General features: G+C 40.0%; 6 protein-coding genes and 1 pseudogene across 9 annotated transcripts; 4 read left to right on the top strand and 3 right to left on the bottom strand.

Annotated features, from left to right (window-relative positions):
* Window positions 1-397: 397 nt before the first annotated feature.
* LOC113022235 (ADP-ribosylation factor 4-like) lies at window positions 398-3726 on the bottom strand. Its single transcript, XM_026167404.1, has 6 exons — window positions 3596-3726; window positions 2915-2995; window positions 2712-2821; window positions 2534-2605; window positions 2160-2282; window positions 398-1789 (listed from the first exon to the last, which is right to left on the bottom strand). Exons 1-6 carry the CDS (start codon window positions 3660-3662, stop codon window positions 1703-1705), a joined length of 540 nt encoding a protein of 179 aa, XP_026023189.1. The 5' UTR covers window positions 3663-3726; the 3' UTR covers window positions 398-1702.
* Window positions 3727-5757: 2031 nt separating this feature from the next.
* On the top strand, window positions 5758-10866 carry LOC113022237 (ADP-ribosylation factor 4-like). The gene is made up of 6 exons (XM_026167407.1): window positions 5758-6131; window positions 7972-8052; window positions 8146-8255; window positions 8362-8435; window positions 8668-8809; window positions 8984-10866. Exons 1-6 carry the CDS (start codon window positions 6065-6067, stop codon window positions 9068-9070), a joined length of 561 nt encoding a protein of 186 aa, XP_026023192.1. The 5' UTR covers window positions 5758-6064; the 3' UTR covers window positions 9071-10866.
* A 1536-nt stretch (window positions 10867-12402) lies between these two features.
* Window positions 12403-14321, top strand: LOC113022227 (tripartite motif-containing protein 16-like). Its single transcript, XM_026167397.1, has one exon. It carries the CDS (start codon window positions 12410-12412, stop codon window positions 14099-14101), a length of 1692 nt encoding a protein of 563 aa, XP_026023182.1. The 5' UTR covers window positions 12403-12409; the 3' UTR covers window positions 14102-14321.
* Window positions 14322-18952: 4631 nt separating this feature from the next.
* appl1 (adaptor protein, phosphotyrosine interaction, PH domain and leucine zipper containing 1) lies at window positions 18953-31567 on the bottom strand. 2 transcript variants are annotated; one of them, XM_026167386.1, is made up of 23 exons: window positions 31350-31567; window positions 29851-29949; window positions 29686-29745; window positions 27564-27635; window positions 27330-27417; window positions 27026-27067; window positions 25915-25973; window positions 25053-25199; window positions 23890-23972; window positions 23635-23796; window positions 23233-23421; window positions 23081-23123; window positions 22952-23008; window positions 22442-22533; window positions 21992-22171; window positions 21613-21665; window positions 21081-21255; window positions 20860-20896; window positions 20619-20759; window positions 20484-20534; window positions 20313-20402; window positions 19600-19735; window positions 18953-19426 (listed from the first exon to the last, which is right to left on the bottom strand). In XM_026167386.1, the coding sequence occupies exons 1-23, from the start codon at window positions 31401-31403 to the stop codon at window positions 19419-19421; spliced, it is 2118 nt and encodes a 705-aa protein (XP_026023171.1). In that variant the 5' UTR covers window positions 31404-31567; the 3' UTR covers window positions 18953-19418. The 2 variants fall into 2 exon arrangements, with proteins under 2 accessions (XP_026023171.1, XP_026023170.1); XM_026167385.1 differs by having other exon boundaries at window positions 18953-19735; window positions 31350-31566.
* Window positions 31568-33921: 2354 nt separating this feature from the next.
* Window positions 33922-40778, bottom strand: LOC113022223 (kelch-like protein 10; annotated as a pseudogene).
* Window positions 40779-47071: 6293 nt separating this feature from the next.
* Window positions 47072-80272, top strand: il17rd (interleukin 17 receptor D). Its single transcript, XM_026167383.1, has 16 exons — window positions 47072-47289; window positions 60187-60241; window positions 65176-65298; window positions 68728-68846; window positions 69934-70054; window positions 71593-71637; window positions 71972-72123; window positions 74491-74556; window positions 74707-74761; window positions 75676-75786; window positions 76226-76410; window positions 76516-76631; window positions 77378-77626; window positions 77710-78264; window positions 78386-78663; window positions 78860-80272. Exons 1-16 carry the CDS (start codon window positions 47083-47085, stop codon window positions 78985-78987), a joined length of 2565 nt encoding a protein of 854 aa, XP_026023168.1. The 5' UTR covers window positions 47072-47082; the 3' UTR covers window positions 78988-80272.
* Window positions 80273-82323: 2051 nt separating this feature from the next.
* Window positions 82324-117454, top strand: arhgef3 (Rho guanine nucleotide exchange factor (GEF) 3). Of its 3 annotated transcripts, XM_026167387.1 has the most exons (12): window positions 82324-82396; window positions 90796-90862; window positions 95168-95230; window positions 108524-108631; window positions 109220-109462; window positions 110159-110221; window positions 110311-110407; window positions 111169-111245; window positions 111337-111594; window positions 111908-112078; window positions 112682-112871; window positions 113832-117454. In XM_026167387.1, exons 1-12 carry the CDS (start codon window positions 82362-82364, stop codon window positions 114503-114505), a joined length of 2046 nt encoding a protein of 681 aa, XP_026023172.1. In that variant the 5' UTR covers window positions 82324-82361; the 3' UTR covers window positions 114506-117454. The 3 variants fall into 3 exon arrangements, with proteins under 3 accessions (XP_026023172.1, XP_026023173.1, XP_026023174.1); XM_026167388.1 differs by lacking the exons at window positions 82324-82396; window positions 90796-90862 and adding an exon at window positions 92324-92793; XM_026167389.1 differs by lacking the exons at window positions 82324-82396; window positions 90796-90862; window positions 95168-95230 and adding an exon at window positions 101156-102074.
* Window positions 117455-120189: the final 2735 nt, after the last annotated feature.

Raw genomic sequence — 120189 nt, forward strand, 5'->3', positions numbered from 1 at the left:
AGACCCCAAACTGCTGAGCAGAAGAGTATTAACTAAATGTGGTATTAAAAAACAATTCCTTGAAAACATCTTAAAATGTCATCTTATATTTTTATAGAAGACAACTGATTGTTTTTATGTCCTTCATGAATTATTTGAATTGTGGTTTAAACCTGATTGTTCTTTTAATTAAACACTGACAGAAATTCTGCTAACAACGAATATTTAACCTTTAGAAAAGGACAGGAAGTTAGATCCTTACCAAAATAAAACAGACTGTGATGGTGTTTTTTTTTTTTCTTGGCCACTGTCTTAAATGATTTTACGTGACTCTTTTGAAGAAAGATTTATGTAATACATGTGAAAAATAACAATAGCCACAATGCTACAGAAACACCTTAACAGAAACATTCACCCAACAAAAGCAGCAGCATATTACGTCCTCTTTAATTTTACTTCATACACCAAGTTTCAACATCAGTCATGTTTCATAAATAACCACTAAATCATGTGTTTCTACTACAATGACAAACGACTCCAACAGTTCATTTGTGAAATAAATGAAATCAGTTAGAAGAAATAACCTCAAATAAAAATGATGAAGATAAAAAGTGGAGTTAAATTTTGATTTTACGAAAATGAAGGTTATAAGGAAGCCGAGAGGGAGTGCAAAGTGCACGATTTTGAATTTTCTTTAGCTTTTAAAATTTTACATTTTTAAAGTTCTGATTAATTTCACCTCCTTGTGCCTTTAAATCATTTAAATAAAACACTCAAGAGGTGGAAAATCCTACATCATTTAAACTAAAGGCAACTCGAGTCTACATTAAGGCCACAGCTTGTAAATGGGGAACAAATCACAAATGACGTCTGTTCACAGTTAAAATCATTATAACTGATTCAATTTAACCACTTTTTACATGGTTTGGTTTGGTAGTCTTTTCTAAAATTTCCTATTAGTATTCTGAATGTCTTTTGTCCTCCTCATGCCAACCCATTTAAAAAAAAAAATGGAGACATTTTAGCTGACTCAAAACACTAAATGTCTGCTGTAGGAACATGGGCAATATGAAAGACAAATATAGTTTTTGGGGGGTCTGAACAGTGAAGTCCTCACAGTTTGTAAGTGCATTGTAATGGCCACCAGGGGGCGATACCTGTGGCTGCAAAAAGACTGCTTGTCCTACAGATTCTATGCAAAAACATCCCTCTGCCCTGACCCCACTAAACACTCAGGTCATATTGAATAAAACCGTCAGTCCATTTAGTTCATTATGGTCATTTTAAGAGCCCGGCTATCCTTGTGATTGACAAGACATTATCCAATGAGCTGATTGTTTCAAAACAATCAGCTCATTGGTGATGGTGAAAAAAAGAAAAAAAACTGAACTGAACTCGAGGCTTCACAGCAGTAGTTCATTAACCAACGCGTGACGTCCATCTTATGGTGTCTCTATCAGAGATATAACAGCAGATATAAAATACTCCATCTTTGGTCCCTCCTGCTGAGGATTTAACCACAATCGTGTCTGAAATCTCATTCGTCCATATTTAAAAGTGCACAGCTGGGTTCACATGACAGCTGCATGAAGCGCTACATTTGCTGTCAAATGTCTTTGTGATGAGGCAGATTTAACAGTTGCAAAGGATCCTACACGCTCCTTCTGGATTCACTGTTCGCTCATAGAAAGTAAAGCAGAACTCCTCGTCACCCCAACATCTGCTACTGTTTCAGGATCTCATTAGAGAGCCAGGCCAGACCTTCAACCAGACCGGTGCCGCTGACGGCGCAGGATGGCTGGACCGACCACTGCACAGACACAGAAGGATGAAAATATTAACAAGACACAGAAACAATAGGGCTACAAACAGCATTCATCAACGTCTTCAACTTGTAATGAATCGTTTTAGCTAATTACTCTTTCATAATAACTGCATGTGGGTTCAGTTTGGGGCATGGCTGCTTTGACTGACAGGTGTGCCAACACAGATAATACCTGTCTTGTTCTTCTTGTATGTTATTAATCTGTTTCTCAGCACTAATCAGCAAGTCTGTGTGTTGCCCCCTGCACAGTTTATGCAAACCAAGTCACTTTAATCACACTGCTAACCACATGTGGAAGACAGAAAACTCTGGAGCCAAACTTCTCCCATGCTCAGCAGAAGCTGGGGACACCTACCGGCTGTGACACTCCTTTTAAACTCAGGGCCTCGATGATGTCACTGACCGACATGGCTCTGGGTAAATCCTGCTTGTTAGCAAAGACCAGCACGGCCACGCCCTTCAGCTCATCCTCCTGCAACTGCAACAGGACAGTAAAACTAACTTTAACACGAGTCTGATGATGGTCTATTTCAAACTCAGACCTCTGACTGGTACTGTGTGGATTAAAAGCTGAATGAAGCAGTGTCGAAGTACCAAAGTCGTTAAAAGTTAACTAAAACGAAACTAAACTACAAGTAAAAATAAAAACATTATAGTTAACTAAAGTAAAAGCTAAATTAATGAAAACTGATGAAAAACAAAACTATGGATAAGTTTAAATCTTTTTACCAGTGTGTGCAGCTCCTCAGATGCCTCTTTGATCCTCTCTGGGTCGTTGCTGTCGACCACAAATATCAAACCCTGAAGACAAACAGACAATATTTAAAAGCTCCTCACTGCAGCTGCTTCATAAAACATAAACACAGACTCCTGGGTTAAACGCCTGTGTTTACAGCAGCAGTCTCACCTGTGTGTTAACGTAGTAATGTCTCCACAGCGGCCTGATGATCGTCTGACCACCAACATCCCAAACTGTGAAGCTGATGTTCTTATACTCCACAGTCTCCACATTAAACCCTGCACACGCACACACACACGGAAACATGTTTATTATTATTTAACTCTTTTATATTTCTCTCTCATAACAAGATGGAGGTTAAAAATGCTGACCAATAGTTGGGATCGTGGTCACGACCTCACCCAGCTTCAGTTTGTACAGCAGGGTGGTTTTACCTGCAGCATCCAGACCCACTGCAGAAACACAAACACACACACACAAGTGTTACTGTTGAAAACACAACACATATTCAGCTGTCAAGTATGAGTTTAGGGGCAAAGGATGCAGACATGTTACTTAAGTGAGGGCAATACATAAAATATCCACTTAGAACAACTAAACAAAGTTGACAAAAACCACATACGATCTTAATATTGCTCAGTTTTTTTGTTTTTAGCTTGCTTTTTTGTTCTTAATGGGTTTTTTTAAATTTAATTAATGGATTGATTTTTCTTTCTTTGTTCAGGCCACACAAATAGTAATTAGTAATAATAACACTTAGAATATGTAAAGAAAATGTCTTCACACTGCAGAGGAAGTTCTCACATATTTTACATACTATAGGTGAATTATAAATATAAAGATCATTACTGTTAATGTTATTTTCACTTTGTAAATAAGAAGTAAGCAAAAACTGAGGCGAAAAATGGCAAAAACTGCAGAGACAATAAGAACCAATAATCCTGAAAGCTTAGATAATTAAACTACACGAGACTCATGTCAGTTTAAATTACATCACAATGTGTCAGAAAGAATAAAATTGCATGTTGTTGTCATAACAAGTATTAACTCACCCATCAAAATCCTGACGGGATGCTTGGAGAAGAGCCTGGAGAAAATGTGTGAGATGATGACGCCCATGATTCAGGTAAGCCTCAGGTAGAAAGTGTCTCTCAGGTAGAAAGCCTCTCCGCTCGCTGTGCCTCTTTGTTAGTGATGGGACGTTCTGTATCGAGGCTTCGGAGCGTGTGTCGAGTAATGGAGGGGGCGTTTCCGCGAAGCGCGTATCGAGGCTTGCTTCATTTATGGGAGGAGCTGAAAATGATGACGTCCGAAGCCTCGCTGCCCGGCTGTACCACGTGACTGGTTCATGAAGTGGTTCGAACTTTGCCGCGAGATATGACAGCGATATAAACCCCTCAGACTTCATTCAAAAATGTGGGTGTTTGATGGAGAGTTGCGGTTAGTGAGAGTTTGGAGACCGTTTGGAGGTTTATGAGAGTGAGGAAAGTCAGGAGAGAATGGAGCCAGCTAAGAAGAGGAGGATGTCCTCCCCTGTGTGGGAACATTTTGATCTTATTCCTCCCAACAAGGTATGTAAATTTCTACAGAAGATGTATTTTCATGATACTGATGGTGCAATACAATTTATGTTGAGCTGTCTTGACTTTTGTACAAGGTGAAGTGTTTGCTATGTGCCAGGGAGCTGGGATATGACAACAACAACACCTCATCCATGCTTAGGCACTACAGAGCTTTGCATGAGAATAAGGGGGACACCGATTGTGGAGCAAGACCAGGTGAGCCATCAAATGTCATGATAATATAGGATGCAGTAATGTTACTAAATGATATAACAATATTATACAACTGTTATAAGTTACGTGTGTGATATTTATATTTGTGCTTTATCTTTATTGTCTTTCCTCAGGAGAACAATCTCAAATAGATGAAGACCTGGTCAGCATGGTGATTGAGGACTCCCAGCTATTTAGCATTGTGGAGGACAAAGGATTCAAAAGATTTGTTAAATCATTAAATCCTAGCTATGTTCTCCCCACTAAAAAGGTCATAAAAGCAGTGAAAATTTAGTTTTTACAGAATAAAATGTGAACAGGCAGGATTGAGGCTCAAAGCCTCAGTGTGTAGCTGTCCATACCTCAACGTTACAAAAGCACAACTACTGTCCACACCCCAACCACACCTCACCTCACAGTAAATGATCATTTCCATTTCAAGCATTTCCAAATAATCATTTCCCATACTGCCACTATAAATATACACAGTATACTGCCATCACTACAATATACATGTTTTACACACTCCTTTTGTTGTTGACATTTACAGGCTGTGTGCAAAATGCCACACTCTTCAAATTCATGCCAGCTATTATTTTTACGTCCAGTAGGTGTCCTGCTAGAGCAAATGAAGCTTCATGAAGCTTCGCGTTGGGGTGAACCAATTGGATGAAAAGCTTCAGTGCTTCATGGGGCTTCATCTGCCCATCACTACTCTTTGTGTCTTTGCATGTGTGTGTCGGTGTTTTATAGCGCTGCATTGTGTTGTTTTGCTCTGTGTATGTGTTATCCATGGTGTCATCAAGACTGCTGTCAAATCTGGACACGGTGGAACTAGCAACAACACCGGAAAACACTGGAAAACTCAACTTCCGCTAATCCAGCTTTCAATTTAAGAGCGCTTTCGAGCCGTTGGAATTGTTGGAAAACAGAATCAGAGATATCAGAAGTTAGAACAATAAACTCAGGAACAAGATTACTGTTACACAGCACCGCAACATTTTTACTTAAATTATGTCATGGAAATGCAACAAAACCTGATTGAACAATTTAAAGATTGTTTTATTCATATGCAAAACAAATTTAATTGTTCTGCGCATTAAATTGCAAAACATTTCTTTAACAAAATGGGAACAGAGGAACAAAAACACTGTAATACATCTTCCATTTTTACCTTGTTTGCTAAAGTTAAAACTCTAAAGTTTTGTAAAGGCAACTATATGTGAAATGAAAAATTGTGCTCTTGATCCTCAGTTACCACTTTTTGATAAGCAAGTGTTTATTTTCTTAATGTGAGTAGATTGTATGTGTTAGTTATGATCTCCAGTCAGGTTTCAAAAGTCATTTTATTGCTTAGTTGGTTCCAAATAATAATAATGATAAGAAGAAGAAGAAGAAAACGAAACAATTCCAACGGCTCGAAAGCGTTCTTAGTTTGAAAGCTGGATTAGCGGAAGTTGAGTTTTCCAGTGTTTTCCGGTGGTGTTACTAGTTCCACCGTGTCCAGATTTGACAGGAGTCTTGATGACACCATGGGTAACACATACACAGAGCAAAACAACACAATGCAGCGCTATAAAACACCGACACACACATGCAAAGACACAAAGAGGCACAGCGAGCGGAGAGGCTTTCTACCTGAGAGACACTTTCTACCTGAGAGACGCTTTCTACCTGAGAGACACTTTCTACCTGAGAGACGCTTTCTACCTGAGAGACACTTTCTGCCTGAGGCTTACCTGAACCATGGGCGTCATCATCTCACACATTTTCTCCAGACTCTTCTCCAAGCATCCCGTCAGGATTTTGATGGGTAAGTTAATACTTGTTAGCTTAATTATCAGAGCTTCCAGTATGCCGAGTTCTTACTGATATCGCTGTAGTTGTAGTCCCGTACAAGCAAAGTCTGCAGTTTTGTTAAGTTTTCTCCTCACTTTTTGGTTGTTTTCTACTTACAAAGAGCAAATAAGTTTAAAAGTTATGGTTCTTATCTTTATCACCTACAGTATATATCTATAACATCTGTAATTATCTGTATAGTGCATCTGTTTGAGGGGTTTCTTTGTGGTGACTGATTCAAACGATTTTCACTCAAAGGAGACTATAAAGTCATTTTATCTTATCTCAGTTTAGGATAAGCTTTATTAGATAGTTAAGGTTGACCTTGAATATATTTGACTTTTAATTATTAATTAATCGTTTCAGACTTATATTTTTCTTTACTTATTAAAAAAATATTACTATGACAATCAAGCGCAAGCAAACAAAAAACAACAACATGTCATTAACAACGTAAAGAAACTTTTTCTTATACTGAGCAACTTCAGAAGAAAGCTGTTGTGCAGTTTTTGCAAACTTGAGCCTCAGCTTTGATTCATTCAAATTTCTTCTAATGAAAAAATCTTTCTGGGACTCTATGATGCCCACAGTTTGCATTGCAAATGAATATTTTTACATAGCCTGCCCTTATTTGCTGTTGCCATATTACATAATACACTGAATACACTGGAATGTGAAGAAGAATAAGTACTACAGTATGTGTGGCTAGGTATAAGTATTACGTACTTTTATTTGTATTACAGGTACTTAACTGATGATGGATTACATACAGAACCTGTGTTCATCTTATAAAATATGACTTGTTATGTTAAGTGATGGTAATCAGCTGCAAGCTATATAACTAAAATACTACTTTACGTTAATGCATCAGCAGCCATAGAATATAATTGATATTACTGATGTGTAGCATAACAATACACAAGGGAATGTTCTTGTTTTTGTTCTTAGACTCTGCTAGAGCAGCTTTGCATGATTGACAGTTCCAAATAATCCTTATTTGTTTAATACTGGGCCTTGGTGCAGCCAGGTTCATCCTCTGTCTGAGGCAAGATGTTGTAGTTCCTCCCCGTCTTCTTCCTGTTCTAGCTCTGTTCTAGGATGCCCTCTGGACCCAGTGGAGGTGGTGAGTGACAGGAGAACGGCGGCTAAGCTGTCATCCCTGATGGACAACATCTCCCACCCCATGCAGCAGACTGTGACAGCACTGAGCAGCTCCTTCAGTGGGAGACTGCGGCACCCACGGTGTGGGACGGAGAGATTTCGCAGGTCTTTCCTCCCCACTGCTGTCAGACTCCATAATAAAGACTTTAACTGATCAAGCACACACATCCATACATGTGCAATAATACTAAGTGCAATAATCCTTTCTGTCATCGTTGTATTTTTACTCAGTTGTATATAGTATTTGTATTTGTATTCTATTTTTATCTTATTGTATATTTATTTTATTTTATTCTACTGTATATAGTATTTTATTTTATTCTATTCTGTACAGTTGTGTACTGTATTTATTCTTATTGTATTCTAATTTTTGCCTCATAACTTTTGCACTGTCCACTTCCTGCTGTGACAAAACAAATTTCCCAAGTGTGGGACTAATAAAGGTTATCTTATCTTATCTTATCTTATCTTATTGGCTGCCCCTCAGAAACTAGGGGTTCTCAAATGAAAGTTGTTCTAAGTGGATATTTTATGTATTGCCTTTACTTAAGTAACATGTCTGCATCCTTTGCCTCCAAACTCATATTTGACAGCTGAATATGTGTTGTATTTTCAACAGTAACACTTGTGTGTGTCTGTTTGTGTTTCTGCAGTGGGTCTGGATGCTGCAGGTAAAACCACCCTGCTGTACAAACTGAAGCTGGGCGAGGTCGGGACCACGATCCCAACTATTGGTCAGCATTTTTAACCTCCATCTTGTTATGAGAGAGAAATATAAAAGAGTTAAATAATAATAAACATGTTTCCGTGTGTGTGTGCGTGTGCAGGGTTTAATGTGGAGACTGTGGAGTATAAGAACATCAGCTTCACAGTTTGGGATGTTGGTGGTCAGACGATCATCAGGCCGCTGTGGAGACATTACTACGTTAACACACAGGTGAGACTGCTGCTGTAAACACAGGCGTTTAACCCAGGAGTCTGTGTTTGTGTTTTATGAAGCAGCTGCAGTGAGGAGCTTTTAAATATTGTCTGTTTGTCTTCAGGGTTTGATATTTGTGGTCGACAGCAACGACCCGGAGAGGATCAAAGAGGCATCTGAGGAGCTGCACACACACTGGTAAAAAGATTTAAACTTATCCATAGTTTTGTTTTTCATCAGTTTTCATTAATTTAGCTTTTACTTTAGTTAACTAGAATGTTTTTATTTTTACTTGTAGTTTAGTTTCGTTTTAGTTAACTTTTAACGACTTTGGTACTTCGACACTGCTTCATTCAGCTTTTAATCCACACAGTACCAGTCAGAGGTCTGAGTTTGAAATAGACCATCATCAGACTCGTGTTAAAGTTAGTTTTACTGTCCTGTTGCAGTTGCAGGAGGATGAGCTGAAGGGCGTGGCCGTGCTGGTCTTTGCTAACAAGCAGGATTTACCCAGAGCCATGTCGGTCAGTGACATCATCGAGGCCCTGAGTTTAAAAGGAGTGTCACAGCCGGTAGGTGTCCCCAGCTTCTGCTGAGCATGGGAGAAGTTTGGCTCCAGAGTTTTCTGTCTTCCACATGTGGTTAGCAGTGTGATTAAAGTGACTTGGTTTGTTAGCTGCAGTCATAAACGGTTTCGGCTGTGTTCTGTGTCTTGTTAATATTTTCATCCTTCTGTGTCTGTGCAGTGGTCGGTCCAGCCGTCCTGCGCTGTCAGCGGCACCGGTCTGGTTGAAGGTCTGGACTGGCTCTCTAATGAGATCCTGAAACGGTAGCAGATGTTGGGGTGACGAGGAGTTCTGCTTTACTTTGTTTGTTGAGTCTTCTGTCTTCTATGAACTGAGGTGAGAGGTGAATTCAGAAGCAGCAACTTTGCAACTGTTAAATCAGCCTCATCACAAGGACATTTGACGGGAAATGCTGTCACTCAGAGTTCTAGAATAGACTCAAAAACAGGAGATAAAAGTCTAAACGGGGCTAATTTTTCATTAATTTTTATTAACTTTTCATTTTTTTAATCACTTTTGTTCAAACTTTCTGAGACAACACAAGCTGCTTTAAAACTGCCTCCACAGGACACACCAGAACGGTGTTTTAATTTTTCTCATCTATCAGACTTACTTTACTTACTAATGTAGTACGTAAGTTATCGAAGGTTAGCATTGTCTCAAGTGGACCACGATGAGTTTTATCCTTACCACAAATGACGTTTGAAATGTTTAAACCACATTTTATGAACAGCTGCCAGAAGTTGTGCCTTTGATCGTTAAATTCACTACACGTGCCAAATAACGCCCTAACATGTGTTATGTTGTTTTTACCTGCAAAAAAAACCTCAGTGCTGCTCTTTATTAGCTAGCTGGCACCATCATCACAATGAAAGTTGTTTAGCAGTCCCTCTGATGCAGCCAGTCATGTGAACCCAGCTGCGCACTCCAAATAGTGATTGTAAATATGGACGAATGAGACCAAAGATATAAAAGAATTGTATATCTACTGTTATATCTCTGATAGACACAGCATAGATGGACATCACCCACTGCTTAATGAAATATTACTGTAAAGCCTCAAGATTTGTTTGTTTTTTGTTTTTTTTCACCATCACCAAATTGTTGTTTTGAAACAATCAGCTCATTGGATAATATCTTGTCAATCACAATGATAGCCTGGCTCTTAAAATGACCATAATTAAGTAAATTAATGACTGTCTTATTGAATATGACCCGAAACCAGACATCATGAAAGTGTTTAGTGGGGTCAGGGCAGAGGGATGTTTTTGCATAGATTTTTAGGACAATCAGTCTTTTTGCAGCCACAGGTTTCGCCCCCTGGTGGCTTTTACATTTACTTAAAAACTGAGGGCGTCACTGTTCAGTGAAGCCACCATTTTTCATAAGGGTTGGCACGTGGAGGACAAAAGACATTCAAAATGCTGATGGGAAATTTTAGAAAAGACCACCAAACCAAACCATGTAAAACGTGGTTAAATTCACTCAGTTATAATGATTTTAACTGTTGAACAGTCCTCATTTTTGATTTGTTCCCCATTTACAAGCTATGGCCTTAATGTAGACATGACTTGCCTTTAGTTTAATTGAAGAAGGATTTTCTATCTCTGAGTGTTTTCTTTAAAAAAATTAAAGGCACAAGGAGGTGAAATTAATCAGAAGTTTAGGATTTTTTTTAAAGAAAATTCTAAATCGTGCACTTTATTTGATCAACAGAAGACTCTGATGGTCCCTCTCAGCTTCCTTATAACTTTCATTATTGTAAAAAAAAAAACAATTAACTGCACTTTTTATCTCAGGTTATTTCTTCTAACTGATTTCATTTATTTCACCAAAGAACTGTTGGAGTCGTTTGTCATTGTAGCAGAAACACATGATTTAGTGGTTATTTATGAAACATGACTGTGATGTTTAAACTTGGTGTATGAGGTAAAATTCTGGGTGAATGTTTCTATTAAGATGTTTCTGTAGCATTGTGGCTATTGTTATTTTTCACATGAATTACGTAAATCTTTCTAAACATGTTTATTTTTCCAGATTCACTTTGTCATTATTGTATAATAAAGTTGTCATGGTGGAGAGGTTGTGTATCTTTGTGTTATTTTGATAAACACTGTTGGAATTTCCAGAGGGAGTTCACAATAAAATAAAGTAACATGCACTAAATGTTCACTGCCATGATATAGATAAAGTAAAGTAGGTCGACCTTTGCAAAAGTGTTTCCTTCTCACCTTCACCTACTCCACTATGCCTGAACTCTATTCTTCAACTCTCTTTTGTCTCTGTTTTGCTTTTTTAATGGACACATGGACACATCATTGCTGCACCTTGGGCCCATCTGCCACACATCTCTCCCACTTTCAACTTTCTCATGCAGTACCACAGCTCCTTTCTTGATACCCTATCGTATGTAGTTTCCACAAAGAGAAAGAACTTCTCAAAAACACTCTTAAACAAAGCATCTGTGATGTTCTTTCTTGTGAAACCACAGTGCTGCTCATTGATTGTTGTCTCTTTCCCACAGTCCAGCCTCACATATAACTCACTGTAAGCCTTTTCCTTTGCCTCCCAATTCTACTGTCTATTTTCTTCATCTCCCTGACTAGCCCACATTTTCCTTGCTAAACTCTTTCTTTAATCAGAATCAGAAAGGGTTTTATTGCCAAATGTTGAGCAGGTTTACAACATTAGGAAATTGCTGCGGTGCTTCAGTGCAAACATACTGTCATAAATTACGCTTAAATAGACATGAAAATAAAAATAAGAATAAGAATTAAAAGTAAATACTTTCCTGTCCTCCTTCATTTCACCATCAAGTCTCCTTGTCCTCTTGACTCTGTTCAGTGGATACACCAAACAGCTAGTGCTGTACTTTTCCTAGTGAAATGTCTTCTCTACTACGCAGTGCCTGTCTTAACCCCTTGCTGAACTTTGTGCAACATTCCTCCTTCTTCACCTTCCACCACTTAATCCTTGCCTCTGCCTTCATTTACTTCCTCTTCTTAACATTCTCCCCTAACAACACCTTAGGTCTTCTATCCTTTCCAGATTGCTCCCTCTGTGTAAGATGTAGTCCACCTCTGTGCACCTCTGTTTTCTTGAACCAGTCCGAGTAGTGCACTTGGTGGCTCCACCGTGGCTTGTTCTGCCAGGTAAAGGTAAAAAAAATAAAAAAAAGATGTTAAAGCTTCACTTTCAGAGATGGAAAAGATGTGATTTGGTGCTGTATAAATAAAACGGAATTGAATTAAACTAAGATTAGATTCAAAATGTAAAGTTTGATAACTAATTTTCCAAAACATGAGGAAAAATATTAAATGATTTCTAAGCTGCTACATGTCACAGCATGTCATGCTTGCATGCAAAGCATAATCTGCATCTCATAACAGCTTTTTGTAGCTCTATCGCGATATTTCTATGGCACTTCCTCTTTACTGATCTCTATTTTTAAGGATGGATTTAAACGACATGCTGCCAAGAGCAGTTGCAGTTCAGCCTCATTTCCTGTGGGAGGTGGTTGAGAGCAGAGATCTGTTCCCTTCAGAGAACAGAGTTTGTTTCTGTTCAGACAAAGCGAAACTAAACGAGAGTCACTGAGAGAGTGAAATGGCACAGCACAAAAATCTAATGGACAAGGAAAAATTCTGCTGTTCAATCTGCTTGGATTTACTGACGGATCCGGTGACCATTCCCTGTGGACACAGCTACTGCATGAACTGTATTAAAACTCAATGGGATTCGGAGGATACAAAGCAAATCCACAGCTGCCCCCAGTGTAGGCAGACTTTCACACCAAGGCCTTCGCTGGTGAAGAGCATCATGTTAGCAGATTTAGTGGCTGAGCTGAAGAAGATTGGGCTCCAAGCTGCTCCTTCTGATCACAGTTATGCTGAACCTGAAGATGTGGCCTGTGATTTCTGCACTGGAGTAAAACTGAAAGCCATGAAGTCTTGTTTAATCTGTCTGGCGTCTTACTGTGAGAAACACCTCCAGCCACACTATGATTCGCTTACATTCAAGAAACACAAGCTGGTGGAGCCGTCCAAGAAGCTCCAGGACAACATCTGCTCTCGTCATGATGAGGTGATGAAGATTTATTGCCGTACTGATCATCAGAGCATCTGTTATCTCTGCTCAATGGATGAACATAAAGGCCACAACACGATCTCAGCTGCAGCAGAAAGGACTGAGAGGCAGAAGGAGCTCGAGGTGAGTCAAGAAAATATCCAGCAGAGAATCCAGGACAGAGAAAAAGATGTGAAACTCCTTCAACACGAGGTGGAGGCCATCAGTCAGTCTGCTGATAAAGCAGTGGAGGACAGTGAGAAGCTCTTCACTGAGCTGATCTGCCTCATCCAGAAAAGCTGCTCTGATGTGAAGCAGCAGATCAGATCCCAGCAGGAAACTGAAGTGAGTCGAGTCAAAGAGCTTCAGGAGAAGCTGGAGGTGGAGATCACTGAGCTGAAGAGGAAAGACACTGAGCTGAAAGCGCTCTTAAACACAGAGGATCACAACCAATTTCTACAAAATTATCTCTCACTGTCAGCACTCACTGAGTCAACAGAATCATCCAGTATCAATATCCGTCCTCTGGGGTACTTTGAAGTGGTGACAACAGCTGTGTCAGAGGTCAGAGATAGTCTGCAGCACATTCTGAGAGAGAAATGCACAGACATCTCACTGATAGTCACTGAAGTGGATGTTTTACTCTCAGATCCACAAGCAGAGCCAAAGAGGAGAGCTGGATTCTTAAAATTATCACATGAAATCACACTGGATCCAAACACAGCGAACACATGGCTGCTATTATCAGAGAGGAACAGAAAAACGACAGCAATGAATAATCAACAGCCCTATTCTGATCATCCAGACAGATTCACTGATTACTGGCAGGTTCTGAGCACCGATAGACTGACTGGACGTTGTTACTGGGAAGTTGAATGGAGAGGAGGAGTTCATGTAGCAGTTGCATACAAGAATATCAACAGAGCGGGGATGGGGAATGAATGTGGATTTGGAGGAAATGCAAGATCTTGGGCATTGAAATGTTCCCAAAACAGTTATACATTTTGGCACAACAACATCCAAACCCCCATCTCAGGTCCTCAGTCCTCCAGAATAGGAGTGTACCTGGACCACTGTGCAGGTATTCTGTCTTTCTACAGCATCTCTGAAACCATGACCCTCCTCCACAGAGTGCAGACCACATTCACTCAGCCGCTCCATGCTGGACTTCGACTTAATGGTTGGTGTGTTTTTGGAGCAAGTGCCAAGTTCTGTGAACTCAAACATTTATAGTCTTTCATATTCAAGTGGGTTTAAATCTGGATTCGAAATACATTGATAACAATTCATATTCGTATTGATGCCTTTATATGTTTTTGTCTTCCAGTTTATGATGTTAACTTAATGAAGACATCAGCAGAGCTGCCTCATTACAGATGTTGCTCTCGTTAATTTGTACATGTGCGAAGAAATCTATGATACATTTACATGTATCTGTAGGGCAAACTGAGTGTTTTTGTTGTTTTCTAAATTGACAAACAAAATATAAAACTTATCATTATTGAATAGATCATTTGTTGTATGTAATGTGTGAAAATAAATGTTTTTCATACATAACAAATAATTTAATTATTTATTTATTTATTTATTTTTTAAAAAGGTGTTTTTGATCATTTTTAATTATGGTGAAAACATACTGCATATGTGGATCATCCCTATGCAAGAAGCTGTTTTAAGTTGATGATGAGGTGACTCATCTAGTGATGCTGTGTGATATTGCAAACTTTGGTATCAGTCCAATACCAAGTAAATACACGGCCGTGATTGCCGATACCAATACAGATACTTTAAACCTATAAAGTAGGTTAAAATCAGTGGATTTTTATCCACTGATCAGTTTGCAAATCATCATCACTTTCCTAAATAAAACACATTTTAATGATCATAAAATGTCTGTGATTTTTACTTTTGTTCATAGGACAAAAGTAAAAATCACAGTAAAAAAAACAAACAGTAAAAACATACCTTCCAGCTTTTCTTGTATTTGTTTCTTTTTAGACGAGGAAAATAAATTTCCTCGTCTTTAAAGCACTTTAGCTATTGTTGGTTTGAATGTGCAACGTGGTGTATATGCCCACAGTTTCAACTTTTTAGTTCAGGTTATTATAGCAATTAAGCAGCACACACTTTGTCAAACAATAAGTCTGACTTAATCAAATCACCTGAATCCTATTATTTACAAAGATACTTCTGTCCTTTATCAATCATTATATGACATTTTAATTAAGAATTTAAAAAAAATCATCTGTCCACTTTCCACTGCTCTTTTATTTTAATTTGCATTTCACATAATTTTATTTTACTGTGCTCCAACCCATTTCAGAGTGTGATATTTTCATTTAACACAGCTACTTTTTTCCAATTTGGAAAAAAGTAGCTTTATTTATATATTAAGCTTTTTTACACTGCAGTATTACATAAAGTATCATTTTCTACAATAATATGTAAATCATGTGACAGAAAACTATCATCATTAAATATCATCACTAGTATAAAACTATTTTTTCATATGAAAATGCAAAACAATTTGCAGATCCACCTTACGTAGAGATAATGGTTTTGTTTTGTTAAAAAGGTATACCAATATAATGACTAAAATTTACTAAATGAGCTTCATGTTTTATTAACTAGGACTTGAATGAAGTTATTGAGCCCATAATTCTTCAGGAAACTGCCAATAAGCCAGCTCATAGACCTGTAGAACAGCTGCCCCCTGCTGGCCATTACACAAATAAAATACAGATTAAATACATTTGGTCTAGCGGTATAGCTCACCGCACCACCACTGTGTCATAGCCGGCACAAACATAAATAAAACTGACAAATCCTTTTAATCTTTGTCTAAATGTTCCTTTCACTCTATGTTTGTCTGAAGCTCGTGCTGCTGGTGAAGTTTTGCTTGAAGTGAAAAACAAGAGCAGACTGAGTCAGGCGGATGGAGTTAGTGCTTTATTATCACCGTAAAGCCTTTTTTAATCATGACATGGGAACATCAATCACTGAAACATATTTACAGCTCAACATCAGCGATCCTGTCGTGTTTACTTCGTCTGTAAAGTGCAGCTCTGTCAACACGAGCCTTTCACTTGGTTACAGCAAAAACAAGAAAGCAATATCTCACCCCCACGTGTCCCAAAAAACTAAAATAAAAATAAAATCATCTTCAGTAACTGTTGATTTCGGCTTTTTAGAAACATCTCCACTACTTTAACCTCCCACAAACGGAGAGGTGTGTCTGTGGCCTCTTTCATCCCTACATGAAGAACATGAAACTTAAAACCCCCCCACAAATAATCATCGTGAATCACTCTGGAAATGAAATGCAAGTTAATGAATAAATGTGCGATGAACATAAAAGGCCCCAGACAACGACCCACGTATGCATGCCTGGTAAATATTAAGACATTAGAAGAAACGGACTCAGCAGGCAATGTGAAAGAAGATGGAGTCTGTTTTTTATGACACACAGGTGGTTATTGGTTTTTCAACACTGTATCAGAGGAGCTTAAAGTCTAGTGTTTTTCTTTTATGAACACAGAAAGCCATGTTCTCCTTTCAGTTTGAGGGAACTTGAGGGAAATTTGTGCTTTTCTCCCTTTTATTTATTTATTTATTTATTTATTTATTTTAACAGACCTCCAACTTTGCAAATGTCAGACCAGCAATTCACACCCGGAACAGCCCCGAGAGAGGAGAGAAAAGCATCTTTGGCTCACTGACGTGGCCTTAAATCTTCACGGTTAATTGGTACGAGAGCTCATTAACAAGTGTTACTGTCATGCAAACTCTGCTTTCATTTACATGGGCTCCGACCCTTACAGCACGCTAACACACACATACAAACACTGCATACGAACAGCTTGAAATGCTGGAATACTGAACTGATTATGGCATGATTATGGCTTCACTAATAAATACCCAAGAAAAAAAAAAAATCTAAATTCAGAATTTTTCCAAGTCTTTTTTAAATAGAATTTTTTTTTCTGGTTTAAATCAAATTTTCATATTTATGTTCATACTGGTTGTGTTTTTGCTGTAAAATCTGTACAAAAGTACACTCCAATATTTAACACGAGCAAATACGAGGCTCCTGCATGTTAAGATTCAAATGGGCATCCTCCAAAGATGAAGTCTTTTTAGTGCACAAAACAAATTTATTCATGCTGTTGAGGACTGTGGATTTAGCACTTCCTCTATCTTAAGCAGATACCTTTAGTAACCAGTACGATGAGTTCATGTGGCCGTGTTAACGTCATCACCAGTCACCATGTAAACTTAGCTCCCAGCTGACTTCCTCACACTCAGCTGATTTTTTTTTTAAGTTAAAATAACTTCTTCATATTTAATGAAGCCATGAAAATTTTTACCTTCGTTCTACAGACCCTTACAGAATCTTACAGACTCTTTAAGTAAACTGAAATTTGTGGCTTCTTTAATTAGTCCAAGACCAAGACTTGAAAATAAAAATAAAGGTGGATTTTTCCTTTAATATTGGCACCTGAAAGTCGATGAAGTAGACCTTAGATCCATCTGGAGCTCAGCTTTGAACCAAAAGGAACAAAAGTTAAGTTGTATTCATGATAAGTAAAACGACAGGTGTAATTTAAGTGGTCTAAATTTTCTCAGCAGGTAACAATCACAACATAGGTCTCTAATGTCAGGGAGTCAAATCCAAAGGTGTCTGAATACAAAAACTAAAAAAGCAAAACAAATCAAACAAAACCCACCATCCTTCAAACTTTCAACCATCAAATATAAGCACAAAGTGAGTGCAGGTAGTTGAAAGTATGCTGACTTTTTATCTTTAAAGGCAGTGGTCAAGTCAAACGTACACGTTTTTCTTCTATCCTGTAGTGCCATTTATCAAATAGATCATTTTGGTGTATAATCCGTCATTTCTTGACTATAATGTAACTAATGTGAACTCACTTTGTGGTGCTCAAAGCAGCAATCTTCACTGTCAGCGAGCAAAGACCAAATCATGCAAAGACAAGAAAGTCTGAAAACTTACAGGATGAATTTTTCCCTTTGAACCTTTCATTCAGCTGCTGCTTTCAGGTACTATCAGTAAAAGCTCAAGCACACTTAAGGCCAAATATTTTGCATTTTTGCATTTGGTCTATACCAGGGGTGTCAAACATATAATCTAAGGGGCTGAATCGGCCCACTGGATGGCTTACGAAATTTGAATTTTTAATCGGGAGGTTTTGAGTTCCGCATCTCTAAAGTTAATCTATTATAATTATTATCTATTATCTGCTATTCAAACTTTCTGTTTCCAAAGTGCAGCCAATCAGAAGAAAGCTGGCTTTTGTTAATGGTTTCTGAAAGAGTGAGGCAGGCCCTGTCAGTGGAGGATTAAACCACTGTAGGAGGAATATGCAAGGTAACTAAGTAAGATTAAAGTGATATTTGTGGGAAAAATACACCAAAAAACCCCAAAACAGACCAAAACTGACCATTATTCTCATTAAAGTGTAGCTTTGAATATATCTATAGGTGAGGCATGCCAGAAAAAGAAACCAATAGCTACAGTGAAACGCTTAATCCAGGTCCAGCATAAGAGAAATAAAGATGATTCTGAACCGTGAATCACAACTCAAGTCCAAGATTAAAAACATGGAGCTGCAGTGGACTGTAAGATGTCCCTTTAGTGGGTTGATTTAAACTTTACTTAACAGTTATATTAACATTACTGTCAATTGATTAGCATTAAGGGTCTAACTGTTGTTTACATATGTCTGTTTCCATAAAAAGAAAAATATACTTAACGTTATAAAGAATATACGTTTTCCACCCCTGGTCTAAACAGTGTCTGAACAATCGAGCCACATTTTTCTGCAGCTAAATAACATCTAACAATATTAATAAATTGAACACGGTGTTGGAAAAACAGCTGGTTAGCAGTTACTAAAAATTAATTTTCTATTTATCAATTAATTGACTAATCAGTGAAGACCTACTGTGATGTGCTGAAATGAAGCCAGTGGAAGGAAGGAAGGAAGGAAGGAAGGAAGGAATCCTTAAATGACCTTTTCAAAATAAGACTCAGGCTCTCTTTCTATCTTCTGTTTGTGTTTCAGATCATCAGCTGACCTCTTTCTTTTTTTCTTTTTTCTTTTTTTTAAATCAACAACACTGATGGAGAAAGTGGATGAGGTGTCCTGTTGCCCTCTGGGACCTTCATCACGGGTAAAAAAACCATCACTTCCTCTCAAAGTGCACTCATGCAAGAGCCGGTACCGACAGACCCAGGTTCAATATTCTTCTCACATTTTGTTTTACGTCTTCCATATTTTTGTTAGCTCTTCTTATAAAATAAACATAAAAACAGAAACTTAGAGGTTAATCTATATTCATGTCTCTTCTTGAAAGTGGAGCCGGTATAAAAGCAGCATTTTTTTTTCCTTTGTTTGTTTTTGTTTTTTTAAACACAGAATAAAACACGAGTCCTGGATGAGGCGTTTCCTCACCTACTTCCCTCCCTTTTACAGTGAGGGTGCGTTAGATATATCCTCCATTTTAGAGTGACAGGCCTCCATCACAAGCTTCAGAGTCCTGCACAGAGGAAGCACATGTTTTTCAGTTCCAGGCAGTCCGGGCGGGCGGATAGGTGGGCGAGTGGTGTTCCCCTCCTCTGATTCCTGAGCTGTGGTCTCGATTTTACCAGCTGGGACTCGCCTGGGAGGTAAAACATGCATCCTCTGAGTGTCGTTAAGCTTCAGACTCACCCTTCTTCTTCCCCTCCTCTCCAGCGTCACTGTCCTCTGACTGGCTGTTGCTAAGCACTAGGAACTGTCCGTCAGAGCCAGGCGGGTTGGCCGTGCGACTTGATGCAGCGATCAAGCGGCTCTGCTCCTCCAGATCCTGAAAGTCAGTCAAGAGAAGAAGAGTGAACTTTTTCTTGCGCGTGGTGTTGTTTTCAGCATTTGGTGGCAGATGGAGCTTTTAATGGGGCGAGTGTAAGACCTGGACTAAGAATGTGTGGAAAAAGACTTGAAAGACCTTCAAAAAAAGCACAGTGAACTATAAAGATGACATCTGACAACCGCCACAGTACCCTTAATGACAAATTTATGTGGTTTGACGACCAATACAAAAGAACCACTTGAAGGGTAACACCGAGGGGTAAAGAGTTAAAATTGGCTCCATGGATGCAAACTACAAAAGAAAAAAAATGGTGGCTGAGACTTTTGCACAGCAGTGTAAAACATAATGTTTTCATTCATTTAAGTCAGACAAAGCAAAAATGTCTTTAAGTGATGAACCCCAAAGTCCAACAAACTCACAGACTATTCAATTAAAGTGGTGATGATGGGGTCATAGGCCATGTTTACATTGTATTACAGACTAAAAACACCCCCTGGCTGCTCGGCATACTCTGCACATTCGTTATAACACGGGAATAGTGCAAGGTTTGTGTTGAAAGGTAAAAAAAAATCACCTTCTCGATCTGTCTTTGCTTGCTCAGTTCCTCCTTCTGTTTCTCTTTGGCCTTATCCTCCTCCTTTTTCTTCTCCACCGCTTTACGGTCCTGCATCACAAGAGCAACAATAAGAAAACAAGCGTAAACATCCACAGCAACACATGAATGACCCCCGGTTACAGTCTTTACCATCTCCGAGTGCAAGGCGATCTGCTTGGCCAGACCGATGCTGTCACAGATCTGAAAAGCATGAAGAAGACAGACGATCAGACAGTAAGAAGGATGTGTTACACCGCCAGCCAAACAGATAAACGGACACACAACCTTCTCTCCATCGTTGTTGGATTCAAAGATGTAGCACATGGCTCGGCTGTCGCTCCGCCCGCTTGCCGACTGCAGAACAAAACCAAACAGCCTCTTGTTGTCCTGATGGGACAAACACTGCACCACAGTGGAGAGAGGGAACTGCAGCGAGACACAGCAGGATGCCAGTTAGCAAAGACAAAAGTGACACAACTCAAATCTTAGAAACAAGACAAAACTGGAGAAACTGCGGTCACCGTACCCTGAGTCGCGTCACTTGTGTCTGAGGATCAATTAGCCTGAAAAATAAAAGACCTATTTTAATATAAGAGGATAATTGCAATTTTTTTCAAGCTGGCATTTTATTTTATCTTTTCTTGAATGTGGTTCCCGTGGCTCATGCTTGCTTTGCAAAAAGAAGTTAGTCACACAACAAACATCGGCTTCATCCAACACGCTCATAATGATCACTGCAGTTCCTACTTGAGGCAGTCGCAGGTGACCAGCAGGTGGGACTCGGTCATCCTGAAGATGTTGTGGATGGCTCTGGCAGCCAGGATCTGCCTCATGGTCTCAGAGATGACATCCACTGACTCGGCAGTCTTCACCTCCATGGAGCCCAGGAAGCGAACGATAAAGAGCTGGTGGAGGATCGAGTCTACGCAGCACAAAAACCAGAAAAAACAAAACATACTTCATGTATGGCTGTGGTTCCACTCGAGTTGTGTAAAAGCTGATTCTTTGGTGGTTTAAATGTACTTTTTTAATAATTAAATCACTTTAAATTATTTTAAACTGGTTGTAATTATGGATAATAATGGAAATAATAAAACCCATTATAATCTAAATAAATACGCAGTTTAAACCTTTTTTCTACATGAGTTATTATCCAGAATCCCAGTTATAACATTAACATGACCTCTGCATAGTCATAAATGTCATTTAGAAGATAAAGACGTACGTAAATAAATAAATAAACATTGATAAAATAGTCGAGACAGACAGACACGAGTACCTTCACTGTCTTCTGCTGTGCTCTCTCCTGACTCCCCAAATGGATTACTTCTCCTGCAGAGAAGCACATAAACACACAAAACAGTCATATTTTCATAGCTTCAGATATATCTGTCTTCACATTATTAGTTTAGTTAGCTTGCTTTTTGTTCTGTCATTGCATGCTTCACAGACCATGTAAACAGTAGATATAGGCAGAGCTGCTTGAACTCTAATGTTCACAAGCACTGTCTGCAGCACATGCAGCACAGAACCTTCAAATCTGAGCAGATGGTGCTGCGCAGTCAGGCGGTATCGCCTCGTTATGATGCCGGCTAGTTTGTGAAACACATGCTGGAAATTTAAACAGTGATTCATCATTTTCCCTGACAGACACGTACCTGCTGGACTGCGGTGCTGTTTTGCTTTGTCCTGAGTTCTCCTCACTGACGGGGGAAATTATGTCAAACTGGATGGGTGTTTCTGGGGCAACCAGTGCATCCAGTGAGAGCACAGAAAGAGCGGGCGATGGCTCGGAGCCCACAGAGCTGATGCTGCTCGCTCGACCCGTTCGCCCCTTACTGGATGGGAGACAAAGAGAGAGAGAGCGAGAGAGGGAGGGAGAGAAAGAGGATGATGACAGGGCTCCATAATGAAATCTGGACCACCTGCGGCCCTACTTCAATAAATAATGGAAGCCGACAGCAGGTTGTGAGGGTGTTGGTAATCATTACTCTCACCTAAACCTAATTTTGAAAAAATCGGAACCCCCAAACAGAGAGGACAGGTAGAAATACCCAGTCTAAAACTCAAACTAGTTTGACAACCCACTCACCCACACACACTCCTACCTGGTTGGTCTCATGCTCTCGTGTCTCTGCTGAAAGGACGGTGATGGTGTCACGGCTTCAAGAGCGGATTGGTTCACTCTGGCTGCAAGCTCCTGCCAACAAGAAGTAACTAGGAATTACTGAGATCATCTGGTTTCTAATAGAGAGGTTTTTGCTTCTGTACGTGCCAAGCTGCTGTGATTTATTACTGAAGCCTGCTTGAAGTCTAGAAATTGTGCACTGGCGTACTGTCGCACAATTACAAAAACCTTGTGGGAAGACAGATATTAGATCAGATCTTCATTACCAGTACCTTGTGCCAAATAGTCAAATCAAAGTAGTTTCCTCAGAAAATCTATAATTTCCCATGCAAAGAGTTTAAGGTCTTCTGCACCATCTCACAATATTGATGCTGATATTTTACAACACATACTTCCCTGGCTAGACTACAACTAAAATAGCTGCCAAAGGTATACAACAGTGAACGGTAAGCAACATGAAGGTCGATAGAAGAAGGAAGCAGACACAAACCTCTGCATTTTCACTCAGGTAGATCCTCCTTGAGATGTTGTTGATGGTGGAGATCCACTAGTGGAGAGAGACAACATCAGAAAACAGCAGCAAACTCAAAGGAGGCTTCATAAAGTTAGAGTATTTTACCTCCTCGCATTCCTTCCTGCTCTCCGCCTGCAGCGTCACCACTCTGACATAATAAAGAGAAGAAAATGATTTTTATTTTGACCTAAGAATTACAAAAAAAGGGGCGGGGCGGAGCACATATGAGAAGAGAACTATAAAAAAGGACCTCTCACTTTTTCCCATCAAAGGAAGTGACCTGAAAGCAGAATCGGCGGTCATCACAGTCAACTGCCATGACGGAGGAGTTGTCAAGGTCTGTGACCAGCCCGCCCGCCACCTCTCCCCGGCCCTGTTGCATCAGGTTTCCACCCTGTGTAAAGAAGTACTGTCGCTCCCAGGATGATGACACTAGCCCAGTCTTACTGTGAGACAGCAAAGACACAAAAAGGATTTCACAGTGTTTACAGTCAGGGATCAAACCACCAACCTTCCAATTAGCAGATGACCCCCTCTACCTCCTGAGCTACAGTCACCCCAATAAGAGATGCACAATGTAAAAACTGTTCTGGGTCTGTGGGTGAAACAGGATTAAAGCTCACTAAGAAATAAAACACTGAAGTCGTCCTGTGGCTTACTTCCGGATGTACAGGTAGCCCTGCTTCCTGGTCAGGTTGCGACTCACAGGTGAGTGGGCGGGGTCGGGGTCACATGGTGCATAAAGGGCGTCACAAGCCCTCTCCATCTCCTGGATGGTCTGTTGCATCTGCCCCACCTCCTCCTCCATTTCCCGGCGTACACTATACATACATTCACATGTTCATTGTCACTCATTGCTAAAATCTTCCCGTCTCCACAATTAATTAACAGTTTGGGGATGAAGGAGTTCTTACTTCTGGACACTGGTTCCTATAGTTCCCAGGAACTCTTCCCACTGCTGGGTGAGATTTTCTGACCCCAGCTTAAAGAAACTGATCTGAGGAGAACAAAAACAGGTTGGTCACTTCAGAGCTGACTTCAAATAAATGTGATTTCACACTGTTTTGGTATTAAATCTCCTTTGCAGAAACTCTGTCTCCCCCTTCTGGCAGTAAAGGCAAACCATGTTTGTTCTTGCCCTCATTCACTGGCTGTGGATGACATCAGTTTTCAGAATTCCTAACTGAGTGAAGTTACCTGGAAGTGTGTGTGTGGTCGTCACAATAAGAGCTCACTACTTAGTGCTTCCTTTGTTACCTCCTTTAGCAAAGGATACACTGAACCATTCTTCGTGAAAGTTAAGGAAACAAAATGAGTACCTATACCACACGTAAAATGCACTTTCTTTTAGTCCATATTTGGGGCATTTTAGTTTAAGACCCACATCAACAACATCCACCATCAGATTAAAAAGTCTGACTCTAAGAGCACCACAATCTTTTCCTTTTCTTTAAATTTTCCTTCATATCCTTCTCTGAGCTCACAGCGTTTTCCATCGAGTTTCTTTCTTGTTATAAACTATTCTTGGATGCTTCCCACGTGTCTTAGACTACTTGACCTTTGTTGCTACAGGTCCTCCCCTATTCAAGCCTGATTACAATGTGTCACCACTAATGCGCATGTGTGTGTGAATATCACCTGACATGAAACTGTGTGCCTGCACTGATAGTGCAAAAACTTCAATGAAATCAAACTTCATTTCTTCACATAAAAGTTCAGCAGTCAGGCTTAAAATGTCTGTCATAATTGTTTTGCAGGATTACCAAAGAATTTCAAAGCTGTTTCCAAAATTCCCAGAATCAAGCAGGGGGATTAACATTTTGCCAAGTTAAAGATTTGATGTGTATTTCACACTGTTCTGGCTTTTCGTGGGGGAAAAGAATTTCGGACCTGAGTCAGATATGGAATCCAGTTAACGTTTGGTTAAGACCTAATGTTGGATTTTTGAGGTGCACTAGTCCCATCTCTCTCTCATCACCCCCAACCGGTTGCAGCAGATGGCTGCCCCTTCCTGAGCCTGATTTTCCTGAAGTTTATATATGTGAACTGAATTACTCTGCAGTAAAGGCGTGCACACCTGTGCCTGCATGTATCCCAGCAGTGGCTCCAGCAGAGCTGTCTTCTTCTTGTACTGCAGAGTGTTCAGTGAGCAGAAGTAGTGCATCATTGTCTGGTGTTGTTTCTTGCGGGAGGTGTAGACATCCTCCACCACCTCCGCCCGTAACTGCAACACACGAGACTCTTATTTCAGTAAAAAGCCAGATAACATTATCCACTCGCATAATATCATTTGGTCTTGATAATCATCTAGGAAGCTGCTGCTTTGAGGAATGTGAAACTTGATGAGAGACTTTTTAAAACAACCCAACCCCATCTATCATTGCAGCTGCATTTCCACACAGTCATCACTTCCTGTAACTTTAATTAAAAAAATACTACTGAGGAGTTTTTGCTGTTATTTTTTTAAATATAGCAGATTCTGTAAAATTATTTTTATAGAAACCAAAATAGAGACCAAAAATGACAGATTTGCTGGTATGACCAAAAATTACTAATTTAATGAATAAACTTCAGTGATTTGGAAGTTTGAGGGAAAACAGAGGAAGCATTTAGGTCTTTCAGTTCCAAGTTCATACTAATATGTCTTTTTGACAAAGCACAATGAGTGTGCTGAACATGCAAAATATGAAAATTATCCACAGACTCCTGCAGCTGTATTTAAATCATAAAAGCAGCTTCTTCTTATCAGCTCAGCCAACCAATCTAAACAAAGCTGCTAAGCTTCTATCCATCTAACTGTGGATGTTTTTACAGTTAAATAGAAAACTTTCCAGACTATGATTTACCATTTACGGACATGTAAAATAAAACCATTACCACGAAAGTCAATGTATAGTTTGAGGTATGAAGTCATGAATGGTAAACCTAAAAGCTGTTACCTTGTCGTTCTCCCTCCTTTTGGATAAGCGACTGTATCTGTTAATCGCCACGTCATGATCTGCACACAGAGACACAGAAAAGATTTTTAATAGTAAAATATATCTTGCCCTCTTAATAGTTAGAAAACTTGAAACTGCCTGAAATGCACACTAAAAATACCTAAACAAACTAAATTTCACAATTGCAAGTAATTTAGCTTCTATTTCTACCATTTCAATAATTTTTCTTTTATATATGGGCCTAAAATTTAAGATCTAAAGTTAAGTATTTACTAGATCACAAAAGATTTAAATGAAAGCTGAGATGAAAGCACTGTGATATACAGAGTTCAACTTTTTTCCCCTCCAGAGGGCCATGCTGCCAAGATCAAATGGAAACATGGTTAAAGGTTAAATGAAAGTACTAAATGTTAAATGAACATTTATATAAGTCTTGTTAACTGTATGATATGAACTGCTGCATTGCCTGAATTAAACAGCAGTAAAGTCTCACTACAGTGACTGCCCAAGAATTATACTGCCTCTTACGCTAATTTTCAAACACCGCGGGTCAGAAACAGATGGCTTTATATTGCACATGTGTGATTTATCTAGACATAAAGTATATGTAGTATAAAAGTACTGAACCACACCTCTAAATGTTTGAATTCAGGAATTTTCTGTCCAATTTCCACAGATGTATAAAATCAAACTGTCTTTATAAACATTCGTGAAAGAATGGGTCATTCTAAAGAGCTCACTGCATTTGAGCATAGCAGTTTAATAGGAGTTATCTTGGCAACAAGTCAATTTATGAAATTTCTTCCGTCCTAGATATGCTATTATCAGCTGTAAGTGGTATTATTACAAACAGGAAGTGTTTAAACCACAGCAAATTCGTCACAATGTGGCAGACCACATAAAGTTACAGAGCGAGGTCGGCATGTGCTAAAAGGTAGAGCACGTAAAAGTCCCCATCACTCTGCAGAGATCCCAAACGTCTTTGTTATTAATATCAGCACAAAAACTGCCAGAGGCTTCATGGGAAGGGCTTTCATGACTGGAGGTGCAATGCAAGCGTAATGTGTAGGCAATAAAGTGCACTGACTGTAGTTTATGAGGTACAGCTTACCATCACTGGCTATTTGGAAGACTTCTTTAAGAGTAAGGATCTCTGGAGAGACAAAAAAAACTCACATTAGAGAGCAAAGTGCATCTGTTTATGTAGCAAGAGCTGCTGCTTCAGATTAATTCTACTACCATAAATATTAAATATTAATATTGAAAGTAAACAACTAACATAGCAATGCAGAAAATAATTTACATTATGTGTCACTGTTGATGGCAAACTAGTAAACTGAAAATTGTCATTATACATTATTAACGTCTCTAAAACAGTTTCAAAACTGGGTGAAAGAGCTTAAAGTGTTTTCTACCCTTCAGGTCTCGCTCTTTAAACTGAGTGATGGGGAACATCATGGCATCAGCAAGTTGTGTGGACAAGACAGCATGACAGGAGCTGAGCTAGAAAGAGGAAGAGAAGGAGGAAGTTAAAATCCTAACCATGAATCAGATGAACAAACACAAATATAACACAAGTTTTTCTTATTCTTTTTATTTTGCACCAAATTTGCCTGTTTGGGACATCAAAACATGCAAACCTAACTCACTTCATCTATGACTTTTGCAAACTGTTGCAGAGTAGAACTCATCACCTCATCATCACCCCCGAGAGGAAAACGCTGCAAACAACAGCAACAATAAGGAAACATTACACAGCTGAGATTAACACATAGATTTCTGGATGTTATTAAAACCGCTAATATTTTCTATTATGGTAAAGAAAAAATCTGAATAATGCTGATCCAAAGCTGTTTCTAGAAGACAGGAATGGCCAGACTAAATTTCACAGAGGTGTGGTAAAGGCAGATGTGTGTGAAGTAACAAATAAGAGGCTCGTTGTTACAGTATTACGGTTAGGGTGATAAGTATAATGGATGGTATTACAAGGCTGACATTTAGTATTTTATTGCCCTTTTTTAAGGGTCTATTGGTATAACGAAGATAGGCTGTTATAACAGCAAGGCCTGTGGCTTGTGTGATAAGACTGGGAAGCCACACCAAGCAGTGCCAAAACCTGCAGTTCTCCCAATTGACCACTTAAAGCTGGCTCCAAAAATGTTTTTCAGAACAGTGACTTCCAAAAAAGCAGAGCATTCTTAGGGAAATGGGGGTAGCTTAAAAGAAATCTCACAAGTGAAACTATGGCAGAATTAAGAAAACTTTTAGAAAACTCAACTCAACTCAAGAGACGAGATTCTGAGACCGCCCAAGTGGAAGCCTTTCGCCACTTGCCTACAACCTAGAAATTCTGTCCATAAAAATTATGAAAAGAATCAGTGACAAAGGGTAGCCCTGGCAGAGTCCAACGCCCACCAGGAATGAGTCTGACTTATTGCTGGCTATGCGGACCAAGCTCTTGCAACGGTTGTATAAGGATCGAATGGCCTGTAGCAGTGGGCCAGACAGCTTCTGGAGTATTTTGAATTGCATGAATCCTCCTTAATTTCCAAAAATCAGTCAAATAGTGAGGCACCGCTGGGAACTAAAAACAGTCCAAATTCTTTCAACTCCCAAACGATTCTCCAGAGAAGTGACTCCAATTAGGGCTGTGCAATATGACCAAAATCTCATATCCCGAAATAAGAATTCTATCGTCCCGATAACGATATAAATCACAAAAATGTAACATTTTCTGTAAATTCTGTGAATCTCGGGCAGCTCGTCTTGCGGGAAGTGTTTCCAGCTGCGCATCATGTAGCTGGAGTCGAGTGTTTTAACCGATGCATGAAACGATACATTTTTAGACACAAGTTGTAAAGGCCGCCGTTTTCTTTGTGAGTATTTATTACACGGCGTGCTGCGGGGAAAAGCCTGTTCTGACGTTTGAGTCTAAGGTTTATTTTTTAGCACCTGGTGGCTCTTTTTTACTTCTCATCCGTAAATAATCTGCTCTTTCACGTGATTCAGTTTATTTTGAAAAGTCTCAACAGGATCTTGAGCTTTATTGTGAAAGGTTTATGTGGAACATAAACAAGCGGACACGCGATGCTGTTACCGTCGTTGTTGCTAACGACAACGCATAAAAACAGGCGCTTGTCCGTCCGTAGTGTGGTTATATTAAATATAAGAGAAAGAGAGAACTTTAAGAAATTAATATAGCCACTACAGTGACCATCAAAACGATGAAAAAATATTGCCTTAAACAGTTTATTTTGTGACACCACGAAATGAAACGATAGACGTTTTTTTATCGTCATCCGATATATATCGTTATATCGAACAGCCCTAACTCCAATTATTGTCTAATGCTGATTTTTATCCTTACTACCAGTTGTCTTCTATGCTTTGTATGGTGAGTTTGGGTTTTAAAAAGGCGCTCACAAATAAAATGTATTATTATAAAACAGGATTGATGAAGTTTAGCCAAGTTAGAAGTTAATAGTGAGGTATCTCAGCCAAGTCAAACTTCCCCCAAGGGAATGTGTGAAACAATCCATGCACAACACAAAGTTAGTCATTTATATATTGCCGGCTGGCTATGAAAAAATCCTGATCCTAAGCTTAATGTCCACAGAGAGATCTCAGTTGGTTCAAGGGTGATTCATTTGTGAAGCTTTCAGATATTTAGTGTCCAGCACTTCTTTGTAATAATAATAAAAATAATAAAATAATCTAGTGTTTGAGTGTGTACACTTGTGCTGTGGTTGGGACAAATATGGCATTTCCTACCTGTTTGTCATATTCTTTCAGCAGTCTGGAGGTCAGGTGTGTTGCAGCACTCAGCTCATTCTGGAAGACAAATCCGCAGCACTAAGAGCTGGACACACACTATCCAAACAGCAGCACATTATTGATTTTGTGTTTTTGTGAGTGAGTGAGTGTATGTGTGTGTACCTGTGCATCATAAATCCTCTGCATGGCCTGATACAGTTGTGTGCAGTAGTTGGAGATGGCTGCAGTGTCCTCCTCAAAAACTCCCAGCAGAGACCGTGTCTGCAAACAAAAACCATCAAAAACAAACAAACAAACATCATGCAGCTGATTTAACTACATGATCCGTTTGTGAAACCATACTCAGCTTACTTGCCCCCAGAAAATTTCCTATGCGAGTGCCAAAAACTTCACCAGCATACATTTCTGCAAATCAAACACCTGCACGCACTACTGCTGCTCTCAAGGTGTGTCTTAACATCCTGCTGGTCCCTGTCTTTTTCAAGGCATTACTCACTGTGAGAAATAAATCACACTCTCAGGCTGTTTTCCTGAAAGCTGAATGGTTGCAACCTGTTGTGTGATTATCCTGAATGTATTTCACCTTGCTGTAAATCAGATTTTACTGCTGCGGTAACCTGGTTTCTCTCCAGCTCCCACTGTTAAATTACAAATATAACAGAGCTGACGCCTAATGTACACCGAGAGAGTTAATAAGAGACTGGAGTGGATGAAGCATAAATCATTAGTTATATAGACTAAAAGATTTTGCAAAGACTCCAGAGTCATACCAGCTTGAAAAGTTCCCACCCGACCCTGATAGAGTCAGCTGATTTTTTTCTACTCTATAACTTTAACATATCTAATAAGGTCATGCAAAACTTTATCTTCGTATTATGAATATGTCTGAGTTTCAGTCCATCAGAGTACAGGCATTTGTCAAAATTAGTTTCCCTTATTTTAATGCTCTTATAATTTCTTAGAAACATGAGATAGCCACATTACATTTTCAGGGTTGAAAAAACAGTTATGCAAATTCTTTTCGCTCTTGCAAATGATTTTTGTGCTTGAGAGCAGCAAGAATGTCCCTGTGCTTTGAGAGCTGATACCCAGATTATTCTGACAGTTAACGTAAGTAAATCCTGGGTATGTGCAGCTTCAAACCAAGTAAGTTTATACACTTTGACCACACCTCAATCCGTGATGTCACAGCAGGTGTTATTCCTAAAATTTTCAGGAAACAACATCACTGCTCGAGTTGTTTTTCTGTCCATCTGCAGCAGTGCGGTTGAAGCTTTGGGCACGGTGTGACACCAACAGAAATACAACACTGGTGTTTGACCAGATAACCATTACTGGGGAAAGAGGGAGGAATGATTAGCTTAGTGGCTACGGAAGTTGCAGGTTAACCGTTAATTTATGTGCAAACCAGCACTAACTCTGACATTTTAGGATCTGGCAGCTTGGCGAAAGCTTCCATCACCTGATCCATAAAGCAGTCAGTTTATGATCCCACTGCATAGCTGAAGTATCCCGCTTGAGAAGCTGTGGTTAGCTGTGCCGTTAGCGATTAGCACCATTCCGATGGATGTTGGCAAACAGTCTACAAAGACAGTTAGCCTAGCTATAGACGTGGCTAGAATTAGCTTTTAGCTGAAGCCCTCGGGGAGTAGAGCTGTTACCTGCGGGCTGTCCTCCAGCGTCTCCTCTATCGGTAGCTTCTCTATCCCGGGCATAGCTGCTGCAGGCGTGTTGATAATCTCTGAGAAACGCAAGACAAACACACAACAAATCGGTCCGACAACTCCCACTCAGGATTTCTGGGCTACACGGATTCACAACACCCCAAAACAGCTCCTCCCGGTTCCACATGCCACGCCCTCTACGGGGTTTTGGATTGGATAGAAGAAAATGAAGCCAATGTGATTGGCTTATTTTTTAAAGGAATATTCGCCATTTTGGCTCTAACCATCAGTTCAGTGATACAGGGATAGCGCGTACACGTTAGAGCCGTAATGGCAACTACTTCGGCGAGTTTCCTGTTGAAATATTTTTAAATCTTATTCAGAAATTTACTGACGCCACATTTTGTACAATATTTTAAAAACGCGTTTTTTACGAATAGTATTTTTGTAACAGATATTTAAATTTTGAAATGTTCAACTTTCCAAAATTATTACCACAAACCATATAAAATGACCATGTTTACAAATATAATTGTTTGTTGAGAAATGATGATGATGATGATGATAATGATGATGAGCAGAATAATAAATCTTCTTTTAGCTGCTTTTTTTTAGCGGTTGCTACTGTGGATCATCTGCCTCCATCTGATCCTATCCTGGACATCTTCAACCTTCTGCAGGTCCTCCATAACTACATCCATGAATCTTCTCTGTGCTCCTTCTCCTTTCCTCCAGCCTGGCACCTCTGTATTCAACATCCTTTGTCCAATATATCCACTGTCCCTCCGCTGCACATATCAAAACTCTCTTAGCCTTGCATCTTTAACTTTGTTTCCAAAACACTCTGCGTTGTCCCTCTCATACAATACTCATTCCTAAGCATGTCCATCCTGTTCACCCCCAATGAAAATCTTAACACCTGCAGGTCCTCCTCCTGTTTTTTTGTCAGTGCCACCATCTCCAAACCGTACATCATCGCAGGTCTTATTACCTTCAAACCATTCACTTTTGATGCTATCTTTCTGCCACAAATCACCCCAGACACTTGTCTCCACCTACTCCATGCTTGTCTTCTTCACCTCTTATGTGCAGTCTCCGTACTATGGACAGTTGACCCCAGATATTTAGACTTATCCAACTTCACTACTTCTGGTCCTTGTGGCCTCACTGTTAAACCTTTCTCCCTCTCATTCATACTCATGTAGTCTGTCTTGTTTCTGCCGACTTTAATTTTTACACCTCCACTGCTCCAGGCTCTCTTCCAACCTCTCCATACTCTCAGAATGACATCTGCAAACCTCATAGTCCAGGGAGACTCCTACCTACATCTTCTGTTGACCACTGTGATCACCATTGCAAACATCAGTGGCCTCAGAGCTAGACATCACGCTACCTCAGCAGTCATCTGGACCAATCTTTGCACTCTTCATTCTCTTCATAGCTCCTCACCTCCTCACTAATCCTCTGCAATTCCCGATCCACTAACTTTCAGCCAACACGTCCTCTCCTCCCTCTCGTTTTCTTCATTTATCAGGTCCTCAGAGTACTCCTTCCATCCTCTCAACACATTCTCTTCACTTGTAGTACATTTCCATTCTATTCTTGATTAATCCTTTCCAGCTTGATTTCACTTCCTAGCCAATCAATACAAGTTATTTCTCCTTCCTCAGTGTCCAGCCTCAGATTTCACTTACTATAAACCTTTAGAGCAGGGGTGTCACCACTTGTGTCCCACGTCACCTCTATTTGCAGCCCATATATTGAAGTGAAGAAATATAATGCAGTTTGGCCCTTGAAGTAACTTTTTTGTTAGGGAGGATTTGTTTTAGTGTTTTGATTGGCATGTTAAAATAAGTTATTTAGAAAGCAAATAATTATTTAATATAAAGGCAATATGAGCAGAGAGTACAAACATGTTGAGGGATTGGCTGTGTTAGTTCAGTGAGAGAGTTAAACAATTTTAACTAGTAGCCAAAAACTAATTTGTACACTTATGTCTGCATTTTTATTTTGTTATATGCAAACAAAATTATAGCAAAGAGGAAAGAGAGTAGCAATTTGTTTATTTGGTAGTTCAATGAAAGGCTTCAGTTAGTTAAGAGTGAGGAAAAATTAATTTTGCTCATGTTTGTATTTTTGTCTTGTTATACAATATTTGAAATATAAAACAAACAAACAAAACACTACATTTTTGGAAATATTTGTGGGTATTTTCTTGTTTGTTTCTTTTGTACTAAAGTGGCCCTCCAATGAGATGACAGTGCCAGCATTGGCCCACAGCTCATTTAAGTTTGAGACCCCTGCTTTAGAGGTAGAGGTGCATTTGCTATTTCTCTTTTTGCTGTATAACCAGCCTCCCAGTAGTCCTGCCTACTTTCTTCAGCTCCCTCACTATCCCACTTTCTCCTTATATATATACTGTATGTATGTATACTTATCCATGATATTAATATAAATCTGACCAAAATCATACTATAATACAATACACATAAAACATAAAAATATAGAGATAAAGTAATAATAATGAAAAAAAAACTTTTATTATTAATTAATTAAAATGCTACTATGATAACAGGCAAGCTGAAGTCAGAAGGTTCCACCTTCCTCATCCACATTAGGCAGCATTAGGGGACCACGAGGGAACAAATTCTCCGCCAAGCTGTAGAATCCATGTAGCACGCAGCAGCTCAGGCCACTGCGGGACTCCGCAAAGTCCGAGGTCCTGTACCACCAACCAGCCTCCCCATCGTAGCGCTCCACAGAACACGTAGGGTGATAGCCATTATATCCTCCGACCACAAAGAGCTGGTCATTCACAACTTCAATTCCAAAGTGGCTGCGAGGGTGATGCATAAATGGCAGGACGCGCCATCTGTTGGTGATAGTGTTGTAGGCCTCAACAATACGCAGTGGGGTGTACCCATTAATGGTGCCACCAACCTGGGAGTGGGAGAGTGGCATGAGTTCATAGTTTCAGAAGAAAGAAGTACCACTGAATAAAAAAAAACTATGAAATACAACTCTTTCGGACATTTTTTTCCTCACTGCAATGCTGCTAGTGGCCACTAGGAAAAAATTGTTAGTAAGTCTGAATGACTTCTCTGTATTCACGTTCTAACCTTCAGCACTTTAAATGACATAACCCCAGTGACCAGAGTCTAAATGAAGCTCCTGAGAAAGGAACATGAAGTAAAGGAAGAAGAAGACATGCAACAGACAACAAAGCACCAGGATAGTTTTTAGATTTGACAACTACCGTGGGGGGACTGTGGATGATTTATGTCATGCAATCTATGCCCTATAATGCTAAAGTCGGATTCATGGTGGTATGTTTCTTTCAGCTTGTGTAAGTGTTTGGCTATGCACAGTTCATGATTTTATGTATGCAATCTACATTAACTACTAAGCAATGCACTGGGAGCTGTGCCGAGGCTCAGTTTAAGAGAAATAACAATTATTTTAAACTGTGAATCTTGCAAAGTTACTCTAGAGTACAATAAAATTACTGTGGTACACTTACTGCATATATCTGGTTTTTGTAAGCAATAACTCCTAGGCCTCTTCGGCTGCACATCATGGGAGCAATTGTGGTCCACACGTTGGTGTCTGGATTGTAGCATTCAGCTGTAGGGAGGCTATAAGTTTGATAGAAACCCCCACAGATATAAACCTGTAGAAAGGATTAAGAGAAATTAACCTGCGGTAAAAGGAAGCATCTGAAAGGGAAAGTAGCTAATTATCCATGAAGAGCTAGTCAGAGTTTGGTAGGCAGGTTCAGGAATAAAGATATATTATCTAATAGCGGAAAACGAAATGGAATATCAACAATTACTGCATTTTTACAGGACATACAGAGAGAGGTTACAAATTCAAGGAAAAATAATTGGAAAACAGTTTAAGGGCGTATGTTATCTCTTTAATAGTGGCTTTGTTTGGGTCCACCTTGGAGAGAAGTGTCAAATCAATAGAATGGTGCTCTAAATGAAAGAAAAATCTCTATTCTGATGGGAGTGGTTGCTTCTGGGATGATATTACACCATTCACTGAGCCTGAAAAGTCATTAAATTGTTCCTATAGTCTGGCTTAAAGAAACATGTTGTTAGACTGAACAATGAAGTGAAAACAACATAGTTTGGTCACTGCTTTCAGTCATGTCTCCTTGCACCTACCTTTCCATGCAGAACTGCGGCACTGGCTGCAGCTCGCTTTGCATTCATTCTTGCCACGAAGGTCCACTGGTCAGTCTCAGGCTTGTAGCACTCAACACTGCTCAGGGAAATTTGTCCGTTGAAGCCTCCCATGGCGTAAATGCATCCATTCAGCACAACAACGCTGACATAGCACCGGGCATTGTACATGGGTGTCACAAGTTGCCATGTAGAGTTGCTGAGATCAAGTCTTTGCACAGTTTTCAAGTTAGTTTCACGGTTGCAGCCACCAATTAAGTAAACAAAGCCGTCCAGCGTAACGGCTCCGTGGTGAGCACGATGAATGTCACAGGCCACAGTGGCCCAGCTGTTGGTTTCGGTAATCATATGCCTCATAGCTGCATCGTGCAGTGGAGCGATTTTTGCCTCCAGTGACCAATAAGATGGAAGAAGGCAGACGTGGCCGGCTCAGCAAGCTACTGTAAATGAATTGTGGACGTCTGTTGAGACCACGAGCTTGAAACACCTCCACTACTTCATTGATGATGGACATGCATTTAGCATTGTTCTTTATCATGGCATTGTTCATGACGCTGTTTTGGAAGTATTCAGAGGTCATCAAGGTGAGACGTACCTGGATAAATAAAGAATGAGGGGTTAAGGCAAAGGTGTCAGGCTAATTTTTAACTAAGTCACATGTAGCCTAATGTGATCTCATAATGACCTCAATGAAAAAAAGTCACTCCTCTAAAAAAAAATTTCCTTTAAGTGTAAAAAAAAATACAAGTGCGTTGTGGAATCACACTGATTTTCACACAAAATGATCCAATTGCTGACTAAACAGATTGTAATTCAAATTAAACCACTAGTGGGGAGCAATTTAACATATGTGTTGATATGTTTTCAGATATAATATTCTGCTGTTATAACATTTGACATTTCTTTTTAACTGTAACCCCATTTTATGCTGACTTACTTTACGATCATGTGGTACTATCTGGTATTACATGAAGTCACCAGGCCAGTTATGGTGCCTGGACTACATGTTTTATTAAGCTGACTACAGCTACAGTTGATTTGTGGTTAAGTTACCTTGGGCAGCAGCACAGAGATACTTCCTTGTCTTTGGTCAGGCATATGGTCAATCCACAAGAGGATGACTTCAAATGCTCTGTTTTCACATTTCACGTTGAGGTGATCGCTCTCAAGTACAGCGGCTAGCTGCTGCTCAGAGAAATCAAGCAGCTCCTCTGTGGTCCCGATGATTTCTTCAAAGTGATGCAGGATGTAGAAGAAGGCCTTTTTCCTCAGTTCAGGGCAGTAGTAGAAGTTCACCAACTTCCAGATGCCAATGCAGTTCTCCGGAGACAGCTGTTCCTCCAGAAAGAAGCAGCAGGCCTGAATTATCCCCGGGACCAAGAACTGGTCTGCAGCTGCTAAAATGGGCACCACGTTATCCTCTGTCAGAGGAACAGATTTGGTGTAGGCGTAATTGATGATGACGGCCATCATCTCAGATGACACGCCGGGGATGGTGTACATCCACTTCTCCGGAGTGGCCCAGGCTCCAGTGAAGAGAGTGCTGTGGGATTTAGAGGACATCAGGTTTTCAGGAAGTATATTTTATAAAATTAGTTTAGTACTAGATTATGCTTTAGTATTAAAAATAAAGCTTACATTTAAGTAAATAACATTTTCTCCAGCTGAAATATTAATGTACACATTAATGAATTAGTAACTGCAATCTAATATAATGTCTTGATGCATGCATCATCCAAGTAAGAAAATCCCAAAAAAGTTGATTCTGTTCATCTGGACGTAACGTTTTCAGTGGGAGAAATATTTCATCACTCATCCAAGGGACAAATTCAGTGTAATAATAAAATGTTTATGTTTGTGCAATATGAGAACCTTCACATTAGGTACCTTAAGTATATCTGAACACAAAAACTTTTGTTTCTCTTCTTTACTCAGTGGAATTATCACTTACTTAAATATGTGAAGATATCCTGTAGTCAGAGTAAAAGCAGATTTAGAAATGTGATGGAATTCAAGTGCCCACAGATATATTAATGGTCATTTATTGTTCTGACCAAACTCCATTTCTAGCTGGTTCTTCAATGATACACAGATTTGCAACCCTACCAACAGGAGAAGGTGCAAAAGGTCACGACAGGTCCTGACAGTTAAAAATGTACCAATCCTGGGAACTATTAGGGTATTGCACTCTGATGCATCTGCACACAATTAACCTCCAGTGAGTGTGTCGCCACTTCCAGGGTGGTTCTTCTTGTAGGTGTGGTTACATCAAAGTGGTGCACAAATAAAAAAGGTGGCTGCACAAAAGACTTTTTACACGTATATGTGACTGTGGGGTTTTTTTGTTTTGTTTTTTGGGGGGTTTTTTAATCTCAAAGGACCCCTAGATATTCACAAATGAAAAACCGAGTTTGTTTGGTTTTAGTTTGTTTTGGGGGTTAAAAGCAAATAAACAGGAAAAAGTGCCCTTTGGCTTTGCATGAGTAAAATTTCAGGTGCTCCTTGATACATATTCAAAAAAAAAATATATATATATATATATATATACACTCAACAAAAATATAAACGCAACACCTTTGTTACTGCTCCCATTCCCCATGGGATGGACGTAGAGACCTAAAATTCATTCCAGATACACAATATAACCATCCCTCCCAAACAGTGGTCACAAATCAGTCCAAATGTGTGGTAGTGGGCACATCTGCTATATTGAGATAATCCATCCCACCTCACAGGTGTGCCACATCAGGATGCTGATCTGACATCATGAGTAGTGCACAGGTGTACCTCAGACTGCCCACAACAAAAGGCCACCCTGGAATGTGCAGTTTTTTGCGCTATTGGGGGTCTGGGGACCCAGAACCGGTCAGTATCTGGTGTGACCACCATTTGCCTCATGCAGTGCAACACATCGTCGCATGGAGTCTATCAGATTGTCAATTGTGGCCTGTGGAATGTTGGTCCACTCCACTTCAATGGCTGTGCGAGGTTGTTGGATATTCGTGGGAACTGGTACACGCTGTGGTATACGCCGGTCAAGCACATCCCGAACATGCTCAATGGGTGACATGTCCGGTGAGTATGCTGGCCATGCAAGAACTGGGACATTCTCAGCTGCCATCTGCCCTGAACAATGTGAACTATGATTCATCCGTGAAGCGCACACCTCTCCAACGTGCCAGACGCCATCGAATGTGAGCATTTGCCCACACAAGTCTGTTACGGCGACGAGCTGGAGTCAGGTCAAGACCCCGATGAGGACGACGGGCATGCAGTTGAGCGTCCCTGAGACGGTTTCTGACAGTTTGTGCAGAAATTGTTTGGTTGTGCAAACCAATTGTTCCAGCAGCTGTCTGGGTGGCTGGTCTCAGACGATCTTGGAGGTGAACCTGCTGGATGTGGAGGTCCTGGGCTGGTGTGGTTACACGAGGTCTGCGGTTGTGAGGCCGGTTGGATGTGCTGCCATATTCTCTGAAACGCCTGTGGAGACGGCTTATGGTTGAGAAATGAACATTCAATGCACGGGCGACAGATCTGGTTGACATTCCTGCTGTCAGCATGCCAATTGCACGCTCCCTCATTGCTTGTGGCATCTGTGGCATTTTGCTGTGAGACAAAACTGCACATTCCAGGGTGGCCTTTTGTTGTGGGCAGTCTGAGGTACACCTGTGCACTACTCATGATGTCAGATCAGCATCCTGATGTGGCACACCTGTGAGGTGGGATGGATTATCTCAATATGGCAGATGTGCCCACTACCACACATTTTAGGTCTCTACGTCCATCCCATGGGGAATGGGAGCAGTAACAAAGGTGTTGCGTTTATATTTTTGTTGAGTATATATATATATATATATATATATATATATATATATGCTTTGAATAAATACTTTTTTCTTGATAAAATGGAAATTTAATTTGGTTAAAAAGATATTACAAGGACATTTAACACTTCTATGATCATGCAAATTTTTGTAGAAGTTTTGCTGCAAGACAAAAGTTGTCTCCATCATGGTTTTAAGGTAGACTTTTTGCAGTGCTGACTTCAAGTTTCAACATGCCATACTGTGTAATCTGTTGGACCAGGATTCTTTCCCATACCACATGTTGTAATACCACAACAAATACTCCCATTAATCGTAAGCCTTGAGGAACTTATGTTGTCACACATACCACAGTCGGTATAGTGAAGGTCAAACAACCAAGAAAGGCTGACCAAAACAAATTTCTAAATCAGGGGTCTCAACCTCGTGGCCTGCGGGCCACTTGCGGCCTACGTCACCCCTACTTGTGGTTCGTATATTGATGTGAAGAAATATAATGCAGTTTGGCCCTTGAAGTTACTTTTTTTTGTTAGGAAGGATTTGTTTGTTGTTGAGTGCAATGTTAAAATAAGTTCTTTAAAAAGCAAATCATTATTTAATATGAAGGCAATATGAGCAGAGAATAGATACATGTTGAGGGATTGGCTGTGTTAGTTCAGTGAGAGAGTTTTTGTAAAGAAAACAATCTTCACTAGCAGTTAAAAGCTAATGTGAATGCTTATGTCTGCATTTTTATTTTGTTAAACACGAACAAAACTATTGCAGAAGTCCTGCCACATGTCTGGCCAGAAAGAGAGTACCAATTTGTTTATTTGGTAGTTTAATGAAAGACTTTAGTTAATTAAGAGTGAGAGAAAAACATTTCAGTTCACGTTTTTAGGTGTTTTTTTTGTTACACAATATTTCAAATTTAAAAAAACAAACAAAACACTACATTTTTGGAAATATTTGTGGGTTTTTTCTTGTTTGTTTTTTTGCACTACTTTTTGCACTACGGAAGCAGCCATCCAGGGAGGTGACAGTGCCCACAGCTCATTTAAGTTTGAGACCCCTCTTCTAAATAGAAAGAAGGACTTGAAAATTATGACTTAAACTGTATTTTGTATTAGTTTTCACAATCAGAGACATTATGTACCTTTGAATTTGGTTACTCACGGAGTTTCTTGCTGATACTTTGTTCCTGCTGAGATAACCTACTCACCAAAAGTATGAGCTGCAGCTACTGAGGATGATCTTGTGGGCGTCAAACATAACATTGTCCACTACGAGCACCACATCACACAGTTTTCCATCCAGATGGAATTTGTTCAGGGCTGTGCATACCGAGTCGCTCATCTTTTTCTCCATTTCTCTTCTGTGAAAATTTAAGTCTGTGCAAGTTTTTCCCTGTTCTGTCTTCTTCGACATGTCTATTGGTAACCAGGTCAGCTTAGTAAAGTAAATCTATGAAGAGTTTTTTTTTCAGTTGGAAGTGTGAGCCTGTGAGTTTTAGAATGTTACAATATGAGATCACAGAAAATCATCAAAATGTGTTACATCACTAACTAATTTACATCCATTTAAAAAATAATAATTAAAAAAAACCTAGAAGAATGATGAGGACTAACTGAAACAAAACAGTGTACTTTTCAAACTAAACTACATTCCATTTAAAGTAAACAGGAAAACATTTTTAAGGGAAGTAAGGGGAAAAAAACTTCAGAAAAAACATTTTGTTCTAGTGAATTTTTACTGATACTGAGGTGTCTGTGTTGCTAGTTTAATCCTGTCTGCAGTCTCCTACATTTGACACTTTTTGCCTGTCACACAGCCAATCTTTAAAAGTAATACCTATTCTGAACTTTGAAAATCTTTTCACTCACAAATACTGACCTAACTAACAGAAATGTAAAAGAAAAATTATCTATTTTAAGTGTTAGACTAGTGCTGTTACTTCGTTTGGCCACAAGATGAAGCTGTCTCATACAATACAAGATACATATTGAGAGTCCAAGTAAGAACATACACAGCAGGGTACCACTTTTCTCTTTTTTATTTATTTGTTTTTCTTTTCTGGACTTCCTTGTCTTCTCTGCCGTCCATCCTCTTGCCTGTGGTGTCTCAGCTAGGACATAACAGGAGTGTACAGATATACACAGGCAGACAGCCATTGTTCCCCGGATTTGGAATATTTGACTGTGAAGTGCAGACCCGTCTACATACCTCGCGAGTTTACTGTTGTCATGGTAACGGCCGTGTATGTACCACCCGATGCTAATGCTAACTCGGCCATGGAGGAGCTGCACAAGACAATAAGCAATCAGCAGAATTCCCATCCAAACGCAGTGCACTTTATAGCTGGGGACTTCAACCATGCTGATTTAAGGTCAGTATTCCCCAGATTTGAACAGCATATTAAATGTGCAACGAGGGGGAAAAACACATTGGATAAAGCCTTCAGCAACATCCAAAAAGGTTAAAGAGCAACCCCTCTACCAGATCTAGGTTTGTCAGACCACATGTCCATGCTGCTGATCCCTGCATGCACTCCTGTTAGGAGAAGAGCCCCCCCCAGTCACAAAAACTGTGAAAACCTGGCCAGAAGGTGCATCACATCAGATGCAGGACTGTTTTGAAAACACGGACTGGAGCGTGTTCGAACATCAGGACCTTGAAGAGCACACAACATCAGTGCTCTCATATATTAACTTCTGTGTCAACAGTGTCACTGTGGACAAACGTCTCTGGGTGTATTCCAACCAGAAATCCTGGATGACTAAAGAGGTCCAGGTCCTGCTGAAGCAACGTGACGCTGCTTTTAGATCCGGTGATGGTATGCATTACAGTGCAGCCAGATCTGAGTTGAAAAGAGGCAATCAGAGAAGCCAAGGCAGCGTACAAGAGAAGGATCGAAGACCACTTCAACACCAACAACTCACGACAGATATGGCAGGGAGTTCAGCACTTAACCAACTACAAACCTTGCAATACCACGTTGACTGAGGGTAACGCTGCGCTTGCGGAGGAGCTGAACCACTTCTTCGCACGCTTTGAGGTGAAGGGACCAGAGGCAGCAGCAGCCCAAGCCTCATAGTGCAGGAATATGAGGTGAGGCGCACACTGAGGGCAGTGAACCCCAGGAAGGCCGCCGGACCAGATGGGGTAACCGCAAGGGTCCTTAAAGAGTGTGCAGACCAGCTGGCTGGGGTCTTCACTAAGATCTTCAACACTTCACTGTCCCAGTCCTGCATCCCGCCGTGCCTAAAGTCAGCCACAATTGTCCCACTGCCAAAGCGTACTAACATTAGCAGCCTCAACGACTACCGACCAGTTGCTCTAACACCTGTTATAATGAAGTGCTTTGAGAAACTGGTCCGACGTCACATCATGTCCTGCTTGCCACCCAACCTCGACCCAGATCAACTGAAGATGCCATTGCTACAACGCTCCACACCACCATCTCTCACCTGGAAGTGCAGGGCCGTTACGCCAGGCTGCTCTTTGTTGACTTTAGCTCTGCTTTCAATACGATACTCCCGGACAGACTAATAGACTTAAAAACTCCTTTGTCCCACACGCCATCAGACTGTTTAACTCCTCTCTGGAGGGGAGAGGGAGGGGAAACAGGAGGACAAAGGAGGGAACAACTAAGCTGTAGTGCCTCTTCACCTCACTGTGCAATACCTTTTGTGCAATACTTTTGTAAATAGTCAACGGTGCAATAGACTCAATACTTGAAATGTGCAATTCACTTGTATTTTTATTTTTATTCCTATTTATTCTATTTATCCCCTTCGTATATTTTATTTATATTGTCTCTGTATTTATATATATGTGTGTGTGTATAACTCTGTAACTTCTGTCAGTGCTGTGCTTTTTTGGAAATCGAATTTCCCAGAGGAACCCACCCGAGGGATTAATAAAGTTCTATCTTATCTTATCTTATCTTATCTTAGTTAAACTGCTGGAAATTGGACTTCCTTCTACCACCTGCCGCTGGATCAGAGACTTCCTCTCAGACTGTGTACAGAGAGTTAGAGTGGGGCCTCATCTTTCCTCAGCCCTCAGCCTTAACACCGGCTCTCCACAAGGCTGTGTACTGAGTCCCCTACTGTACACTCTGTACACACATGACTGTGTTAGTTCCCACCCAGACAGATCTCTGGGGGAGATGAGACGGCGTACAGAGCTGAAGTTCAGAGGCTGTCAGATTGGTGTGTAGATAACAACCTGGACCTCAATACCACCAAGACAAAAGAACTGGTAGTTGATTTCAGAAGGAGGAAGTCTGAGCTGCAGCCTGTCAGCATCAACGGGGAGTGTGTGGAAAGGGTCTCCAGTTTCAAGTTTCTGGGTGTGCACATAGACACAGACCTCCAATGGAGTTCTAACACCTCTGCGGTTTTGAAGAAGGCCCAACCGCGTGTCCACTTTCTGAGAATCCTCAGAAAAATGGACCTGAAGAAGGAGCTGCTGACGTCTTCTACCGCTGCTCCATTGAAAGTGTGCTGACATATTGCATCGGTGTGTGGTTCTCCAGCTGCACCACAGCACACAGAAAGGCACACCAGAGGGTCATCAATATGGCCCAAAAAATCATTGGACATCCTCTTCCCTCCCTGAAGGACCTGTACATCACTCGCTGTCTCAAGAGGGCAACAATGGTAAAAATAGTAATAATAATAATATTTATATTTATAACAAGGTGCAATAATAATTAATGTGCAATAATAACAGTGTGCAATACAAATACACTTATTCTTCTTTTTTATTACTAAGTTATTATACTGTGTTGTGTTGTTTGTGTTGTGTTGTTTGTGTTGTGTTGTGTTGTGATGTGTTGTGATGTGTCGTATCGTGTCGTGTTGTGTTACATGTAGTGCCGACGAAGGACAGTTTTCCAGTTTAATTGTACTACTGTACTATGTATGACTGTGCAATGACAATAAAGAGTTATCTTATCTTATCTTATCTTATACTTTACAGAATCTTTAAGGTTCACTTATTTTATTTACCCAGACTGTATGAAAGAGGTGTGGCACACACAGTTTTGAAGAAAGATGTGTACATATTTAAGTTGTCACACTGTCATAATAATCACACATCGCTGAACGAATAAAATGGACAGAAAGCAGTGTCAGTTAAATATGATTAGTGCCACTCTTCATATTTAATTCACACTGCTTTTAATTCGCTCCAACCCAAAGATCTCGCCTTCCCCCTGTATTATTTCTGTTTGTACATCCTTGAATCCTCTTTTTACCTCCATTCCACACATTCACCAGAGATTGAGGCAGAGGAGGCAAGACACACGCAGAGAGGAGCTGAGACAGTAGGCATTTAATGACACATCTTTGCTTTAATACATCTTCTTACACTTATCTTTATCAGGGCCACTGGAACCTATCCCAACTACCACACGATGAGAGACAAGGTCACCAGTCTGACGCAGGGCTAACACAGAGCATTGTTCTGTTAGAGCTCAACTACAGCTGTATTTTATAATCTCAGCCAGACAACCATTCACATCTATCGGCAATTTAGAAGTACCAGTTAACCATGTCTTTGTCAGCAATGTCTGCATGTCCAAAGACAATGTCAGAATGTCTTTGGACTGTAGGAGGAAGCTGGAGTACCCGGGCAGAACCCACTCAAACACAGGTTAGAGTTAAGCATGTTCTCTCCATGTTAGGGGGGAAAGCTCACACAGAAAGGCCCCAGCCACATGGTGGAATTGATCTCAAGATCTGTTTGCAATATCAGTTAAATATGAGTTGGTACAGTTTCAGACTGCATTGTTCTGTTAAAGCTCAACTACTGTCGTATTTTATAATCTCCGGTGTAAAACTAACTTTAAACCATGACATTTCTTTTTCATACAAGGCAACTTTGAATGAAATTTACAACTAGCATAAAGTGACAAGATGATGCACCTTTTTCTGTCACATACATAAACCGTTTTGGATTGCACAGTTTATCATTTGCAATGAGTGAAGCAGCTTATGAATACATAGGAATAATTGTTTGTAGAGTCCTCCACCCTCCTTGGGTTGTATTTTCCAGCTGCATGCCACACCTCTTTTGTACACTGAAGTCAATTACACTTCCACAAAGGATACAGCTGTGCATCCTCGGATATACCTGAGTCTGTCTTCGACATGCATTTCAGAATTCGAGATATCCTTCAGTATGTTGTAATAAGATTGATGTCTGGGTTGCAGGCAGAAACATGGTGGACACAGAACACAAAGATGGACAAATGAGGTAAATGAGAACTGCATATTTGGTGGGAGGGACTAAGGCACAAGCAGAAAAGAAAAGGGAAAAGAATTGAGGATGTAAAATCTGATGAAGGGGGAAGTGAGGAAAGTAAGCCTGCAGTGGCATAGTTGGTATTGCTTTCATTATGTGTGCATCATGGCAAGTGTGGTTCTGGAGACCCCTTACTAAAGCAGGAACAACCACACTGGTGGCTCTGAGGTTTTTGACAGGGGTTTATATGCCACAACTATGCAAGATTCAGTCACGAAGCTTAACAGGTGTGCAAATAAAGGCTCATTTTGAAGATGGGTGTGGTTCAACCAGCTGTTAAATGAAGCAAACAGATGTTAAAGGAAGTATATGTAGTGTGCAGGTGGGATTTATATGAGAGTCTCCTCCAATAAATCATATCTTTATCCAGTGTGTAAACAGATAATGTTCTTACCTGCAGAGGGCATTGTTTGAGTCTTTGTGTCTGTGTGTGTGAGTGTCAGGATGCCAAAATGACTTCATGCAGACACCAACTGAAGCAAGAACTACCACAAAGGTTGCTTTGAGTGCTTTGGCAGGTGTTTTTCTGTGGTCATACAGTCAAAAACGATGCAGGTGAGATCAAACTGAACTTTGAGTATAGGTGTGGTCTGAAAACTCATCTGTGATATGGCTGGTATCATCTCATCCCAATCCCATCTCATGGATGGGTTGTCATTTTTTGATTGCGTTTACTTTGTTTTTTGATTGATAGCCACTCCAGACACACATGTGAATTTCTGAAAGAACCAAGAAAAAGTAAGCAAATACCACAACCTTCCACCCTATTCAAGTCATGCATCGCTCCAACATGTAGTTACATTCCTCAGGGCATGCATGCCAGGTTATATAGAAGGTTATGACGCAGAGTTAAACTGGTGTAAGCTATGACCTAGATCTGACGCAGAAATACAATTCACATGGTAGGACATCTTGAGCACCAGCCAAGATGTCCTCACCCCACAAATTATAATTCACACAATGCAAATTTGTCTTTTTAATTATTAATGGATTTCCCAACCTTTTACCCGATCTAAATCTGATTGTAATCTGAACCCCTCAACAACCATCTAAAAATTGGCCTGAAAGTGAAAACTGGCCAAAGAGCTTAACCCCCAAAAGTACAAAGCTCACAACCACATAAGACTAGTTGTAAGTTATGAATACCTGTTTATTTTCCAGTCTTTTACTTAAATCTGAATCCTAAAACCAAGTTTGCAGTCTTGCCAGCCTGTGAATGTATGTCTCAAAATGAGCACTGGCTAAGATGTCCTCAATCCCCAAAGTACTAATCACACAAACACAGATCAGTACTGCAACAACATTTCCCAGCCTTTTCTTCCTAATCCAAGGGTGGAACCTAAAAACACAGGGGGGGAATCCCTTTGAATATCACTTCAAGAAGGTGAGTACTGGCCAAACTGTCCCTGTAGGTCCCCCCACAAAGATATGCGTGCGCAGTACACGCATGCACGCGCGCTCACCTCCTCCGTCCTCTCCTCCTCGCTCTCAGAGTTGTTCAGACTTGAGGGAGGAATGGCGGCCCCTCGGAGTTTCTTCATCTCTCTCTGCGGTTTATACCTGCTTTTATATTTCCCATGTGGATCTGCGACATCGGGCACCAGAAGAGCGAATCAGGATCGATGCGGGTTTAAGGTAAAGCACAGAATTAAACATTATCCCTGGTGTTCAGCGACTTTTCGTTAAAGCTGTCGCTGCGACGTCTCAAGTGTCCAAAAAGTTCCGTTTTCGGAGACGGTCGTGTTTTTATGTCACTTCTGTAGTATATGCAGTCAGGTTCTTGATGAATAAGCCGCCAGTTTAACACATTCACGTGTGAAGTTAGAGTTATGCTCGCTTTTTATTTAATTTGCTGTGTTTTTAATCTCAGGGTGCGTTACCTTTACCTGTCTGTCTGCGGGGTTCTAGCTGCAGGTCTTTTGCGTAAGGCTGCGAGCCAAACTCCGTTGGAACAAGAATTAATTTATCTTTTTCTCCTTTTATTGGAAATTTGCAGCCCCTCATAAGCAACTTCAGACAAATGTCTGAATGAGTCTGATATCATGTTTAATTCGGCATATAATAAAATAAAAATGATTTTAGTTGCTTGACACTATTATCCTTTACCTAATCTCCAGTCTGGTTGGAAGCGTAATTCAAAGAGATAGCAAGGGGGGTGTTTAAAAGTTTATAAACAAAAAAAACTTATTGATGATATTTATGTGTTGTGTTTGCCGAGTTGAACGCATATTTTTCTGCTTTTAACCAAAACGCTTTAAACATATTGTCGATATAAGTTTTGTCGCTTTGTGGCAAGTCTTAATATCCTTAATTATTAGTCATCAGTGTTTGGTGTTCCCTTGTCCTGTTCGGCATTTATGTAATGCTACAAAGTGCACATCACTTGGTTAAAACTCTAACCCCAACAGCCAAAGTCGAGGCGATATTTGCAGGCCCTGTAAATTATCGTAGGTCGTAAAGCTGATTTCCTGCCTTTTGTGTAATCTTTTAAAAGCAATTGATGTGGAAAACAGGAATATGTGAGCTGACCCACCGCCTCCAAACGCCTGTCCTGCTTTTGTACTTCACGGCAGCCTTGCTTTTGGCCATGAATGAACCAGTGTTTGGTCTGTGCCAGTTCAGAATAAGTCTCTAGATTCCGTAAAGGCCAGTGTGCATGAATTTCACTGCAATGTGAAAAGAACAAGTCTCAGAGATTTTTCATTTGTGGGAATTTCTATAGTTTCTATCCTCAGCCTTGTTTTCTCCTCCTCTCTGTAATGAATTTAAACATCATAAATGTTAGTTTATTTCAAAGGTCCCAAGGACCTCATGTTTGTGTTGGGTTTTCTTTATTACTGAAAAAGGTAGATTTTTTTGGCCATTAGATTTAAGCTCCTGCAGTTGATAATTCAACATTGAACGTTTGTTGTTTTTGGCCAAGTAAAATTGTATCATGTGCTTAGGCTGCACAATTAAATAATTAAACAACTAAATATAGAAAAATTGATAAAGGCAGGGGAGAGTTGTCAATAGTTATTTCTTTCAAATATTGATTTTTATTTTCTTTCTCTGAATCACACCAACAGGTCAGGGAGCCCAGACTAAGCTAAGATTAACTGATGAGTTTCAATCATTGCCAGTTAATCTGTAAACCCATCTCAATTATTCAGTCATTTATTTTAAATTTGGCTCATTAAAGTTGCCAAGAGTGCCAAATGTGACGTCTTCAGGTTTTTTAGTGTTGACTATTATTTACACTGATCATATACTCTGGTTACTGTCATATATGACAAAAAAGATAAGGAACCTCTCACAATGGAGAAATTGAAGTTAGAATATACTTGTCAGTTTATCTTCCATAAAATAATAACTCTATTATGAAGTGTTAAGAAACTGTTTTTTGTTTCCATGTTTTTTTTTTTAAGTGAAATAAAAGTTTCTCTGGTTGCATGTGTGTCCACTCTGCAGGTTTTAATTTTCCTATGTTGATAGATGAGTCCTACATGCCTTTGATATGCTCACTCTCCTTGTGTGTGTGTGTGTTATCCTGGTTTCCTCTTTGGCTTTGAAGTGTTTTCTACAGGAAGCTTCACACTGTTTACTCTGCTGAAACATTCCTTCCTGCAATATACCCCCCCCCCCTCACTCACCCCCCCTCCCCAGACACACACACACACACACACACACACACACACAGTCTGCCACCTCCCCCTCTCTTCTTCTGCTTCCTCTCCTTTCACACACACTTCAAAGGCTGCTGGATGGGGGTGTGAGGGCCTGCTATTCTACAGGTGTGAGGTTATTAGAGCTGTGTGTGTGTGTGTGTGTGTGTGTGTGTGTGTGTGTGTGTGTGTGTGTGTGTGTGTGTGTGTGTGTGTGTGTGTGTGTGCTAGTTTTACGTGTCAGCATCATGCAGGAAAAGGCTCCTGATTCAGGATAGATATTAAGTGTCATTTTAATAACCTCTTGGTTTCAAACACTCCATCTTCTTCCCACAGTCCAGTGACATGGATGATGTAAGGATGCGCTTGTCCAACATTTTCCACTTCCAGTAGAATATTGATACCTTTGTGTTGTGCTAAGTTATTAAGCTATATGAAGAAGAGACTGGGAATCATTCCTTTGTTAGGGACGTGGCTGCTTTGACTGTCGTGTGTCCAGGTACAGGCTGTGAATGCCAGACCTCACCTAGTGTCACTGAGCTGTATATCTACTCTGTGTTCAAGCTGTTGGTGCCTTGTAGAGTATTTTCATCAGACTAATATTCTGGCTTACTTAATGGTACAGAGCATGCAATAAGTCTGAGATTCAGTTTTTGTGAGTAAAATCTTAGTATTTCAGCTAGCTAACCCAATTTGCTAGTGCTAGCTGATGCATTAGGACTGAAGCTTTTTGATCAAATCTGGTAACTTCTGAAAGCAGAAAAGCACCAGAAAAACCCAAACTTTGAGGCGTCAAAACACAGTCTTAAGCCAATGGGTGATGTCACTATAGCTACCTAAATCTTTTATACCCAGTCTCTGGTCCTGAAACATTTGCAGATGGTACTCGTTCTTTTTTTTTTGTTTTTTTTTTTGTTAGGGTTATCAGACTCAGAATAAGAGTCAGCATACTTTATTAATCCCTAAGGAAATTATGTGGGTTACAGTTGCACCATTATAAATACCAGTAACAGAAACAGACTATTTAACAATACAATATGTTAGAGATTTAAGAAATTTAGGAAATATGAACAATATATATAAAAATCGCTCAATAATAAATATCACGGATTGACAGAGGTGATTATTAATCACTCGGTACAGATATCCCGGAAAATACTCAATACCATTTTCAGTGGTATCAGTTGCTGCTTAAATAGTTGGGGGGTTTTTTGTTTTGTTTTTTTTTAAGCAGGATGCTGCTGTCCTTTTTTGCTGGTAGACTTTACAGACATTAAACATTACAGATGGGCACGACTTTAAGGCTCCTTATCATTTTATTATTAGCTGCTAGCTGCTAACTTAACAGATGGCTAATGTGGCTGTCAGACTAACGGTTGCATTTACGATGTGTCTTTAATACTTTACGGACCTCCCGAAATTGCTCATGACATTTGTTCTGTGGCGTCAAGATCAACTGCTTCAGCTGCTAGTGAGGGGAGGGGCTGTGTGCCTGCCTATCTGTAGCAATTGTGTGTGATGTTGTGCATTAATACTCCTGCAAATAAGTATCTCATCTGTTTATTAGTATCGATTAATATCAGATTTTTTTGATAAACCTACTCAACATTCCTGCTTTGAAGAGCTACATGTTGGTCAAACTCAGTGAAACCTTTGTAATCCAGATGTTGGCTGCAGTGCCTCTAATGATGCTATGAAGTTTATTTAATTTAATTAGCTAATGTAGCCTGTAAGCTCCAAGCCTCTACATTTATTTTAACGGTCTTTAAATTGCTTGCTCAGATTTCTTCAGCTCCCTCTGGAGCCTTGCAAGACTATTGCAGTTTTTACAAAGATGGTGTAGTATTCATCAAAACAATTAAACAAGCTTTTATGTGTGAAAACAATTGTGTTTGTCTACATGGATAGTAGGGTTATAGTAGGGTTTGTTTTTTTAAATTGCAAATGTGTTAAAAGGAGGTTTGATATTAATCCTGAAGCTCATGGAGGAAACCTCCTTTTTTCCCTACATCATCCAGAAACCCGGTTACTGCAGAGAAAGCTAGAATGATAGATGATTTAAGTCAACGTAAAATCTCTTTTTGTAGTGAAACACATCTGCTGAAGCCATCACATCTGTCTCAGCGGAGGAAGTAACTCATTCGGCTTCCTCCTCTCTGTATCCCTCTCTGGATTCTTCATCCTCCCGTCTCTCTACCCTGCCATCATTTTTCAAATAAGGTTTCCCCTGTGAAACCATGTCACATATCTAGGGCGTCGGTGTGGTTTTGGCATCAGGGAGCCTCAGAGGACATCATGGCTGGGTAGGCGTCGGATGGGAAACGTGTGTTTTCTGATTTCTGGCGGCTGAAACAGGCAGAAGGTGAAGCGTGAGTGCTGGAGCTCCACCTCTATCATAAAACAGCTCAGGGAAATATTTTTCATCGCTGTCCTCTGAGGCTTTCTGAGGAAAAACTGAGTTTTACAACTTGAACTTTACTTACGTATGCGCTGGAAATGTCCTAAACAGCCCTGAGCAGAAGTACGAGGTAATAAAAGGAAAGCGAGGATGCTTTAAAAACTTATGCAACGAACAGTTTTGATTTATTGAGTTAATATTTTGTTCTTAAACCTTTGGAAAACTTGCCACAGTTCTTCTGTGGATTCACGCTGCCTCAGTGTGATTCCATCTCTTCATGTCTTCATGAGTGAATGATGTTAAGCTCCGGTCTGCATGCCAAAGTCTCCCTGGTACCTCCAGTTGATCTATGTTGCGTTTTTCAGAATGTGAAAGCACTTAGGTAAAGAAAAAAGTGCATGTGTGGATGGTGAGTGCTCCAGTACAGAAGAAAAGTGCTATATAACAACTAGTCCATTTAGGATTCTAAGTATCTGCTATTCTTCTGGGTGAAGATGTTTTTTTTTTTGTTTTTTTTTAAATAACCATTTCAACACATGTACTGCAAATCTTAATTTTTTTAGACACCTTAACAGAAATATAAATGATCTTCGGTGGATCTTCCGACTTCCATCGTCTAAAGTCTGTCGTGGTTTGACTAATCCTGTGAGAATGGAGCAGGTAATTGGTCAAATCACTGCAAGCTAATGGAGTCTCTACTTGGGAAGTAGTGTACTTTGAGAAGTGAGAACGTGTTGGGCGTGCACTTTCTCCTGCTGTGTGGCTACACGTGTGAAAGGGAAACATCAGACAATGTCCCGACCTGATTCCTGTGACATTGTCAGGAGCTCATGTGTAAAAGTGGGCCACAGCTCTTCCTTCAGAGTCAGTTTTGTTGCAAAGAGATGGCCCCCTGACGGTGGTGGTGGTGGAGAATTTGTGTATTTTTATGTCCTTCAAACAAAGAAGAACTTTGTAGTGAAAGGAAGATGTTGGATGTTAAAATCCTAAATGAAATTAAAATGGAGTTTTCTCAGGTAACAAATGAGCGTCACATGACCTCGTTCTATAGATTTGGACCGTCACTCACTACACATGTATAGTGTTGTCTAGGTCGTGTATTTTCAAAGGAAGTCAGGATTTGGCCTGCTCAGAGTCTCTTAAAGGACAAACCGTCACAGCGGGAGTGAAGCAGCTCCTCCTGGGTTAGGAGGAGGAGTCCTGATGAAGAGGGGTGGGAGGGGTTGGGGGACATTGAGGAGCAGTCATGCAGGAGGAGGAAGCCGCAGGTTTTGTTCTTGCGGTGGGAAATCTCTGGTTGGCTGCTCCCGAGCTCACACTCACACAGAGTTTGTATTGTTGGACCTCACTTTTGTTTCCAGCTTTTTCTTTCTGGATTTGGTGCTGAACCGAGATCATACATGATTTCATGTTCCTGTTCAGCAGTTTGTCATGTGACAACAGATGCGTGCGTTCCTGCTCTCCATGTTTAGCCATTAATAAAACATTTTGACTGGACTGCACTCACTGATTGGCAGTTCCAGAGTCGTTGATGATGCACGGTTTAGGTCATTTCTAGTTACATTGTACAGTTATTTCATTTTTAACCTTAATTTATATTTTATTCCTTCCTAGTTAAATTTACCCTTTTTAATTTTTCATATTTATTTCCTATCTTATTCATAGCCTTTTCCTTTTTTGTTTTCTTTAGGTCACGAGCAGTTGTCCAAGCATTTCACTACATATCGTACTGTGTATGACTGTGTACGTGACAAATAAAATTTGAATTTGAATTTGAATTCTAAAGATGATTCACCAAAGTCAGCCTGTTTGCGAAATACTTTGTGTCTCCAATTTTCATCTAGCATGTCTGACCATCTTTATCAACAAGTACATGCTCCTCACTTTCGATGCACCCTCTCCTCTATGTTCTTTCTCCGGATGGATGCACACTTCCTCACTTAATCTATGATCCCACAGGGTTTCCTATCAAACTGCGAGCCTGTTAACTTGAAAAAGGAGCCGGTCTGCTGTTAGTAAATTTTACTAAAAGAAAAACTATAATAGAATGAGAAAATCAGCTAAAAGGTGTAAATTAATGTGGCAACAACCCCATCTTTAGGACACGGGAACGACTGACTGCATTTGTAATTAAGTGCTCTATTGGGTAAGCATTGGGGAGCAACTTGGGTTAACTGTCTTGTCCAAAGATAGTTTGACATACAGACAAGAGAAGTTGGGGATCAAACCACCAACCTTCTGATTAGTAGATGAGCAACTCTACCCCTGAGCTATAGCCATCTTTCCTCAGTCTTAGGCTTTTACTATCTTGTATATTTAATAAGTAGCAGAATATTTTGCTGCCTTTTCATCTTTACTGGTTAACTTATACACTAAATGCGTGAAATGATTCAATTCAGTGCCATGTGGAGGCAACAATCTAGCTGCACTTTTAAGGTGGAACACTTTCATCCATCCTACTCACGCTGACTGAACAGAATCTATGAACAGATCTCAACATAACAGTTTTAACCGTGTTTTTACTGGCTGCCTTGTATTAAATATGCTTTAGTGGGGATTGAAATGTAACTGTACTATGCAAGAATCAGTTTGAGTTATTAAAAAACACTCATAGTGTGTTGGATTGGTGTGTTTTATGCATTGCATGTTGAATATCTGTTCCGTGTCTCAACAGTATGTGGTTCTTTCATCAGTATCACTCTCCCGTGATTTATGAGGATGAAGTTAAACTATTTCTCAGTCCATGCTGAAACTCCCAAAGCCCTAAAAATAAATCCTTTAACTTTTCTTCTGATAGAAGAATAAAATAAAACATGACTCCATTACATCAGAAAGATTTAATCTTTTGCCACACAGTTCATGTGTCCTGACATGATTTTAAAAAACAAAGTTCACCAGGTGATCATAATAATTATAAAGTGCATAATTTTCTCTTGTGTAAAATACCAGTTTACAGGGAAGGATAGAAGGAAAGTACATTATCAGTGTTGATTAAAGGTCTCCGTCCGCCTCAAAAACAGCCTTTTTCCCCTGTGATGATGATCACGATGATGATGCAGCGATTCGTCAGAACTGACAGTCTGCATCTGCTCCAAAACGGTATTTGACACACAGTGAACAAGATCCTACAAGACCAGCACAGACTGAATCCAACTCCGACTCAGGCGCTTTGTTATCAGCGGCCTTGTTGTGCCATATGGAAGTGTTTGGAGGTGTGTGTTTGTCTGTAAAAGGCAGGAAGACATTAAGAGGGCTGAGTTTTTAGCCTCAAGGCTTTTGCATGAACAAGGACCTCATCAGCTTCACACGGTCTCGCTGTTCTTTGTGTGCAATGAAATCCTCAGTGAAGTTTCAATGAAGATAAAAAGGTTCAGGTGGCTTTTTTTGAAGTAGTTGCCATAAAGGAGCATTTTCTTTGGTGGGGTAGTCTCTGGAAGTTCGCAGAATTGCTAAAAAGTGGTCGTATTGTGTCTTATCTCATCTGCGTGCAGAAAACAAGTTCTCTAGAAGCAAATACTCAGAGACGGACTCAGGAGGGGAGATGAGTAAAAATATATCAATTATAGCTTAATAATATTGACATGATTAACATGATAGGAGTAATCGAACTCAACTTTTCACTTAAAGAAAAGCAATCAGATGTCCCCGACCACATGTAAGCACACTTCATTTTTATCATAGCAGTCCCAATCATTCCTTGGGATCAATCTAAACAAATATTTATTGATTAGACTGAATGAACTGAAATAACAGCTGGAGCTCTCTGAATGTTGATTGATTGTGCCTAGCAGTTTTGAAAGAAATAAAACAGGGGAACCAGCTCCATCTTCATCCCTCAGGTTCTTTCAGTTGGGCATGAATGTAGGATGGCTGGTTTAAGGTACAGCCTACTGGACCATCACACAAGCAGCTGTGATTACTGTGGCATATTAACATCCAGGCCTGGCAGTGGACTGGTAGCCTCCGGGTGCTGCTCAGAGCTTTGGAGATCCACATCTGCATGTTGTAGTTACCTGAGGGCAGTGTCAAAGACATGTAGAGGCTTTTCACATTTCCTGTAAGCTACTGCTGTTTATGTTTGTGGTTTTGCTGCTCCCTTAGCATTGACTTAGAAGTTATAATAGACAAAGAACTTTATTTTATTTTATTTTCAGTGAAGTGAAACCAAGTGTTGAAGATAAATACAGCTTTAACAATGTGCTGAAGAGCTTAGTCTCATGTTTTATTTGTATTTATTTATTTTTAATTACCACGAGCCTGGAAAAACTCTCGGCCTCCTCAGCTTTTTATTAGCACTGTCCATGTGTAGCATATCTAATGTGTATATTAGCCTAACCATTAGTTAGCCCATCATTACATGTGAAGTTCAAAGTTACAGTTGTGCTGTATGATTTTTAGAAATACTTCACTTAGTACATGGTAAGTCAGCTTTTTATGGAGACTTCCTGCCTGCAATTCAGCTGAAAGCTTTACGTCTTCTTTTTTCATTGATGGAAGGATGTTAAACTTTATTGTAGCACCTGGAAGAACAGCAACACTGAAAGAGTTTGGACTGTTTTTAACTCTGTGGTGATTGCTTTTGCCCAGTGTTTGTTTGCTTTTGGGAATTCAAGGACCATTTTAATACGGAAATACCCAATGACGGCAGAGTTAGCAAGCAGATAAAGATAAGATAACATAAATGACTCTATGAAGACTGATTGCTAACCAGGTTTTAACCCCCCTTTTGTTGAGCATGTTACACCCTAGTAAAGCATATGGACAAAACTGGAGAGAAGTCTGAACATTAGGACCTGAGCTGCCTGAACTGCAGCTTGATGGACATTTATGAATTCTGGAAGAAGTGGAAAAAATGTTGTCTAAACCCAAGTAGCTGCACATGAGCTTAAATGGAACTGCGTTTTGAAATCTGTGATTTAAATCTGAAAATATCTGAGAAACAAGTGAGCAGCATCATAAGTGATGGTGCCTGACAGACGCTCTGCTCTGCAGGCACTTCAGCTCATCGTGCAGCTCTAATCTTCCTCTAATCTTCCTCCCCTGAACGGAACTTTTGTTTATGCTTCAGCCCAGGAGGAGTATGTTGATTAGAGGTCAGCTGGGAGTTTGTCCCCACATCTGGAACTGGTCTGGCTGGCCCAAACAAAACGAAGCAGAGGAGAAGTCTGCTAAGTGAACCTTAAAAGCTGTAATTGAAGAAGTTCCTGTTTAATCAGATCCCTCCTTCTCTTCTTTCCTCCTTCCTTCCTTCCCTTTTTCCTTCCCTGCAGGCTCGGTCATTACTTCTCCCATCATCCTTTACTCCCCCATTCCTCTCCTGAGTCCTTAGATCTTTTCCTCCCTTGTGTGCGCTGATTAATTACTGTTTCAACTAACTGAGCCTGCAATTAGCTGTCTGATTACCACAGGAACTGATTTTGTGTGTGTGTGTGTGTGTGAGTGATGTTTGGGGATTCCCAAGGGAAATTCAGTGTTTCTTCAAAAGTTTTTATGTTGTTTAAAGAGTTTTGTTCTTCTTGTCTGAAAAAGTGAATTTTTTTTTTTTTTTTTTTTTTGGACTGGTTTGTTTATGTGTCTGCGGACAGGATGTCAAACAGCTGCTCATCCGGTCATTTATTGTGAGTGATAATGAACTACTTGTATTTTCAGTTGTTTACTGATGTGGATTCATGTCTGCTCGGGCCTCAGGGGATGTGCGTATTTTTGTGTGTGTGGATATTTGCAGGGGAGAAGCATAATGATTATTACTAGTGAGAAACACCTGGCGACAGGAAAAAAAAGCTTTTTGTGTGTGTGTCTGCTGTAAAGTATTAAAGTTTGACTCACAGCGGTGGGCGGTTTAACTGGTGGTGAAGAGGGGTAGAAATAGTTCGTTAATTCTGAATTATCTAAATATGCAAGTTAGTAAAAACTCCAGGTGTTTTTACACAGCTGGGTAACTTTAGGATAGCTTAGAGTTGCCATTAGTTGGAGTGTGAAATGAACAAGACACCTTTTACTAAACGCTGAGATTTAGCCCCTTAGAATCAGGGCTGGGTGGGTAAAGCACTTAATTAATGTATGGTTAAATCTACCTTGTAGTCTCAAGTAAGTTGAGTCTTCAGTAAGACTAGAAAAGTGCTACACAAATACCAGTGAATTTCCAATTCTTGTTTTATAAATTAGGTGCACCCCTTTCCTTTCCGGTGTGCCTTTGTCTCTTGCTGTTTTGTTCACCTTGACCCAAAAAGACTAAAAAAAAAGGAGCCTTTATTTGACAGGATCTCAGTAAATGTCTCAACATTTTTTTTCTGTAGGTGAACCAGTCGATGCTTTTTACCTTCAGATCAACAGAGGTCTGCTAGCTGTTCAGCTTTGAATGGTACGCAGTCGAGGTGTAGGTTGGATGCCTGCTTTGGCCCTTCGTTGCTCTTCCTGTAGCTAAGCTTGTCGCATGGGCCTCACTTTTCTCTTAGTGCCACTGCAGATTTTCTGCCCTTGCACGATGGCCAATATAGTCAGTCTGGGCCTGACCCCCAATTGGATGGCTTTTACTTATTTGTTAATTATTGAAGACACAATGTTTATACCATGTTAAATGATCAACCTTAAATTTGCTTACCAAAATAACATTTGCTTTGGATTGGAAACAAATAAATTCATAATGGACTGTCAGACAGTGAAGATCAGAGCCAAGTCAAGTGTTTCTGTCCTGTAAGATGCTGGAGTGTTTGAAGAGATACAGGAAATGTTGTAATGCAAAACCCATAACAGAGTAGGAGCGGATCAAAAGTACTGTCTTAATTATAATTTATGTATTAAGACATCACTATTAAATAGACTATTACTTAGAAAAAAATATAAAAAAATTAGAATGACTGAAGTCTGATATCTTGAATAGTCAAGTTAAGTAAACATTGGTGACTTTAAGAAGTGCCAGCAGCGGCGTCACGGCACATTAATTTTTTTGCATTTTAGAATATTAAGTTTGTTTATTTGATTAAAAAAACTTTTTTTCCCTTTTCTTAGACAACGTGTGATTCTCATGAGTTATTTTATTTAATCATAATAAAACCACTGATGCTTGTCAGTTTGTCCACTGCAGCACAGCAAAATAATAACTGTTGACAAGTGAATTCAGCAACAAACACCGTGCACCGTGCATTGTAAACAAACACCGTAAACAGTGCTTACTGCTACGGTGTGACACGGAAAACTCAACCTGTCAGTCACAGAGGCTGTGGTGACACTGCTGTTAAAACTTGACAAACTTGTAACGTCTAACTGATTCATACCAGAGTGAACGATCTAATTTGAGGAATTTAAATGTGTGTTCGCAATGAGTACTTGACCTGTGATGTAAAATTATTTACTTGTTATTATGCTTTATCTCGTACGTTTTTAGCAAAAATGTAGTTCCATGCAAAACCAGGTTTTTGTGGGTCAGTGCAAGAAACCAGGAAGTCCCTTTTTTTTTTTTTCCTCCCCCTGTGCTGTTGGTGGAAAAAACGTCCCCCTTGATTTTTAATTAGCCTTTTAGTTCATGCTGCCAGCGGGACACGTGCACACACTGCAGCATATAAACTTCTAAAGGTCAAAGTTCATACAGCAGAGGCCAACTTAAAGCACAGCGTATGATTAATGCAAACATGATTAGATGAAACGTTGTGTGTGTCTGTGCGGACTATTTTATTTATTTATTTTTATCATTGTTGTGTTGCCTTTAGGTGTTTTGCGATCTGGACAATGAGGGACTTCACAAGTATGTCATTAAAAGTGTGTGTGTCTTTTTGTATGGATGGGTTGTATTTGTGAGGTACAGTGGCTGCTAATAAACAGCACACCGTCAGTAACACTCGCACACACTCAGCTGGGTGTCTCTTTGATTGGTTTCAGGTGTGTGAGACCAGTCTGACACCTCTGTAATAAACCTGAGGGGTGTGGGTGTGTGTGTGTGTGTGTGTGTGAGAACATAAAAAAGGGTCAAAGCCGTAAAACTGCTGAAACAGTCGAGGCTGAAACATGCGTAAAGAAAGTCCTCATCTTTGTGTGGGAACATGGAGAATGGGCTTCTGGGTAATTGTAGCTCACAAGGGAGCTGATGTCTCGTCTTATCTTGCTGCTCATCATGTGTTACTGTATCTGCTGTTCTTTGTATTAAATAGACCTCATGGGTGAGGTTGCAAGGATAGCCCAGTCCTGTCTATTAAATGGAGATTTGGTGACCTTTCTCAGGCGCCAGCTTTTATCTTACAAAAATGTAATTATTGCTAAGATTTCCACTGCTGACACCATCTTAAGACCAAGTCATGGCTTTTACATCTGCATGGCTAGAAAGCAAGTAGACTTAATGTCTGTTCACCGTTATTGTCATTTTGTTAAAAAGAAGTGAAACAGCCATGCTAGGTGACTGGTTTGCATAATCTTCTGCTAAAAGTTTAAGCTTTTTCATGCCTGTCACCAGGAGTGGTTACTTTCATATGTCTCATATATCTCTGTTTTCTCCCTCAGGTACCTTCAGGTGCAGATGGAGGCCGCAGGCTGGCCGTTACCTTCAGAGCCGACAGTGAGTTTCTCTTAAACATCGTAAATCTGCACAAAGTGGCTGACTAAATGTAGCAAAAATTGTAGCACACATGGTACATTTCCTCTGGTTTGCACATTGCATTGTCTGCATCAGGTGTACTCTCTTAAATCTTTACCCATTAAAAGCATACTAGGAGTAAGGAAGCATCGAAGCTCTGCTGGTGTCCGTCATATTTCAGGCCTGCTTACAGAACAAAATAATTGTGTGTTCATCAGAAGTTTGCAAGAAGATGATCTGTAAACTATTCTAATGGTCATGAAACCACTTTTATTGATACATACTTAGGTGTCAAAACTTGTCACTATGGGTACAAGAAAGGTCATCAGATGTTGTCTGAAAGGGGGGGGGGGGGGGGGGTTGAGGTAGACTCCATGTGTTGCTGTTCAATTATAATCCTTGTTTATCTTACATTGGGTCGTAGCAAGTCCATGTATAAAAGGAGCTGCTTCATCTCTTCACCCCTCAAAGTCAGCTTCTTTCTGATTGGCTTCCCCTTGTAAACATGAGCTTTGAACTTAATGAGCTGAGCTGTGTGAGACTGAGATGGCAAAAAACAGTCCAAAGTGTTAAGACCAGTTAAATTTGCAGACCTCATTACTGGACTCTCTGGCCATGTTTAACATCAGCCTCTAGAATATATAACAAAAAATAATCTAATCTAGTTCTGATTATGTTTGCTCTACCTAACTTGAATTTCAAGGTATTTATTAGTTAATCCAAATAAAATCACATTATAATATCAAATTTGAAGTGTTACAGACTAGAAGAGAGCTTTCATGCAGGCATTTTATGGAGATCGTTTTGTATTTGACACTTAAAATCCTCCACAGGTGTGACTCGTTCCTCTGAGGGTAAACCTAAAATCTTTCACAAAGATCAATTTGATCATAAAATAGTTTATTTTCTGTCATATTTGATATGAAAATCTGCAAGCCCTCCTTACCCTCGCCCACATCATCTCCTCTGTCCTCCTCCTCCACCTTTTCCACCACCACCCTGCGCCTCCTCTTCTTCTTTTGTTCTTTTCTCTGTAAAAGTCAAGTTCCTGAACCGTGGCCGATCCCTCCCTCCCTTCTTTGTCTGTGACCATGAGCGAGGAAACGCTTTCGGATCCCTCAGAAAGTGTGTGTGTGTTGTCTGCAGTGTTATTGCAACCCCTGCAGCTAACAACTACATGCGGTTTAACTATTTTATGGAGTTTGCTCGTGTTGATTGAGGAGTTTGAAAAAAAAAATTGTTACCGTATATTTGTGCGATAGAGAAAAATATTGTCATAAATACAGATTAAATTTAAATAAGAAAACCTGTATTTGGATCTAGGGACTTGAGTGGACAACAACTTCAACCTTGGTGGAGATTATTCCGTGTTTCATCTAATAAATGTAAAAAGTCCTCCTTCCTCCTTCTGTAAGGTCCAAGATGTTTTGTATAGTTTCAAAGTTAGTTTAAAACTGTGCACGAGGGAAAAGTGCAGCAGCAGCTTTAATTTATTAACTGTTTGTGCCGTAACTGCAGTTCCTGTGTTCAGTGATTCTGAGTTGATTCACAGGTTCAGTTTTTTAAAAATTAGAGTGAGTCTGATTTCTTAAAGATTTCCTCCCCTGTGTTTGGACACAGTCAGGTCAGCTCTTTCCTTGTGTCTCCAGCACTTATGCTACGCTAACATTATGTAGGTTTGTATTTGCTGACATTTATCTGCAGATTAAACCAAATCACCCCGTATTACCCAAAATGTCAAACTGCATTATTAACAGAATGTGATTCTTTTGTCTGAGGGTCGTCTTGTGAGTTTCTTCCATTTCTCTGATTTTCATTTAATCTAGCTTTAACACATATTATGTAAGCAATGACGTGTGGGTCAGAGGTCAGAAGATCATGTGAATTCTGAAGATCAGATGAAATGAAAACACGCTTGGAGCTAAAGTGAAGCGCTCAAGTGTTTTAGCATGACAATCAGAGTGTGTGTGTGTGTGTGTGTGTGTGTGTGTGTGTGTGTGTGTGTGTGTGTGTGTGTGTGTGTGTGTGTGTGTGTGTGTCACACCTCAGTAGTTTGAGGATCAAGGAGAGCCAGAGGCTTCCTCTCTCACACCCTCTCTTTGCTGGAAGTGATGTCATGGGAATTATAAAGCAGGGTGACCTTTGACCTCCAGTAGGTTCCCTAGAAAGGATTGTAGGATCAGCAATACGTTGAGGATAGTTTATTTATTTATTTATGTATTTGGTCATGGGTTTATCATCTTTGCTGCAAACACACCATCCTGCTGTGGGAAATTCTCACCATTGATCAAAATGTTTTTTTTAATCCACACATTCAAACAAATGCACATTTAAAAACTGTGATGTCCGGGATTTTTAAAAACTCCTGGATATTTTGTCAAATTAAAACCGTACATTTGTAAGCTCTGTCAGATACCTGTCCAGTGTCGTGTTTGGGATATTTTCTGTAGCTCTAACTTACAGACGCACCCATAAACTGCTCACGTCCCAGCCGTCATTAATCGTGAAAACATTTTTGCCACAATATTAGACCTCCTCTTTCAGATTATTTCAAACCTGACATCACACTTCCTTGTGTAACCGAGGCTGACATATGAAGATAGCGAGCTTCATATAGAAGTGAACAGGTGCCTTATACCTGTACAAATCCATGTCTCCTCTGGTCATGATAAGAAAGAAGTGTGACTGCATCGAAGTCCATCCTTCAGCTCCTTCGATAACCTTAGGAAACACTTTCCTGATGAGAGGAAAGATTTAAGGTCTTTGTTGCTGGTTTCAGCACTTACTTAATACACCAGTTTCAGGGGGCCGAAACTGGAGCCTAGTTTTAAAAAGCAAAGCTAGTCAAAACATTTATTTGAGTTTTATTCTCCATGGATGATCTCAACATAGCTATGTCCACGGATTTTGCTCCAGCTGGGATAGGTTCCAGCCCTCCCTAGCTGACAAAAGTGTTCAGAAAATTAACTGAATGGTAACTAATTGTTGGCTTTGGTCTTCGTTTGCTGACAGTATGTCCAGGATTTGAGCATCCAGTCGGAGTGCCTCAAACCGCGTGACATGCTCCAGAGGATTTAACCAAAACTAAAGATTATGCATTTTAGAAATCTGACAGTGCCTCACTGTCATTGAATAATTCTAATTTTTTTACTCAGACTGAAATCTGCTTCAGAAGAACGTCAGCTGAAGCTGATACTTTAAAAACAGTAGGTTCAAGTTGTCATAATTCTACTTTGAAGGATGAAGCATTGAAAGAAGATGAGGATGCACAAATAAATGGAGCAACTGTGATGGTCTCCTTCAGCCTCCTCTTCTTTCTGTGCTTTGTGTGAGCGCCTCCTCCTATGCTTCTTAAATTGGAAAGCGAACAGGAAGAAAAAAGGGGACAGCTAAAGAAAACGTTTGCAGTGAACTTTAGCCCTCTTTTCGTTCTTCTGTCTTTACACTGCTTTGTTTTATAAATGCTGAAACCAAAGATTAGGGAAGGAGGAAGAAGAGTAAAAAGAACTGCAGCCTTCCTCTCCTCCATACATCCTACGGAAGATGGAGGAAGAGGAGCAACCAGCTGTGACCTTCTCCTTTAGCCCTGAACATGACCCTGCTTTGAGGAGGATGAAGAGGCGAGAGCAAGAGGAGCAGTGACTCGTGTCTAACGTTCTCTCATCCGTCTCCATCTTTTATAAGCTCTTCTCTCCCAGCTTCTTCCTCCTCTTCCTCACTTCTGTCAATCGATGGTTAGCAGGAGGAAAGGGGAGCAGTCAGTCGTGTCTGAGTTCACGCCTCTTTTCTTTCTACATCCTAAGTCCATCTTTTTTCCTCCGATCCCTCTCGGTTCATGGCTGGCTGCTCCTCCTCCTCCGCCCCTCCAACTTCGTGTCTCTCAAGATAAAACAAGAGAAATGTTGGAGACGAGAGGAGGTGAATGACAAACAACCCAGAGCGACTGAATTAATGAAGGTTAATAAAATATGGATGACAGATCGGACAGCTGTGGAATCTGCTAATAATGCATTTCTTAATTTAACTCAAAGTATCTCCTTAGAGGGTTATCTAAAGATAATGACACACACACACACACAAAAGATGTCAATCGTATGACTTTTAAAAAAGTAGAGCTGTTATGTTCAGTCATTCTGGACTCTCATTAAAGTAGCTTTAAACAACTCACAGTTCAAATTAAGCCTTCTTTAACTTAGTTCAAACAAGCTGTTTTAGCTCCGCCCTTTAAGTCTAACTTTCTCCTGATTGGCTGCAGAAACTTTAACCAGGAGGTTTATGGAGCTGTTGAAATGAAAAGACGACATATGGACCTAAGAATAGAAATAAATGTCTGAGTTTAAGCCTGACCATTAAGGAAAGGTCAGTAGCGCAGAGCATCTCCCACCAGAGCTCTGGACCATAAACTTTCTTATATTTTAAATTCAGAATTACATATCCTTCATTTTAGCATGATCTTGGTCTATTGTACCTATAGTTTGTATAGTTTTGTGGTTTTATTTGTTTATTTTCCCATTTTTGAGACATACATTAGTACAGTAATTTTTAATTACTGTACTAATGTATGTCTCAAATTTCAAGTTATTCTCTCAATTTTGTGTTGTTTTCTCAGATGTTTTAGCTGCTAAGTAGAAATTTCAAGATACTTAATTTTAGATTTTAACTTATGGATGGTAATAAGCTGGAAACTATAATAAAAGAATCGGCAGAGTTGACAAAAGTCCATAACCTTCCTGCAAGAATCTGGAATTGAGCCTGAATGGTCCTTAAATGGCTGTGAAGATGTTAACTGCAGTCTTTAATCTTTACTCTGTCCATCAGGCTCAGATTTCTGTTTCAAGAACCATTAAATCTTTTGTTAAAGTGCGGCTCTCTGTGCTGTTGTTAATCTCTTCATATCTCTCTGTTTCTCTCTGCAGACTGCTCATTAAACTACCCACTGGGGAAGCACATGATCCGTGAGGTCACCAACGTCTCCTTCAGTCATCTAGCCTGCGACGATCAGGCCGCCGTGGTTGTCCACTGGTCTGCGAGCCCACTAGGTCTGTTTACCTGTCGGCCTGCCTGTTTGCACGATCATCCGGAGAGACAGTTTTAGAGAGAGAACAGGGAAAGTTGAGGGAAGAGCAAGAAAGTTCAAAGTGCTCAAATCGTAAGATTACCCAGCTCTGTGCGTGTGTGTCCCTTTGATCGGGGCCGGAAAGAGAGGGAAAGAGGATCGCATCTCACACAACAATGCCGCGATTTGACCGTGAAGGAATGTGTGTGCGCACAGTGTAAGGTGAACCTCTGCTGCCTCTCCCTCTCTGTGACAAAACGGCCCGTTGTTTTCTCACACAGAGAGGGAGAGGCAGAAATCTCCCTGAAATTCTCCATGTCATACTCACATGTTGCCAGATTTCCTCTTTGAGATCTGCACAGCTTAAGGTTTCTGCTGTAAGACAGCCAAGACTTTACCGACAAACCCAGAATTTATCTGAAACAAGGCTGAAGGCTGTGGCGCACCAGATGAGTAAAATTAGGGAGTTGGGCAGGAAGACTTTTTTCTTTTTTTGGTCACCCGAATTAAGGTCTGTGACTAATTGTTGTTAACTGCAGTGAGAGCTTGTTTTGCATTGCCAGCATTAAGTTGGACTCATTCTAGGTTGAAGTTGGTTCACGGATCCCATTCAGAACTTTCATGGACAGAATTCTTAAAGGGGTGGAGGTTGTCGGATTCGGAGGTCTCAGGATCTTGTGTGAGTCTGTCAGCTTCCTTGAGCCATGACCTCCACCGTGTGCTGAGTCACAAGTCTGAGGCCATGGTTCCTAGCCAGCAAAGAGTGGATTGCCCACTCTGGTTTGGGAACAAGCTGCTTCCCCCGGGTAGGAGTAGTAGGAGTCTTGCGGTCTTGGTCACGAGTGATTGGTGTGGTGTCTGCAGTGATGCTGTACAGGTTTGTTGTGGTGAAGAGAGAACTAAGCATGAAAGCAAAGCTGTCAACTGGTCGATCTACATTCCCACCCCCAGCTGTGGTCACGAGCTGTAGGAAGGGTGGCTGGACTCAGCCTTAGAGACCCTTGGGGTGAGCAGCTCTGTCACTGGGGGCAGGCCATGGACAATCTGGAGAGATTATCGCTCTCTGGCTTGGGGACATCCAGAAGAGCTGGAGGAGGGTCTGGGTATCTCTGCTTTAGCTGCTGCCCAAACGACACAGGATAAGTGGCAAATAACAGATGAATGGATAGCTGGTTAGATATTTCCACTGTGTTTTTCCCAGAGAAGGCAAAGCTTCTACATGTTACGTACCAGGGATAAATAAGACTAGTTGTTGGAGACATTTAGCATCATCACATTAAACTGAGCCTAGTCTTAGCGTTTAACTTCTTGCAGCTGCATTTAATCTTCAAAAATAATGTCAGGGAACATGAGAGAGAGATGCAGTAGAGCATCTACTGCTGATCACTTAAAGCAACTCAACTACAAGCTACTTTTACTTGTACTTTCACTCTTTTTTTTCTATAGATTTTATTCCCTTGCTCACATGCGGAGCCCATATAGAATCACAGATTAACTTTAACTTGTATTTGGGGGGTGGGAGGAAACCGGAGTACCTGTAGGAAATCCTCACAGAAAGGCCCCGGGTGACGCAAGAAACTCTTTCCTGTGAGGCAACATAACCATTCATGCCACAATTCAGACTACTCGATCGACTTACAAAAAATACCGTCCACCACAAACAATAAACTCTTTACATGTGTCCGATCTTATAAAAGAGGTGAAAAGGGGTCTTTTTAGATTTGTATTTGTGATAAACAGATACTCGTGGTTCTTGTTTGATTGCTATTGAGTTTGAATAAAGATTGTCCAAATTTATACTGAAGAGAAGGAGAGAAAGAAAAACAGATCAATTGTGACCTCAGGCTGCTTCTGCTGTTAAAATGCAAAACATCCACGACTCACAAAGAGGGAGCGAGAGAGGTGTTCAGAAATATGCCTCAGGACAGAAAAACCTGTTCTGCTGCATCTCTCTCTCATGTTCCCTGTCTTTCTCCTGGAGAGCTAATATGAAAAACATGTCCGGTCGATGTATAGGTATAATTAAAAGACAGGTGTGCTTTCAAAGAGGAGTGACGGGGGTTTAAGGAGTGGAGGATTGTAGGAGAAGTGAAGAGGACTGAAAATAAGGAGGGTGGAGATGAGAGGAGATGCATGCAAATGAAGGAACAGAGTGGAGGGGGGAGAAAAATGAGAACTGGGGGATAGGCGGAGATATAAGGAGGCACAGGAAAGAAGGAAACAAGGGTAGGTTTGAGGCCTTGTTATCACTATGTGAATTAGCTCTACACACTATTTGGTTTTTAATTGTAGCTATCTGCCGTGACTGGTTGCTGTTTAGCTGGGATGATTCCCAGCTACACTGACTGGTTACTATCTGTAATGTAAAATAAGCTGTAGAAAAGTACCAGGTATCAAAACCAGTTAGACCTTTCATGGTCTGAAAAGAAGAGTTGAGGAAAGGGCACAAAAAGATTAGCTGAAGGAAGCATCCTGAAAGAGTTGGCAAGACTGTAAAGAAGAAAATTAGGCTATTAGCTGCTATGTGCCCATTCATAATCACTGATTAAGGTATCGTCTTTGCCCTACTGCTTATTAGTGCTACTTTCCTTTCTCTACATCAAATATAATTTTTCATAACTAAATGCAAGATTTTATAGTACTGTTTAGAGTTAATGTTGACACTGCAAATCGCAAGATGTTTAGTGGTCTTTAATCTCCCAGCTCCTTAGTACAAAGTGAGAATACCACAAGTAATAGTCCACTGAGTTCACAGTAAGCAACGGTTGACCTGTGGCCTCGATTCAGGCAACACTTGCACCAAAAACAACATGTGTTTCTGGCAGTGAGAATACGTCTGCAGATGACTCATGCTTCGGAGTCTCCTGCTGTGTGTTACGTATCAGAAAGGATAACAGAAGAAAGTCCACAAACTGTATTATCCCCATGATGTCCGGAGTTCATGCACAAAAGTGGCACAACACATCAGATTCCCACCTTTTCAGTCTTTTGCCTTTTTCTGACAGTAAGTTTGTCGATTAGCTGTGACAAGCATGCACTGGCAAGGTATTACGTTAAACCTATTTCTCCTGTGTTTATATCAAGGTATGTTCATGCAACTCTACCATGACCACCTAAAAATCCCACCTCAAATCAAAGGGCTACTAATACAGTAGAACATTTACTTAACTGTGCAATAGAAATGAGTGCAGCAGAGAAAAGGGGAAAGATGGATGAAGAGGAGGGAACAAGGAAAGGCAGAAAGAAGAGTAAGAAGAAGGTAGGAATGAAACTAGATCTGGTTAGGAGTGTAGTGTAGAGAGTGAATAAGGATATGGATGTGTTGGTAAAAGGCAAGGAGAAAAGACTGGTGAGGAAGAGAAAAGATGGATGCAGACGTGGTGAGACTGAACTTGCTGTTGCGTCTCTGCAGGGATTGAACACATTAAAGGCTTCAGAGTTTACCTGGAGGACAAGAATCCAGAAGGGAAACAGTGTCAACACCTCATCCTCAAAGACCCACGACAGCTCAACTTCTCCTACAAGAACACGGTAGGGCCATTTCCACAAAAACACTTTGAACTGCTGGCTTTTCACATTTCCCGCAGTAGCACATCGCTCAAAGGATAAGATGCTTCTTCCAAATGTAAGCATGTTAGAGGCGGCTATCGAGGGTGCTGGAACAGGGGGACAAGGAGCCCTGAAGAAAATGTTGTTTTGAGGGATAAGCATGTTAATCCCTGCACACTTTTTGTAAAATGAAGCAGACATGCATAAACAAGTCGAACACTCCTAATTCTTTCTATTTTCAAAATAGGGATTTGTAATTGACACCATTCTGGGTTTGCTTGGGAGTGGACAGAGAGCCTGGGTCTCAATAAGGCATACCTCTGGATCTGCATCTGCAGTTTCTTGGGTTGTTAATGCATATTAGGCTTAACATCAGCAGTTTGAATCATTGTGCAGACCTCTCAGAATATAGTTATGTGTATTTGTTTTACTTCATTCTTTTGTTTTTTGTTGCTTTTTGGCCCTCGATCGATATGAAATTACTTCAGCTCCCTTGGTGGTTTCAGTCAATCCTTTCCGCTGCAGGCTGGCTGTGTAATAATCTCCTCCTAAGCTGATGGTAATGTGCTGTAAGAGATCAGGAACACAATCTGCAGTCTTCATTCTTCCAAAATATCGTCATTATAGGACACTGACAATAAACTCGCACATGACTGCCTGGACAAAGATAAACACTTGAATCCTTGAAACATCTGTGGCCCTGAAGCCTTGAAATAATTACCACACAGTGTAAGCTGGCTCACTGAGTCACTCTTCTGTTGAGATGTTGTATTTAATAAGTCCACATACATGCTCATTAGAGTCTGCTTTTATCTTTTTTACTGCTTTTAATCAATTCATGCCTGCAGCCCACAGATAAAAAATGTTGGCACAATGACCTCAATTAATGTGCACTGTTCCCGATGAATGGATGAAGCAAACATGTTTGTGCTTTATTAACTCGGAGATTTACCATTGCTGCTAAACTGTATTATTTCGATTTACTTCATTTCCTCTGAAGACTGTCGCTCATCATTTCCTTCTAATTTCACCGTTGAACGTTTGTGTTTGTTAATGTTTTCATGTACAGAAGCTGAGCAGTCAGCCGTTCAGCGGTTTGAACTTTGACACCGACTACATGGTTCGTGTGGTTCCCTTTCCATCTCAGATGAACGAGAGCTTCTTCCCTCCGTCTTTCCTCAAAACTAACTGTGAGTCCTACACGTCTCACAAATGTATGGGACTGAGTTTTTAGCCGATCAGCTGATTCACTGATTGTTTAGAAAAGCCTTTTCAGGCGCCTCTTACATCATCTTACTGTTCCAAATCCCAAAAAGCCACCTCGAGGCACTTTACACTTTAAGGTAAAGACTTAACCAGACTCAGGGAGGGGCAGCCATCTGCCACGACTGGTTAGAGGTGAGCATAGTTTTACGTTTTCTTTGTTATAATATAATTGTCCCATTTAGGCTTCCAAGGCACGATAAAACAGAGTATGATTTAGGGCGTGGCTACCTCAGGATGCACAAGCCTCTACCATGTGAGTGTTTATATATACAGCTGGTATGTAATACATGTGACGACATAAACAAAAACAAGATACAAGATGCTTTGTTTTTATGTTTTCTTTTTCTATTTAAATCAGTTCAATTCAGTTTTATTTATAAAGTTAAAGTATAAAGACTTAATCACAACAACAGTTGCCTTAAGGCGTTTTATATTGAAAGGTGAAGACCCTACAATAATGCAGATAAGCAATCAGATAAGCAAGCACTTTGCAACAGTCGGAAGGAAAAACTCCTTTTTAACAGGAAGAAACCTCCGTCAGAACTGCAGTGACTGGTTGGGGCTGAGGGGAGGGAGACAGGATAAAAAAGGCCAGGAGATTAATAATAACTCATGATTAAATGCAGAGAGGTGTAAACATGCAGTGAGTGAAAACAGATGTGAAAAGAAACGCTCAGTGGATCATGGGAAGCCCCAGCAGTCTAGACCTATTGCAGCATAACTTGAGGGAGGACTCAAGGTCATCTGATTCAGCTAAAACTGTAAGCTTTATCAAAGAGGAATCTTTTAAGCTTGTGTTAAAAGTAGAGGGGGTGTCTGTCTCCTGAATCCAAACTGGGAGCTGGTTCCACAGAAGAGGGGCCTGGAGAGACTGCCTCCCATTCTACTTTTAAATACTCTAGGAACCACAAGTAAGCCTGCAGTCTGAGACCAAAGTGCTCTAATGGGGTGATATGGTACTATCAGGTCATTAAGATAACATGGGGACTGATTATCAAGGCCTTGTATATGAGAAGAATTTTAAGTTTGATCCTGGATTTAACAGGGAGCCAATGAAGAGACGTGACGTCAGTGTCCTCACCTCTTGAGACACCTAAAAATTACCGTCCTGAAGAAAACAGTGTTTACTTTCATGTGGAGTCAGATGGAAACGTGTTCATTAAATACTGGAAGCAGAATAAAAACAAAAATGCTGCTAGACTGACAGATTTACTGCACTGCTCCGAGATGCATGCACCACCTTGGAAGTGAGTTTAAATGGATCACAAGACAGAACATGCATAAAGCTTAGGAGTTGCTGTGAGGTTGTGTGTTTCACTATGTGCCAAGCCAGACTAGTTTTCCCAAAACATCCCCTTTTTTTAATAAGCTGAGACAAAACTGAGGCTGTACAATGAGAACAATAAAACAAACTTTGTAACCATCTCTCTGTGTGTTTTGTTTTTTTGTTGTTTCCTTACAGCGTGTGAAATGCTCCTCGGATCAGACAACCTGGTCTGCAAACCATGTAAGTTCCTCAGTGTCGTCGTCATAACCAGAGCCACATGTAGGCCGACTTAGTCGGGAGCTGGTTACACTACCAAAGCTGGACCCAGCCCCGCCTCGCTCTTAGATCAGTTTATTGTGAATTCGTTTTTGCACAAACGATTCAAGTTTTTCTGTGTAGGTGAAATGATGAGAAATAGGGGAGGCTACGGTGACCTTAAGCAGAAAAAGACAACAATGTGGTCCTACATTTCTGAAATGTTGCTGTATTTTTTGAAAGGTTCTTCTTGTACTTGTTTTATTGCAATATCTAAGAGGTCGTGGGAGTTTAGAGTTCTTATTTCTTGTGTTTGCAGTCTGGACACCAAAGACGCTGAACGTGTCTCAGCTCGGATCGAGCCTTCATGTGGCCTTTGATCAGGCTCCGCCCTCCTTTGGTTTCCATTTCTACTACCTGTACTACAAACTGCGACCGGACGGACCCTCCAAACTGCAGCGCTGCAAACCGGTAAGATCAGCTGTGTTTAATACATTTTGACATCAGTAAAGTTCAGATTTATGAAAGTTTTCTAAAACCCGCCATGTTCGAGCAGGTTTTCGGTGACCTCTAATGAGAAACGTGACAGTTGTTGTAATAAATACTCTAATAAATCTCCGTAAACAGATTCAAATTCAAAGGACTGTGTAGGCGAATGAAAATATACTGGGTAGCAGGAGATGACAGAACCTGAGGAACTGGTATCATATTTAACCCTTTGTAATCACCATTTCCATATCTAGACCAAATAAATTATAGCAATAAGTCTTTCTGCATGCAACCGAACTTAAATATCACGAGATCAGCTGTCCCAGAGCGCTGTTTCCTTTGGTACTCTATCAATCTGACCAGCTGTTAACAACACTTGGAATATACGTTGTCACCGTGAACTACCACGTGGTTTTCAGCAACAGCGGAGAAATGATGTCATTTCCCGAGCAGCTGTAGTATTTATTTATTTTTTTTCTCCAAGGCCTATCGCAGATCCACTGCGGCTGCTGAAAACTGTTTAACTTTGTGCCTTTGCGCATATAAGCTGAACGCGTAGAACTTTGAGTGCACTACTGGAAATAGTTAATTTTGCTGTACATGCTGTGTTTCTTCAAAGTGCATATGCATTTTATTTTTAATACAGTTTATAAAAATGAGTGCATTACAAACATTTATGAACACACTCAAGCTAAATTTCCTGTTTACAGTTTTGAGGGACACACCCATGACAACTGTGTATCTAGAAAAATGTGTAAAAAAATTCACTTTTAGTAATGTATTTGGTTACTATGGACTTATTACATACACGTTATTAAAATTTGGGCTCTATCAATAAACAGTAAGTTGAATTTCTCAAAAAACAAAGGCAGTACAGCATGTAAAAATATGAAGACAAGCTTGGGTGGACTCTTTCTGTGATAGTTAAACTGGAAGAGGTTATATTGGTGCCTATTGAGTACCTGTAGACCACCAGAGATTTTCTCATGAAAGCTCTTAAGTTTTGTTTGGAAAAAGCTGAATTAAACTGTATGGAAAATTACCAAAGAATGTTTTTTCTTCTTTGTTTTGGAAAGCAGATCAGCTTGTGGGTAAAAAGTGAATGCTGTTGTTTCCAGAGATGTATTTATTTAGATTACAGAAGAGGGTTTACTCTGTCCTTTTTTTTTTTTTTTTTTGCCACCACAAAAAGAACTGAAATGCTTTTGTTGGTCGCTGCTGAGACCCTGTAAAGACGTGTTTTTATTGAATTCTTTCCTTTCAATAAATACATTTGTTTGGACTTGCCTGAAAAGAACATTTGAGATTGCTGGCCATTGGAGTCCTATCTGAATCTAATAGACATAGGCATCATTGGACCTTATTTTGCTTCACTTGGTGCTTTACAGTTGAGGGGTTCGCGGTAGAGTGTGTGATGCTCTAAAACATGGGCTCTTGTGGCAGATTCACCCTGAAATAGCAAGTTAGCAGTCTGTTACAAACATGTGATTTCTCTGATTCTCCAAACTATTCTCATAGTTTCTTCTAGTATTTTCTGTGAAAATGTGTGTTGTCCCTCCCCCTTCCCGGCTCTATATAATGGTCATATTTTCACTTCGCCTTCACGTGTGGCCAATGTGGAGCAGCTGTAAACACATTTTATTTGCGATGAATTTGATGTGGAAGCCTATAATTTGCCCCTAAATCTCATCCAACCACATCCAGAGTTTCTACCCGATCATGTCCGGACTGGAAGGTGGCATGAAAAGCTTTTGTTCCAGCCTCGTCCTAACTGCATCCTCCTTGATCTCGCTCCAGCAGCTCTTTTCTTTTGTCTGTCTTCGCAGTATCAACACCATCAGGAGACACACAAACTGCACACACACACACACACACACACACACACATACACATACACACACAAACGGCACACACAAACGGCACACACACACATGCACACGCACACACACACACACACACACACACACACACACACACACACACACACACACACACACACACACACAGTAACACAGCAACTCCTAAGCAATTTTGTGAAGAATGAAAAAAGGCACACCTGTCCCGTCACTATATCAGGGTTGATATTAAGGCGGCACCAACTCCCCACTGATACTGACACCACTGTTTAATACTTGTACAATAAACTGATGAATATACTGTTCCCATGTGCTTTGAAAACATTTTTAAAACTTCTTTGGCCTTCAGTTGTACCTCCTCTCCTCCTGAGCAGGCTTTTGTTTAAGTGTGTGCGTTGTCAGAAGGAGTTTGGGATTTAATCTGGAAGCTAAAATTTAATTGCAGATGTTAGTCTTTATTGAAAACTAAAGTGTCGTGTTTTACCATTTCCAGGATGTGAATCAGCCCAGAACGACATGTATCCTCCAGGACGTCACTCCAGGGACCTACACTATAGAGGTACATGAATGTAGCACAGAGCTGAGCTCCATTTAGAGCATTCACAGCTGGTTAAACTGGTTTCTGCTGGAGCCTAGTCCTCACCGAAGATGATTTATAGACCAAAAATGATCAGTTTTAAACAGTACTCTCTTCTCTTCTCTTCCTCAGTTGAAAGATGACAGCAACACCACCAGGATGCACACTCAGCACCACGTCAGCCAGGGTGAGATGCACACAACCACACAGTACGCTGTATATAAAAGACGGCCACAGACACCTTGACATCCCACCATTTCATCTTTAGTATTGTTGGGTCTTTAGTTTGATTTAAAAATACACCATTAAGTAAATATTCCTACGATGACTGCACTAAAAATAATTGAGCTGAATCCACTGTGAATAGCCCACCTGTGCAACACTGCTGTTCCTGATTTACTGACAGTCTTAATCCATTTTTTTAAAGCCACTGAGGGGCTGTCATAGTCAGACATTAATGACATGTTTTCAGTGAATGCTCTGGTCTGTCCATGACTCTGTATATCATCTTACCACATGCTGAGCACAGGGCATTGTCCACATTGAGGAAATAGACTACAATAAAATACAATGACATGTTGGCAGCCAGAAAGGAGTTTGCCTCTTCACTAATTTGTCAGCTCATTAAGGATCTCTGACTTTTCTGATTTCTTTAACTTATAATAAAAAATTAGCACCACCTAGTGGCTGGAGGTGTAACTACAAACCAAAATTGATTCTACACAACAAAGGGGTCCAAGGTGAATTTTAGGAAAATAAAGTTCAGCATCCTGCTTCTCCCCCAGTTTAAAAAAGTCTGTTGGACATTAGGATGCCTCCCGGTAGCCTCCCTGTAGAAGTTTTCCTGGCACGCTCAACTAAGACGAAACCCCGACATAGATCCAGAACCCACTGGAGAGATTGTGTATCCACTGGATCTAGAAACGAGTCAGGATTACTCCAGGAATCAGTTCTCATTGTGTGCACACAATGAAACATCAACTTCAGACCTATTGACTCTGCCCTGCCCACTACTATCATTTTTTTTGTGGCAAAGAAATACTGAAATAACAGTCTGATCTAATTGCCTCACAAATGGGTATGTTTGTTTCCATCCTCCAGTCCACTCCCCCTGGGCGGGACCTATCCGTGCCATGGCCATCACGGTGCCGCTGGTTGTCATGTCAGCATTTGCAACCCTCTTCACAGTCATGTGTCGCAAGAAGCAGCAAGGTGAGGGGAACCATGATTCATATTTTAAGGGGCTCAGTTTCTTCCCATTTTAACATTGTTAGTAATGATTAGTGATAGTGATCATCTGCTGTGTAAATGACTTTCTTTCCTTTAGACAGCAACTCGCCCCAGATTTACTATCTTGAGAGGTGTACACAGTATAAAGCAATTACCCTTGTAAACCTTTGCATTACAAAAGGGTGAGAATATATAAGTGTTACTTCTTTCCACTCCTTTTCAAGCACTTGTACTAGAAGACAGTATTAGCTGTATTCATGCTCGGAATAAATAATCAGTCAATCAATCAATGTGACTGCACGACATCCCCGTTATCTTAATGTTTTTGTCATTTGTCATTCAAATGCAGTTGCCGAATTTCGGTCACCATACTTTAAATTTATGGCTGCATTTTAAAACAATCCTCTCTTCCCTCCTTTAGAAAACATCTACAGTCAGCTGGATGAGGAGAGCAGCGAGTCGTCCAATCACAGCGCAGCACTGACCACTGAGCGGCCGTGGCCCCGCCCCAAAGTCTTCATCTGCTACTCGAACAGAGACTGTCCCAAACACACCAGTGTCATCCAGAGCTTCGCCTTCTTCCTGCAGGACTTCTGCTGCTGTGAGGTGAGACGATCATGAAGAAGAAACTGAGGACCACTAAAAGACTTGGAGGAAAAAAATATAGAAAACATGAAAAAAATCAATCTGATTATTTTCACTCATGTTCAGGTTGTGTTGGACCTGTGGGAACACCTGGAGATGTGCAAAGAGGGTCAGATGTCATGGCTCAGCAGACAGCTGGATGAAGCAAACTTCATCATCACCGTCTGTTCCAAAGGCCTGCGGTACTCACCTTACCCTCCTGTTTCTATAGAAAAATAAGCAGACAATCACATTTATTAGAATTTAGATTTCATTAGTTTGATTTGGTTTTATTTATTTTTTATGCTTAATTTTTATGAGTGTACAGTATAATTTTAATTAGTCTTTGTTTCTGAAGTCTCATTCTTCTTTTTTAAATTTAGCCAGGGAGACTTCTCCTCCCTGGCTCAGAGTGAATGTTTTCTTCATATTTAATTGTATTTTTTTGTGAATATTACAGTTGAGGCGCTGAAAGTGCCTTCAGCTGCAGTTCCTCAAATGGCCACTAGATGCCTCTAACACTTATCAAAAGTAAACATCAGAATTTGAACTAACAAATAAGTCAGGGGTTCAGTAGTTACTTTATAGTAAAATCTTTTAAAATTGTTGAATTAAAACACAAAATGTGTTGAAGATGCTGATGCATATATGATTTAATTTATGGTAGGCTCACAGGTTTCTAAACCTAATTGACGAGTGTGTCACCCCTCTGTCCCACCTCTTTTTACAGGTGTCATGTTTTCTTCATTGTGTGTTCACTTGTTTCCGTCTTTCCTTTGGTCTCTCTTGTCTTCTTGCCATACCCATGTGCCTTTTCCTCTTCAAGAACATTTCAGGTTTCTAAAATACAAAAAATGTTAAGTAAGGAGTCAACTAAAAATGTACCTTTATTCTTTTCCTTACCATATTTTTTTCAACCCCTTTTGTCATAACTGTTGTTTTTTTGCAGCTATTATGTGGAAAAGAAGAGCCGTCGAGGGAAGACGCCAGTGAGCCGCCGTAGTAATGGCAGCAGCTCTTCGATTACTGCGGTTGGTGGGGACCTGTTCATTGTGGCGGTTGCCATGATTGCTGAGAAGCTGCGGCAGGCGAAGCAAAGCGAAGACAGCGGGGCACAGGAGATGAACCGATACATGGCAGTTTACTTTGACTATTCTACAGAAAGCGACATCCCCACCATGCTGAGTCTGGCTACCAGGTAAAGACGGGAACAATGAATACAAACTTTAATGAAAATGATAAATACTTGCAGCCTGATAAATAATTTCATTTCCTGTTTAGGTTCAAGCTGATGGACCAGCTGCCTCAGCTCTTCAGTCGGTTCCATTCGAGTCATTCCAGTCTGACTGATCGTGAGCAGCAGCCTCTTAACATTTCCCGCAGGAACTATTTCAGAAGCAAGTCCGGGCGCTCGCTCTACGTTTCCATCTGCAACATGCACCAGCACATCAGCCAGAACCCCGACTGGTTCGAAAAGCAGCTCGCTCCTGCTGGAGCATCCTCTACCTCTCCTGACTCTTCCTCCAAACATCCGTCTCTCGCTGCTGTCCAGGCTCCGAGCCTTCCGCCCAAACCTTCCTGCTCCTTGTCATCTCAGGCTGAGCAGAGGTTTGACTCTGGCTTGGTGCTGAATGAGGTGGTGGTGCGAATGCCATCGCTGGAGAGTGGGGAGGGCGTGATGGGGAGGAACGTACTCCAGCTGGCCCATGGTTCCAGCCCTGATCCCAACCTTTGCCCGAGTCCCAGTTCCACCCCTGACCCCTGTCCCAGTCCTGGTGTCTGTCCCAGTCCAGACCTACCACACTCTTCTCTGTTCATGCTAGATCCCAATTCAAGGTAAAGGAAAGTGTGTTACACCTCATTTTTGTTTTCTTTTAATTTCACTGATATAACAGCAGGTAACATATAACTATTATTATTATTATTATTCTGACTGCAGATGCTTTTTCTGTTACAGGTCTGCTTCTGGAATATCTGGACTGTTATCCGAAGACTCTTCCTCCTCCTTGTCCTCCTCTGGTCCTTCCATCCTCCAGGATGGCATTTCCCCTGGTCAGGGACAGGCTGATGAAGGCCGCCCCACTGTTCCAGAGATCCCCCCACCTCGTGATTCAGGCATCTATGATTCATCTGTTCCTTCATCAGAGCTTTCTATTCCCTTAATGGACGGACTGTCACATGACCAGGCAGACTCCTCCTCCCTGGCTGAGAGTGAATCATCTTTCTATGGTTTGAGTAAGGCCTCAACCTCAACAGATGTTTTATAAAATCGAACTTTGCTGTTTGTTCTGTAGAAAAAGCAACATTTTCAATAACATGCATGTGCCAAATTTCCCTGACTTATGTCCTCATGTGACTTTTGCACAAAGGTAAATGATTCTTAAAGACTGAAGGTGATCATGGTGCTCACACTTGGCTATGTGTCTTTCAGGTGATGAAGAGGCACCCGCTGCCACATCGCTCAGCTGCAGCGCTGCCACGGTGTGCAAAGCTGAGCTGCACCACCATCATCACCTCGAGCAAAATGATGCTGTTCTCACACCTGTGGCATCGTTGTAGGGGTATGCCTTCAGCCAATCAAAAGAAGGCTAGCCTGGTGATGTCATCTTGTAAATCAATGTGGCAACTTGGACCAAAAAGTTGCCTTTGTGAAGAAGGCGAAGCTGGAAGAACCGGAGTGGGAAGCAGAAACTGAGTTCTGGAATGCTGATCTGTCATAACTATGTTAATCACTGAGTTCTAGAACACTATTCCATGGTAACTATGGTAGCCACTATGTTGTAAAACACTTGACCATAGTGACCATGGTAACCTTTGAATTCTAGAATGTTGATAAATAGCTATGAAAACTATGGAACCACTGAATTCTATAACAGTATTCTTTTGTAACTGTGGTACCACTGTGTTCTAGAACAGTAATGACTGTGATTGCTATAGTAGCCACTGTGTTCTAGAGCAGTATTTCCTGGTAATTGTGCTAATCACTGATTACGAGAAAACTTTGGTAATTGCAGTTCTTTTTTCTTTTTTTTTGTCCACTGGAGGATTTTTGAAGGACTAGAACTCCAGATGTTGGCAGAGGTGACCGTTTCAAACCAAAGATGGCTTCAGGCCACAGTGTCCTGATTGGCAGACAGAAATGTATGACTTGATGTCAGGTACCAAAACGTGATGCTGTAACAAACCAGCTGTTCCAGTACTGTTTTGATGTGAAAATGCAAGATAAAGCAGAACCTGATCAAAGAGTTTACTTGCTGCCCAGGACTGTCAAAGCAGTTCTTACTTAAAGCTGCTGAATGTATAAACACCTTAAAGACATCAGTCAGCACTTTTGGACCAAACACTTCTGGGAAACTCCCTCAGAGTAACTGCTCCACAGAAGTGCATACCATCAAGGACACTTTTTTTTCCTTTTTCTGTTTGCATTCACACCTTCGGTAAAAATGCTAGCATGAAGTTTGACCCACCTGGCTGCTGTCATAGCAACAGCTATCACAATTACATAATGGAGAACACGGTGGTTGGAGCTGTATGTTTGTTGTGTGACTTTTTTCATAACAGCGATGGCATTAGAAAGGGGACAGATATAGACTTTCTAGAGGGAAGCACCAATTCTGGGCTTTTCCAGTGACCACAGCTGTTATTGCTGCAGATAACCAAACAAATCTTCCCTATTCTCTGACCAAACATGTTATCAAGTAAACCAAAACAGTTCAGATCTGCTTTGGTTGTGGTGATTCTTGTAACTCAGTTTCAGTCTCTTTGTTTTCTCTCTGTTTTGCTTATCGGTGTATCAAGTCGAGAGGAAAATCTAGTAAAGATTTCACATTTCTTCTGCCACATACAGGCTGGACTTAACAGATGCTTTATTTGTCTACTGTCTTTCATTTTTAGTAATCTCTGGCTTACATAGGTAATGTTTACTATTCCTATTTTATCATGGCGATTGCATTACTGAAAAGGTTCCTCTTGTGCTTTACTTAAGAGTGAAAAAAGGTCCTTTGCCCTTTTAGTTCTTGCATTATGCAAAAATACAAAAAAAGGGGGACTGCTTTGATGTAATATTATTTTGTATTATCATGATTTAAGACCAAATACTGAAAGAACTTATACTATAAGATAAAGAATCAGATGAAGCTTGTTTAAGAGGTGCCTTTTTTATTTAAATGTGCCCACTTGTTTCTTGAAAGACATTTGCATCATAAAGAGAAACCTTCTTCAAAAGCACATCTTGTTTTGAAATACTTCAAACATACTCATGCCTTATATTTGTTGACAAAGATTTATTGTTGGTGTAACAAAGTAACATGACCACTATTATCGGATCATAAAATCGAATATTTTGTTTAAAGAAGTGACATAAATGTTAGTACACCTTGCTAACGTTATGTACAATGATGGAAGACTATCATTTACGTGAACAAAGTATTTTGCTTTTTGAGTTTTTCTTTTTAAAAATTGTTTTCTAGCTCAAGAGAGTGAGTTGCTGCTGAATGCGTGAGTGAGGATTTCTGGTTCATCTGCAGGTTTGAGTTGGCTGGAAGGGACGATGTAACATTTCCTACTTGTAAATATAACTTTTATTTTTCTCTGGAAATGTTTGATATGATTTTGTATAGTTAGACTTTTATTTTAGTAAGCTACTTGTTTTTAGAAATTGTACTGTTTTATAGTACCTTTTATATAGAAAATAAAAAATCCTTATTAAAAAAAGTTATTTCTATTTTCTTTCTTTTCATGACTTTCTGCTGGGGATGATTTGGATATGAGCAAGCTTTTATTGTAGCAAAATATAATTTGGATCAAAATATCCTTTATGGCTGATCGTACTCTGACATGCTTCAAGCTGACTAACAGGTTTTAGTTTCTTGTGGTGAAACAAACACTCTTCCCTGATATAAAGGCCACTGGACAGCTCTATAGTTTGTGAGCTGTGAGGCATCCAGGCTTAAATAAACAGAAGCTACTAAAACTCAGATGTTCTACAAACAGCCTGCTTTTATTTTCAGAATAAAAGCTTAAACCCTGGCATGGTTTAGAGATGATTAACAATTAATTTAAAAAAGATTTGAGAATTCAGTAGGCTACATACTGAAAGCTTGGAGGAAACAAAAGTATCAATTCTATTGCACTAATATCAGTCCGATAACAATACCAACTTTGCTATTGATAATATAAACATTTGGATTATTCTGCCCACCTCTAGTTTGAACTTTTGGATATGTATGAGGTCATAGAGAGCAGATATAATATGGTCATCTTTGGCATAGAAGCTCCACCCACCTGCTGCTCAAACCTCTGTTTTTATGAGTGAGTATCATCCAGTCAGGAGAAAATTGGTGTAAAGGTGGAAGAACTAATACAGCTTGTTTGAGAGGATTTGTGGTGCTGCAACCAAGGAGCAGAGTCTTTTTTTTTTTTTTTTGACTGAATCATGCAAAGCTACTGTAGAATAAAAATAAGCCTGATCTGGAAATGCATAATACTACTTTGCATTACAACAAATGTTAAACTATTTGTTCTTGACAGTCTCTGTTTTTCAATTTTTCCTCAATGCATTCTAAAACACATTTAATATGTTAATGTTAAATGTGAGTAAGATCTTGAGTAATATCTCATTTTATCTTCAAAGTCAACCCATGCTTTTATTTTGAAGGCGAGGTTCGAAGGAAGGCGCTGCTCAGACTCGGCTGTACAGAAAAAGGAAGGATTTATCGCTCTCAGGTTGTTATCCGGCACAAATCTTCGCACTGAAGCTGGACTTTCATTTATTTTAAGAAGAAACTTTTGTTTTCACTCACTGGAAGAGCTAAACTCACTGAAGCAGCTGATCCGACTGCTGTTTTTGTTTAATCAGGGGTTTTTTTGTTGGTTTTTTTTTTTTTTTTTTAAAGAGGGTTTGTTTTCGGCTCGTTGGGAGGAGCTGCAGTCCGATGCAGGCAGGTGATGGATGTCAGCGGGGTTCGAGGTGAGGGGAAGCTCCTCTGTGAAGCTTGAGATGTTTTTTCTGAAGTTTTTTGGTAAAGAAAATGTATTAAAAGTTTCGGGGAAAGACATGCAATTCTATGATTAACCCTATCACTGCCGGTGTGTGTTTAATTATAAGGTGTTATTATACATGTGGAAGATTTAAAGTCAAGAGACTCTGAAGAGGCAGTCAGTCTACCAAAGAGAGAAAAAACTGAAAGAAAGAGGTTTTTATTGCTGCTTCATGAGTCACAAGTTTGCATGAGGGTGACTTATAGCTTGTGCAAACACACACACACAACACACACAAGACTCAAAGTCTATCTCTGTGAGGACCCCGAGCCTTACCCCTGAACTTAACCTGCATGGACCTCATTCACCTCATTCAATTCTGAGCCATAAAAGAAAGCTTTCAAGCACCAAAAGACAGGATCTCTGTTTTCCCAAGCTGTAAAACTCAAGCTAGTGCTAGCAAAAAGGAATACACACACACACACACACACACACACACACACACACACACACACACACACACACACACACACACACACACACACACTGGCTTCTGTCCTTGAGGCCCTTGCTATGATTTTAACCTGTACCACACAGTACATTTCAGATAAACAGCCTTCTGCAGACAGTTTGACTCTCTGACAGTTTGGTGTGAGCTGATGTTTGTTTGCTGTTTAAGTCACAGTTTTCTGATACTGTTGAATTAGCAGCTGAAGCTCTGGAGTGATGTGATGTTATGCTAGTTCGTGTTAGTTTTGGTTACTTAAATGCAAAATAGCATTTGTTGAAGCTGGTGTTTACCCACGCTGCTCCAGGATGATCTCATAAAGAACTTCCTCGGTCTTCATAAATGTTCAGTGAGGTTGAGATCATGTGATTGCAGGGAAATTCATGTTTGCTGGGACGCCTACTTTGGTTTTTAAGTAGTTCTTCAAGGCTTTGATGTGTGTTTGGGCCTCATTATCCCGCTGCTGTGCGAATCCCACTCCACAAATATCAAACCAGAAGGTGGAGCGAGTCTCTGAAGGATGGAGAGCTGCTTCTCTTCGGATTCAGTGTGGCGGTGTGGATTCATAGTCCTTCTAGAAGCAAGCCTCTCTATTTGGACAGTTATTTTTTTTTATAAGTATCAGCTGAACTAACTTCTAATTTAGCTGTTCATTGGGAGCTCAAATCAGAAGTTGCTCTAAAACAAGCTTTTAAAAAAAATCTTCTGCTCACAAAATTATACTTCCATAACCATATTTGGTGCAGGTGTCCTACTCTGTGAGGCAGGCAGTAAACACAGCGTAGAAGTCAGTGTCTGAGTTTTAACATTAGCCGCCCTGTGCCCTCATACAGATGTGTTATATTTGGAATTTGGTGCTTCATAAAGACTTTAAACATTTGAAATGGTAGAAGTATTTACGTCATATATGTAAAGTACAAACATTATATATAAATTAAAATGACTGAGTATGAGGATCGTAGCATAATCACTGAAAAAAAAGTCACTTTATTGCTGCAGTGAGAGATTATTTGAATATCCTGGATGCTACTTCATCCATATAAATACAGGATAATTTATCACCTTTCAGTAACTTCAAAATTATAACTAGCTAAAGGTTTTAGATAAGTTATAGAGTACAAACTAAAATATTAGTGTAGCATAGAAATATTTAAATAAACAAAAAGTACTTGAGATATGTTCCACCACGGTCATTTTCATGCTCTCATCCATTGGGAATTTTAAAATTAAGACAGTATAGCATTGAAAAATTTTACCCACTGGTGATCTCTAACTGGCATTCATCATAGACTGTAGTTTTTCTTCTTCTGCTGTGACTAAAGGTAGTCCCACCTTATCCCTAGCATCCCCTTCTTCACTACATCCATGAGTCTTCTCTTGGTCTTCCTCTTCTTCCTCTGACTGGTAGCTCTGTCTTCAACATTGCTTGAGTAGTATATCCACTATCCCTCCTCAAAACTCATTTCACTCACTCGGTTCACCCTGAGTGGTGCCTCTGATGTTCTCATTTCTAACCTTGTCCAATCTAGTCACTGCCAGTGAAGATCTTAACATGTTCAGCTCGGCGTCCTATCTTTTGGTCATTGTCACTGTGTCCAAACCATACGTCATAGCAGGCCTCACTCACTTGTCTTGTAAACCTTCCCTTTCTTTCTTGCTGCCATCATTCTGTCACAGCTGCTCCACACTGCCTCCACTCTCTTCTACAGCTCTCTTGTGCTCTGTCCATTGCTTTGGATGGTTGATCTCAAGTGTTTATTCCTCACAGCTTCACTGTTACTTCACTGTTTCATCTGCCTCCCACTCACTTGTACACATGTATTATGCTTTATTTCTGCTGAATTTCAGTCCCTTTCTTATTTCCAGAGCAAGCCTCTGTCCAGAGGATACATCAGATACCTTTCTGGAAGTTTCTCTCAGCACTACAGCTGTACTTTCACACTCTTCTTGTAACTCTTAACTACAACTTTCAGCCTCTGTCTTCACTCACTTCCTCTTTTTGATTTCCAAAGTAATCCTACAGACTGTTATCCAGTGCTGTTTTGCTACAGTCTCCCCTGACACCATCTCACAGTCTCCTGTGTCTTTAAATGGCACCTTCTGCATAAGCTGTTGTCCACCTGCCCGCACCTTCCTCCATTCTTTTATGTCACTCGATGTTCCTCCCTCTTCTTGAAGCGGATATTTGCCACAGCCATTTCCATCCTTTTTCAAAATCCACCACCATTTGTGTTTTTCTGCCTTTCTCTATTTGACGCCATACCTAACCTACCTTCTCATCACCTCCTCATCACCTATGGTCCCTTTGCTTTTATGTCAATTGAAGTCTACTTTAATCAACAGTCTTTCTCTGCTGACATCCAGCCTGTGGCTCATATTCACTGACAGCATTCAACATCACCCCTTCTATTTAAAAGGGAGTTTTCCCTTCCCACTGTCGCCAAAGTGCTTGCACATAGGGGGTAATATGATTGTTGGGTTTTTCTCTGTATGTGTTATTGTAGGGTCTACCTTACAATATAAAGTGCCTTGAGGAGACTGTTGTTGTGATTTGGCGCTGTATAAATAAAATTGAATTGAAATGGAACTGAATATTTCAAGCCTCACACTTGTGATCCTGTCTGGCATTCTCTTCACCCCCACAGCACCGTCATATACATTTCCTACAAGATTGCCTCTGCTCCATTCCTCTTCCTATCTACACCATAATAGAACAGCTTAAATCTTCCTTCAGTGCTTCTGACCTTGCTTCCCTTCCACCTAGTCTCCTGTACACACAATATATCCATATATATCAGCCTACTCTCATCTCCACACTCATTCCTTACCTTCTCTCTCACGGTCTCCTATCATGCCTTCCCCCTCTCCTGTTGCTTTGTCTTCAGCCATCAGTACCACAGTTTCCACAAGCTCCTTGTTGGCGAACAGCACCAGAGGCAGTTATTGTTAACCCGACTAATCCAATATGGAAATGCCATTTTTTTATGAGCCACATGTTCAATTTGGCAACGATTTTGGGCCGGATGCCTTTCCTGATGCAACCCTTTCCATTTATCTGAGCTTGGGACCGGCAGTAGGGGTACACAGGCTTGTGGCCCCCTCGTGGTTGGGTTCATCATATACTGTATTTAAAAGATGGATGTAGCTTCCATGATCATTTGTAAATAACAAACATCACACCTGGAAGTCTCGTCCTGCTTAATAAAAAGACACCGAAAGACCTTCCATACACAAGTTTTTAGATGTAACACCTACACACACAAAGTTTTAGTAACAAAGCATGCAGTAAATACAACCTGCATTTCTTCTGTGGGATAGGCAGATCTTTCTTGTATGCAGGAATTCTGCCTTTGGGGCTTCAGCAATATTATGAATCATACGCAAATGTGTTCTGTAGTTACTTGTACGTGTAGTAACTCAAGTTTCTCCACATTTCAGGGGTCCATAAAAGGCTGACTGTCAAATGATTAACTGCTGCTTTGATACTTGTTTTCACCACATTGGTGATTGTTATGTGATAATAGTCACAGTTCTCCTGTGTGGTTTGAATACCACTAACTTCTACTGCTCGCGTGGAACTTTCAATGATTTCTCCGAAGCTCATAGAGACCGAAAACTTTCTGTCCGTACACAAAGACACATGCAATGCTGCTGCATTTGTATTGCGAAAGCTGAACATTTAGACAATGACTGATTACTCCCATTAAGCTGCTAATTATGCAGCTCATGGGATGTACCTCTGTTGATATAATTTAGAAATAAATTCTGTAGATAGAATTAACATTTAATAATGATACAACGGGCACCTGGGCACCCGTGAGAGCCTTCCCATTCCAGAAGTTGGACTCGCAAATCAAAAGAGATGTTAAAGAGAATGTGTACATGTGGTTTATGTGCGTTTGCAGTTTGCATTTTTTCTTTTTAGTGCTTGAAATTCTGATAATTTTTCATCTTTTCTTTAAAACATTTTTTCCTAGCTTTTCCTTGTAATGGTCTATTTGTTCATTTCTGTATTCATGGTTTCCATACAATAAGATTTTACTTTTAGGTAGGTAAAAGCTAAATTTGGTCAACTTTTTAAAATTCATTTAATCATTTATTTATTTATTTAAGATTGTTTGTACTTTTTCTAAGTAATGAAAAAGGGATGAATGATATGAACTCAGTACAGTCCTATTTGTGCAGTACTTTCAGCTCTGGTTCAGTCCAACAGAGAGAAATTTCTCACTCGTTATATAGAAATATAGAAAAGTTTGGCAGATTGGTGTTGGCGGGTACTTTACAATGAGTTTATCAGCTGTCTAACTAAAACAGGCTGACACTGTGTAATGTATTTTAACCACTTTTGCTATGTCTGAAATGCTTCTCAAGAGTCATAAAACAGATGATGAACTGGGTGTGGGGAGTTAATCTCTGGAGAAATGTGGTTCTGCTGCTTTCAAGGGACAATGCAAGATGTTGTTCAGGTGACATTTTTTGTCTGTCATTTAGACATAATTGTTCCTACCCACACTGCATGCCGCTCTGCTGGTTTCATGAGACGTTTTTGTGCCTGAGCTGTGTGTTGTGATTATAGTGCTGACGGAAGTGGAAGCAGCACAAAGAATGAAAGATTTGGTTTGACATTTGAGATTGATACCACTTCATGGACCTCTCCTAAATAGTCCACTGATTTGCAGATAGTTTCATATCTGCATGTTTATTAATGATGACAACAACAGAACAGAACAATGTAAAACTCCAAAATGACTCCCACAGTTAGTCTCACTACAGCTAGCCTCCCCTTGAGCATAGTGCCCTGTTTTAGTCTGAAAACTGAATGTTTGCTGAGAAAGTGATATTAAAAACAGATGAGTGGATAAAAGATTTACCAGGAGAACAGGCAGGGAAAGACTGGAGGTGCGTGTAGCCAAACACACCTCTGATCTCCTCAGCAGGAGAGTTCAACCACGTCACCTCCCTCTTGGGAAAAAAAAAGAGTTTAAAACATTTTAAGGTTTAAGGTTAGATTAAGGGTTATAGTACATGTATTCAAGTCGGCATAATGTCCTCTGAAGTGATGGAAACAGAACTCTGTGTGCAAGTGTGCGTGCGTGTGCATGTGTGTGAGTTCATCCAGGGTGGGATGGTTTGCACTATTGGAAAAAGCCCTGCAACTCCCAGGAATGAATGAGTCACACACATAAAGGCAAACACACACACACACACACACACACACACACACACACACACACACACACACACACACACACACTTTAGAGCCATGATGAGACAGAAATTGTTTTTTGGTCTATTGATTAAAAAAACAAAACAAATACTGATGCCTGGTAGCGTCTGTAACTTCAGATCCATCCATGTCATTGTTAGAAAATTGTCATAAAACACAATGAAGAAGCAACAGAAAGCTGAGAAAAAGCAGCAATCGCTGAACAATCTGCCACCATACACTGTGTGTAAATACATTTGCATCTTATTGTTTTACAGCTGCTCACTGTTTTCCAATTCAGACCTGTTTCATCCTCTAAAACACCATCCAATCACCATCTAAAACAGTGAATGAGGTTTTAATTTATGATATCAATATTTTGTAGGCTTTGTGGCAGATGCCAGATGGTGGGAATTATTACAGAGTTACACATCAAAGTCTCTGTTAGAGAAGGGGATCACTTCTGAGGTGGGGGAATGATCACTTTTTTTCTGTGAATCAAATCACAATGAACCACCAGCACAAATGGTCTACCATCTAAAGAAAAAAGAGGGGAAAAAACTGCGCGTCCCTCAGCCCGAGTGCGTCATCTGTTGGGAGAAGTTGGCACTGGGTTATGGCATAATGAGACAAAGATGTCATTCCCAGCTAGTCATTGTTCAACACAAAGGGTTACTGGTGAGTGGGATGTATTTAAACCCAAACAAGGATCTTCTCCTAACAGCTTTAGTACTTAAATCTAGACAGCGAGTGAAAATCAAAGTAGAAAAAGCAGGTCAAACCAAGTGCAAAAACATTAATGTCCAAGCAGGCTCATAAACCTGATATTTACGCCACCGGCACCCTCCAAAACTTCCTAATGTGGACATTGTGTGAGACACGGTCAGCATCTGACAAGACAGGATTATATGAGACACCCCGATGAAGTTATTTTTCAATAATAAAGTGGACCTGTTATGCTTTTCTTTAGTTTTTCTTTAGGAGTTTCACAGTGATGGATGTTCATACATACATACATGGCCAAAGTTTCTCATAGTGAGGTCAGCATAACCGAAGTAATTTTTGCGTTTACAAAGTTAGTTTACAGCAGCTTATTTCAGATAAAAGCCTTTTAAGAATGATTATTGTACTGATCTGAGAGTCATACAAAGCTGCTCTTGTTTTATCAAACCAGTCTGTATTTTTTTAGTGTGAAACAAGAACTTCTGGAGCAACTTTGTTTGGATGTAACTTCATTTATTGTCATAGTTGTTTATCAGAGAGCCACACAGGCCTTACATAAGCCTCATTCTTAAGGTAGAACTGACTAAAAGTGAGTTCTACCTTAAGTAAGAAACATCCAATCAGAGAACTCCTCAGCAGTTACCGTGCCACTGACAGCAGAGGGAAGGTAGATACTGAAGTCACAGACACAGTTAGGAGCTTCCTGGGGTGAGAAGCCAGGAAACAGAGCAGGACTGCTGTCACTCTCTGTGTCACACTGACAGAAGAGGGAGAGGCTCTAATGATGTAACATGTTTGTCTCTGGCTGTCTGTGTCCTCTCTGTCTGCTCGTTCTTCTGCAGCTTCACCAGCGTTCATAAGCCTTTTGTTCAGATTAGAAATGATGAATGTGCTATTAACAGTAAATAAAAGTGGATGGCTCTGGGAGATGCTGAAGTTGGCCTTTGCTACAATTTCTGTTACTTTGTTGAATCTCTAATTTTTGCACAGTCAGTTGCAGGACTTGCAGAAGCTCAGGTTGGAGGGAAGCTGTCAGGTTATAAGGACAGGAAACACACTTGCAGTTTCACACCAGTTATTTCCACATACCTTATGCCAATATACACCATATTTCACTTTGTCAGTTTAGCGGAGCTGCTTTATAGTTTAGTCTACAAACTAAATGTGACACAAAGAGTTTGTGTGGGTTATATTTGTTACTGTTGCTGAAAGTCTGACTACTTAAACAAATAATCTGCTTACCTTAAAAGTTTGATATCCATAATAAAAACAAATGAAGTACAAATATCCTGTATTTTCTTTAAAAGCAGTGATGTCCGGCCTCATACACATAAATGGAAGCTAAGCTTTGTTAACTCTGATGGAGGCTAAGCCATGCCAGAGCGCCTTCATTCCTTTATCTGTTCAAAATTCATAAGATTTAACGGTCAGTAAAGAATTTAACCGAACTTACACAAAATTATCACCCAAAAGATCTTCACACAAATTTTGCACTGGGTAAAAGGTCGTGGGTGTAGTGACTTTGAGAAACCACCTGGTGGAGCTCTGCCCACTTCATATTTTACACACCTTTGAAGGCTTGCCTCCTTTACTCTTCGTGACAATCTGCATAGTTAAAAAGCCAAACCTTAAAAAAATTAACTTAATTTTCATCAAGTATGAAGATTAGTTTTCACTTAATCTTCTGTTGCTAACTGTGCAATGAAATAACTCAGCTTTCAATACTGCTCACTTTTTAATTTCTGTATTTTTTAAAAAGTTTTTAAATCCTAGTTAAGTTATTAAAAAAAATAAATAAAATAAAACAGTAATTGAAAAGCAAATTGAAAATCTTTTTTTCTTCTTTTAGTTATTGTTTGAGGTAACAGCATGCTATCATGTTCCTTTCATCCTTTATTGCTTCTCTCCTCTCCTCATCGGTCTGTCTTCCTTCCTCATTTTCTTCCTTCAGGTCGAAGCGGCAGAGGAAAACATCCTCCTTCTCTCTCCTCTCTCCTGATGGCTGGACCCTCAGAGGGGTAAGAACAATTCCCACACATGAACTTAGTCATGTTATTCCCTGCGTTACAGTAACTGTGCTGTGACTCCATTATTATATAACACAGGATTTGCCAAAGTCCATAATGAAAAAACAAAACAAATGCAGCAAAAAAACAAAACAAGACAAAAAAAAGCAGCAAGCTGTGTCTCACCTAAGTTATGTGATTTTACCTTTTCTTTATTTGATTTTTATGTTTTGAGGTTTGGAGATAAGGACATTATTTTAAACATCACACAAAAGTCCCGTTTTGAAGCCCCACATTTGCACATTTAGGCTATTTGGTTCAGTTCAGCTTAATTCAGTAATTTGTTATTGTCCCTACTGGGAAACCTGGTAAACAATACACAAGAACCACAATCCTCCAGTAATAATCACTAAATTAATTTAAAAAAAAAAAACACAAAAACAAGTCACTTTGCCTTGGGAGACACGACCAGCTTCAGATTCATTGTGTGTGTCTGGGTTTAGCTTTGGACATTTCGCCACATTAAGGTTACTGAGGCATCTGACCCAGATGGCTCCTGGAGGCCTCCTAGATAAGAAGTTTCAAGCATGTCCAACTGGTGGCTCGTGGGTGCCTTATTTTGTCTTTCTAGACAAGGTGGAGGAGGTCTGGGCCTCTCTGCCTAGACTGCTGACTCCTGCATGAGGCAGAAAACGGGTGATTACGTTTTTAATGTTAAAGGAGATCTATTATGGTCATTTCCAGCTTTATATTTTTGCTCTCTGGCTCTACTAGAGTGGCTTTGCATGACTCACAGTTCAAGCTGGTCTGTAGAAGTGTTTGTGTGTTAGTGCCAGCAACATGAATGCCAGGACCCAGGGTTTCCCAGCAGAACACAATGCACTGTTATGCGATGATTAATGTGATTCACTTAAAGCCATCAGGGGTTTATTGGTAATATTGTAGCTGAATTCTCATTAAAAATATGTATGTTGTAATAAACACAAGAACTGTGCAGAATGTGTAACCAGTGAAATTAGAGCTGTTTCACCTTTAATAATTAGGCAAAACATTGCTGATCAGCACAGCTGGAAGCGAATTTCTCTCTGTCAGTTCATCAGTTAATAGTTTTAGCCCCACTCTGCTTGATTTTTTTTTTGTGATTCACACTTTTTAAGTCGTTTACTCTCAATTATATGCTTTAAGAAAAAAATATCTGTGTTGCAAAATGAAGAATTTCCTTTAACATAATTTGAAAAGGCAAGAAAGAAAGAAAATTCATAATTACGTTTTAATTTTTTTGTGTGAAAATAATGTGTGATAGATGTAAGTGATCAGTCTTTGTAAGTGTTTGTCCTGCTGCTGTCACCGTGCTCCTTCAGCTCCTAATTATAGACGTCTTGTTTCCCCCCCAACATCCGTCATTTCCTGTTTGTCCTGTGGGAACCGAGGGGACAGACAAACACACACACACACACACACACACACATACATTGTAAAGGGTTCCTGTTCCTGAGGGTCTGTAGATCCACTCAGGAAGGTGGTGAGGCTGAGGAGGCTCAGACTGTGGCTGAGGTGGTGAAGCAGGAGTACGCAGGCGGAGAGAAGCAGCGGGCAAAAGAAGGTCAGAAAAGAGAAGAGGAGGTGCAGAATAAGAGGCTTTTGGATCAAGAACCTGGAGAACTTTAACAGAATTAAAAGAGGTGAAATAAAATGTGACTGTGAAGGAGGTGATTCACAGGAGGTGGGACGAACAAAGGAGAAATTATTTCGAGTGCTGTCCAGCACCAGCATGTAAAGAGGAGAAAAGAAAAGAGGGCGAATGTGACTTTGGGGTTAAAAGAAAGGGACCTGGAGGAAGAGGAGAGGAAGAAAGAGGAGGATAAGGAGCTGCAGAGTTGATTACAAGTGTGTTTGAGGAGCTGATCCTGATGATGGGCTGCTGTTTGTTTGTTTACTATCGGGTGAGTGTGAAGAATCAGAACCGCTTTGATAAAAACCTGCAGTACCGACGTCGTCCTGAAGGGGGACATGTTTCTGGATTTGTTTTTTGTGTGCATGTTTCTATATTTATTAAGTACAAGTTTGAGATATGTTTATTTCACTGGGTTTGTTCCCTTTCTACTTCCAGCACTTTTGGGAAAAACAAAGTGGGGGCTCGCTGTCAGAATGGGTGGAGCTGGACCTGCCCCCCACCTAGTCCAGCTGATAGGAGCTTGTAGTAGACTGTATATAGAAGATGGTGTCAGGTTTTAGGCCTAAAAATTGAAGCCCGTGCAGAAGTGCGTGCATTTCTAATTACCATTCTTTTGAATAACCATCGGGTGGGGCACTGTTGTGGCTGCAAAAAGAATTCTGGTTCTAAACTTCCTTGATCACTAAATGCTTTTTATGATGAGTTTAACATATCTATTTATGTTTCTTATTCGATATGACAAGATGCTCAAGCATGGTGTGCTTTTCTTTGTTATAAACAAGTCAGGTTCACAGTCAGGTCCCCATCACGTGTGGGGGATTTTGTGATTTACAAAGTCAAAGCCCACGTTCACACTGCAGGTCTTAATGTTCAATTCTGATTTTTTTGATCAAATCCGATTTTTTTTGTCTGCTTGTTCACACTACAAATAAAATGTGACAGGAAACGCGCTCTAGTGTGAACCCTCAAAGCGGCCCGCATGCACAAGAGAAGACGTCACACACAACGCGCTCTGTTTAGACACAGACCAAACAATATTGTTTGACTGATGGCTCTTAATATAAAGACTTGTTTCGGACTTTACGTTTCCCAATTTTGCTTTAAGTTGTAAAGTTATTTTGTTATTTAGATATGGCCTAATAATTATCCTTGTTGCTGTTTTAGAGGAGCGGTGCTTCAAAGGATAGTTGCAGATTTCTGTCACAATCTGCAGATTATACAGTACAAATAAAATGTTCACGTTTCTCCAACGTTGTCTTCCCAACAGTTTCACTAATATCTACACTGGATGACCAGGAAGCGTTCGCGATGTCTTCTCGGGCGCTTCTCCGGCGCTATTTGGGGTCTGTCTTGTGTCAGTGACGTAAAAGATGGATTTAATGCGACATGACCGTTCAAACAGCAGTCACTTTCTAAAACATCAGATATGTGTTGGATTCAGTACCACATACGAAAGTGACCCAGATCAGATCTGTGCTGTTCACACTGTCGTACCATGATCGGATATGGGTCGTTTAGGGTCAAAAAAGTCGGATTTTATGCGCTTTCGCCTGCAGTGTGACGTAGCCTAAGAGGTCAAAAGTGCTTATCTCGAGATGTTACTGGACCTTACAAGCCATTGGTAGACCACGTCCATCTTTGTAGGCCTCTTTCATGACACACATTAAGGCTTCCTGTCCCACTTTTTAAGGAGTCTAACTCCATCTGGAATCATTTTTCCATCACCTGGAAAATCTATGGATTTACTGGACATGCTCTCCTTTCTCCAACAGAAGCAGGAACTCCCAATCAGGATCCACAGAGATTTGAGTTAAGATTGTGTCCATTGTTTAATAGAAAAAGCATCTATTCCATTTAAATCTCATTCAGACTAAACTACTCTCAAAGGAAAGGAAACAAGGGACTTCTTGTTATATTGTTCACCTCTTAACACCACTTAAACTGCTTAGCTTTGAAATTAGAGCACAGTTCCCTCCTCTTGTCTGGTGACCCCCCCATGACTGAGCCTTAACCTGTACAAATGCGGAAAAAAGATATAACACAATATTTTGTTAAGGGTTGAAATGTTTTTGCATGTTATTTTCATTCATTATAATCTGGGTAAATTAAACTCAGAGTTTATCTGATGGGTAACAACTTACTGAAATGTTGATATCTGAGCGGACTTGAGCAGAGAAATTTCTTATTATTATTATTCTTGCTCATTTGCTGTAAGTTTTTCCTCTCAGGATACTTACAGGTTACTATTCGACTCTGTGTTGAGTTAGAGGTTAGCCAGAGAAGTTCTTCAGACACTATTTAATGATGAAAAATGCTAAAATCTCCTCTCCAGATTGATCGAAATAAGACAAAAACAATTTGAACAATTAAACTGAACAGATTTTTTTTTCCTGCTTGCTTTTTTTGTATTAAAATATTTTAATTTATAGTAATTTATTGAAAAATAAGTCACAAATGATTGCAAGCTGCAACCAGAACAGTGAGCTAAAAAGTTGCGGTTGGGATCCATCACAAAAACTCGACTTTCACATTTCTGAATGTAATCTGATTTAATAAAAATATAAACAAATTTGAAGCGTACTTCTTAAAATCAACACCTGCTCTCTCTCGCTGATGTTTTTTATTCTGTTTGTGTTTTGCAGAAGAAGAGGAAACAGGCCAACAGAGATGCCGACTCCCTCAGTCTCTGCAGTCTGGAAATCAATGTGAGTTCAGCTCCTCTTCAAGCGTGTGTCAAACTCTACTCTTGTTTAAATAATAATGATGTGTTTGTGAAAAGCTCTGCCTTCCTCATTGTGTGGGCAGCGTTTTCACACATTTAAAATATGACCTACAAAACCTAAAAAAAAAACCCTTAAGCTAACAAAATGATGATGTCCTACCACTCAGGAAGTGTTCGGCTGTATTTGTCTCCATTATCCTCTTATGCAGAACACAAAGGAGGCGGTACATGTGACCTTCTAATCAGGAAGCTGTTGCATGGCCTGTACATGAGAGACCTAACTTTCGTCATTTGATTTAAAATGCCAACTGATTTCAGTTTCTAAATTGAGGACAGAAAACTTAACACAAGGCATTTTAATGGTTTTATCCACAGAATCAGATAAAAAAATGTCCATATTTTCCTACAATTGTCAGATTTTTCTCTGATGTTAAACTGATTTCTTTGCTTTTATGCCGTCATGCACTTGTGCACAATCAAAAACGGAGACATTGTTCTTCCTTAAGGGTTGAACCTTAATTAAAACAAGACTATCTGTAGTGAAACTGTGACAAGTGTGACACAGACCAGAAACTGGGAATGTTTGCATTCAAAGTATAAGCTGTGCCTTTTGAAATATGTTGACTGCAGAGATGACCTTTTTTGAGTTTCACTGCCACTTGGCCTGGAGTTGCTCGTGTTTGTAGAAAAACATCAGCATCTTCCATGAAAACTATATACCAGCAGCAATCTGCTAGCGACTGAAGTATTCACAAGAAAGTTTTTGATGCAGCACCATCTTTGTAGCTGATTTCAGTGGCTGCCAGAAACCACTAGCCACCGGTTGGTGAGTAGTTTTTGGCAGTCACTGAAATCAGCCGCAGTCTCTGAGACAAAGAGTACCTCATACATTTAATCTCACATTCTACCAGAGTAGCTTGGCTTGTTTACGGTTTGAAAATAATCCTCATTTATCTTATTTGGGCTCAATTCATTAACTGTCTGCAACAGTGACAGTTTAGCTCCTCCTCTTTACACCAACTTTCTTCTTATTGGTCACCCCTTGCAAACTGATTACTTAATTAAAATAGAACGTTTAATGCCTCTGTAAAATTATAGGAGTTCTATGACATGCATCCCTATATAAGAGAATAAAAGAATACAGCTGGAAATCTGTATCTGTAAATATTATACCACAAAACCTTCAGTATACACTGTGGGAAAGTAATTATATCTATAAAAAAGTAATATTGAATTAAGTTTCTTAAAAGTATTTGACCAAATCACAACAGCAGTCACCTCAAGGCCCTTAAGATTGTAAGTTAGAGACCCAACAATTATATAGAGAAAACTCAAACAATCAAATGACCACCGTTGAGCACGCACTTGGCGACAGTGGGAAGGAAAAACTCCCTTTTAATAGGACGAAACCTCAGGCTTTCTGCCACAACGAGTTAGAGATGATATGGTGATACAGTGTTTATTCCAGAGATCATAGAAAAACAGAAATTAAAAGTATTTTCCTGCTTTTAACAGATATTTTTCTCATCAGAAATTTGATTGCACGTATAAACTCTGAAAAGAAAAATGTTCCTCTTAGAGCATCCCCTCTGTCCAATTCAGGTTTGCTGGGGGGCTGATAGGTAACCTAAAAACTAAATTCATTTAGAGAGGAGAAGACAAATTAACGGCCCCCGGCCCTTATGTTGGGCCCCTCCTCCTGTATTTTTAGCCTTCTGCCAGGAGCCTGTTCCTTCCTGGGCGTTTCCTCCTCTGCTCGGTCTAACACAGGATGTCCAGCCTGTTCAGCACACTCCAGCGGCTCCAGGGGGACAAACAGACCCAAACACACCATCAGTCTTACTTTGTTCAAACCGGCGCTGGCAGATACTGAAGCTGGAATGAATTACACTCTATTGTTTCTGTGCTGTCGCTCAGTGAATCACACACACTTGTATTGTTTTCTTACTCAAACTCCAGGACCCAGAGACCACTTTATCTGATTTAAAAGACACGTGTAAGGACCACCGGGAAACGTGCTTTACATCAATAATTTAACCCTCCTGAGCAACTGTCTGTTTTCAGAGTGGAGATCAGTAAAGATTCATTCACTGGGAATTATTATATTTTATCAGTTCATCTGTTTAGGAAACATTTACTGCAGATTAATAACTTTATAACATCTATTTATTTTAGGACAGTTTTCAAATATTTTTACCTGAATTGATTGGCACAGCCCACATACTCACAAATGCATTTAAAACTTTTAAGATTTAATAAAATGTGACTACTTTTGACTACATAATTACAAAATAAAATAAAAACAATATGCAGACCTTTTTTTTAATACAAAAGGTAAGTGCTGTGAAAAATTCACAAAAAGTAAAAAAAAATTTTTAAAAACCCCAAACAGGATTAAAAGCACTGAAGTGTAATCGATGTAAACAGACATTAAAGTAAAGATTTATTCCTTTATTAATAATTAATGTGGCACTATATTTTGATTAACAATAATAATATTAATAATAATAATAATGATAAATAACAATTTAACCATGACTAATCAGATTTTCCCTCTCAGAGACATTGAATATCTTTGTTCAAACCTAAAACATTCAACTGGAATTATTTGCTATAGCCATTAATTTTATTTTATTTGTGAAAAATGCTGCTCTAGATGTAAATTAGTTGTTAAAGGGGTGATGCTGTCATTTATAATTATAATACATTTACTGTGGAAGTTTCTGTTTGGCATTGGATGTTTGTTTGTTTTTACTTGTTAATTAAAACAGGCATTCACTATTGAGCAGTTACTGATGTGGTTTAGTAACCGTGGATTAAAGATGTGAGTAGCATTCTCTTCCACCAGTGGGCAGTACAATTACCTTCTCTAATTAAATGGGTTGCCAACTGCCAGTAAAACAGAAGAAGACAAAGAAAACAAATACATAATAGTCATGCTGTGAGACGACGCAGTGCGTAATAGCAATAGATAAATGTTTGAAAAGAAAAAGTAGGGTCCTGGAGAACATTCTGACCCAGATGAAGGCCCTAGCATGAGTAGTGCTAGTAGTGCATGGGTAGTGGTCAGAAGCAAGCAACAAAGGTATACTAGGGACAAACTGAGCCAAACTCCACTATGCCATGTGCACAGGGGAAAATTATCAATTTGCTTTTTGTGACATTTTTGTTTGGTGGTGTGCCGTGTGATTTTTCTAATGTGAAATATGTGCCGTGGCTCCAAAAGGTTGGGAAACACTGGTTTAGATATACGTGCTTCACCACTTAAATTCTTGTACAGCCACTTTTCAGGTAATAGGTTTCAGGAACTGGACAATGGAAAAATCTGTGGAAATCTGTTTTTTTTTTTAACATTATATTTCCTACTTTAAATCACTACATTGTAAGGTTTGTGATAAACAGAACCAGGACTGTTAAAATTCCCCAGTCTGTCACTTATCTTGGAGGCTTGAGGGTTAAATCTGATGGGTTTCTACTGCAGAAACAGGAAAGAAAGTTGCACAAGATTGTAATGTTTCCTTGTCCAAATGTGCACGTTGATTGAAATATGCACATATGTGGAGTACCATTTACTGTATTCTTCATGTTTTTTTATTAGTTTTAGGAGATGTTAATAATTGATCGATGTTTTCAAATCTTTACCATTCAAAAAGAGTGTTCCCATCTGTAAATGCTTCACCACATCCCTGTAAGGTTTAAAGACGCAGTCGCTGTGTCACAGTACAGATCGAACGAGGCTGATTTGAGTTCCTCCCTAGGCGTCTACGAACGAAGCCTCCCAATATCAGACAATAGAGCTTAGTCACAGGGAGCAGCTTCTGTTAGCAGACTGTGAGGTGTTGGAGGCCAACGCTGATGCTCTGACTCTGATACCGGTCATAGCTTTTAAAGGAAACAATGAAAACACTTCTGTGAATGATGCAATCTTTTTCTGATGTCTTGTTGCTTTCAGCTGAGACGGGACGTCTGTGTTTATTTAAAGCTACTTTTCTTGGAACTTCGATGTACCGTGGTCCGTGATTATAACAAGGGTCCTAATGTACCCAAATCAGATCAGCCAAGCTGATGTATAAACATATATAGCTCATTAACATGCTTTAGTAAACGATGGATGTCCCAGCTCTTTGTTAAGCACTGGAAAAGCTTGATGAAGATCCTCTCTGTAACATCAAGTGAAGCAGTACAATTAAAAGAAACTTTTTCATAAAAGTGAGAGTGGAGTAGAGGAGGAGATGGACCGATGTGTTGACCCCAGTGCAGTGTCTTCATCTGCAGTGATGAAGACACTGCACTGATCTGTTGTAGTGACGAAAGAGCTGATTGTGAAGGTTAAGCTGTTGATTTACTGGATGATTTACTATATTCCTATCCGCATGTATGGTATGGTGATGAGATGTAGGTAGAGACTAAAAGAATAATGTCACAGACACAAGCGTCAGAAAGAATAAGCTTCCTCTGAACAGAGTTCAGCCTTAGAGACAGGAGGAGGTAGCTCTTTGTTTTAGGAGGGGCTCAGAGTAGAGCTGCTACTCCTCCACATTAAAAAGAGCCAGATATGGTGGTTTGAGAATCAGATGGATTCTTTCAGGATAAATCCTCAGTGAGTTGTTTTAGGCATGTCCACACAGGACACTCTGGAGAGATTATGTCTCTGCTCAGTACCCATCTGAAAGAGCTGGAGTAGATGGCTCGGGAGAAGGTCTGGGTGTCTGTGCTTAGACTGGACATGGATACGTGACAGAAGAAAAGATGGATGGATGTCCCTGAAAGTCTTCTCATTACTCATTATGTGGTTTCAATATGGCAAAGCAAATTATATTATTTGTAAAACACAGTAATCTTGTGGTGAATGGATGGACGGGCCTCACCTGTCCCCTCTGTTTGGACTCTGGAACAACTAAAACCTTACTGTGAACCCGTATGACTCATTAAACCGACTGGATAGAAACTAGTGGAAGGCTGGATCTGACCGTGACTTATGATGAAAAACAAGGAAAAAGCAAAAGCGAAATCTCCACATTTAAAAAGGATGGAAGGACAAATTGATTTGAGTTACTGATTTAAAATAAAATTCAGTAAATAAAAAAAATACTTAAAATCTTGCTTTAACAAATAAAAAAAGTGTTTCTTTGTCCCCACAGTGGGGCTGAATAAACACATTGACTCATTGAATTTAAAACCAGGACACAGCTTTGGCTGCAGGCCTCTGTTTATTAATTATACTTCGGACTGGCATTGACTGATGAGGACTTCCCACAACCACTAGCAGTTCCAGTCAGGGATTTCATAATTTACGTTTGTCCAGATTATCGAAATACATAATAATAAACTGAGTAAAGATAATGTGAGTAATAATATACATATTAACCTTATACAATTTACATTATCATTTCTTTCACATTAAAGGTAGATTTACTTTTTCTGGCATAAAACATTTTCAGGGAATGACACATTTTAAATACACACAAGAAAAACAATATACATTTCCTTAAGTGCATTTACAAAATGTCTTATCTGTAGGATTCATATTATCTTTTCATATTTTTAAATCTTCTACCAGCTCTTTTGACACAATGTGTCTGTGGCACTGAGACAATTGGTTCAATATCCGAATATCTAGAGTTTAATCTTTTAGGAGGAAATGGGGTATTAGTTTGGGTTTTTCTTTAAATAACTGTGTACAAATGTGGCTTATTAATTTGTTTTAATTTCTAGGCCACAGTAGAGCTCTATGATATATATATATATATATATATATATATATATATATATATATATATATATATATATATATATATATATATATATATATATATATAGATATAGACAGATATAGATATATGTGTGTATGTGTATGTGTGTATATATATATATACACTGGAAAGGGACAGGCAGAGAAATGAAAAAGTACAGAATAAAGAGAGGAAGGAAGTTTTAAGTGACTGGGTGAGAGCGCCACTGAATAAGTGAGCCAGTGACAGAGAGAGAGAGAAAGAGCATTAGCTGCTGAGAGAGTGCGAAGGCGGACGAGTGAACAGCTACCGCTGAGAGGATTACACGATTCAGAGCTCTACACGGTCTAAACTGCAGACTAAACTTTTCCTGTATGATTTTCTGGGAACAGAACTAAATCCAGCCTCTTTTTGAACTCTTTTGTTTGGGGTCTGATGGTTCGGCTCTCAACCTCAAGCCCTCCCGGAGCGGTGTGTTTAAAAGCTCTGGTCAAAGCCAACTTGTCTTTATGAACACTGCCAGCACCGAGTCTGACTGGATATTTTGCCTCTGGCAGTACTCTTGTGGCACCAGGCCTTTTTAGAGCTGTTACGTCAACTCTTTGAAGCTACTTTACAGCTATTAGGCTTTTAGTTGAACGGCTACCATTACCAGGGGTTTTAAGGGGACTATCCTCTTTCTGTACCTGTGCCAACACCAGAATTGTGCTTGAAACTCCACTGATAGCACTTTCTTTCTGGTTTACCAGCTTGTATCAGTCATCGCTTCAGTGCTAGAACAGCGAGCTGAATTGTTCCTGGACTTTGTGTCTATACTAGAAAACAGTACCAAACTCTCTTTAGTGTCACTCTGGACCCTCTGCTGTTTTCAGTCTCTCTCTGGACATTAGACTTTCATACTCCCTTCCTCTCTGCGTTTTCTACCAGTCTGAAAATATTTATGGACGCTCTCTTGGTACTGGGAATAGTTCAGATTGTGTGCTTGGCTTTGGGGTGAGCAGTATGGTGGCGGGGCAGGGACCCTTCAGCCTGCTGGTACAGCGGTTTAACTCTGGATGCTCAGTGGCAAACAGCAGCATGGGAAAAGAGGTTAAGGTAAGATGAAACATTTACTCTTCTGTTCAGCCTGGTTGGATTCAGTTGTGTTAATTTTGTGAGATAAATTGGATTCTTTTGTTTGTGTGTGTTTTCATCAGTCAAATGTATTCATTTTTTCTTGATTTGGTAGCATTTAACATTTGTAATTTTCACAAATGAAAAAAATCTTGGCAATGAAGCTGGTGACAAAACTGAAGTTCCTCTTTTGGCCACTTGAGGCTGACTTCAAACTGAGTCAATCCCCATAGACTGTCATATTAGAGTCCCAACGTTACAGCAGAAATAAACAAAGAAAATAAGCCCAGCATAAAAGACATTGTACGTCATTTCCACCTTCATGCACTACACAGGGGGTTAATTTTTTAAACTAGACCATTTATGTTTTTCTAATGGTATTAAGTTACCATAGCTCGCTGTTAGGCCTCATCTCTTCTAACCGAAGTCAATGAACTGGGCGCTTTAACCTTGTTTGAGCTGTTGCTTATTTGAGTGCATTGAATATCTGATGGTACAATAATGATAAAATAATAGGGCTTGATGTGGAGTTGATTGCATTAACACAGTGTTTTATTCATGTGTTACTTTGCAGTAGTTACCAGGTGTCTGTGTTTTTGAAACACCTTCACTTTCATACTAACCAGTCTAATTTATTACCAGACATGCTCACATATAGTGCCCCCCCCCCCCCCCCCAACCAATCGGTGACATCAGTTTTCTTATCAACACAGTATATGTTAAATATGATGTATTTATCACTTTGTTTATATTCACATATGTACTTATCTGTACAGTGATTAATTAGAAATATACAGAATCTGATCTGATCTAGTAACTTGTATTCTGGTTTTATATGATGTAATCTGATTGGGCCTACTTTACTCTATTACACGACTGATGTGAATCAATCAAATGTGATCTAATCTGATGTAATATGGTCTAATTCAACAAACTAATATCAAAACCAGCACTAGTTACATTTAATGTCATTTACTTTAAACTAAAAAGACTGAACAAGAAACGAGAAGTGAAACTATGATGAACACACCTCAAAAATGTTCTTTATAGTAATTTTCATTTCCTGAAAGTCTGGGGTCATGCCTAGGTATCACTAAAGACCTATAAAAATGCAGTTTGAATCCCTGAACTGCAACGTTTGTTCAGTTGTTTAATTTACAATGAACTTTATATCAAACGACTGAACAAACGTTGCAGTTCAATGACTCAAACTGCAGACCAGAGTCAACCTGCTGTGAACTTGCTGTAATTAAATAACCAGCCAGCTGCTGACGAGCTGTGTTGAATTGATTGCTGTCAGTTCGAATCAGCTGAAGCACCATCATCCACAGAAAACCCATTACAGTTTGTCCAATGGAAAGTTCTTGAGCATGAAGCAAATAAGCAGATAGTTTATGATCCAAACTGAACCTGAAATCTGTAACAAAACAAACAAACCAAAAAAAACCACACGAAACAGCTGCAATGCATCTAAGCTCATAACTTTCACCAGGAAATGACACTGACTTTATTTCCATGTGATTCATGAGTATTTTAGAGACTCATCACTGACTCATCATTTTTTGAGAAGTTGTTGAAAACTGTGGAAATTCTATTTCCAGATTTGGGGGGTGAACTTAAATCGAAAGGTGAAGGAAAAAAGAAAATTATCTCAGAGGTTGATTTATTTTTAGGCAGCTGGTTCCTGACTGTGAGAGCTGATGGTTCCTGTGTTCCAGTAGGTCAGCTGACAGTGAGCTGCCGGGCAGAGCTGCACACACACAGACACACAAACACGCTGATTTACTGTAAGTCTCCATTCAGTGCAGATAACCCAGAGGCAGTTTCACACTAAGAGATGTACCCTTTCCACTGCAGAAACTCCAGGTGCACACCAGGTGTCCCTATTGTTTACAAGATGCCGTCCTAATCAAGGCTTTGAGTCTGTCTGTTTACAGCCTCAGATCCATCACACTCACTACTACGACTACAAATAACCAAGTGAAAAAGTACCTAGTCTTTAACAAGCCTTTTTAGGCTTAAATGAATTTTTAATTAAACAATCAGCTACCACTTGCAACATATTAAATCTTATTTTCGAGATCCAGCTTGGGTCAAGCTGCTGCTTCTGATAAAAACTGAAAATGGAGCGGTTGCATCTCAATGCATGTGCCATAGAAAAATATTTTTTGGAGATTTAACATGTTGAAATACCTTAAATCTGATATTTTCCACACTTAAAACATTAAGCATAAAGTATGAATGCTGGGGTGACATCCCTATGTAGACACCTTTGCTTATTATTATTAACTGTGTGCATTGTTATTAAACGAGCTGTGATGCTGATTCTGCTTTACACTCAACCTTCAGTAGTTTGTTGTAACAAAATGCAGCCATAAAGATGTCTTTTTCCAGTTAATTTGCAGTAAATATAAACATTAAATAACCATTATGTTCATCAAAACTTAAAATTGAGCAAAAACATTTTGACCGTAAAGTTTATTCTGAACATATAAAACACTGTTTGCGATGAATGAGACTTAAAAACTCTCCAACAATTGAAGGACTCGACATGGTTGTTGTTTGTTTTGTGTCCCTGTATCACAGATATTGCTGATTTGGGTTGGTGTTTTTTTGTCAGCATCTAGCCCTCTCCAGCAGTTTTCCAATGCATTTAAGTACCTGTAGGAGTACTTTTTCAGCCAATAAAAAGAACAAATGCAGTTGAATTTTAAATAATTTCACTCCCCGTGGTGTTGATATTTGGAGGCATCATGACAAGAAAAGCAGCCCATCACATTTTATTTTAAATCATTCTAATTACATTTTTTACCACCTTGAAAGAGGTTGAGTTGGGTTTTGAAGAGAAAGGGAAGAGATGGATAAAGGGGAAAAAGATAATGATAACATTTAAACACAAGGGGAGTCAAAAGAGGAAGGTAGAGGAGAAAAGGTCAGTGAATCATGGGAACTTCCCCAGAAATCTGAGCCAATAACCTAATAAAGGGATGGTTATGCGGTTTTTGGTAGTCCTGCATAGGGCTGTGCGATATGACCAAAATCTCATATCCTGATATCGTCCGATAACGATATAAATCACAAAAATTTAACATTTTCTGTAAATTCTGTGAATCTCCGGCGGCTCGATTTGCGTTAAGTGTTTCCAGCTGAGAGTCATGTACCTGGAGTTGAGTGTTTTAACCGATGCATGAAACTATATATTTTTAGACATAATTTGTAACTTAACGTTTGAATCTAAGGTTTATTTTTTAGCACCTGACGGCTCTTTTTTGCTTCTTATCCGTAAATATTTTGCATACTCTTTCACATGATGCGGTTTCTTTTGAAAAGTCTCAACAGGATCTTGAGCTTTATTGTGAAAGGTTTACGTTGTTGTTGCTAAAGACAACGCATAAAAACAGGCGCTTGTCCGTCTATAGTGTGGTTATATTAAATATAAGAGAAAGAGAGAACTTTAAGAAATTAATATAGCCACTACAGTGACCATCAAAACGATGAAAAAATATTGCCGTAAACGTTTATTTTGCGACACCACGAAACAAAATGAAACCTAGACGTTTTTATATCGTCATCAGATATATCGTTATATCAACAGCCCTAGTCCTGCAGCGCTTTTAACTTTGCTCACATATGAAAATACTAGGGGTGCAACGATACACAAAATTCACGGTTCGGTTCGGTTCGATACTTTGGTGTCACGGTTCAATATTTTTTCGATACAAAAAAAAATGTTCATGCCTTTTTAATTTGTCATTTATTAAAATTATAAATATATATTTTAACACAAAAGTACAGTTTTTAAATTTAACCCTAACCCTTGTGCGTGTTGTTGTTTAGCTCATCATATCGCAGCCACAGAAATTATTTTGTCCATGAAACCATAAAGCTGCACTTTCTTTTTGCCTTATAGTCTGATTTGTCATAACTTCTCCGTTTTGTGGTAAGCTTTTCTTTGGCTGTCACTTCTTCACCCTGACCTGTCTTATTTGGCTCAGCAGAACTAAAATATATATCTGTCTGTGAAGGTTCTCAATCATCCAGGTCATCATAGTGAAATATATATCCTGCCGCACTCACATAAGCTCAGCGATTCTCTGCGCGATCAACCTCTCACATGTTTAAGCTGCGGGAGATTTCACTTGTCATGTTTGCGTAGTAAGCTAACAATTAATAAGACGATGTCAGAGGAATTGGTGCACAAATTATCATCACTCACAGATCAGTGCTGTCGCTCTCTATACACAGTTCGTGCGATTGCAAAGTGAAAGCAAAAAAACAAGCGCAAATTCAAACGCGATTTCAATATGTCACATATTGACAGTGGCTCACCCAATGACATAATTACCCAGCTACATTTCTGAAAGAATGCAAAAGCATTGACATATATTTTTTCTTCCTACAATAGCCCGACAGGCAGGGCAGAGATAGCCCCGGGACGTTGGGCTAGCGATATTGCGAGCCCTGTATCTGATTGAGGAATCACTCATCTTTGGAAAAGAGAGTTTATTACAGAGAAATGTCTCTTTCCAAAATAAAAGCTATACTATCCGCTTCTTCTGGGCTATATTCTCAGCAGCATATTAAACATATCAGGTCTCCATAAGGAGAATCCTGTGCTAACAGCTGTCTAAATGACTCGGGTAAAGTTTGTAGCATGCATGCTTGTTGTTTTTGTCTTTGCACTAGGATGATGTCGGTGTAAATGTGCAGTCATATTCGTTGTGTTCCCACTAGTGCTTTCAGGTTAATCTCGTTGAAATAACCTTAACGCCACAACACGGCAAATCTCCGTTAACGAGCTACCCTATACAGAGGGGCTAGACGGCCAACACGTTAACGAGCTAACTGCGCTAACACACTAGCTCCCACCCATGTAATTGAGCATTGCATGGCACATCCAACATACTGTTTTACTTTAGTCCATGACTCGCTTACCTTCAGGGTCATACGTCACATGAAAACCAAAATAATTCCAAACCCCAGATCTGAATGAGGGTGGGGAGGTCCACTTCTGTCTCGCTAGCTTGCCCTGCGCTCTTCCTTCTGACCATGCTGTCTGTGTTGAGTGCTCAGTGAATCTGCGTTCGACTACTCCGCCTAGGCTGCACTCTCGAGCCTAGGCGGAGTAGTCAAATGCAGATTCACTGAGCGCTCAACACAGACAGCATCGTCAGAAGGAAAGTTGATAAAATAAATTACAAATTTTGTATTGTTCTTTTTTTTTCTCCCCTTTGGTTTTCTTTCTTTCTCTCCCCCTCTTTCTTTCATTCTTTCCCCCTGTCCTATCCCACAGTCATGTCTGTCCCGTTTGCAACTGAAAATAAAATAAATTCATAATTATAATAAAGGTCAATCAAATGGACCAATATGATGATCCACTTAAAATAAATCCTCTTGGCATCTTTCTTGGCCTCAAGACAACAATTCTGATGGCTATAGATCCAAACGGACACAAAAAAAAAAAAAAAAAAAATTGAAAAAAAATTTTTTGAAAAAAATTGTATTGTTCGATACATATGCGTACCGAACCGAAAGCACTGTATCGAACGGTTCAATATCGATACGAATATCGTTGCACCCCTAGAAAATACATACATGTTTGTTCATTTATCATTATGAAATGATAATTTTACTCTTTTTATCTTCATTATGTCACTGCATATAACGAGATGGCAAAAACGGCTGTTTATCAACACCAAATAATTGAATAATAAATATATATTCTTCATCTTTGCAAGCTGTATATTCATTGATTCAGACAAAGTAATCAATAACAGGCACTATTAGTGTCATTCTTTGATGAAAATTTATTTAAAGATATGTTTGAAAACTTATTCCATTGACTCCAAAGTGTCACTGCACTAAAAAAAATTTTTTTTATTTTATTTACAAACAACAATCTACATGTAATCTCAATAATATAGAACTAACATGGATGTCCACATTCGCTTTGAGATCAGCTGCTACACGTAATACATGAATTTGTAGGGATTTCAGTGTTATAAAAATAATTGGCTAAAGCAAAATCCATGTTAAATTTAAGCTTTACATGAAACCACAACAGCCTCTTGTCTCCATGATCATCCAGTCTCACACAGTGACCATAACAACCGTCCTGTTTAGTGTGTGCGTGACATAAGTTAGTGAAACATGACTGCGTGTGTGATAAAGTCTGGTACTGAGGGAAAGACTTTTGAGTCATGCTATTGTATAATATGTCAACAAACCAGAGTCGGCTTTCCCACAATCAACTAGAACATTTGCACACACAGAAACCTCTGACTGGCTGATATAAAACAAGAAAAATGTCTGCTGGTATTGATGTTTGGTTGATTAATTGGTGTCCTTGTTAACCCTTTGGGTCGTTTGTATCCCAGGTGTGTTGATTTTGTGAGATAATGTAACCGTGTAGCTCTGTTCACCCCTTCCAGGAGCCCAGCACCAAGCGCAGTAAGCCTGTATCCCGGGTAGCATCTCTGGCCAGCCTGCTGCCCCCCGTCAAGACAACGCCGCTGAAGAGGATTGGCCAGACACTGCAGGTAAACCAACAATCACATGTCTTCAGTTTTTTTAGTAGTAGGTTATTTAAGATGGGAAATGAGAGTGGCTCTTATCCTGCTTCCCATTTTAAGTATTAGGTTTGATGAAATTAGATCAGAGATCTCGTGCAGGGGCAGCTATGAATCCTACAGTTTAGAGTAGAAAATAGAAGTGAAGTGAGTGTGGAAGTGCCTTAAAACGACATTCTTTCTAATGGCAAAAAGACGACTGGTTACACAGAAATCTCTGAAGATATCGCCGCCTTATGAATGTGCAGCCAGATCCTGTCCGATTTCAAAACACAAAAATGGCAACACCCAAAACACTCAGCTTGACTTCAATAGCAGGTGACATTACAGTATACTGGCACCTATGCTGAGGGAGTGGAGGGAGGTCATAATTCAAAAAACAGTTTTATAGTCAAGTTATATTATTTAATAATATCATTTATGGGGAAAATTGATGATTGATGAGTTTTTACTTCCAGAATCAGGGATGGCAACAAAAGTTTTAGGCTACAGAATAGTACAATTTAACAAACAGAAATAAGTTCTAATATATATTTAAACCATCTTCTGTTTCTGCAGCGTACCATCAGTCTTCGTAATGAGGCAGAGAGAGCTGCTCCTCCTCCTCCTTCCTCCTCGACAAAGACACGTGTTATCTCAGCGACACTCTCAAACCCTTCGTCCTCCATGACTGCCCCGAGTGTTTCAACCGCAGCTGCTCCGGCCTCCAAGCGTCGGGACAGCAAGCTGTGGAGCGAGACATTTGACGTCCGACTGGGAGCGGCACAACCTCTGAGCCCCAAAGAGATAAAACGACAAGAGGTGAAAATCAGTGAATTTTTAGCAGTTTATTTCTTATTTCAAAGTGTTCAGGTACATTATTTCAATTCATTATTCTAATTTAAATACTAGAATATAGTCTCAAGAATGATCAGTAGAATAGAATAGCTCCTTTTTGTCACTGTACATGTACAACGAAATTTGAAACACTGCCAAACAACAATGATGAATTAACTTTTTGGCCTGAATCATAGACTGTATGTATAAAAAAAAATGGAAGTAGCCAATGTTGCCACCCATTTGTTTTTGGACTCCACATTTAATCACCCCCTGACACAGAGAGCTGCTAATTAGTGATAAAAGTAGAAAAAGAAAAAAAGAGAACGTCCCCCATCAAAATGAAGCACAGCGTCGTGGACCAGCTGTACAGGCACCAACACCAGAAATGAGTCCAGTCCAGTTAAAGGGCCTCATACCTAACTTCACCATAGAGCCGTTATAAAGGGGGAAATATCCATAGATTCTAAAGCTGTTTATATACCACACTGTAAACATGTTTGTTTCTGCTGTAAAGTTGGGAATTTTAACATGGGAGTCAATGGGGCTGACTCACTTTGTAAGTCAGCCTCAAGTGGCCACTCCAGATACTGCATGTTCATTTTTCAGCCACTGAACCAAACTAACACTAACGTCAATCTGTAGCATTGAGTTCTCAAAGTAATTGTTCTTCCTTTGCAGGCTATATTTGAGCTGGCTCAGGGCGAGCAGGATTTGGTGGAGGATCTGAAGTTGGCCAAGAAGGTGAAGTAACTTGTTTATTTATATTTCAATGAAGAACTTGCCTTCAGTGTCAGTATAGTCACCTGTGTTTCTTTATGCGTGTGCTGTAGGCCTACCACGACCCAATGCTCAAGCTATCCATCATGACCGAGCAAGAACTGAACCAGATCTTTGGTACTCTGGAATCACTTATACCTCTGCATGAAGGTAGGAAAATATTTTAATTACCACCATTTACAGCATCTTTTCACAGGAATCTTTAGTCATTTGCATGATCTTTATGTAGACATACAGATGAATGACATATGTAACAACCTTAATGCTCTTTGTATAAAAACAATCTGTAATGGATGTTTGATAATTCATTGCTTTCTTAACTAAAATTAGGCAGTAAAAAGGACCCAAAATGCAGGACTCTCAAAGACGAGACTGGAACTCAAAACGCAGCTTTATTGCTAGAAAAAACTCTTAATAAATTAAAGTCACCAAAACTCTGAACGGCGAAACTAAGGACTGACATGTATCAGGCGCTTGAGACAAAACAAACAGCTTACAGGGCTTAAATACACAGTGGAGTAATCAGGAAATGGAAAACAGGAGAAAGGCACAGCTGGGAGAAATTAAGGCTAACGAGACAGGGGGAAGTAAAAGTGAATACACTGACATAGGATGGGGACTATCAAAATAAAATAGGAAAAAAGAAATAATTTACAAAGACGCGGACTTGAGACAGACTGAAAGAATATAACCCTTAATACAAACCAAAACATAACTCAAAGAGCTGTGTCAAAATGACCCAGAACCATGACACATATTTGCACTTCTATTGTATAAAATATTAGAGTTTAGGTGTAAATTTCATTTTGTGGAGTTTTCCTTTCTCTGTATTACTTGATGCCCTTAAAGCATCCATTATTCTCACTCTGACGTCTCTTTTTATAAATTTTAACTTTTCTGTCTTACCTCAGATTTGCTGAGTCGCCTCCGAGATGCCAGAAAACCTGACGGGTCCACAGATCATGTAGGACATATTTTAACTGACTGGGTGAGCGTTTTTCTAATCAACAGACAGCAGAATCCAGATATTAGCTCTTCACCAAGTATTTATCAGAGTGTTTGTCTTTGTATCGCTCTAGCTGCCCTGCCTCTCTGCCTACACGCCGTACTGCAGTAACCAGGTCAAAGCCAAGGCTTTGTTGGACCAGAAGAAGCAAGATCGGCGAGTCCAGGACTTCTTGCAGCGTTGTCTCCAGTCACCTTTTAGCAGGAAGCTGGACCTATGGAACTTCCTGGACATCCCCCGCAGCCGGCTGGTGAAATACCCACTGCTGCTCAGAGAGATCCTCAAGCACACAGCCAACGACCACCCAGATCGACAGCACCTGGACGAAGCGGTGAGGAAAACTAAGATTGCAATACTTCATCAGTTTGGGTCACCAGATAAAGCCTTTAAAAAGACTAATACTCATGACTGTTACATAAACTTGCTTAGTGCAGACATGTCTCAAGACGCACCTTCATCCCAAAGACAGTCGAGGGACAGTAAGGCAATAGACAAAGATGCAGACAGAGAAAATCCCGGCTGCCTCTTCAGTGTGGGCAGAAGATTGAGAGCTGTAGAAGTCCATGACTGTCCAACCATCCATCAACTCAGCTGACCACAAATGTCAGATGAGATAACAGTGTGTTTGTGTGTCTGTCCCACAGATGCTGATGGTTCAAAGCGTGGTAGCGGACATCAACAGGCAGACAGGAGAGTCGGAGTGTCAATATTACAAGGATCGTCTGGTGTACACAGAGGACGGACAAAGGGACGAACTCATCGACCGCTCAAAGACCCTCAGTTGCCATGGAGAGCTGAAGAACAACAGAGGACTCGTCAGTACAATTCTACAACTTTATCGTCCTCCCTTCCCCATTTATCCATTCTTTAATATATCCAAAGGTCAAAATGGACCTCAAAGTTTTAGATATTTAAATCGTTGTATGTAAAAGTAATCCTTATGAATGGGAAGCTCAGGCTTCAGGCTGCTCTGCTGTTTAATTGCACCTGATGAGGTGTTGATGAAGAAATGCCTGAAGCCTATTGTAGTCCCACTGCAAGGTATACAGCAGGGGGTTCAGAGGGGCGTAACATAGTTTCACATGGGTTTTTTAGTCTTGGGTATTTATGATGTCATAGAGAGGATTGTTGCCATGGCTAAAATATTTACAACAACACTGATTAAATCCAATCAATAAAACATGTTTATTTTCAACTCACTCTTGAAATCAGTGATATGCATTATATGACATACGTGAGCTTTTTAAAGGTGATTCCTTAATTTGGTTGATTTTAATGCTACACAGAAATGCTTCTAATACTTTCATAACATTACCATTTTATGACCAAAATCACTCATAAATATCATCCATATATTTTATTGGTATCTCTAGAGGAAGAAATTAAAACCTGTACTCTGTCTGATTCTCTCTTTCTAGAAGCTCCACGTGTTCCTTTTCCAGGACGTCCTGGTCATCACCAGATCCATGTCGTCAAACGACCAGCCAGTCGGCTATCAGCTCTGCCGCCAGCCAATCCCCATTCGTCAGCTGGACCTGGAAGACCTATCAGATGGCGAGATAAGAGTGGGCGGATCCATCAGAGGGGCCTTCAGCAACAATGAACGAAGTCAGTACTGGACACAGCTATTTAAATCAGTGTCAGGTGTGCTGCATGCTGAGGATGTCTTTGTGACCAAAGTTAAGGTTACAAAAGTGTTTTTGTAGTTCTGCGTGGTAGAAACTAAATGTGTCATATTCTGCACTCACCACATGAACTAGTATGCTGATTGTAAGCTAGTATTTAATGTTGGACCTCAATGATCTTGTCCTGAACACAGTGGATGTCCGTGTAGCCAAAAGATTGAATGTCTAGTGTCTGTGACTGAAACCAGAGGAACCTGTTGTAGCACAAAATTTACATGAGTGATTCCAGGATTTTTTAAACTGCCCATTCTGGGAAGGTAGCTACACTTTATGGGTGTCCCTGAATGTGCCACATGAAAACAATCGTGAAGTTACAATTTTGATAAGAGGTGTGTCATTTGTCAAATGACTCCAGAGACAGAAAAATGCATTAAATTATATTAAAACATGCTGGTAGAGCTGTCCATGTGATAATCAGTGGGTGTATGAAATCAGAGGGATTAAAGTTTGTATTATGTTGGATTTTATGACCTGCGTTATCATTTCGCCTGCCTTTAAAGGGCTGTTTTAAGGGTTAAATCCATTTTTTAGGTTTAAAGTTATTGTTAGGGTTCTGAACTTAGTAGTGACAATAAAAATGATAGATGTATTGATGTACCATCAAACCATAATGTTCAGGTTGTGATCTAGTGAAATGGTATATCAAGGAAAACTAAGAGACTTTGTGCTGTGCTATAAAACTTGTGCACAGCTCACTTTTGCTTTAGTAAATATACACCTTTATTGGTCATTTGTTTGTTTTTGTTTTTATTTCTGATAATAATTTGGCAACAATGTTTACATATCAGTTTATTCTGTTTATTATAGGATTTTTATCAAATTCCAGCTTATGTTCACCACCTCTGTCTCCTGTTTCTTCTTCCTCATTTTCTCCTCCACACAGCAAAGAACTTCTTCCGGGTTTCATACCGTACTGGAGGCCAACTGCAGAGCCACTGCTTTCAGGCTAGTGACGCCTTCAACAAACAACAGTGGATCAACTGCATTAGACAAGCCAAAGAAGCTGCAGCACTGACTAGAGACCAGCTGCCACAGACGGGACATTGTCCAGAGACGGGGGTCAATGAACAACCAGGGCCACCTGTTGAAACAGTGGGGCTGTGGGGTGTGAAAGGACAGGGCTTGGAGGGAGAGGCAGGTCTGCATGGACAGCAAGAGCTTGGACTGAGGGATGGAGATGGGCTGGGTTTAACTCAAGAGACAATGACGGGGAAGGAGATGGAGGCAGATTTGGGTTTGCATGGTAAGTCAGAGATGGACGGAGCACTACAGCTTGTGATCAGTGAAGCAAAGACAGGTGTGGAGATGGAGGGAAATCGGGGTGTTGGTGTGGAGATGGGAGCTGAACCAGGAGCCACTGTAGACTTTAAGGTGGATGAAGCGGGACAGACTCTCACCAGATGTGAAGATGCAGTTTCCATTTCCCTCCTCTCCTCTTCAATTCCCAAACAAGTGGAGGATGAAGTGATGGAGGAGGAGTGGAGCAGTGCTGCAGAAGAAAGAGAGGATGGTATGGACACTGGCGAGATGGACTCACTGCAGTACCACAGGTGCTGATAGGACAGCATGAATCAGGACTGGAACTAAACTCAACCAACTTTGGTATTTAGTAATGATGTAACTAACAAAAAGCCAAATGAAACGTATATGAACAAACTTCTTGGGAGAAGTCACGAGACCAACCGGTGCTCACTACTCACAGACATACTGCTCAGAATTAAGCTGAAGGTGGTAAATGCTGTGATATGTATGTAAGATGTTAAGTCCAGGAGATATGGTGAAGTAACAAAAATGTGCTCCAGGTGAAATAAAGACTCAGAAAAGGCCAAATTCAAACAACATTAGATCAAAAACATTAAATAAAGAAGACAACTGACCACTGTATCTGATGAGAACAGAGATAAGATGACAGCAAACATTACACATTTAGAAATAAGTATATCTCAAGGAGATGAGTCAGGAGGATACACACTTATTCTCCACATCGGAGTAAACAGTCACTCCCTAGCAATGTAAAAACATTGTTAGGCAGGCAGTGAGACACTCCTCTCCCTTAGGTTAAATACTCCCAGGACAGTCTCACTGCTGCACCCACTCTGGTTGACCAACGGATGCAAAAATAAAAGTCCCTATAAAAACCTTGGTGAATTTAGAGTTTTGACTGTTTAAGGAGAATTGAAAAAGTGAAATAGAGGAAATGATGTTAGCAGTTGCTAAATGGTGTGTGCAAAGGTTGGTCATAAGACTGAGGATTGGAAGTAATCGTCTCCCGTGCTGCTATCTGCTGTGTTCTAACTGCAGTTAGCCATGGATGTTGTTAAGAGGACTGGATACCACACCCTGTGGAAGTTGCTCACCAGGCACACACTGCTGAAAGACTGCTCAAAGGCCCTCCCTCACAGGTTTCCTTTCCAGCTCCCCCCTGGCTCCATCATAGCTAACATTAACTCACATTTTGTACTGGACCCGCCTTTGAAGAAATAAATCCTGTTCCAACCACCCCTTACCAGCAGCAGAGCTCAACAGTCTTTATAGTGGTGACCAGGCTGAGAACACTACTTTCACCGAATGATAACAAAACGTATGTCTCCATTTACTGTAGAAATCATCAGTTATTTGGTTACTCTTATGTTTGGGGTTATGAACACAGAAGTATGGGGGTTGCTCCTGGACAGGCTTCTCCTGGACAGGCTTCTCCTGGACAGGCTTCTCCTGGACAGGCTTCTCCTGGACAGGCTTCTCCTGGACAGGCTACTGCTCACCTCACTGGTCCTGTGAGGTGAGCAGTAGTGGAAAACAGAAAACTGGGAAATGTGAAAACACATTTTTGCTCATTGGTATATTTTACATACCAATTCTGTTGTATAGATTGGTGGAGACACAGACTGTATGTAAAACGTGGATTCTTCTGGTTGGAAAAATAAGTCTGCAGAAAGCCATAATTTCAGTCTCCAAAACTAAAGAAGAGATGTGTTGGATGGTTTGTACCAAACAGGAAATTACAGTATTCTTAGATAATTCCTTTAAAAGCAAAGCAACAAATCCTCTACTTTGAGCCCAAAAGCCCCCCCCCCCCCCCCCCCCCCCCGTTCAGTTGTTATGGAGGGAAAGAAACTATTCAATGAAGCCAAAACATTAATTGTACCAGGCTGTAAATATGTGGTTGTTGGGCATCTTTGCATGGGGAGACTATGGGGATTGATTTCCTTTTGGAGCTAGCCCCAAGCGGCCATGAGAGGAACTGCAGTTATTGGCATTTGTACATTGGCTTCATTTTTCAGCTCTGGCGGACGTCACTTGGTTTTCATCTCCTGTTTTAGTTTTCTTGTCAGATGTGGGATCGCTTCCTCCTCTGCTGCTATGTTTCAAAAACTTTTTAAAGCATGTCTGAAAACACTGGAGAGAACTCAGCTGTACATTCCCTTTTAATAGCAGACTTTATTTATCTTCTGTGTTCTGTAGATTTACAGTTTTTATCATGTATCCCAACAATATTTTGTTAAACTGAAGTAGCCTGCAGCAGCTGAAGCTGCTGCTAAGTGAAATGCTCTGTGTTCAACTCTGCATTAAAGAAGGAGCCTGTTGTACATGTACTGTATGTATATAAAGAATGTATATGAAGTAATATGAATGAAGGGGGGAAAAAAACAAGCGCTACTGTTTGTTATATTCGTGCTTACATATTACACACAGAATGATTCCTGTCATCAATGTTAGCAAGGCTGAAGATGCTAATAATGACATTTACACTTAATTAAGGCTGCCATTTTTTTTTTAAATGAATTACACTACTGTGTAAAAGCTTTGAACCACCCCTTCATTTTTCTATATATCTTGCTAGGGAAATGGGAAATAGGTGCAGCACTTTATTCAAACATGTAGAAGAGTACATGGAAATAGTGTTTATAGGGCAAAAAAAAAAAAAAAAACCCTGGAAAGTCAGTATTTGGTATGAACACCTTTTCTTAGGCAAGTTTTCTAATAATTTCTTTATGCAGTCTTTGGGAATAGTTTTCCATTCCTATTGAATGAAATTCAAAGCTCTTCTTTGGATGTTGGCTGCTTTTTGCTCCATTCTCATATTTTTGTAGATTAAACCAAAAGAAATGGGACCAAATGGTGTATTTCTGCTTACTTGTTATATGTAGACAACACTGCTACGTCCATTGAGTTAGATGCATTTTTAGTGCTTGAATGTTTCATAGGTCAATGCGAAGTGGTTAAATAAACAGAGAAAAACATTCTTCTGAAAATGTTCAGGTACAAGGACTGGACTGAAAATTAGTGAAATAGCAGCAATTTTCCAAAAAGACTAATTTTTCACTTATTGGGAGCACAATGTAAAGAAATGAGAGGTGGCTCAAAACTTTTGCAAAGTCCTTATAAGAGGAGATTTGGACATCTCTGCTCAGAGAACACTAACTATTGTGCAAAAACGAACAAGGTGATTATAAGTTGAAGTATTATTGTCTGGAACAAAGCATTAATAAATTGTTTTAATAGAAAGCCTTTCATTGGATGAATGGTTACTGTTAGTTTAAAAAAAATTCCTATCGCCTTGCACACACAGAAATGCAATCACTCAAATGCACAAAAGCTACAGTTACAACAAGCTATTCTGATTGCCTTCAAATCTTCCAAACCAGGGCTAAGTCAAACAACAACAAAAAAAAGACAGATCACGACGGATGTCATTTTCATGGCATTGTTGTGCACCAACAGGAACCACTGCACACGCTGGTGCATTTCATCTTAATATCTAACGGCAGTCAAAATACAAGTGACCTCCACCTGTAAAACCATTCCTGTTTTGGGGGTTGTCTCATTGTTGCACTTCTATTGGTGTCTGTGAAGGTTCTCAGTCATCCAGGTCATCGTAGTCAAAGGAGCTTGCAAAGAAAAGCGTCTGGACTTCTTTAAGTTGCTTGAAGACATTTCACCTCTCATCCAAGAAGCTTCTTCAGTTCTAAGGTCAAATGGTGGAGAGTCCCAGATATAAACCTAGTGGGAGTGACCCCCCACAGAGGGACAAAAGGACCCCCTGATGATCCTCTAATCGCCTGAGCCAAGGTGGGAAACTGGGCGTGGGTCCCAATCAGCCAGAGTTTCGGGTGTGTTCATTGTGAAACCTGGCTTCTATTGGTGTTAAACTTCTATTGGTGTTAATGAAATTACCAATAGGTAATTTCATTAACACCAAAGCAGCTGAAACTGATGAACAACCCCTCTGCTACTTAAATTATCAGATCAATGTCCAAGAAGTTATATTGACTTGTCACTATACTATGAATAAAAAGTGTTCCTGTCATGTTTTTGAGCAGTGTACATCAAGGAACCCAAACAAGTTCCTCATCAGGTCAAGGCTCCACAGTCTATTTACACCTAAAGTCCACTGACCACCCTTTCAGTGATGAGAATGTACACATCCTGGACAGAGAGGACCACCGGAGTAAAGAAAGCCATCGATGTAAAAAGTAAAAACCCATCTCTGAACCAGTGAGGGGGATTTGTACATCTTCCACCACAATGCTGTAATTGCAGCCATTTCCCGGCTTTCTGTGAATGACTGCTCATGGACATTGATCCATAGTCATGTAAATTTGCATATTAACGATCATGAAACTGAGCTCACAGCCTATTGTTAGTCAATGGCCATTATGCAAAAGTACTTTTCAAAGGTATAGGAAAGCTACAGTCAGCTGAGACTGAAAAAGTCACTTAGACGGGAAATATTTCTCTCACAGATGTTAGAACATTGTGTGATTTCCTTACAGAGCACGCATTAAGACACTCCAGCTTAGTCCACTACTGCGAATTAATGTTAACCGTGCAGTGCTCATTACAACCTCAGAATAGCATGACATCATTTTCGTTCACTTGCTGTAAAGAAATATTCTCAGTATGAAATAATCAGATCATGTACAGATAAACTGACTGCTCAAATAACAATGACGCATTGGAAATATTTCAAAACGAATCTCACGTTTTTCCTCTCAGTTCTTTTTCACTATAAAATACGTTTATTATAAATATCCATTTATTTCTAACTGGAAAATACAGAAACTGCATCTTTAGAAAGCAAGAGACACCATGTGCTAAACTACATTTGATGTGTCTGTTTGTATTACTTGAACCAGCCAAACCAGAAACAGTAGTGCCGTTTATGGTCGCCCCCCTGCTGCAGAGCTGCCTCGATGGCTGGAGTATTTGACAGTCTGTCCATATCAAAGCATGAACAAGCAGGATGTGCAGGAATAAAGGGTACATTGTGTGCAGGCGGGATCTCACTGCTGGACGATTGGACATTGTGAATGAAGGCGGTCAAGGCATTATCTACCTGCACCAGGCACGTGCGGGGGGGGGGGGGGGCTGGAGGGGCTTGAGCACCCCCCCTTTCCTGATGGGTGCCCAAAGTGCCCTTTTGTTGAGGCAACTTTTCAAAAAAAAATAACATATTTTTTGTGTGGGCGTGCGGAGTCTTGTCTGTGCCCCTCAACAATAATGTATACTATTAATCACAGTTTTACTGAATAAAAGGATCTGGCTTGCATCAGTCACATGATAGTATAGTATTTGTATTTGTATTCTATTTTTATCTTATTGTATATTTATTTTATTTTATTCTACTGTATATAGTATTTTATTTTATTCTATTCTGTACAGTTGTGTACTGTATTTATTCTTATTGTATTCTAATTTTTGCCTCATAACTTTTGCACTGTCCACTTCCTGCTGTGACAAAACAAATTTCCCACGTGTGGGACTAATAAAGGTTATCTTATCTTATGATCACATTTAACCAATGATCGCTCTTGACGGCAGAACGCGCTGGTTACGAGCCGGGAACGAGCTCACAGAGAGCACGCGCATTTTTTGCAGCCCGGAGCTGTAGGAGAAACACAAATTAACTCAGAGACACAGACTTACTATATTTCTTCCATACAGACGGATGCGACAAAACCAGTAAGTAGGTGTACAGCGTACACTGTAGTCTATAGCACACAGGAGTATTGGCTTATTATGTACACGTTGGTAAGTTGTCTTGTGGCAACTGACAAACTGAAACAAATGAGCGTGCTGTGTGTGCAACAGCGCGACAAACATTACCTGTCCTTTTATTAACTGCACATGTAGTGCTGGTCATAGCTGCTAGCTCACTGGTTAAGGCTGTCATGGGTCTGTAGCTCTGTCCACCGTTTTAGGGAACATATTTAGTTTTAAAGTAAGTTTCCGGGCTTTTC

This window comes from Astatotilapia calliptera, chromosome 5 (assembly GCF_900246225.1).
Source record: "Astatotilapia calliptera chromosome 5, fAstCal1.2, whole genome shotgun sequence".
Lineage (NCBI taxonomy): Eukaryota > Metazoa > Chordata > Actinopteri > Cichliformes > Cichlidae > Astatotilapia > Astatotilapia calliptera.

What these genes read in the sequence shown, in the direction of transcription:
- LOC113022235 (XM_026167404.1), bottom strand. Translation starts at nt 3,662, where the DNA reads ATGGGCGTCATCATCTCACACATTTTCTCCAGGCTCTTCTCCAAGCAT. An exon ending in TCCCGTCAGGATTTTGATGG is followed by an intron (nt 2,996 to 3,595) that starts GTGAGTTAATAC and finishes GTGTTTCTGCAG; the next exon opens with TGGGTCTGGATGCTGCAGGT. An exon ending in ATTACTACGTTAACACACAG is followed by an intron (nt 2,606 to 2,711) that starts GTGAGACTGCTG and finishes GTTTGTCTTCAG; the next exon opens with GGTTTGATATTTGTGGTCGA.
- LOC113022237 (XM_026167407.1), top strand. Translation starts at nt 6,065, where the DNA reads ATGGGCGTCATCATCTCACACATTTTCTCCAGACTCTTCTCCAAGCAT. An exon ending in TCCCGTCAGGATTTTGATGG is followed by an intron (nt 6,132 to 7,971) that starts GTAAGTTAATAC and finishes GTGTTTCTGCAG; the next exon opens with TGGGTCTGGATGCTGCAGGT. An exon ending in TAAAAGGAGTGTCACAGCCG is followed by an intron (nt 8,810 to 8,983) that starts GTAGGTGTCCCC and finishes GTGTCTGTGCAG; the next exon opens with TGGTCGGTCCAGCCGTCCTG.
- LOC113022227 (XM_026167397.1), top strand. Translation starts at nt 12,410, where the DNA reads ATGGCACAGCACAAAAATCTAATGGACAAGGAAAAATTCTGCTGTTCA.
- appl1 (XM_026167385.1), bottom strand. Translation starts at nt 31,403, where the DNA reads ATGCCCGGGATAGAGAAGCTACCGATAGAGGAGACGCTGGAGGACAGC. An exon ending in TGGGATACATGCAGGCACAG is followed by an intron (nt 23,973 to 25,052) that starts GTGTGCACGCCT and finishes TGTTCTCCTCAG; the next exon opens with ATCAGTTTCTTTAAGCTGGG. An exon ending in GTCACCTGCGACTGCCTCAA is followed by an intron (nt 20,897 to 21,080) that starts GTAGGAACTGCA and finishes TTTATTTTTCAG; the next exon opens with GCTAATTGATCCTCAGACAC.
- il17rd (XM_026167383.1), top strand. Translation starts at nt 47,083, where the DNA reads ATGCGTGCGCAGTACACGCATGCACGCGCGCTCACCTCCTCCGTCCTC. An exon ending in TCAGCACCACGTCAGCCAGG is followed by an intron (nt 74,762 to 75,675) that starts GTGAGATGCACA and finishes TCCATCCTCCAG; the next exon opens with TCCACTCCCCCTGGGCGGGA. An exon ending in ATCATCTTTCTATGGTTTGA is followed by an intron (nt 78,664 to 78,859) that starts GTAAGGCCTCAA and finishes TGTGTCTTTCAG; the next exon opens with GTGATGAAGAGGCACCCGCT.
- arhgef3 (XM_026167387.1), top strand. Translation starts at nt 82,362, where the DNA reads ATGCAGGCAGGTGATGGATGTCAGCGGGGTTCGAG. An exon ending in GGATGTCAGCGGGGTTCGAG is followed by an intron (nt 82,397 to 90,795) that starts GTGAGGGGAAGC and finishes TTCTTCCTTCAG; the next exon opens with GTCGAAGCGGCAGAGGAAAA. An exon ending in ACTTATACCTCTGCATGAAG is followed by an intron (nt 110,408 to 111,168) that starts GTAGGAAAATAT and finishes GTCTTACCTCAG; the next exon opens with ATTTGCTGAGTCGCCTCCGA.